Source organism: Sceloporus occidentalis, unplaced genomic scaffold (assembly GCF_023333645.1).
Source record: "Sceloporus occidentalis isolate IW3139 unplaced genomic scaffold, rSceOcc1.0.p SCAF_398, whole genome shotgun sequence".
Lineage (NCBI taxonomy): Eukaryota > Metazoa > Chordata > Lepidosauria > Squamata > Phrynosomatidae > Sceloporus > Sceloporus occidentalis.
The window spans coordinates 162,690-306,868 of NW_028317378.1; the positions used below are offsets into that span (position 1 = coordinate 162,690).

The following is a 144,179-nucleotide window of genomic DNA, read 5'->3' on the forward strand; positions in this document are numbered from 1 at the left end:
CCCAGGTCATTGGCCAGCTGCTGGGGAGGAGGGACGATACCCTCAGCTCCCTCAACTAGGATCTGCCGCTGGGGAGCGAGGACAGGTTCTTACGCTCCCGGATATGTGAGCTGCCGCTTGGGAGATGGGCCAGCTGCACCATCTCCTGGGTACTCACTCATCTGCTGGGGAGTGATGCCGCCTGCATCCCCTCCCTGGTGCTCCTGTTCGCATGCCAGCTCTTCTGGAATAGGCTGTTTTTCAAGCTCAAAAAACAAAATACTGTCTGCGCTTCTCACCCTAATAAAGTTGGCAACAAATATATAAACATAATATAAATGAGAGGTTTTGGTTATATGAATTGGCCAAAGCATAATTAAGCTCACCCGCCACGTCAAGGCACACTCTCAATAGGGTGAGAACCTACTCTCACCTCCTACATAGTGGGCACACAAAGCAGTTTATACTGCTACCAAAACCAGATTAATGTATTGGGGGAGGTGCAATTAAACCTCCTCCCATTTAACCCCTGGACAGCAAGCTGCAACCAGACTGATGAGGAGCCAACAACCTCAAATATGTGCAAACAGGGAAAAGAAAAAATGTCGGTGCGCTAAGCTAGTCTCAGGCTCAAATAATACAAATGTATAATATGAGGCCTACCAAACAGTGTGAGCATGCTGAAAATACAGTGTGTTGGCTGTACAATGTATACAAAAAACAAAATACTGTCTGCGCTTCTCACCCTAATAAAGTTGGCAACAAATATATAAACATAATATAAATGAGAGGTTTTGGTTATATGAATTGGCCAAAGCATAATTAAGCTCACCCGCCACGTCAAGGCACCTCCCCCAATACATTAATCTGGTTTTGGTAGCAGTATAAACTGCTTTGTGTGCCCACTATGTAGGAGGTGAGAGTAGGTTCTCACCCTATTGAGAGTGTGCCTTGACGTGGCGGGTGAGCTTAATTATGCTTTGGCCAATTCATATAACTAAAACCTCTCATTTATATTATGTTTATATATTTGTTGCCAACTTTATTAGGGTGAGAAGCGCAGACAGTATTTTGTTTTTTGTATACATTGTACAGCCAACACACTGTATTTGCAGCATGCTCACACTGTTTGGTAGGCCTCATATTATACATTTGTATTATTTGAGCCTGAGACTAGCTTAGCGCACCGACATTTTTTCTTTTCCCTGTTTTTCAAGCTCAAACAGCCCTTGTCCACACCATTCATATACTTGAATCCAACTCTCTAATCACTTTGAGGATCACCTCCACCTGAGGTTTGGTCCTGTACAGAAACAAACTCCGTTGGGCCTCCCGCTCTGCTCCAGATGGGTCCATCAGCTCTGCATAGCTCACCCCCATTCTATTTCCTGAAGATTGATCCTGCTTTGGAATATCCCTCAGACTAGGAAGCAATCCCAGTGTCAGTCCTGGAGAAGTCAGATTCCGCCGCTGCCAACCAGTTGTGACGGACCGACCAGGGACCTCAGGTTGTCCCTCTCCAAGAGCAACTTTTCCCTTCAGGACAATAATTTCCCGCAATCCGTCGGCAATATCCTCAAGCAAAGTAAAAGGATATTTATATCCAGTACCCAAATAACCAGACAAGACTAGTCTTTAGGTACAACAAGAGGAGAACTGATTTATTTTAGACACAAACGGCTGGATATATCCAGCAAAACACACATTGACATAAAACAAAACACTGAGATACAAACCGCCCCCTTAATCTGCCTCCCAGAGACAACAGGGGCAGTAACAGGATTAACAATACAAAAGAATACAGACGCCACTAAAATAAGGAATACACATTGTCTTGATTAGATTATCTCCCAGACCTTAGTGTGCTGTGTGTAAACAGTTAGGAAATAAGGCAATAATAAAATACATTTTTATTAATAACACACAAAAGGATAACATGGCACTCTTTACCAGGGCCCATAGTCTGTAGTAAGGAGGCTGGCACTCAGTCCCCTCCAGAAGCCCATGGCACGGAGGCTTCCACGACAATATATAATATAAAATAATAAAAAACAAAATAATAAAGATGTAGAGCAAAATGCGTAATCAATACGGCAGTCTGATTAGAAGAAAATCAGCCCTGTGGACAGACCACCAGGGCCTACCTGACCGCACACGGGCGCTAGACCCAGATACTGACTCCTCGCGGGGAGAAACGCCAAAGCAGGACAGGATAGGTAGTATCACAAATGCAGTGCCGGTGTGGAGGATCCATACGGTAGTGAAGCCACGATGTACAGCAATCACCCGACTAGCGAACGCCAAGGAAGGGGGAAACCCCCAACCCCGCTGTCCACCACAAGGAATCGCACCAGGACCATAGCAACACGCACTCAGGTAAGGATGACGTCTCCGAACCGTGGACCGCTCAGGTCGATCCCCGTGTCTCGCACCACGTGGTCTTCCCTTTCCTTTTTTGTCCTTACATGAGCGCCCCCTAAGTGGAAGTGATTTGGTAGTATCCAACATTTGGAGAGTGTTGTTGGGTGGCAGCCTGTGAGACAAGAAAAGCCCACAGCAGTAGTTCTTGCAGCTTACCACTCACTTGCTGCGGGTTATTGAATGGAACATAACGGGCCGACTGTGAAGCCTTGGGTTGGGTTGGAGCTGGGGAGGCTCTAGGGGCAAAGTGTTACACGGCATATGGGGTCCTGGAGCGGGGTTTGGGGTGGAGTCCCATCCCTTCATTTCAGCAACTCTGGCGGTATGGAGGGCCACGAGGAAACTCACCCTGCTGTCCACGTCGTCTTTGTTGCCTCTCTGGAGTAACCCGGACTTCGTTCCAGGCAGAGCCGGCCTTAAGTGTTCTGGCACCCTGTGCGAACTACTCCTCTGGCGCCCCCCCATCCCCCAAAAAAAGAAAGGAAAAAAATCTCCCCCCTTTGCCCCTTCTTCCTACCACCTATGCCCCTTCTCACTGTCTTCCCCCTCTGCCCCTTCTCACTACCTCCCCCCCTCTGCCCCTTCTCACTACCTCCCCCCCTCTGCCCCTTCTCACTATCTACCACCTCTGCCCCTTCTCACTATCTACCACCTCTGCCCCTTCTCACTATCTACCACCTCTGCCCCTTCTCACTACCTTCCCCCCTGCCCCTTCTCACTACCTTCCCCCCTGCCCCTTCTCACTGCATTCCCCCCCTTCCCCTTCTCACTGCCTCCCTCCCCCTGCCCCTTATTACTATCTACCCCCCCTGCCCCTTATCACTATCTACCCCCTATCCTTACTTACCTTGTTGCCGGAGTCCTGCGGTGGGAGCGGGAGGCATCCATCTTCCCACTCTGCCGCGATGCACGCTTCACAGCTGAGCGCCAGAATAAATCCGGCGCTCAGCACGAAACGTCAGCACCGCGCGGCTCCCCTGCCCGGGTTTTTTTTTTGTTTAACTTTATTTAACATCCTCCATGTTAAATAAAGTTAAAAAAACAAGTTACCCATTACATTTCCACCCTCCCGAACCAACACTGTCTACATAGGGACTTAACGGGCTTTGAAAACTGGTGCACTGGAGCGCACCCACCAGAGAGGGCCATCTACTCGCTTTATTCTATGACTTTGTCCACTACATACACTACATGACCTTCTTTCTGCTTGACTTGGGAATCTATTTGTGACACGCGACTTACAGATGAGGACAGGAAGATATACACTTTCACACATAAAAGCTCTAAGACGCAGGAGACGAACTATAAGCTATTGACACATTGGTACCAAACGCCACAGAGGCTACATATTATGTTTCTGAGCACTTCTGATAGATGCTGTTGTTGTGGAGGGGATGTGGGTACCATGTTACATGTATGGTGGGACTGCCCCTTGATAAAGGTGTTCAGGAGGGCGGTTCATCGGGTGATTTCAGAGCTCTCTGATTCTCCTCCACCTTTTCAGGCCTTACCTATGCTACTACATCACACCTCATTCTATCTCACACTAAAAGAAATCTATTGTTAGAGTGACTGGCATACGGCTTGGAAGCCCTCCAAGCAGAGTACACGTCCACTGGCGGGGTGCACGGCAGGAAGCCCACTGGCAGGGCGGACGGCAGGAAGCCAACTGGCGGGGCGCACAGGCCTTTGCACTACAGTGTGAGCAGCCTATTGCTGTGGCACTGTACCTCGTCCTGAATTGTTCCTGGCATCCTGCTTTTGCTGAATTGTTCCTGACCCAGCCAGATATTAACCAGGCTTCCTAGTCGTGTGCCCTGCCAGAAGGGCTTCCTGCCGTCCGCCCTGCCAATGGGCTTCCTGTCATGCCCCCACCAGTGGACTTCGAAGCCATGTGTCCTGTCGGGGGGCTTCCAAGCCATGTACTCTGACAGCTCCCCTGTCCTTGCTACAGTTCCCCTTGTCCTTGCTACAGTTCCCCTGTCCTTGCTACAGTTCCCCTGTCCTTGCTACAGTTCCCCTGTCTCGCTACCATCCACTCCAGCTTTTCGATCTGTTGTGTGCCTGTCTGTACCTACCTTACTACCAAGATGCATCAAGGGGTACAGACAGGCTCCCTAGTATCCCTTGCAACTAGGCTCCTTACCGACCTGGTTACCCGAATCCTGACAGACACTTACTTGGTGCTGCTAAATGCTTTATTCCCCTGTACTGGAAAAATGCATGTCCTCCAACCCTGAGGGATTGGATGCTTTGGGTGGAAGAGATTAGGAGGATTGAGGATATCTCTGCTACCTCTGTACAATTTAGGGCTGCGTATACGGCCACTTGGTTTCATTGGTTGTCCTTTGTGGCTAGAAGCACCCCGTAGGTTGAGCTATTTGCTCTACATTAGATGAGTTCTGTGGTGTGTGATGAAGCTGGTCTGGATGTGTTGGGGGTATCTGCATGTTGACCTCTTCTGTTCTTGGGAATATTGTTACTGCCTCTAATGTAACACAGAATATGTATACCTCATGGATCTTAATGATGGCATGCTTTGTCCTTCACTAATATGTAAAGCCTATGTATTCTATGAACGCGAGTGTCCCTCTCCCTCTCCTTCCCTCCCCTCCCTTTTTTTTCGTACCGTTTCTTCCCTCATACAACAAAAATAGTTGAAAACCACAAAAAAATATTTGATTTGGCCGTTTGTTTAAGCTATTGTATTCCTTTGTGTCACTATACATAAGAACAATGTAGGTTTCCCACAACATCTGGCTTAAACTTGGCTACAAAGAGAGAAAACCTCATCTCTGAGAAGTGCTCTTGGCATTAACCCCTTAAGGACCAGGCTGTTTTTTACACTTTTGCGGTGCTCGTGTTTAGAACACCAGTTATATATTGTTTTTTTCAGGACAAGAAGGGCTTTCTTCAGATACCATTGTTGTGAACATATTATCTAATTTTCCATAAAAAAAGATGACAAATTTAAAAAAAAACAAATTTTTGGACTTTTACCCAAAAAATCTTTTACTTATTTACTCAACAAGCGCAAGTAGCGTTTTGCTCTTTCAAAACCGTTTTTTCCAAATCTGGTAATTCTTACCCCATGTGCTATTTCGGGTATCTTTGAAGCCGGCCAATGCAATTTACACCATCAAACCATATATTTTTGAAAACAAGACACCTCAAGGTATTTCAAATGCTGGTATTTTAACCCTTTCCATGCACTAATTCTACTACTACCCTTTGTCAAACTGTGTGGTAGTAATTTATTTTGTGGTTTTATATCACTAAAATTGCGCTTCAGGTATGGATTTACAGCTCCTGGTATGCATCACTATCAAACAACACAGCAATATGTGTTCAGCAACATCTCCTGAGTACAGTGATAACACCTGTGCATGGGTTTGTCAGGTTGTTTGGGAAGTAAAACGGCACATTTAGGAAGTGCGCATTTTTTTCCTTGGAACTTTTACATCTGGTCCTACTGCCCCCATGTCCTAATAGGGCCATCTTTGAAGCCGGCTAATTCAATTTGCCCCATCAAACCACATATTTTTGAAAACTAGACACCCTAAGGTATTTCAAATGCTAGTATTATAACCCTTTCCATGCATGACATTCTACCACCAACCTTTGCCAAAGTTTGTGGTAGTTTTTTTTTCCCACACAAATTGTACTTCGGGTATAAATTTATAGCTCCAGATATAAATCACTATTAAACACCCCAACATCTCCTGAGTACAGTGATACCACACAAGCATGGGTATGTCTGGTGTTTGGGGGTTAAAAGTAGACTTGTGCATTCGTCTTCGGGCGAACATGAAAATGAACACGAAGAGTGCGTTTTCGTGTTCGTTCCGAAGACATGAAGAAGAGAAGACAGTGCAGGTAAAACGTAGGCGAAGACGAAGACTCACACACGAAGAATCTTCGCCTTCGTCTACTATTCTCCCCGGTCCCTTCCCCATCTAACTTACCTTATCTTCACAGCATCGCGGGAGTTGACTGAAGTGGAAATCCGCAGGTTCGCCGTCAGGGGTTACAGGGCAGTGTGAGTGAGCCTATTGGTCACCTGCAGGGTCTTCCTCTGGCATCAACCAATTTGTTGATGCCAGAGGAAGACCCTGCAGGTGACCAATAGGGCTCACTCGCACGGCCTTTTTAACTCCTGATTTCCGCTCCCGTTAACCCCTGCGATGCTGCGTTGGATAACGGGAGCAGAAATCCGTAGGGTAAAGGGCTGTGCAAGCGACCAATAGGCTCACTCGCACGGCCCTTTACCACTAGTTGCTAGGCAGAAAAAAAAAAATCAACCTGGGACCCTGCTGCAACAGTTAAAAGTCCGTGCCAGCGACCAACAAAGTCGCCGGTACGGACATTTAACTGACACAGCAGGGACACCAGTGGTCTCCCCGCTGTGTCAGTTAAATGTCAGTGCCAGCGACCAACAAAGTCGCCGGTACGGACATTTAACTTAGCATAAATAACTTACTATAACTTCGGACACAATGCTGCCCTCTGTTGGTTTTACATTAAGTAGCATATGCTTGAAATCCAAAGTTATTATGCTACTCAGTGTAAAACCAACAGAGGGCAGCATTCTGTCCGAAGATATATTAGCCATATGTGGCAGTGTGTTCATTTTCATTTATTAATTATTTAAATAAAATATATCCCCATGATCCGCTGGTCTCCCCGCTGCAACAGTTAAATGTCCGCACTCGCGGACATTAATTCTGTCGAACTTGAAAACTCTTTTTCTCTATTTATTTTGGTTTTTTTTTGTATTAAACTGTTAGACGAAAGCATCATGGGAATGTATTTTATTTGAATAAATGCAAATGAGCTCACTGCCACAGATGGCTAATATATGTTCGGACAGAATGCTGCCCTCTGTTGGTTTTACATTAAGTTGCATAATAACTTTGGATTTCTTTCAAGCATATGGAACAATGCTACTTAATGTAAAACCAACAGAGGGCAGCATTCTGTCTGAACATATATTAGCCATATATGTTCGGACAGAATGCTGCCCTCTGTTGGTTTTACATTAAGTAGCATTGTTCCATATGCTTGAAATCCAGTTATTTATTATGCTACTTAATGTAAAACCAACAGAGGGCAGCATTCTGTCCGAAGACATATGGCTAATATATGTTCGGACAGAATGCTGCCCTCTGTTGGTTTTACATTAAGTAGCATTGTTCCATCTGCTTGAAATGCAGTTATTTATTATGCTACTTAATGTAAAACCAACAGAGGGCAGCATTCTGTCCGAAGACATATGGCTAATTTATGTTCGGACAGAATGCTGCCCTCTGTTGGTTTTACATTAAGTAGCATTGTTCCATATGCTTGAAAGAAATCCAGTTATTATGCTACTTAATGTAAAACCAACAGAGGGCAGCATTCTGTCCGAACATATATTAGCCATATGTGGTAGTGTGCTCATTTGCATTTATTCAAATAAAATATATTCCCATGATCCTTTCGTGTAATGGTTTAATACAAAAAAACCCCCAAAATAAATAGAAAAAAAGAGTTTGCAAGTTCGACAGAATTAATGTCTGCGAGTGCGGACATTTAACTGTTGCAGCGGTGAGACCAGCGGATCATGGGGATATATTTTATTTAAATAATTAATAGATGAAAATGAACACACTGCCACATATGGCTAATATATCTTAGGACAGAATGCTGCCCTCTGTTGGTTTTACTCTGAGTAGCATAATATTCTGCCCGAGAATATATTAGCTATATATGGTAGTGAGCTCATTGGTCCCCAGCAGGAGGCCCCCTGCTGGCGACCAATAGAGTTGCAGCAGAGCTGCTGCGGTACGCGTTAACCCCGTATTAACCCCTTAACCGGAAAAAACGAAGAAAAAACGAATATTCGCCCGAAGAGAAGACAGGAACGGGCGAATATTCGCGGAATACGAAGATTTTTTTTTTGACGAAGACGAGCGCGAAGACGAACACGAAGAGCCCCCTGGTGCCCAAGTCTAGTTAAAAGTGAGCAAGGCCACCCCAATTTACCCCATCAAACTATTTTTTTTTTTTTTAAATTAGACACCCCTTGGGTATTTGAAATGCTTTTACTTTAACTCTTTCCATGTCAAGATTTTTGGGAAGATACAGAGCTAATTTTAGCGCTTGCTCATAATAATAAACTTTATTTTTTAATTTTATTTATTTTGTTCTGTTTGGACTTTTTGTTACATTTTGCTGGATGGTTCCTATGATACATAATTATTTTGAAATGTTACCACTTGCAGTACCTGTATTCAACCTGCAAGTGGACCCAGAGTTCTCTAGATAACGTTGTTATTTATTTTACAGAACGCTCAGCCATCTTGCGAGTGGCAAAATCACTCGCAGTGGCGGTTGTGACCGATCTCCGTGGTGAGTGTCCAGTGTCGCTGAATGCTTCGTGCTTAAACCATTTAAGTTTAGGTTTAAAACGGGTGTCTGCCACCATACAGTGTATGCCGGATGTTGACGCCCCGGGGAGGGGCCAGACATGGTCCCTGATGACGATCTTGGTTTTGCATTACAGCAACACCGTTTAAGCTCGTAGATCATTTTCTAAGCTTGTTTTAATGAAATGACGTGTTAATGGACGTTAAGAGGCTAAAGTTTAGGGACAGAAGACAAGCGTGCATGCTGAGCACCACCCACAATGAGGTTTCTGTCTGTGGCAGAGCTGGGGTCACTAGAAAGCCAGTGTGCATCAGGGATAAAACAGGTACCTGGGTAGGGTTGATCTGTCAGATCACCTACTAAAGCCCTCCCTCATTACGAGGAAGACAAAGGCCTGATATAAGAAGGTTGCAATTTATCTGATGCTCAAAAAAGCAAACCCTGAAATGAAACTTTTTTTTGTAGTGATTTTGAGGATCTTGTACCAAGATGTACCTGCTGCCCAGGCGGTGATAGGAGAAAGCAGACCTATTTAAGAAACGGTTCGCGCGAACTGTTCATTTAATTAAAAAAAACCCAGTTCACGCGAACCGGTGCGAACCGGCTGAATCCCACCACTGCTTATATGGAGCTAAATCTTTGCAAGTACATTACTTACCAGGAGCCAAAAGGCCTTCCTAAACACAGACACTCCTGCAATTTATAGGTTTCCAAGGACCCCACCAATGGAGCACCTGTGGTGGGGAGGGGTGCTAAACCAAAAGCCTGGTCAGAGCTTCAAATACAAAGGACTCCAATGTTGGTGGGTCCTAAGTACTTTGGCGTCGTGGTGGGCTTAGCATATTATGGCCATATCTGTCAGAACCCAACCCGCAGCCACTCACTCAAGTACCCGCGGGTTGGTCCCCTGCCGCGTCTGGCCGGCGTGCGCACTAGCTCCGCCCCCTCTTCCTCTGCTTCAGGAATGAGGGGGCCGCGAGCGCGCTCGATGACGTCATCGCCCGGGAACATTTAAAACTCGGTATTGATGTATTTTCGGCTGCTGTTTCGTGAGTTCCTTTATTCTGATTACTATCCTGGCTTGTTTAACGGATTCTGCTACTTCTCTGGAGACCCTGACCACGGCTTGTTAACGGACTTTGCTACTTTTCTGGTGCTCTTGACTTCGGCTTGTTTCCTGACTTTTTGGGACGATTACCTAAACGGTGCTTCCGGATTTTCAGCTGTTATTAACCCCTTCGTGACAAAGGCTGATTTTAATTTTTGGACCCTTTGTGACAATGGCCGTTTTAACATTTCTGCGCTGCTCGTGTTTAGCTGTAATTTTCTTATTTCCCGTTTACTGAACCCACACACATTATATATTCTTTTTTCAGGACAAGAAGGGCTTTCTTTAGATGACATTGTTTTGATTGTATCATATTATTTACTATTAAAAAAAAGTATAAAATATGGTGAAAAATTTTGACAAAAATGACTGTTTCTAACTTTTAGTTGAAAAATCTTTTACTCATCTATAAAAGGTAATGAAAAAACCTGCTAAATAGATTCTACTATTTGTCCTGAGTTTAGAAATACCCAATGTTTTTATCTTTTTTTGCTTTTTTCTACACATTATGGGGCAATAAGTACAGGTGGCGTTTTGCTATTTCAAAGCCGTTTTTTCCAAATCTGGTAATTCTTCCCCCCATGTGCCATTTCGGGTATCTTTGAAGCCGGCCAATGCAATTTACCCCATCAAGTCATATATTTTTAAAAACTAGACAGCCCAGGGTATTTCAAATGCTAGTATTTTAACTCTTTCCATGCACCATATCTACCACCAGTATTTGTCAAACTTTGTGGTAGTCATTTTTTTGCATTTGTTCTGTCACACGCATTTTACTTCAGGTATGAATTAAAAGGTTCTCGTATATGTCACTATCACAAAACACCCCAATATGTGTTCAGCAACATCTCCTGAGTACAGCGATACATTCACATGAATGATTTTGCCTGGCTGTTTGGGGGCAAAAGGGCCACATTTGGGACATGCGCATTTTTCAATGTTGAACTTTGGCATTTGGGGATCCACTGCCCATGCCCTATTTGGTACATCTTTGAGCCGGGCCATTTCAGTGTGCCCAACAAAACCATATATTTTTGAAAACTAGACACACCAGGGTATTTTAAATGCTGGTATTTTAACTCTTTGCATGCACACATTTTACCACCAGAATTTTTTCAAAGTTTGCAGTAGTATTCTTTTGTGTGTATTTTTCCCCCACGACACCCCAATATGTGTTCAGCAACATCTCCTGAGCACAGTGATACCCCACATGCATGGGTTTGTCATTTTTTGGGGGAACTAAAAGGCCACATTTGGTACGTGTGCATTTTTCTAATTGGAAATTAGATGTGTGGCCATCCTTCCCCCCGTGTTAATTGGGACCTTGTTGAACCCGGCCAATTCAATTTACCCCATCAAATCATACATTTTTTTAAAGTAGACACCCCATGGGCATTTAATATGCCAGTATTTTAACTCTTTCCATGCGAGAATTGTTTTAAGCTAATGTGCTAATTTTAGGGCTTGCTCACAAAAATATATTTTTTATATATATATTTTATTTTTTTGCCTTTTTAAAAAAATGTTTTTTCAACTTGAAGGTTCCCCTGGTTCCCACTTGAAGGTGACATCAGTGGGAAATTATTTTTACATTTTACTGGGTTTTTTTACTATTTTTTTCTAATTATTATTAATTTTATTTTTTAATTTATTTTTACTAATCACACTGTGATTAGAAAGCTGGGCTCCATTGACTTGCATGGTTGAATGTAGTACCTGTATTCAACCTGCAAGTGGAGCCAGAGTTCTCTAGAGGGTCTGGAGACCGTCTAGCGAACTTTTTCATCTTTATTATTTTTTTCCCGGGCCGCCGCCATCTTGCTGATGGTGAAGATCACTGGTAGCGGCGGCTGTGACCGCTCTCCAGAGCGGTCACAGTCCATCCAGAGGTGAGTGTTTGGTGTCGCTGGATGCCTCCTGATCGAGGCATTCCAGCGACACCATTTAAGTTTAGGAGGTGATCGTTGATCGCCTCCTAAACGATTTTAAAACGGGCGTCCGCCGCCATACAATGTATGGCGGTTGTTGACGCCCCGAGGAGGGGCCAGACATGGCCCCTGGTGCCGATCGTGGCGTTGCTGAATGCCTCGAGGTCGAGGCATTACAGCAACGCCGTTTGGGTGCAGAAAGCGAACGTAGATCGCTTTCTGCACCCGTTTAAAGACGTGCCGGTCCTGGCACGTCATTTGTCGTAAACAACTTGTTTTTCCGTGCCGTGCCAGAACCGGCAATTGTCATTAAGGGGTTAAACCAAGTCTACTTGTTCCTGCATACCGGACTCCCTTACACTCATCCTCACAATATGATGTGACTAAAACTCCAATTTTGTCATCTTAGAAAGGTGTTTTTAAGTAGCATTAACAAGGACTACAGTTATGAGAGCTTATAACCTATTTGATGTGAGTGAGCTGATTTAGAGATTGTGTATGGCTTTGGTCTTCAGCAGCACCCCCTTATAGTTAATGCTAGTTCAGGTGAGTGCTTCCCTTTTGGATTTGTTTACACATTATATATATATATATATATATATATATATATATATACACACACACACACTTCCTTGAAGAGCTAAAATTAGCTTGGTCCTGCAATAATTTGATGAGTTAATGAATCAGAAGGCAAATTTTCAACTTTGTGTGCCTATGCACTTGACTGACACTCCCCTTGATTAAAGCCACAACCCCAAATTGTCCCTGGATTCCAAACAAGTAATGGTGTCACCCTACCAATTGATTGGTGTCTGTTGATTGGATCATTTGGTTTGTTACTATGATTATAAGACCCTCATTACACAGAAGCCACTGCAGAGTACTGTAACTCTATGTATGATGTTATTGCAAATAATTTTACACCCACTAAATTGGTTACTTTTCTAAACAAAAATGCTTATGTTGCTTGATTAAAGATAAACAGTATTTCACATACACTTCCAGAGCATAGTAATTATTGAAGTTTACATTTTCTAAATAACATACATACCAATAATTTCAGATCTTGGTCAGTAAATCTTTGTTCAACATAGAAAGGCTTGTAACCTAGAATATAACACTAATAAAGCATCAAAAATAATATTCTCTGCTGTCTACAGGTATAACATCCCACACACTCTGGGGGCTTTCCAACACCCACGTAGTAAAATGGATGTATGTACATGTATTCTGAATACATCATTACCCAAACACATTCAGCTGCCAGACAATAAGGTCCTGAAAATACAAATCAGAGACGCCCACTGAAAATTCTCTGGCAGCATTCAGCTGCCTTATGCTGACAGTACGGAAATAAATAATTCACAGTCTAATTACAGGACGCTTCACTGCTTTTCCCCATCATTCAGGATAAAAGAAATAGAAAGTGCATTTCAGATCCAGATACTCTGTTCACAGTCAATTGAACCAGAGATTTTGCAAGCAAAAAATAATAATCTTCATTATTGTGTTAGAAAAAGTAAAAGTGTTGTGCCATATATATATATATATATATATATATATATATATATATATATATATATATATATATATATATATAATTGTAGAGAATCCCATGTCATACTCACCAATACATAGGACCCAGGTGCAGTCTCCAATTATGGCAATAGTGTATATCTAAATAAATGGGAGCACACAGGGAGTTTAAAATGCCAATCCACAAAGGATTTTATTAGCACATACAGAATCTGTGCCTACTGCACTCCCTGTCTTCCCTTAGTTTTTAAAATATTTTTTTTTTTAACAGATTTTGTAATTTCAGGACAGTCGGTCAGTCAATAATGTAGTTATTTAAGCTGAACTGTTTGAATTATTAATTAAAAATATAATTTATAAATTTAATAGTCCCATTACTATAATAATTATAATAATATTGTCATATAGTATACCAGTGTAGACGACTACTAGTGTGTAATATAAAATCATTAAGATTTAATAATAATATTATTATAATTCATTTTAGCTAGCTAAATTAGCCATATTATATTAGTTTATTTTGCTTGAGACATTCTGTCAGGTAGAGTTAATTTATCCCACATAAAGATTAACCAGTCCACTACAACATTTAAGATCAAGCTAGAAGTTGATAATTAATTTTATTATTAATTATATTAATATAAGAAATCCCTAATAATTACTTACTTAATAATTTAGTTAATACATTTTAATTTTAAAGTTAAGATTGTGCTTTGTGTTAGCAAAAGCAAGAGACAAAGTAAATTTTTCTACTTAATATTAATTAATAATTTTATTAATTTTAATTTAATTTCATAAAATACTGCTAGTATTATACTTAAATTTGAGTTAATAACACCATTTAGTGGCTTTAGTTAAACAATTTTTAAATAACTTGAGCACTTTGGCAGACTGCACACAACAGCACAGTGCAGTCGTACATAGTTTTTCAGCGCCCCCTGACGAAGCTCATTGTAGCGAAACGTACGTTGGGGTTGGTACGTTTGGACTTGGCACCATTCATTACCAGACTTTCTGCTGTTTTCAGCCTTTCTTCTAGGTTTGGTTAGTAATGTTTGAGCACCGATGTACCATTGCTGTATGTTATTTCATTTGTTCCTTTTCACTTTATTGCTGTGGTCATCCTTGTGTTTCTTATTTGTGCCTTCATATACATACGTATTTCCATCCTAGTTCCTGTAGTCTTGTGTCTCTGTTCATATGTACCTTCCTATATGTGTCTTGGTGCCGAGATGCTTTTATATTATATATATATTTTTTATATGTATTTAAATCATATTGTTTAATAAAGATTTACTCTGTATATACCTTTTTTCCTTACGTGCTCTCCTTGCAATAGGTTTTGGTGTTCATAGTTTTTCAGCAGTAGCACAAGAGAAACTTCCTCTAATTTTTTTGTGTTTCCATTTTTTTCCTTTTCTTTATAAAGCTATTTTCCATGTCCCCCTAGTTTTAAACACTACACACACAACATAAATATTGAAATGGATCCTCATTTTGTGACGGAGGGACAGGCTCCATCTACCACCACCAGTTCTTCTACGATGCAGCCTTTGCGTCAGTTTCGTCAGACAAGTAAGCCAAGCTCTCGGTTATCATTTGGGGAATCATTGCTTAATGGATCTATGTCATCAAGTAAAGGAAATGCACCAATAGCAGGCAGTAGTAGTGCTACTAGGCCCACCAGTTCTATGTTTTTTTATGGAAAGCCTAAAGCACCAGAAGTAGAGCAAATTTAGCAGCAAGACTGAGTGGTGTTCCCAATCCAAAGCGATCTTGTTGTTTATCACGGAGGCTTATTGTAGAAAATCTACCACCACTAGTGCTGCGCCTGCTGTTCCCACCGGTACCGCCACACCATTTCCTCCTAGCACCACCTCTAGCAAACCACCAAGTCCTTACAATATTTTTGTAAAGACAGTTAGAGAGAGGGCTACACATAGTGGAACTCCATCTAGCAAAGTACCCGAGAAGCATGATACTAAGCGGCCAAGTCTTAGCTCCAGCCAGGCAGCCATACGTAGCAGCCATAGTCAGGAAGCTGAAGGATCTGCTAAAAGTATGCCTTCAAAAACACATGGAAGAAAGTCCCGAAATTATGCTAGCGTGCCTTTGTGATCCAAGGATTAAGGGAAAGCTAGCAATCAAATTCATTGTTCTTATTAGCTACCAGGAGCAATTGATTCAAAAGGTTCGTAACTGGCAGCGTTAAAGGAGAATGCTGTCCAAGGAGGGAGAGGTACAGGAGGAGGAAGAGATGTGGTTGTCTGCTACTCCTAGCAGCACAACACAGCTGAGTGGAGCAGCTGCGTTTTGGGAAGAGGCACTTGGGAGTATAGTTGGACCATCTGACAGAGCTAGCTGCAGAAAGGAGAGTAGTGCTGCCGAAATGGTCAAACTTCCTGCTGCGCCTAATGTTGATCCTCTTAGCTACTGGGATGAAAAGAAGAGTGTGTGGCCTGCACTCTCATCGGTTGCACAGCAGCTACTATCATGTCCGCCAACCACTGTTCAAAGTGAGCTTGTGTTTTCTATGACTGGAAATATACTCACGCATGGCACCCCATCTGATGGAGCAGATTGCCTTTCTTAAATTCAAACTGCCCAAGTTGGGGTACCCAGCTCTTAGCTTGGAAAGTTAATTTTCCCAAATGGCCAAAGTAGTTTCTCCCCCCTGGCTGCAAGTTTACACTAGGGCCAAGTGTCTGAGCTCTGGAAGTCCGCTCCCAAACGTCAAGGACTGACAGTGTTTGGAAGCTTTGCCCTCGATCATCTACTTACTCTTTGCAAATCTTGCTTTTTCCTTCCTTTCATTTCATTTTTTTACCGTCTGATTCACAACCAACCAAACATAACCTACACATATACACAATTCACAAGGATCTTTCCTGTTATTTGCCCTGGCCTTTACTTCTACACTCACTAGCCTACAATTAACACTATAACTTACACTTCACCCTATAACCCTAAGATAATATTTTGAGTTTTTTGGCCCTCTTTCTTCTAACAAATACATTCCAACGGTTCCAAATTTCCGTACAGTCCTGTTGTTTGCATCCTGTCAACTTTGGTAAGTAAGTATGCCCTTGTGGGTAAGTATGCAAATGTAGGTAAAAATAAATAAAACAACTTTTTATAATATAACAAAATTAATATAAGAAATGTACCCCTTATTTTTAACACCCATTAAATTTAAAATTAGATATTATTTATTAATAATAGATCTTTAACCAAACCAGTGCACTTCTACTATTCTTAAACTTAACCGTACATTAACCCTATAAGTCTATGCTATTTTTTAGTTTTTTTTTCACATTCTTCCATCTGCATACCTGCCAAAAGCCCCTACTTTTCTGGGACAGTCCTGTTTTTTTCCTCAAATTCGGGTTGTTGGAAAGTATACCATTGTAAATAAGTTTAATGTAAAAGTGGTCTAAAATCCCCTATTATTCTTTTATTAAACTTCTATGGATGTTATATGCTAAATAAATAAATAATCCCAGTTTCTCCAAGGCCAAGTGGCTCAGGGCATTTGTCTAAGTCTCAGACAGCTGCTCTGAGCACCTCGGATCGTGCCATGATTTAAAGGTCTGTGTGTGCGACTCTATTGGTCGTCGGCAGGGGGCTCACCTGGCATCAACCAATGAAGTGCAGAGGAGAGGGTCTGATGTGCAAAACGAAGGGGGGGGTCTGATGTGCAAAACGAAGGGGGGTCTGATGTGCAAAACGAAGGGGGGTCTGATGTGCAAAACGAAGGGGGGTCTGATGTGCAAAACGAAGGGGGGTCTGATGTGCAAAATGAAGGGGGGGTCTGATGTGCAAAATGAAGGGGGGGTCTGATGTGCAAAACGAAGGGGGGGTCTGATGTGCAAAACGAAGGGGGGGGTCTGATGTGCAAAAGGAAGGGGGGGTCTGATGTGCAAAAGGAAGGGGGGGTCTGATGTGCAAAACGAAGGGGGGGGTCTGATGTGCAAAACGAAGGGAGGTTTCTGATGTGCAAAACGAAGGGGGGGTCTGATGTGCAAAACGAAGGGGGGGTCTGATGTGCAAAACGAAGGGAGAGGGTCTGATGTGCAAAACGAAGGGAGAAGGTCTGATGTGCAAAACGAAGGGGGGGTCTGATGTGGAGAACGAAGGGGGGCCTGATGGTAGATATGTGTGTGCATATACATATGGTGAGGCATGTATATGGGCAATGTTTATGCATGTGTATGGGTACTTGGGCAGGCATATGTGTGTGTATATGTGCGTGTATGGGAACGCGCATATAAGGGCAGTGTACATGTCTGTTTGGGCAGTGTATATGTGTGTATATAAGGAGTGTACTTGTCTTATAGTGTATAGGTCTGTGTAAGTATGTGCAAGGGCAGTGTGTATTTATGGGGAGGCATGTTACATAGTTATATAGCAGGGGCGTCCAACATGCGCGGGCCAAATGCGGCCCGCGAGACCTCGAGGTGCGGCCCGCGTAAGATCGGCAGCCAGGGCAACCGATCTTACACGAGCCGCACCTCAAGCCCTGCTACTTACTTGTGGGAGGGTCTTCTGGACAGCACAGAGGAAGCGGAGTTCACGTGACTTCCTACTTCCTCTGTGCTTTAGCAGAGAAGGCAGAGGGAGGCCGCGCCCCCTGCTGAAATCTGTGAGCGGCATCGAGGGAGCTGCAGTACAGGTAAGGGGGTGGGGAGGGTGTTTGAATGAGTGTGTGTGATTGAGGGAATTAATCTGTGAATTAATGATTATATGAATAAATGTGTGTGTGTGTGTGTTAGCATGGATGTGTAAGTGCTGGAACCTAGGCATGATGGGACTGTGATTGCTGTTAGCAATCACACTCCTATCATGCCAAGTCAGCCAGTACATGCTGAAACCTGGCCAGCTGCCCCCCTTGTGTAGTGATAATGCCAGCAGTATGGGGTCTGCACTTACAGCCACCCTGTACCAGCATGTGCTGGCTGAATTGGCATGATAGGAGTGTGATTGCTAACAGCAATCACAGTCCCATAATGCCTAGGTTCCAGCATTTACTGGATGGATGTGTAAGTGCTGGAACCTAGGCATGATGGGACTGTGATTGCTGTTAGCAATCACACTCCTATCATGCCAAGTCAGCCAGTACATGCTGAAACCTGGCTAGCTGCCCCCCTTGTGTATTGATGCTGCCAGCAGTATGGGGTCTGCACATCACTTACAGCCATCCTGTACCAGCGTGTATTGACTGACTTGGCATGATAGGAGTGTGATTGCTAACAGCAATCAGAGTCCCATCATGCCTAGGTTCCAGCATTTACTGGATGGATGTGTAAGTGCTGGAACCTAGGCATGATGGGACTGTGACTACTGTTAGCAATCACACTCCTATCATGCCAAGTCAGCCAGTACATGCTGAAACCTAGCTAGCTGCCCCCCTTGTGTAGTGATGCTGCCAGCAGTATGGGGTCTGCACATCACTTACAGCCACCCTGTACCAGCATGTACTGGCTGACTTGGCATGATAGGAGTGTGATTGCTAACAGCAATCACAGCGAGCACAGTCCCATCATGCCTAGGTACCAGCATTTACTGGTTGCCTAGGCTAACAGCAATCACACTCCTATCATGCCAAGTCATATTGCTAATTTTGTCCAATTGTGTGTTACCTACTTTTATTAAACATGTGAGTTTTTATTAGTATTTTTAAAGGTGGGGGTCATTTTCGGTTTTGGCTAAGTGAACCCTGAATGTTTTGGTCCAGAATTTTCATTTTAGTTCATCCCTAGAATAAATCTAGGGAATCCTGAATTTGTAGTCGCAAAACTTTCAAGGCCCAGAAATCAGTGAGAGGAAGAGTAAAGGTTTTGTGTAATTTTACTTTATTTTAATCTGCATATTTTATTAAAGGCCATATTTTTTGTCACAGTGAAAAATGAGTGCGGCCCGCGCACGTATACAATTCTGATGAAGTGGCCCACTGCAGAAAAAACTTGGACACCCCTGTTATATAGGCTGAAAAAAGACATGCGTCCATCAAGTTCAGCCTTTCCTATATCTGTTAATTTGTTGCTGTTGATCCAAAAGAAGGCAAAAAACCCCCCGGTTCGCGCTTTCCAATTTTGCACTAACCAGGGAAAAAAATTCCTTCTTGACCCCAAAATGGCAGTCAGATTTCTCCTTGGATCAATAAGCTGTTTCCCCATAATTAAAGATTATATCCCTGAATATTATGTTTTTCCAGGTATCCATCCAGTTGCAGTTTAAACGTCTGTACAGACTCCGATAAAACTACCTCTGCAGGCAGAGAATTCCACATCCTTATTGTCCTTACTGTAAAAAACCCTTTCCTCTGCTTTAGTCTAAATCTCCTTTCTTCCAGTCTGAACGCATGACCACGTGTCCTATGCATAGTCCTGTTTATGAACAGATTTCCACACAATGGTTTCTATTGGCCCCGAATATATTTATATAATGTTATCATATCCCCTCTGAGGCGACATTTTTCTAAACTAAACAGATTTAAATTAGTTAACCTTTCTTCATAACTATAGTGCTCCATTCCTTTTATTAATTTTGTAGCCCGCCTCTGCACCCTTTCTAGTGCTATGATATCGTTCTTTAGAATAGGTGCCCAAAATTGCACAGCATATTCAAGGTGCGGCCTTACCATTGATTTATACAGAGGCAAAATTATATCTTTATCCCACGAATTGATGCCCCTTTTTATACACGACAATACCTTACTGGCCTTAGCAACCGCAGACTGACATTGCACATTGTTGCCTAGTTTGTTGTCTATAACAATTCCCAAATTCCTTCTCATTTGTCGTTACCCCTAATTCACTGCCGTTTAAGGTGTAGGTTGCTTGTGCATTCTGTTAGGGATATTAATGAGACAAAATAGGTAAAACCAATATTTTATCACACACGCAAAATAACGACGCTACCAAAGATTGTAGAACCACATCCACAATGTTAATTTAAGGAGATACCCTATATTTTATCTCCGATCCTAAATCCTTTCAGATCGCCGAAAATTATAATTCAAATCAGATATATATCACAATAATAATCAATCAAAAATATTTATTTATTGTGAATACAATTTATAAAATCTATATATGAGTCAAACAGTGCATAATATAAACACAAAGTTCTTAAAACATGTCAAATTGCAGTATATCCAAATACGGTATATTATCGAAAGTTATCAATATGAATTAGTACTTTATGAGTCTAACACAGCATTAATTTCCATCCCACTCAGCAACCAAAAATGATAATCAGGGCGGTAATAAAAAGATCACTAACTCTATTATATTAGTTTAACTAATATGACAATTTAAAATAATTTAATAATGTCCAAGAGTATTCAGTGACATTCCTAATAGATGCAAATAATGTCAAACTTCATCTACAGGTAAAAATACCTTTTCATTATTGTCATTATCACGGGTTATAAGCTGCAGTCTCACAAGCCGTCATATACAATAATGCAATATAGTACTTCCCAGAAACAGGGAATTCTATACGAAGAAGACAAAATTCACCTCTAGTGAGAATAATAAAACAATTATATTTACCACCACTTGTTGCTGTTGTCCAACTGGTCCTTGTAGAAGTTAATCCAGGTTCAGTGGCAAGAAATTAAGTGGAAAGAAATATAACTTACTAAAAGTTATATAGATTGGAACTCAAAGTAATTCTAAGAGTAAAATTATGGTGCCAGGATCTTAAGATTCCAATTCTCTGGGGTAAATTTAAATGAGTCCGTCAGGGTCTGTCTGTTTCAGGTCCGTTTCTTTTTTTAAGGTCCGACCCTTAATTATTCAAAACATAAGCTTTTAAAGACAGAGCTTATTATCATAGCCTCCACCTCTTGATTGGAATTCTCCAATCATAACGGTGGGTTTTACCCATTATAATTAGGACTTCTACTCATATTTACATCGTTGTAATTTCTTAATTTACCTCCGAGAGACGCTCTGGTCTAAGAAATAACTTAAGACCATTACATATGTGTTAGGAATTTATCCTTGGTCACCTTATCTTTAGATGTTACCTCCTATATAGTAAATCAGGTCTTTGTAGTCACTCATATCTCCAGACGTTGCCTCCTAGGTAGTAAATTAGGTTTTGGTGGTCTTACGACGTATCCCCCATTCCAATTTACATTCCTAAGGATATGCAGTGTCTACTCCTTAACTTTCTCATGGAAGATAACATTAATTGGATCATATATACTGAATACTTCTTTGTTCTCAATTATTGAGGGAACAAAGACACACAGAAATAACCGTTATATGATTAAATAAAATAAAATGGCTCTGACTCCATTTTGTGCTCATGTAAAATACAGAATATATAGAATACATGTTTTCTAGCATAAAATATCTGACAATTCGCTACCCTGAAGTACATAACTTTACATTTATCTACATTGAATTTCATCTGCCATTTGTGTGCCCAGCCCCCCAGTCTATCTAGATCCCTCTGCAGCACAGTAATATCCTGCTCGCCCTGTATAACTTTACCTAGTTTAGTGTAGTGTGCGAGCAGTTTATGTATGTTTGGGCAGGCGTGTATAAGGGTAGTGCATATGTGTCAGTACTGGCAAGTGTGTATGTGCAGGCAATTGCAGCGTATATGTGTGTTTTGAAGGGGCGGTAGTTTGAAGGGGCAGAGGGGGGTGTAGTTTGAAGGGGCAGAGGGGGGGTGTAGTTTGAAGGGACAGAGGGGAGGGGTAGTTTGAGGGGGGGTAGTTTGAAGGGGCAGAGAGGGGGGGTAGTTTGAAGGGGCAGAGAGGGGGGTTAGTGAGGGGGGGTGCCAGAGGAGTAGTCCGCACAGGGCGCCACAACGCCTAAGGCCAGCTCTGGTAAGATTTTTCTGTTTCTGTGGGAATTTTCTCCCATTCATCCAGGAGAACGTTTTATGAGCTGAAGGTGATACAACAAGACATTTTGGACAACACTATGCTTCTAACTTTGTGGGAACAGTTTTGGGGAAGGTCCTTTTCTATTCCATCATGACTGTGCCCCAGTGTACAAAACAAGGTCCATAAAGGCATGGTTGCAAAAATTTGCCACAGAAACTCTCCAAAATCTTGTGGAAATCGTTCCCAGAAGAGCGGAAACCGTTATAGCTGCAAAGGGGGACCAACTACATATTAATGTCTATGTGTTTATAATGCAATGTCATAAAAGTCCCTGTTGGTGAAATGGTCAGGTATACCCTACTAGTAAAAATGCTATCCCCCCAGATTTTTAGGGGTTCCTACGCCCATGAGGGTATACCATAATAAAGTGCAATACCGTGTAGAGCAGTACATTCCATACATTACATGAAGTATGAATTGAAAAGTTGCACAGCGGAGAGAGTCAGTTTCATATGCGATAATAACCAAAACTAAGATAGTAAAACAAAACAAACAAAACAGTGGGAATATGTAGGGAGCATATATACCATACATGAAAAGATGAATACCATGCCGTCGGACATAAGGCTACGTGTGCGTGTGTGTGGAACGTGCAAAAGAATAAGCACAGTCAGCAATAGTCTTATACAACACCAAGGTACAGGGGGGGAACATGCCACCTAAGTAGTTAGCGGACGTGAAAATGTGACAAAAATAGTCCGAAAGTCTGGGGATCAAAATAGAAAAAGGCTCCAGGCATTCAAGGGTTCCACTCAGGCAGGTTTATTGAAGGAGGAGGACAACAACGTTTCGACCTCACAATGAGGTCTTTATTAAGTCGAAAGTCTGGGGATGACACAAAGTCAGGCCACCAAAATTACCTCATATTGTGTTGATGACCTTTGCCCCTGGAGGACCATACCAGTTCCTCCATTTGAGCGACAAACATAAGCCAAGCCTTCAAGAGTGGAGGATTGGGGACCTCCAGAACTGCGGTATAACTGCTTTAGCCGCATTGAGTAAGTGAATTAGTAAAGAGTGTTTGTAGGCGGCATGCGGGAGGGGATTGAGATGTAAAAGCATGGTTTCAGGTGTGTACTGGATGTCAGGAGCACAGACTAACTCAATAACCCTCCAGACTGTACACCAAAAAGATTGGATCGTGGGGCAAGACCACCAGAGGTGGTAAAGGGTTCCCTCACCAACTTCACACCTCCAGCAAGTCTCCGGGATAGAGGTTACAAATCTGTGCAAGTCAGCAGGAACTTTGCACCATCGTGTCAGAAGTTTATAGGAACATTCCTGTAACTTACTCGAGAGAGACCCCTTGTGCACCGCCAGAAATGCATTCTCCCATTCCTGTGAGGAGAGAGAAATATCAAGGTCCCTTTCCCACAAGCTCAGAAAGAAGGGCTTAGTGGCGGAAACGGATTCTAGGAGCAAGGCTCGTTGCAATGCACACATAGGGATTCAAAGATGGAGAGTGGCCTAAACAGAAGGGGATCTTGAGGGATAGAGGAGGCAAAGTGCTTTAATTGATGGTAAAAGAAAAGTTGGGCCTGAGTAAGAGTGGGAGAGGTAATCAAAGCCTCCAGGAATTATGGAATTCCCTGGAAACATATGGAAATAGCGCAGGGGTATCTGTGAAAGAGACCGAAAGGCCAAAGGGCGTAGAGAAAACAAGCCCGGAGGGAACCCCGGGTTAGGTACAAGAGGGTACAAGGGACTAGGCGCCGAGGACAAAATCCCCCCCCACAATGGTCCTAAAAACCCTGTACGTAGGGAATATTGTGGTAAGTTTTCTCAGGCCTAGGCGTGCACCTAAGGTAGGTATCCACGGGAAAATACAGAGCGGTTGTGTAAGGAGGGTTTCCTCAATAGCCAACCACTGTTTTGGGACCCCGATAGACCACTCCACAACCCTCCGCAGGTGGGCAGACCTCCAGTAAAGTTCCAGGTCATGAACCCCCATACCCCCCTTCAACCTAGGGCGAATGAGATGGAGGCGAGATAACCGCGGCGACCTGGCAGACCAAGTGTAGGATGTGAGATCCCGGTGAGATTTTTTTTAAAGAACACCCGGGGAATGAAGATCGGCAGAGACTGAAATAAAGATAAGAACCGCGGGAGGATTTTCATTTTTATCACTGCGATTCTACCGCACCAGGAGATGTGGGTACATGCCCACCCACGAAGGTCTGCAGTAACAGTGGCAAGAAGGGGGTAAAAATGAAGTGAGAGCAGTTGGGAGGGGTCAGCAGAGATTTTGAGGCCCAGAGTTCCGTTCAACAGGGTGACCGGCCCCGAGAGAAGTCCGTTAACCTTAACCTGAGCTTTCGGTTCATGGTACATAGCCTTAAGCCAAGCCAGGAATTGTCGTCCAAGAGCCAGCCGTTCTAATACACGGAATAAATAGGGCCAGGCCACCCTGTCAAACGCTTTCTCGGCGTCTAGAGAAACCAAAGTGACAGGGAGGGAGGTACGGTTGGCAAAGTCCAAGAGGTCAAGGACCCACCCTAATAGTGTTGTCCCTAACCTCTCTGCCCGGGACCAAACCTACTTGGTCTTCATGAATGAGGTGAGGGATCAAAGGAATGAGGTGAGGGATGAGCAGTAGTAGTCTGGGGAGTAAAATGAGCACCAGAAGTCAATGCATTAAAAACGGTGACAAACTGGGGGCCAAGTAAAGTGAGAAATTTCAATAGTAGGCAATCGTGAGACCATCCGGCCCTGAGCATTTGCCCTGTGGTGTTGTCTTAATAGCCTCTACAACTTCCTCCAAAACAATAGGGGAATTTAATGTTTCAATATCAGTAGCCGCTATGGTCTTTGGGAAGAATTTGTCTAGATAAGTATCCAATGTTTGAGTGTAGTTAGGGCACGCATCCCAGACAGAGGGCAGGGCATATAACTTTTGGTAAAAGTTGCAAAAACAATCTGCAATGTTCGGAGTGGAACATTGGGGTTTGCCCCTATCATTAACGATTCGGGGTATAAAATTAGCTGCCTTCTGGGAACTCAGAGCTCTAGCAAGCAGCCTCCCCAGTTTGTCCCCAATCTCAAAAAACCTCTTTTTGGTATGGAGAAATTGGCATTTGATCTGCTTATTCGTCATAGCGGCCAGAGATGATTTGACAACCTCCAGCTGAGCCAGGACCGCAGGGTCCCTAGTAAGCTTATGAGAATGTTCTAAAGTCGCTTTTTTTTTTTTTTATCAGGTCAAGAGGCTTGGCTAGTTCAATTTCTTTAAGTGAAGACCCGATTTGAATAAATTTTTCCCTGATCACCGCCTTATGGGCCTCCCACACTGTTGGAACAGGTATAACTGGCTTAGAATTTTCTCTGAAATAGTTACGTACATGTTCAGCAATATCAGAGGCAAAGGTAGGGTTAGCTAAAATATTTTCATTAAGCCTCCATACCCAGGGTTTGACTGGGAAAGAAGCAAGCTTCAAAGCCATAAATACTGGGGAGTGATCACTAAATGTAGAGGGACCAATTGAGGAGTGGAGTGGAGTGTGGGGAGGTGTTGATGTGAGATAAAAAAAAGGTGTCAGTGCGTGTGTAGCTGTCAGGACTCGGGCGCTCAGGCCGGGTAGGAGCCCATGCGCAGGGGATACTTGGGGTTCAGTATGTAACCCACGGTGCAGCATTATGTATATAACAGGACCAGCAAATAAGGGTAATACAGTCAAAGCAAGAAACCAGACGTATGGCAAAATAAATACCAGTAATAAGTAGACTTGCGCATTCGTCTTCGGGCGAACATGAAAACGAGCACGAAGAGGCCGTTTTTTTGTTCGTTCCGAAGACACGCCGAAGAGAATACAGTGCCGGCAAAACGTAGGTGAAGACGAAGACTCACAACCACGAAGAATTTCAAACAGGAGTGAGCTGATCTCGTCTGTCCAATCAGCTCACTCTTGTGACGTCATGCTAAGGGTCTCGTCCAATGCCTGTGCTGCTGTTTTTTGAATTCTGAAGGCGCCTTTATAAGACCAGAGCTTGCCTGAGAGATCCATTCATTTTTCGCTGTGACTGCTTTGGCAACACTGCTGTGCTGCATCCGAGCGTTACAGAGAGATTGTTCTGTTCTGTGTGAGACTGGTAAGCCTTAGCCTGCCATTTCTTCTTTCTTCATCCTCACTTCAGTGCTACTTAATATAATTAATGATAATAATTTGATTAATTAAATTTTTTTTTTATTTAATTTGTCATCAACTGTAGTGTAAGTGCTGTTGAGTTGACAGTGCACCCAGTGTCTAGTGCCTACTGCCTGTCCTGCTTAAATAAATTAAATAGAATTTATAAATAATAATTTAATAGAATCTATAATTTAATAGTTCATTATAATATTATATATATATATTTGTCAGTCATATATATATATACTATAGTATACTAGTGTAGAGTGTACTGTAGACATTCATCTACTAGTGTCTAATTTAAAATCAGTAATATTAATTAATATAATTAACAATTGAATTCATTATAAAATTATATATATATTTGTCAGTTATAGTTAGTAATAGTATACTAGTGTAGAGTGTACTGTAGACATTCAAGACATCTACTAGTGTCTAATCTAAAATCAGTAATATCAATAATTCTATAATTCTTTCTTATCTTAATAGTTAATTAAATTAGCTATAAATAAAAGTAATATTATTAATTAATTACTACTAGCGTATAGTTCAGCTAATCTTATTAGTACTGGTGCTGCAGCTCTATAGTTTGTGCTTTGTTTTAGCAACAGCAAGAGACCAAGTCAATTTTTCTTAATTAATAATCTTTCATTTTATTTCATTTGTTTTGCTCACCTCAGTCCATCAGTGAAGTGAACTTGTTGGGCTAGTGAGTGCAGCCGCATAAGTGCTGTGTTTTTTTTTGATCAGCAAGCAGTGACGTTAACTGTTTTGCAAAGATTTTCTCAATTATTTTACATTTTATTTCAATTTTATTAAAAGTACCCTTAGTGTTTTGCTCACCTCAGTCCATCAGTGAAGTGAATTTGTTGGGCTAGTGAGTGCAGCCGCATAAGTGCTGTGTGTTTTTGTTCAGCAAGCAGTGAAGCTAACTGTTTTGCTGTGACATTTTATTTTATTTCTAATTCTTTTCAAGAAAAATTGACTGTGACGAGCTGTACTAAGCAAAGCTTCAAGCTACTAGCTGTAGTACTAAAATAATTCTAATCTTCTTTAATCTTAATCTATAATATATTATAAATAATATATAACAATATAAATTCTAGTTCATAATCTATAATATAAGTAATTCTAATTCTAAATTCTAATTCATAATCTATATTCTTCTATCTATAATACATAATATATAAGTAAATTATTTCTAATCTATTAATATTATATAACTTAATATTAATTAATAAATCATATACTGAATCTGATTTAACCTCACTTTAGCTTAGTGGGTTTGAGAGCGTCTGCCTAGAGGTAGACTTATAGTAAGGAAATATAGCTTTAGGCTAGCATAGTAGTAGGCTAAGCTCTTAGGCCCGTGTAAATTCAAATTAAAAATAAAATACCGCTAGTTATTAAATAGTTAATCTTGAGTTAATAATTTAAATAACTTTAGCACTTTGGCAGATTGCACACAACAGCACAGTGCAGTAGTGCATAGTTTTACTTTTTAAGCAGTAGCACTGAAGAGAACTCCCTCTAATTTTTTTGTCTTTAATTCATTTTTCCTTTTTTTTTTTTTTTTTTTAATAGTTTTTTAAACACTACACTACACTACACTACACACACAACACAAAATTTGAAATGGATCCTCCTTTTGGGACTAAGGAGGGACAAACTCCATCTACCACCACCACCAGCACCACCACCAGTTCTAAGATGCAGCCTTTGCGTCAGTCTAGTCGGCCAAGTAGGCCAAGCTCTCGCTTATCATTTGGGGAAGCATTGCTTGAAGGATCATCAAGTAAAGGAAAGGAACCAAAAGCAGGCAGTAGTAGTGCGGCTAGGCCCACAAGCTCTATGGTTTTTTACGGAAAGCCTAAAGCACCAGAAGCACGTTCAAAGGGTAGCACAAGTAGTACCAGCCAAGTGACTAAAAAGAAGTGCCTTTTGCCCCAAGCAGCATCTTCCCCATCCACAAGCAGCATGCAAGGTACCAAGCAGAGCCAAATTAGCAGCAAGACAGAGTGGTCCCAAACCAAAGCGATCTCATTCCTTTGTAGGGAAAACCACCACCACCACCACCACCACCACCACCACCCCCACCGCCTCTACCACCACTAGTGCTGCGCCTACTGTTCCCACTGGTACCGCCACGCCATGTCCTCCTAGTACCTCTAGCAAGCCACCAAGTCCTTACAAAATTTTTGTAAAGACAGTTAGAGAGAGGGCTACACATAGTGGAACTCCACCTAGTGAGGTAGCAGAGGAGCCTGAGACTGAGAGGCCAAGTGCAGAGTCTATTCTTCCTGCTCGCACTACTACTAGTCACGAGTCTCACGACGATATCAGTCTTAGCTCCAGCCTAGCAGGAATTCCATTCGATCTGGCTAATGAAGAGCTAGACTATGAGCCAGAGGAAGTAGAGGAGATGAGTGGTCAGGAATCAGATTCCTCAGGGAGCAGTGTCCAAATGACTAGTGCAAAATTTTCCCCTGAGCCTCCACCTTCTCCGCTACGATCATCACCATCACCACCACCACCAGCAACAGCAGCAAAACCTAGCAAATCTAAAGCAATTAGCAGTCCCACTATGGCCAGTACTGTTACCACCAGTCCCACCACCACTAGTTCTGCCTCTGTTCATCCACCCCGAGCAGTAGGAGCAGCACCCAAGGCACACTCCAAGGCTATGCGCGCCCCAATTTGGGAGCACTTTGAAAATGTTGAAGAAGGGCGCTATGGAAAGTGCAAACATTGTGGGAAGCTAATAAGCAGAGGGAAAGTGTCTGGCCATTTTACCAGTGCTAGCATGAAGCATCACCTCAGCACTCAACACAACGCTGTGCTATTGGGGAAAGATGCAGAAGTAAAACTTAGTGCAGGCAGCATAGCTGGTGGCCGTGGAAAAACCCCAACAGCTTCTTCTTCTGAGCCAATAGCAGCAGCAGCTGCAGCAGCAGCAGCTAGTGCTGGCAGCCAGAGACCAAGGCAGGTTGGAGAATTGCATGTCCAGCCCACCCTGGAACAATTTGTGGCATTCCAATCCAAAAGGTCAATGCCCAAACAGCAGGCCAATAAAGTAACGCGACTGATTGGTTAGTTCATTGCTGTTGGAGGGGCATCCTTCTCTATGATCGAAGGGGAGCCTTTCAAACAATTGATGGCTGCTGTGGCTCCACAATATACAGTTCCGTCACGTTCCACTTTCAGCAGGAACATTGTCCCCTCATTGTATCGGTCCTGTGTTGCAGCAGTGAAAGAGGAGCTTTCCAAGGCTGCTGGTCAGTCTGTTCATTTCACTACAGATTTGTGGAGTGCACCTAGCGGCCAGCATGCCTTTCTTTCTTTGACAGCACACTGGTGGCAGCCCGGTGTGTCTAAGGAAGCTGCTGCAGCAGGCTACCGATCTTTCCTTCTCCATGCAGAAGTGATGGATGAAAAGCACACTTCCCAAAATATTCTGCATGCAATGAGGAAAATGTTTAGCCTTTGGGTGGGAGCAGAGGTGGGCACCAATGTTGAAGTTGGTTTTTTTGGTAACTGACGGAGGTGCCAATATGGTGAAAGCGCTGCGAGATGGTCATATTGTTGGTGTGCGCTGTGCAGCCCACATCATCCATCTTGTAGTGAAGGCAGCAATGTCAGAAGGAACTAATGTGGCAGCAGTAGTTCTGTCCCGCTGCAGAAAGATCGCTGGGCACTTTCACCATAGTGTTAAGGCTAGCCAACTTTTGAGGGAAGAGCAAGAGAGGTCAAGTCTTCCCGTACACTGCCTACGTCAGGATGTCAGTACACGGTGGAACTCCACGTTAGACATGCTGGAGATGATTTTGGAGCAGCAGAGGGCAATCCATAATCTTGCCTCAGAGCACAATATTGGGATTACCTCTCCATTGAATAGGGAGGATTGGACAGTGATCGCCCAGCTAGTGGCAGTCCTTAAACCATTCAGGGATGCCACAGAAAATTTAAGATCAAACACTGCCAGTCTGGCCCAGGTAATCCCAGTGTTCTCCCATCTAGGCAGCAAGATGGATGTGTTCCTTGGAAACCGTGAGGCTGTTCAAGGTGGCACTCTACATCCTGACGTAGCAGCCATAGTCAGGAAGCTGAAGGATCTGCTAAAAGTACACCTTCGCAAACGAATGGAAGAGAGTCCCGAAATGATGCTAGTGTGCCTTTGCGATCCAAGAATTAAGGGAAAGCTAGCTTTGAAATGTAATGTTCTCAGTAGCTACCGGGAGCAATTGGTCAACAAGGTGCGTGACTGGCAGCGTAAAATGGGAATGCTGTCCGAGGAGGGAGAGGTGCAGGAGGAGGAAGAGATGATGTGGTCTGCTACTCCTAGCAGCAGCATCAGCAGCAGTGCCACAAGCAGCACAACACAGCTGAGTGGAGCAGCTGCGTTTTGGGAAGAGGCACTTGGGAGTATAGTTGGACCATCTGACAGAGCTAGCAGCAGAAAGGAGAGTAGTGCTGCTGAAATGGTCAAACTTTACCTCTGTGAAGTTCCTTCTGCCCCTAATGTTGATCCTCTTAGCTACTGGGATGAAAAGAAGAGTGTGTGTGGCCTGCACTCTCATGGGTTGCGCAGCAGCTACTATCATGTCCGCCAACCACTGTTCAAAGTGAGCGCGTGTTTTCTATGACTGGAAACATACTGAGTCCACAGCGCTCACGCATGGCACCTTATCTGATGGAGCAGATTGCCTTTCTTAAATTCAATCTGCCCAAGTTGGGTTACCCAGCTGTTAGCTTGGAAAGTTAATTTTTTTTCTCTGTAATGTTTAAGGTAGTTTCTCCCCCTGGTTGCACGTGTTTGTGGTGTGGCAACGTCTGCTACCTCCGCCGGTGTAGCCAATTTACGCTAGGGCCTAGTGTCTGAGTTCTGGAAGTCCGCTCCCAAACGCCATGGACTGACAGACTTTCATGCTTTGCCCTGGGGTGAAACAGGTGAGCGGGTCGTCAATTGCCCACTCATTCACCTTTTTCCTTTTCCAACGCTGCTGCTGGTGGTGGTGCCAGCATCTTTTGCCAGTTCGCTTCCTGGCTGAAATCATGCCTCAAATGTCCCTAATGGAGAGGGTAGTTTCTCCCCCTGGTTGCACTTGCTGCGGGTGTGGCAATGCCTGCTACCTCCGCCGGTGTAGCCAATTTACGCTAGGGCCTAGTGTCTGAGTTCTGGAAGTCTGCTCCCAAACGCCAAGGACTGACAGTCTTTGGATGCTTTGCCCTGGGGTGAAACAAGTGAGCGGGTCGTCAATTGCCCACTCATTCGCCTTTTCCAATGCTGCTGCTGCTGGTGGTGGTGCCAGCGTCTCTTCTCTGCCAGTTTGCTTCCTGGCTAGTGTCATGCCTTAAATGTCCCTAATGGAGAGGGTAGTTTCTCCCCCCTGGCTGCGTCTGTTTGCGGTGTGGCAACGCCTGCTACCTCCGCCGGTGTAGCCAGCTTACGCTAGGGCCTAGTGTCTGAGTTCTGGAAGTCTGCTCCCAAAGGCCAAGGACTGACAGTGTTTGGATGCTTTGCCCTGGGGTGAAACAGGTGAGCGGGTCGTCAATTGCCCACTCATTCGCCTTTTCCAATGCTGCTGCTGCTGGTGGTGGTGGTGCCAGCGTCTCTTCTCTGCCAGTTCGCTTCCTGGCTAGTGTCATGCCTTAAATGTCCCTAATGGAGAGGGTAGTTTCTCCCCGATGGCTGTGTCTGTTTGCGGTGTGGCAATGCCTGCTACCTCCGCCGGTGTAGCCAGCTTACGCTAGGGCCTTGTGTCTGAGTTCTGGAAGTCCGCTCCCAAACGCCAAGGACTGACAGTGTTTGGATGCTTTGCCCTGGGGTGAAACAGGTGAGCGGGTCGTCAATTGCCCACTCATTCACCTTTTCCAATGCTGCTGCTGCTGCTGCTGCTGCTGGTGGTGCCAGCGTCTCTTCTCTGCCAGTTCGCTTCCTGCCTCAAATGTCCCTAATGGTAAGGGCAGTTTCTCCCCCCTGGTTGCACTTGCTGCGGTGTGGCAATGCCTGCTACCTCCGCCAATGTAGCCAGCTTACGCTAGGGCCTTGTGTCTGAGCTCTGGAAGTCTGCTGCCAAACGTCTAAGACTGACAGTGTTTGGGTGCTTTGCCCTGGGGTGAAACAGGTGAGTGGGTCGCCAATTGCCCACTCATTCGCCTTTCCCAATTCTGCTGCTGCTGCTGCTGGTGGTGCCAGCGTCTCTTCAATGCCAGTTCGCTTCCTGGCTAGTGTCATGCCTCAAATGTCCCTAATGGTAAGGGCAGTTTCTCCCCCCTGGTTGCACGTGCTGCGGTGTGGCAACGCCTGCTACCTCCGCCAATGTAGCCAGCTTACGCTAGGGCCTTGTGTCTGAGCTCTGGAAGTCTGCTGCCAAACGTCTAAGACTGACAGTGTTTGGGTGCTTTGCCCTGGGGTGAAACAGGTGAGTGGGTCGCCAATTGCCCACTCATTCGCCTTTCCCATTTTTCAATGCCACTGCTGCTGGTGGTGGTGGTGGTTGTGGTGGTGGTGCCAGCATCTATTCTGTGCCAGTTCGCTTCTTGGCTAGAGTCATGCCCAAAATGTCCCTAATGGTAAGGGCAGTTTCTCCCCCCTGGCTGCGTCTGTTTGCGGTGTGGCAACGCCTGCTACCTCCGCCGGAGTGGCCAGCTTACGCTAGGGCCTTGTGTCTGAGCTCTGGAAGTCCGCTGCCAAACGTCTAGGACTGACAGTGTTTGGGTGCTTTGCTCTGGGGTGAAACAGGTGAGTGGGTCGCCAATTGCCCACTCATTCGCCTTTTCCATTTCCATTTCCATTTCATTATTTTCCTTCTGATACACAACCAACCAACCAAACATAACACACACAATAACACAAATAACACAGTGACATAACACATAACACACAACACATATAACACACAGTGACAACACACATAACACACATAACACATACACGTACAATGCACAAATCACAAGGACCTTTCCTCTCGTTATTTGTCCTGGCCTTCACTTCTACACTCACTAGCATTAACGCTATAACTCACACTTCATACTATAACATTTTTCCATCCACATACCTGCCAACAGACAGTCCTGCTTTTTTCCAGTCCTGTCCCATCTAATTTAGCTATCTAGGTATGCAAATACACGTTGGTAGTTATAGCTCGGTAGGTAGCACTAGTATAACCATTAAATAAATATAATAAAGTACTAAATAATAAATCTAACTTTAAAATACATTTAAATAAACCCCTAAGTTCTTGTCCAACATTTTTCCATCCGCATACCTGCCAACACACCCAAGATTTTGGTGGACAGTCCTGCTTTTTTCCAGTCCTGTCCAGTAAAAGTTGGGTTGTTGCAAAGTATGCCATTGTGAATAGGTAGCAAATGTTAGGCATGTATTAGAAGTGGTCCAAAATCAATTTAAAAATGTAAAATAATCCCTATTCTTTTATTAAACATCTATGGATGTGTGATTGTGTATGATAAACGGAGGCCAAGTTCCTTGGAGCATTTGTCTCTAGGTCATTTTGTGTACAGTACACCTCAGTACGTGTGTGCAACTCTATTGGTCGTTTCGGCAGGGGGCTGGCCTGCCATCAACGAATGAAGTGCGTTCTGCAATTCACTCGTTGATGCCAGACCAGCCCCCTGCCGAAACGACCAATAGAGTTGCACACACGTTCCTTCACGGCAGCTGCTGCTGCTCCGATGTGTTGTTAACCCCGTATTAACCCCTGCTAGGCAACCGGGAAGGAAACGAAGATTAAACGAGCACGAAGAATGTCGGCGAATATTCGCCCGAAGAGAAGACAGGAACGGGCGAATATTCGCGGAATACCAAGATTTTTTTTCCCCGAAGACGAGCACGAAGACGAACACGAAGAGCCCCCTGGTGCCCAAGTCTAGTAATAAGTCTTTTGGCAGGGAGCCCGCTCAGAAGGGCACGAAAGGCACACAGGCCGCTTGGAAGGACATAAAGCAGGGAGGCCACAAAGCAGGGAGTCCACTTGGAAGGAAACAAAGCAGGGAGTCCACTTGGAAGGACACAAAGCAGGGAACCAGGAACAGTACAGGTGCAGAGCCACAGCAGGAAGGTCCATAGACTTCAATACAGAGGCCCTGACTGAAGGGCAGGGCAGGTTCATAAAGGCAGGGTAATCCAGATAACAAGGCCCAGCTGGATGTATGGACTAGGGCTCAACCCAGGTAACAAGGCACACCTGATCCCAGTAATTGAGTTCTGAGTGCTCCAGAGGGCGGAGGGTGGCCACTAGTGGTAGCAGAGTTCTATACAACAGGTATCAAAAAGCGATGGTTCAGGCAGTGAAAAAGTGGTTCCTGACAGTAGCTATTGTGTAAAGAGGAGTGGTAGGTGTAGTCCCTTTCCGTGGGATTAAGCGTACTCCACACATCCACAAGTTGCGCCAAATGTAAGAGGCGTTTAACACGGTGAATTTTACCGTACGCGATATGAGATCTGCTGGTAGAGCTATCTAAAAGAGGGTTTAAGATCATATTGAAATCACCTCCTAATATCGTAAGACCCTCTTGGAACTCCATAAGCTTTTTGATAGTGGACACCAAGAATTGGGGTTGTCGGCGATTGGGGGCATAGACATTTGCCAAAGTAATTTTGTGCGTTCCTAAAAACCCTTTTATAAAAATGCATCTTCCCTCCAGGTCTCTCCAGCTATCCGACAAGCGGAAAGGTAGAAGCTTATGCAAGAGGATTGCCACTCCCTTCGATTTAGAGTGTGGGTTATTGGACGTAAATATAGAAGTATACCTATGGTTCGTCAATTTAGGTTCCTTTGAGTCTCGAAAGTGAGTCTCCTGAAGGAAAGAAATACGCACTTTATGGAGTTGAAGCTCCATCAGTAGTTTGGACCGCTTTTCAGGCTTGTTTAACCCCCTGGAGACCATTTTAATGGGGTCAAGGGTCATAGTCTGAGCAGCTGGAGAGACCTGCAGTGAAAGATGACATGGCAGATAAATACACACATTCCCATTTCATAAAAACCATAGCAAAAACAAAACCATAAACAGAAAACCAAGGAGAACTGAAACAAACTCTCAAAAGACTGTTGAGAGAGAGATGCCATACTATTGACAGAAGAGCATGTTGACCAGAAAACTGGACAAATACCAAATTATAGAGGCCAATAGGACTCTTACTGGTAGCAGCATGAGAGTGTGTATGTAGCGCAATTGGAATACGATTCCATGTAACGGAACAGAAAGGTCAAACGAGGAATGACTGTAGCATGGGTGTGAGTGATTGGAAAACATGTAAAGGGCATGTTTAGTGTCTCATGTGGAGCAGTCAGTGCAAAAAATACCCCCCCCCAACGGCAAACGAAAAGAACAACAGCACCCGCATGGGACCAAGTGACTAGAAATAAAAAAAGGGTTACCCCCCAGTAGGCCATAGGGAAGTTGTCACATGTGAGAACTCCATAACCCCAAATAAGCTCAAAATAATTTTTTACTTGTAACAACACCGGGAGACCCCACGTAAAGGATATAGAGAGGACATAGATAAAGGATATAGAGCGGAGTCCTCCTCGGGAAGGAGCTTCTTCAGAGTAGTGTTGCAGAGTGTCCGTCATACGAAACAACCACATCCTAGGAATGTAGTGTACAGGTTATGCCAGCTGACTGGAGAGTGAGTGTGGGGATCAGTGTGGTGGGACATAGATAACGGTATTCCTCCACAAAATTGGTAGGGAAAGTGCTGCTGCCATTTTCCTACCATCAACAGAGATGAAGGTCTGCCAAGCCTTCATCCTGAATACAATAGTCTATCCGTCTCACTGAGGGATGACAAACCAATGCAGGTATACCTGCTGAAGATGAAATTGGTCAGGTAGATTAGAAGGACGTCAAGGGTTACCTCGTGGCGACAGGATCCTGTTCGCGCACTTGGAGCGTAGTTTCCGTTGCGGTAGTTGGAACCAAAATCTGGTAGATCAGACGGTTGACGCAGCACAACAGGTTGGGTAATCCTCTGGGCAATCAAGGAAAAAGGGAACCCCCATTGATATGGGATCCCTGCCTCCCGAAGGGCCACAGTGAGGGGGCTTAAGAGCCTCCTGCTCTGCAGATTAATGGGTGACAAGTCTTGGAAAACTCTAATCTTTTCTCCGTTAAAGACAATGTCGTGCTTAGTGCGACATGTCTGCATGATTTGTTCCTTCACCCAGTATTTGTGGCGACAACAAATAACATCACATGGCAGCATGACTTCCGGGCCACGCGGACGCAGTGCCCTGTGCGCTCTGTCAAATATGATAGGGGTATCCTCAGGCTTATCCAGGATGGTATTAAACAAGGCCTGGAGAGTGGTGTATAGATCAGCATTAAGAACTGATTCTGGGAGGCCTCTGACCCTGAGGTTGGACCTGCGGCCCCTATTATGTAGGTCCTCCACTTGCCGCACGAGGCAGGAGATCATATCTTGTTGCACCGCGTACTGCTCCGCCATACTGTCAACTGTGGAAGATATCTTGGTTTGATCTTCTTCAAGGGAGGCCACGCGGTCACCGAGGTGAGTAATGTTGCGTTCAATGTCTTTCAGATCTTCTCAGAGCCCAGACAGGGCAGAGTGGATAAGCCTGGCCATCTCCTTTTTAGTAGGTAAGTCTTTAATAGCGTCCTGCCAAATGTGATATTGGTGGGACAGCAAAGGAACAATCGAACCTGCGACCGAAGGCGAGTCTGAGCGGACCCTGCATGGGCTCGGAGGGGGCGACGCCATTTTAGCATGCGGCGTCTCTGGCTCGCGATCCGCGAAATTATGAAAGAATATCTTCCCCGAAGTAGGAGGCTGTTTCTCACACTGCCCGGAGAGCTTAGGAGTCAAGGACGGCTTGTTGGTCTTGCCCATTTTCGCTTTTAGGCACCCAAAAGGAGGTTAGAAGGGGAAAATTCCTCGGAGCAGTCAGCTCAAGCGACCATGCTCTTCAAGCGCTAGCCACGACCCCTGTCCAGAGGTATTGTTGGTCTTTCTTGGTCAATACCATCAGCAGTCAGACAGCATTGGAGTAAAATTTGGCGAAACCCAAGAAACCTCCTTTTTGGTTTTTGGAACAAGGCCATTGGCGGATGGCAGTGGTTTTCTTGTCATTCATTATTTGTAATAAAACCAGGGTCCCCAAATGAGCTCCCTCTCTGTAACCACCACTAAGTGCTACCCACCACAAGCTTAATGTAACATCAAAAAAGCAACGTGGTGGGGCAAAGGGCATCTGTAGCAATGCTGTTATTGACGGCATTGCCACGGTTCCTAGCCGCTGTACACTTCCATGAATTAGCAGCTAGGTCCTAGTCAGACGTATCGAGTGTTTTCTGGCTTGTAGAGCCCCCATAGCCAAATAGTTCAAGGGAGTCTGGTTCCGGCAGACCAGACAGGGTTTCCCGATCACCCTGTGCTCCCCAATGAGCACAGGGTTACAAAAACTCAAATATACCCCCATGTGTCCTCAGCCTTAGAGCGTTACTGTGACAGCAATGGTTGAGGCAGAATGTTGTAGTTAATGGTGTATATTCAGAGGAAGATCTTGTTACAAGTGGGGTACCTCAGGGATTAGCATTAGGACCCGCACATTTAAATTTTTTTATTAGTAATATTAGACATTGTCTGAATGGTATGTTTTGGGAGATAATACAAAAGGTCTGAAACAGAGTAGATATTCTGGGTGGAACAACTCAAATGGCAAAGGAGTAAATATGATGAATAATCAAGAGTATAGCAGCTGCAGTTTATTGTTAATAAATGTAGAATAATGTACTTGGGACATAAAAATTCCAAGGCAGAATATAGCATTGGGGACACTGTTCTGTCAGTGACAATGGAAGAGAGGGATTTGGGATAAATTATTTTTGATGACAAACTTAAGCAGTCAATGCAATAAAGCATCTGAAAAAGCAAGCAGGATGCTGGTTGCACAGGAACAGACATTAGTAGCAGGAAGAGAGAAGTGATTATGCAACTTTACAGATCTCTGGTCAGGTTTCAAGTAGAGTATTGTGAACAGTTCTGAAGACCCCATCACTAGAAGCATATTGACACATTGGAGAGAGTTCAAATTATGAAGAAAGATTAAAGAATGTTAATATGTATAGCTTGGAGGAAAGTAGAGAGAAGGGGGATGCAATAGAAACATTTAAATTCTTACAGATTTAACAAAGTACAGGAGGCAAGCTTATTTGAAAGGAGTTGGTCTAAAACTAGAGGGTTAGAAGCTAGATGCAATGTAACAAAGTTCTACTTTAGTGAGAGGGTGGTGGATAAATGGAACAGTTTCTCAGCAGAAGTTGTGGAGGCTAATAAAGTGAGGTGTCAGGGTACCACTGAATAAGGACGGAGGCAAAAGGGTACTGGTCAGAATATTTATTGAAAAAAATAAATAACAAGAAGCCAAAGCTTAAGACAAGTGGGTGGTTGTGGATCAAGCCAAGGTCGGGAGCTGGAAGGGGTAGTCAAACAAGCCAAGGTCAGATGTTCAGAATTCTGCGTGGTCCAAAATCAGGCAGGAGTTTAGAACCAGAATGGGAGTCAAGCAGACAGGCTCATACACAGAGGAGGAATGCACAGGTCTGGAACCACGAGAGTTAGCTTGGATTCAGAAGTTATAAGAGGACATGGGTGTGGCCTAACAAACAAAAAGCCATGAGGAGGAAGAAAAACCAGGTAGGCCAAAACCCTGATATAAGGGAACCTAAGTAGGTATGGGATACACATAAAGCTATCCTCACTATAATACCTGACCAAAAACTTACATCAGGAATAATGGGCAGACTAGATTGGCTGAATGATTCTTATCTACTGTCAAATTCTATGTTTCTATTTATTACAGACAGTGCCAATGATCAGATTTCTATAGTTTGGGTGGGGCAATTTCTTGTAATGATCACCCACTCTAAAGAAGCTGGTCATTAACAAGGTTAAAATCTGAGATGATCATAATAGTGCCTACTAGGCTTGTGCATTCGGATTTGTACAAATTGCAAACTCACCAAACTCATATTAAGCCACAAAAATGAGGCCAGTGAGAGTACTATCTTCGTCCACATCTCGGCGGACATAACCTGGAGGGAACTTCAGCCAAAATGGTAATGCGATCTGCAAAGAGGATGTCACCAAAAGGGCTGTCATTTTGCCCTCACTTGAACTTGGTGGACTATAGTGGCAATTCCGGTGACGACCTCTCCCCGATGCTCCACTTTGGCGGAAGTTCCTGCCGTGTTATGTCTGTGGAAATGCAGAGGAAGATAGTAGATTTAAGATAGAAGAGAGGATACAAGATTGAAGATGAAGAAGATACAGAAGCAGAAGTGGTCGGCAGAGAAGATAGGGAAACATTTAGAAAGCGTGAGAGAGTGAAGGAGAGTGCAGGGAGGGAGGGAGGGAGAGAGAGAGAGAGAGAGAGTGAATGTGGGCAACCAATTTCGTTCACAAATTAAAAATGCCCCCTGGAATTTTGGACAAACCGAATGGCCAGGGAATGGAATGCGTTGGATGAAAACAAATGAGCTAAAAACCAAAAATTTGTCCAAATTATTTTAGGCGCATTTGGTGTATTTAAGGCACAGTTGTTCCCCAAGTGGTAGACTTTTATTTTTTTCTAACCTTTTCTAACAAACAGGGAGAGAAAATATCTTGACAGCTGCATAGCAGCCCTCTATGTTTGGTGGTCCAGGTCAAAACCCCACTGTCCTTGAATGTAGGGCTGTGAATACTTTGGTCTTGGTTAGGACCAGCTCTGATGCAGCCTGTTATTTTATTTTACAATAGACTGCTCAGTTTACTCTCAGATATCCTGTATTTTTATGTGTGTTTATGGGCAGGTGTGTGTAAAGGCAGTGTGTAAGGGCATTGTATGCGTATATGTGTTTTTATGGGCAGTGGTGTATATTGGCAGTGTATGCGTATATGCGTGTTAATGTACAGGTGTGTGTAAAGACAGTTTGGAAGGACAGCGTAAATAAAATAACCTCTGTAAAAATAATAGCTTGGGGTCCCAATTTTCCATTCTTGCCTCAGGCACAAAAGGAGCTAGCTACGGCTCTGGGTGGATGAGGTGGTAAAATAAGCAGTTCGCAGAGTATTCCTCTGAGAAATCATATGTAATGACACTGATGCAAAATCTACTTCCTGGCATATTTTCTTCTAAAAGCATAAAAACCCACGGGGCAGATTCATAAAAGAACTTTAGGATGGCTAGAATATATACTATTGATAACCAAGCAGATTTTAACAATTATGTTACTGCTGAGTGACTGAAGAGGATTTTATTAAATGCTGAGCGGGCAGGTTTGGTGCGGGTGAGCCACCTTCTAGTTGTTCTAGTCCCATGCGGAATTACAGTTCAGTAATAGGAAAGCTTTCAATATAACTCTCATTTAACATCATCTGCTGTTAAGATAACACTGACTAGAAATAAGGCATAATTACAATGTTTCAGCAACTACGGTAATAAGAAGAGGCTTGTTTCTATAAACAGAATGTCTATTGAAGTGTTGTGGTTGTATAAGTGATCTGGTACAAATGGAAGCCATATGGAATATGTATTTATTAAACATGCATCTCATATTTTATAGTTTATATATCAACATTAAAATGTATTCTAAACAATAAATAATTACAGGGAAAAATTTTTTTTTCAGTTGTATCCCTTAAACATTGCAATATGAGAGGGAGGAGTGTCAGGAGTTTTGCTGCTCTTTAGTATTATTTAGCATTCTAAGAGCTTACCTAGAACTCAGAACATTTTTTATTTTGAAACTATTGCTTTTTGTCACAGAAAAGTATAACCATACTGCCAAGGTGCTGCAAGTAGAACCACTTTATCTTGTTCTGAAGACCTGTGTTGTAGCAGGAAAGAGCTAAGAGATCTGAAAGTGCCGCCAGAAAATGTATATGGATCTAGGGTCCTGGCAGGAGCTCCAACCTTTACACTAGTTACACTAGTACCCTATACTACAAATACATATAGAGTAAATAATGTAAAGTCTGATATATATATATACACACACACACACATACAGTACACTTACTAGCCACTTTATTAGGTACACCTATTCAATTGCTTGTTAAACACAAATAGCTAATCAGCCAATCACATGGCAGCAACTCAATGCATTTAGGCATGCAGACATAGTCAAGACAACTTGCTGAAGTTCAGACTGAGTATTTCTGCTGACCTACTGGGATTTTCATGCACAACCATCTCTAAGGTTTACAGCGAATAGTCCAAAAAGAGAAAATATCCAGTGAAAGGCAGAAGTGTGGACGAAAATGCCTTGTTGATGTCAGAGGACAACGAGGAGACTTGTTTGAGATGACAGAAAGGCAACAGTAACTCAAATAACCTTGTTAAAACCAAGGTATGCATAATACCATCTCTGAAAGCAAAACACGCCGAACCATGAAGCAGATGGGCTACAGCCGCAGAAGACCACACCTGGTGCCACTCCTTACAGCTACGAACAGAAAACTGAGGCTACAATTCACACAAGCTCACCAAAAATGGACACTGGAAGAATGTTGCCTAGTCTGAGGAGTCTCGATTCCAGCTGCTACGGGGTCAGACTTTGGCATAAACAACATGAAAGCACGGATTCCTCCTGCCTTGTATCAACAGTTCAGGCTGGTGGTGTAATGGTGTGGGGGACATTTTCTTGGCACACTTTGGGCCCCTTAGTACCAATTAAGCATTGTTTAAATGTGACAGGCCACCTGAGTATTGTTGCTGACCATGTTCATCCCTTTATCACCACAGTGTACCCATCTTCTGATGGCTACTTGCAGCAGGATAATACACCATGTCACAAAGCTTACATCATTTCCAATTGGTTTCTTGAACATGACAGTGAGTTCACTGAACTCCAATGGCCTCCACAGTCACCAGATCTCAATCCAATAGAGCACCCTTGGGATGTGGTGGAATTGGAGATTTGCAGCTGACAAATCCGCAGCAACTGTGTGATGCCATCATGTCCATTTGGACCAAAATCTCTGAGGAATGTCAGCACAAAGTATGCCCACAAAGAATTAAGGCAGTTCTGAAAGCAAAATGGGGTCCAACTTGGTACTGGCAAGGTTTACTTACTAAAGTGGCCAGTGAGTGTATATGGGTCTGGCCAATGGCAAGTAAAATATATATATGTATGGCAGTGGAAATTTATTTGGGTGCAAAGTAGGTGCAATGACAAGTCATTTTTTTTCAATATGGTTGTAGTGGAAATGTATGTGGGTGCGAAAATTTCCATTGCACCCATATTGAGAAACATTATTGGCTATTGCACCCAATCTGCACCCACATAAATTCACACTGCAGCCATAATGAAAATAAAAAGGATTTGCCATTGCACCCATATGAATTTCCACTGCACTCATAATGAAAAAAAGATGATTTGTCATTGCATCCAAATACATTTCCACTGCAACGATCATGGAAACAATGACTTCCCATTGCACCCATAATGAAAAAAAATGACTTGCCATTGCACCCACTTTCCACACATATAAATAAAAAAATGACAGCGTGGGAATTCCCAGCAAGGGAGATTGTTAAAGCACATCGAGCAGACGTGCCGGCAGCGGAGGTTGTTTACGTGCATCGCCGCAGCCGGTGAACGCCTGCGCGATGCGCTTAGGCAACCGCCCGTGCCGGCACTCCCCCCGTGGATTGTGCTGGCAGGGGAGGCTGTCTCAGCGTATCGGAGAGTAGGATGCAGGTCCCCTGCAGTAGTGCGGGGGATCTGTATCCTAACCCTGCTGCCTGCCCGGCCCTGCATGTCCCGGGCGTCGGGCGATACGAATTGCGCATTCCTGTGGCCTATATTCGGACAAATATGGTATAAAGTTTTTTAGGTGAAACAGAAAATATTTCATTTTCCCCTAACTTCAACCATATTTTTAGATATTTTTCACACTTAATGATGGTTTATATATACATAAGTATTATTTCAAAAGAAAGCCTTACTTGTGCTGAAAAAAACAATATATGATTTGTGTGGGTGCACTTGGGGTAGTAGAAGTATCATTAAACACTCATCTACAGATACCAGACAAGCCAGAAGGCTTGTTTTTCCCTCAGAAATCTCATGGTGCTTTCACAACCACAAGGGATTCTGGGTAGGCACATGCAAATAAGGTTAACAATTATCATCTTTGCCTCTATATCCACTTTATACATGGATCCCTTTTAAGTAATTGCCTGCTGTACAAGACAGCCTTTAGACAAAACTCGGGAAGAAGTACAATAGCCAGATCACCACTCATGGACAGATGTTTTGTCCTTCATGGGACTCGTCAGCATGAGGTTGTGTGTGGGTGCACTTGAGAGAATTTACAGTTGAAGAAAAGCATAGCAAAAAACACAAACAGCTCTGGTCTTTTAGCGGAAACATGGTAAAAAAAACACAAAAACCTTAAGGGGTTAAATAGACTTCCTTTATCATGAAAGTTTTCAGCAAGCACTCAGCGTCCTTCTGTTTCCTCCGCTCCCTGCTGCGACCCCACCTTGGTGCTGCCCTGACTGCAGCATTAGGAGTGTGGTGATCTTGTTTGCAATGACAGCATTTCATGCTGTTAAGCAACAAGCACCGCTGGGAGACAGAGGCCTTGTACTCTCACCGCAGGACTTCAAGCAGGGTAAGTGAACTTCAAGGGGGGGGGGGGGATTATCTAGAAAAAATATTGAAATAGTCCAATTTTGTAATTTCTCACTCCATAAAAACTCTGTTCTGCTACCACCTTCTATACTGTTAGTGCCCTGCATTTATGGCATTAAGCCCTATTTGTAACAGCTATAAGTGATTGATGGAAGCTGCTTAGAGAGTATAATTTAAAGAATTATAATTCAAGTCATTCAAATAATTCAATCATTCAAGTCAAAGATGTCAAGTCAGTGTTTTTTTGTAATTCGTCAATCAGTAAAAAATATTGAAATGGAGAATGAGTGAGAATGAATAAATGAATGTGTGGATGAATTGTGAGAATTAGTGTGAATGATTTTTGAAAATGCATTAATGAATGTGTAAACTTATTTTTGTATACACTGTGCAAATGCCCATGTTTAATAAAATTCTTGTCACAAATAGACCCTCTTTTCTTGTGTTTTTCTGCTTGGGCAGATAGATGGGCCAAATAGTTATCTGCTGACACATTCTCTGCAACTTGGTTTCATGCAAAAAAAAAAATAATAATAATTGGGCACTCGGGCCCAAAAACGTTCGCCATCACTGGTCTAGGCAGTATTTGTGTGCTCAAGTACAGTATAGCCATTGCTTGTTAAATGGTGTACATTTTAAAGATGTGTATTTCATACATTCTTCAATGCATAGGGACTTCAAAACAACACGTATAGATGCATTTTTAATGTTGGGGTTTTGATACATCAGATACTTACCAGTTGTCAGTGTCCCTTATTTCACACAGAACAGTTTACTTATTATCCATGCTGACAGAAAAAAAAAGGTAAATGGGAACATTCTGGCTTTGCATAAAGAATAGAGGTCACAGTCCAAGCACACAAGATGGCAATATTGATGTAAAATAAGCTTTAAAATGGTGCTACATTAACATCAGACATTCAAAACAATACACTACATACATATAGAACAGAAGCTTTTTGTGAAACAGTCCAAAATACCATGAACACTTTCGTAAAGATTTCTACCAACCACTTATACACAAACAAATGAAGTTGCAATATTTTTCAGCCCATTTTAATAGGGGGGGAAATGCAGCACAAATGTTTCTTTTGTATACATAAAGTTGTTACTGTTGCTCAAATGATTATTATTATTTGTTTAAAAAAAAGATTTTACCCGAAACCATTTATTGCTTTTTCATACCAGCAAATATGCCCAAAAATAATCGTGCTTTGAACAGCCATGTTTCTTTTTAAGCAAACCACAGGACAGTAGGATTTCAAATATAATATTATATTATATATACTGATTTTTGTATTCTTGAAATGGCGATTTAAGAGATCACTGCATTACATCTTGGTATTAGAGTTTAGCAAGGTAAAAAAAATCAAAACAGAGAAAAAAAAAATAAGAATAAAGTGGAAACAAAGCACTTATAAATGAGCACTATGAGAGACTTTTTATAATGTTCCTTGACAGCAGATCTTCCACCTAGAATATGTTAATCAATAGCACATTAAAGTCATGTTTTTTGCTGTCTGAATTCGTTGAGCAGCTTAAGCAATAACTTAACATTCCTTGCAGTTTGGTGCAAATTATCATCACTGGATTTATATACGTGTTAGACCCAACAAAACAAAATAGAGTACTATATACAGATAATGGAATTGCTTCAAAGACCCATTTTCTTACAAACCAAAGACCAGGTGTAGTCATGTGGCACATTCCCAAATACATAGTTGTACAGTCTTCCAGATGTAGGCACTATACTGCACATGCAATATTTTTCTGTAATGAACTTTTTTCTTGCAACAACTGTAAAGCACTGTGCAAAGGACATATCCAGCTTTACAGAAGGTCCATAACTCTGTTAAACAGAGGGAGGTCCTGCTGCAGCATGCTCTCTTTGTATCTGGGCCCAGCGCCAAACCCTTAAATCTGCTCCAGCTACCCTCTGTGATTCTGTGCGAAGCCTAGACTCGTTGTCTTCTACAAACTGCACAGCATGTTCCCAGACTTTTCTCATCCGCTTTCTGTAAATAAACAAACATAGCTATGGATCTGGGTTGCATGTACTTGCATGAAACAATACATATGAAAATATCAACATAAAATCAAAATGTAGAATCAGGGATATTTTGCAGAGTTCAGAGGAGGGCTCTTAATAGGTATTGCTTGGATGAGCAAGAAGAGAAAGGAGACTAAATACATGAAGGGATTTAACAAAGTAGAGAAGAAAAGCTTCATAGAAATGAGGAGAAAATATTAGAAAAATAGGACAATCTAAAACTAGGGGATCAGAGGCTAAGATGTAGTATACAGATGTTTTTCTTTAACGAGATGGTTGTAGAGGAGTGAAACAGTCTCTCAACATGTTAACCTGCCTCCAAAACAAACAGTAAAATTTGTACAATTTAATATCTTATCTATTCAAAAACTAAGCTGGTGGGCTTCTGCTACACAATGGGCATTGCATAATGCATAGTCAAATGTGAGACATTAATTCATATACTGCCAGCTTCTTATACCCGCTTCAGCAACATCTTGTGGGCTTATGTTTGCCTTACATCTACATGCTTGCCACTACCCCCCCACCCAGCTATAAAACCCACCCTGCCCCTTAAAAAACAAAACACATAAGCACACAGAGAATCAAATTTATGGTTTTTTTATTATTATTTTTTTTTTAATAACAGTTGCATTATGTTGTTTGGACTACAATTGTCAATAATCCCTGCCAGGATGATTAACATGTTTGTAGTTGTACCTATGGTATACATGCTTTTGATGGCAACAAAATAAAGGCGTCATACTTGTGGACACGTTTATTTCCTACACGTTTGTCATTTTTAGTATAATTAAGACATTTGATCCATTATGGGACCCTACCATGGGTAGTCTGAGCTTCGCTTGTCACCATTGGTTTATGTTTTGTTATGAGATGCACCAAGTCACTTTTAACCCCTTAACGACAAAGCCTGTTGTGGTGCAATGCAACAAAGACAAACCTGACCGTGGGCCGTGGCGGAAAGAAATAATAATGGCCAGCTAAAACAGCTTAGGAAGCGATCGGCAATCGCTTCATAAGCATAATCGGTGTTGCTGACATGTTTATTTAAAATAATTTAATGAACAAACTGGGTGTTAAAGACAAACAGCAGAACATGCCAATACATCTGCTGCATGCAGCTGGCCGTGGCGGTCCACTTTGTCATGTAGCTATGATGTACGAAGCTGGGACTAAGGGTTACAGTAGGCAACTATGAATAGCTTCACCTGCCACAAAATATAGGTTTCCCTAGTGGGTAGCCTGTGACTATTAATGTCACATGAAGAAAAAGACAACACAAAGTGCAGGATATAGTTTGGGGAACCAATCAGCCCAATGACATGTCTGACACAAAGCAGGCAGGGTGCAGCATATGTGATAACAAAAACACACACTCACCTGTCCTGAGGTGGTATCAAAGTGTCCCTAACATGAACAATTCCAATATATGGATTCAGTTCATTTCCCAGGCTCCACTCTTTATAGTGAGATTTTACAGCATCTAAGACAAAAAGAATAAAAAAAAACATCTCAACTTCAGCACCCATCATATAAGTAACTCTGTTCTAGATAGCTTTACCTACCAATGATTTTCTCCACCATCTCAAACATTATCTTCTCTTCTTCTTCCAGCTTCCGCCAATGGTATCTCACGATTACCAGAATAAGCCACAGAACAAGGACTCCTGTGCATATAGTGCATTTAAAGACAATAAATAAGTCCCCAGTCAACCATAATTCATGGTCGGATGAAGAGACAACATGCACAAAGTAAATTTAGTAATGAAATTGCAATTTCTCACCAAGAAGAGCAAGGAAGAGGGTGGAAATGGCTGTGCGTAGCGCATTCTTTAATCGGCAAAACACTCCAAGACGGGGCCTTGATGACTCAACACAAGAAGCATAATCTCTGCTAGTAACAATCTCAGTAGCATCCTCACCTTTCACCCTTTTCAAGAAAAAGCCAATTAAAAGTTGCATCCAGACTGTGCCCCAGTGCAATTTCTTCAAACTAGATGCAGAGATGAGTGGGGTCACAGGCCAAGGGGGCCATTTGGCTTAACTGGGGCCCATGGGCTGAAAAGGTGCACTGGTTGATAAAAGTTGGAGGATACAGACTGATACCCCATTTCACTCACCATATACCAAGATGCCTCTCATTGTTTATCATCCATTCAAGTGCAGCATCAAATTTCTCAGATGAGTGACCACTGACATTCTACAAAGAGATAAGATGTGACAAAGATCATTAATAAATAAAAAAAGTTGTGTCTGCACAAATGCCAGGTCTGATACTCACTGTTATACGTGCTCTTGCTGTGCTGATAGGGACACACTTACTGGTGAGTCCACCAGGGTTACCGCATTCAAATCTGCCTAACACAATAGGAAAGGCAGTAATGAGCTTACAAGTACGAACATTAACCCCTTGGCTGCTAAGCCATTTCCCAACCTGGTGCTAAGCTGGTTTTCGGCATTTTGGTGCATCTCACGTTTAAACGCGTTTATAAGTAAATTTCTTGGGAATAAACTATACAAACCATATATTGTTTTTTTCAGCACACCCAGAAGATTCCAAATATACAATTTTTATATGTGTATGTCTCATCAGGTTTGCAAAATATAGCCAAAAATGGGAAAAAAGTGTAATTTTTCACTTCCGACTCAATAAAAACTAGTTTGTAATTTTATTTTTCTAAACTCTAATATCAAAAGCTGTGCTGCTAAATATTTATAGTAGGTAACCGGTCTAAAATAAACAGAAATTGAGAACAGTAGAATGTGTTTTTCTAATATTTTATTGCTAAAAGTTTAATTTATTAGACTATCACAAAAGACATCTTTACATTTAATGCATGGCTGGCGTCAATTAAACAGCTCTAGCTGCCTGGGATGTTAAAATATGCCAACAAAACTATATATTTTTAGAAACTACACCCCCAGCCGCAGCAAATGAGGTCTTATTTGTATTTGTATCACAAATCTGACGTGCACAACAAATAAATGAATATCACACTTATAAAAATAAAAAAAAAATTAAGTTAAAAGCGCCAAGTTCATTTATGTCTTGCGCACTACAGTCTTGTGTTACGAATACATGCAGCCCCTCATTTGAGCGCCAAGGGGTGTAGTTTCTGAAAATGTATACTTTATGTACCATAATTTAACTTTCCAGCTGTCTAATTGCAGGCATCACCCCTAAATGTTTTAAGACAATTTTTGACAAGATTCTCCAATCTGCCATATCTGAAACTAAAGTGGTCTAGACATTTGGGAAGTTAAATTAGGGTACATAAAGCATACATTTCAAGATACTACACCCCTTGGCGCTTCAAATGAGGGGCTACATGTATTTCTAGGACAAAAGTTGAGTGCACAAATAATGATGGAATGCATCGCTTTGGCTAGAAAATATGTTTTTTCTAACCATAGCGACATGTGCATTTGTGTCTTGCACACTCCAGGTTTGTACTAGAAACACATGCAGCCCCTCATTTGATGTGCCAAGGGGTGTAGTTTTTGCAAATATGTACTTTTTGTGCCATAATTTAACTTCTTACGTTAGCAGTAATGCCACGTCAAGGCTTCAACCCTAATTACTGACCATTCACACGCCTTTCATATCTCCATTCACTCGCAGAAGCACACACCATACTTTCCATACATTCACTCACAGACGCACACACACCATTCTTTCCCCTTACAATCCCAAAGAAATTATGGTAAAGGAGAAAAAAAAATCACTTACAGCAAAAAAAAGTTTTACAGTAAAAACGCAAGGAACTCCAGGGATGAGATGGTTACTCACGTACCGCACAGGCTGATTCTAATAATATTTGCAGTTCATCAGGATTTCAAAAATTGTCTCCCTCTACCATTGGCTAAATTTAACCCCATGATCAAAGGGATTTTTGATCAAAGGGAAATTTAGTATCGGCCATTTTTAAAAAGGGAATGTGACTTTTCATAGCTATATGATCACTGTGGTAACATTGGCTACCACAGTGATCATTTAGCTAGAATACTTACTTATTTTTTTTTTTTTTTTTTAAAGTTAAACTAGTTTATGTTTAGATAATTTAATTTGGGGGTCTCTAGGCAATTTTGATCTTTATTTATCTGCCTTTAGAGACCGCCAAATCATTTTTTTTTACATTTTTATTTTTTTTTACTTAATATTTTTTATTCTTTTTTCACTATACCATTGGAAGGGTGAGGCGATTACCTTTCCAATGGTATATGTTGGGGGTCTGTAGCTGCTTAGATGCCTGAGATACAGGCATCTAAGCAGCATGCCCCCATACCGCTTTAACTGACAATTGTCAGTTATTAATAAAGTTGCGCAGTGACGTCATCGCGTCATTGCGCGTGCCGTAATCGGCCGGATCGGGTGGCCCCGGTGATGCCCTTCAGTGTGAGGGGCAGATCGCCGGGGTAGGTGGTGATGGGGGTCCACAGACCTCCATAAAGGTAGGAGAGTGCTAGCGACGGCATGGTGCCATCGTTAGCACCTGACTGGGACTGCTAGCGACGGCATGGTGCCATCGTTAGCAGTCAAGGGGTTAAGGTACCAAATATACTATATACCGTATTTGCTCGACCCCCCAAAATCTGATTAATCTAGGCGGAAAAAAAGAAAAAGCCTGAATATAAGACGACCCTATAGGAAAAGAGTTTTACTAGTAAATGTTAATTCATGTAAACTTTTTTTTTTTTTTTTTTAATTAAAGCTATGATTGAGAAAAATATATTTTTTGTTTTTATTTCCTTTTATTTTCCAACCTGCACCCCAGTTATGCACATCTGCCCCAGAAATGCCTTATACCCCCTATATGCCACTGTGCCCCATAATATGCCTTTTAACCCTCTATATGCCACTGTGCCCCATGATATGCCTTATACTCCTATATGCCACTCTGGTATTTAGGGGGTTAAAAGGCATATCATGGGGCAGAGTGGCATGTAAGGGGGTATAAGGCATTTCAGGAGGCAGAGTGGCGTATAGAGGGTTAAAATGCATTTCTGGAGGCAGAGGGGCATGAAGGCGGTTAAAAGGCATATCATAGCACACTGCCTACAGAAACACCTTATGCCCCCCATTTAACACCTCCCACCCCCCTCATCTCATAGTCAGACCTATTTGAGGTCTGATTATAAGACGACCCCGATTATAAAATGAGAGATTTGCTCTGATAAAAATCTTATAATCGAGCAAATACGGTAGTGCCTGACATTAAAGAAAACTATTTACTAAAAGAAATGCGATTTCAGTTGTATTTTACTTGAGCTGCCAATTGTTCACAGACTAATAAGCAACTCTCTCTGCTCTCCAGAGGAAGCCATTCTGAGTTGTACACAGGTGGCACTCTTTGGGTTCAATAAGATATATTTGAACAGATTAACTTGTCCTGAAAATGCAAAAACTTTTTATTATTATAATTTATATAAATAAAATGTTTTTCTGTTCAATATGACTGCTTCAAAATAAGCAGATACCTTTTTGTGGTCACACACAAAAATTATTGCAATATAAAATACCTTTTTATTGGACTAGCATTCTATTTTAAGGATGAGCTTTCGAGTATAAACCTCCATTTGTCAAGTCAAAAGCACATACATATGGGACAAGGGCAGTAGTATAGGATTTAAGATAGAGACTGAGGTACAGGTCACAGAAGTGTAAGGTGGTTGTAAATTTATTTAGCCAGTGTGAGAAGTATTTGAGGAGGGAGGTAACAGTTCATAAGGTTGAAAAAAGACCAAAGTCCATCAAGTTCAACCTATATACATATTGTGTCCCTACTGTGTTGATCCAGAGGAAGGCAAAAAACCCTTATGAAGCAGATGCCAATTGCCCCATACCAGGGGGAAAATTCCTTCCCGACTCCAAATATGAATAAATCCCTGGATCAACGTTCTGTCCCTATTAATCTAATATTCATAACTTGTAATATTATTGCTTTCAAGAAACAGGTCCAGGCTCCTTTTGAACTCTTTTATTGAGTTTACCATTACCACTTCCTCTGGCAGAGAGTTCCATAATATCACCGCTCTTACTGTAAAGAACCCCCGTCTGTGCTGGGGTAGAAGGATTGAGGGCAATAATGGCATTGTTAAAAAAATAAAAATACAACACACAAATCTCTGGATAAACAAAGTTGTTATATGAAGAGAAGGCATAAATTACAAAATGTCATATGAAGTTCTGCCAATGTGACAGGAATCCTATAGTCATGTTTAATCAGGTTTGCTTAGTGCTGAAATGGTTAAACTTATTATTGTGGTTTTGCATGTGGTGTCTAAGTAGGTTCATCCTTGGGTTTGGTTTCTGACAGATTTCTTCAATGTACTATCCTGCATCACATTTGTTGCACTGGATGATAGACAGCATTAGCAGATGTACATGCGTATGATCACTTGATGTTGTGATGGGCAGTGTTGTCATTACACGTGTCTTTTCATAGTTTACAACAAGATATATAGCATGGTTTGGTACGCGTCTCAAAGTTTTGTTCTCTTGCCATACGCATACATTTACACCAGTTACAACAGTAACACCATACAGCGGCAGGCACGTGCTAACATCTTATGCTCACAAACACTACATTTACACACACATACTAACACCATACACTAAACACTATATGCTGACACATGCTAATGCCCATACTGTAAACACAAGTACCATACATGCTAGCACAACTCTTACACACACACACTGAACAGCAGTACTAACCACAGACATCTAAGAGAGACATAAGCACCAATACATGTTTTAGCACTCAGTGATAAACAATATCTAGACAGCAAATAGGAAAAAAAATTTTTTTGATTACAAGCTGTTTGCTTCTGAGATAGAGCCTTCATATTAGTTTTGTTTTATGCCACGACAGCATTGTTTTCATTAAAATACATTGAAAACTCTTGACCTTGAATTTCACCCAGTTGCAGCCTTAGTGAGAACAACTGTCTTGGAGTAATGTGATCAGTATAGATGAATTGCAAACTTGCCGTAGATCCTAGCCCCTTCAGGGTTTCACCAAGACCATCACATGAGATTTTGCCATAAAATGCAAATTTTAAGATTACAGAATTAACTTTGTTATACTAATTTTGAAATGTTTTTTTTCTGTTTTTATATTGGTCTGCACACCCACCTGAGAAATAAAATCTGATACATTTTGCATGCCTTGTTTTAGAAAGCAAATTAATTTTTTCTCAATTAAATTTCTCTTGAAACGTACATACAGTGCCTTGTAAAATTATTTGCTCCCTTGGCATTTTTACTATTTTGTTGCATTACAACCTAGAAATAAAAAAATTTTCATTTGTATTTCATGTAATGGACATAAACAAAATAGTCTACCTTTGTTTAACCCCTTCGAGACAAAGGCTGATTTTACTTTTTGTACCCTTTTTAACATTTCTGCGCTGCTTGTGTTTAGCTGTAATTTTCTTCTTTCCCGTTTACTGAACCCACACACATTAGATATTGTTTTTTTCAGGACAAGAAGGGCTTTCTTTAGATGACATTGTTTTGATTGTATCATATTATTTACTATTAAAAAAAGTATAAAATATGGTGAAAAATTTAGAAAAAAATGACTGTTTCTAACTTTTAGTTGAAAAATCTTTTACTCATCTATAAAAGGTAATGAAAAAACCTGCTAAATAGATTCTACTATTTGTCCTGAGTTTAGAAATACCCAATGTTTTTATGTTTTTTTGCTTTTTTCTACCCATTATGGGGCAATAAGTACAGGTAGCGTTTTGCTATTTCAAAGCCATTTTTTCCAAATCTGGTAATTCTTCCCCCCACGTGCCATTTCGGGTATCTTTGAACCCGGCCAATGCAATTTACCCCATCAAGTCATATATTTTTGAAAACTAGACAGCCCAGGGTATTCCAAATGCTAGTATTTTAACTCTTTCCATGCACCATATCTACCACCAGTCTTTGTCAAACTTTATGGTAGTCATTTTTTTGCATTTGTTTTGTCATACACATTTTACTTCAGGTATGAATTAAAATGTTCTAGTTTATGTCACTATCACAAAACACCCCAATATGTGTTCAGCAACATCTCCTGAGCGCAGCGATACCCCACATGAATGATTTTGCCTGGCTGTTTGGGGGCAAAAGGGCCACATTTGGGGCATGCGCATTTTTCAATGTTGAACTTTGGCATTTGGGGATCCACTGCCCATGCCCTATTTGGTACATCTTTGAGCCGGGCCATTTCAGTGTGCCCAATAAACCCATATATTTTTGAAAACTAGACACCCCAGGGTATTTCAAATGCTAGTATTTTAACTCTTTCCATGCACCATATCTACCACCAGTCTTTGTCAAACTTTGTGGTAGTCATTTTTTTGCATTTGGTTTTCCACACACATTTTAATTCAGGTATGAATTAAAATGTTCTCGTATATGTCACTATCACAAAACACCCCAATATGTGTTCAGCAACATCTCCTGAGTACAGCGATACCTCACATGAATGATTTTGCCTGGCTGTTTTGGGGCAAAAGGGCCACATTTGGGGCATGCGCTTTTTTCAATGTTGAACTTTGGCATTTGGGATCCACTGCCCATGCCCTATTTGGTACATCTTTGAGCCAGGCCATTTCAGTGTGCCCAACAAAACCATATATTTTTCAAAACTAGACACCACAGGGTATTTTAAATGCTGGTATTTTAACTCTTTGCATGCACATATTTTACCACCAGCATTTTTTCAAAGTTTGCAGTAATATTTTTGTGTGTGTATTTTTCCCACACACACCTACTTTATGTATGAATTTACAGCTCCTGGTATATGCCGCTGTCACACGACACCCCATAATGTGTTCAGCAACATCTCCTGAGTGCAGTGATACCCCACATGCATGGGTGTGTCATTTTTTGGGGGAACTAAAAGGCCGCATTTGGTACGTGTGCATTTTTCTAATTGGAAATTAGATGTGTGGCCATCCTTCCCCCCCGTGTTAATTGGGACGTTGTTGAACCTGGCCCATTCAATTTACCCCATCAAATCATACATTTTTTTAAAAGTAGACACCCCACGGGCATTTAATATGCCAGTATTTTAACTCTTTCCATGCGAGAATTGTTTTAAGCTAATATGCTAATTTTAGGACTTGCTCACAAAAATATATTTTTTATATATATATATATTTTTTTTTTATTATTTTTTTTTAAAAAAAAATTTAACATTTTTTTTCAACTTGGAGGTTCCCCTTATAGTGGGAAATGATTTTTACATTTTACTGTTTTTTTACTATTTTTTTCTAATTATTATTAATTTTATTTTTTAATTTATTTTTACTAATCACACTGTGATTAGAAAGCTGGGCTCCATTGACTTGCATGGTGAATGCAGTACCTGTATTCAACCTGCAAGTGGAGCCAAAGTTCTCTAGATGGTCTGGACCATCTAGCGAACTTTTAAAATTTGTGGTTCCTGTTACAGGACGGCGGCCATCTTCCTTGATGGCGAAGATTGCCGGCAGCTGTGACCGCTCTCCGGAGCGGTCACAGCCCATCAAAAGGTTAGTGTTTGGTGTCGCTGGATGCCTCCTGATCGAGGCATTCCAGCGACACCATTTAAGTTTAGGAGGCGATCGTCGATCGCCTCCTAAACGCTTTTAAAACGGGCGTCCGCCGCCATACAAAGTATGGCGGATGTTGACGCCCCGTGGAGGGGCCAGAGATGGCCCCTTCGTGCCGATCGCGGCGTTGCTGAATGCCTCGAGGTCGAGGCATTCAGCAACGCTTTTTGGGTGCAGAAAGCGATAGTAGATCGCTTTCTGCACCCGTTTAAAGACGTGCCGGTCCTGGCACGTCAATTGTCGTAAAGCACATGCTTTTCCGTGCCGTGCCAGGACCGGCAATTGTCATTAAGGGGTTAACTTAACCAATCTAACTAAAACCCCCCAATTAAGAAAACAAAAAAATGAAACCCCTAAATAAGATCTGGTGCAACCAATTACCTTTAGAAGTCACATAATTAGTTAAATAAAATCCACCTGTGTGTAATCTGTCAAATGATCTCATCATGCATCACCGAGGGCTAAAGTTTTTTGCATGTACATTACTTTATGTACACTTATATCCTACTAAATTTCATGCAAATCTGAGATAGTGGGGTTGGATGCTGTGCTGATTTGGCATGGAATGGCCCCATGGAAAAGGCTGGACATACCAGCGTTTTCGGCTTTCTTTTGGATCAACAGCAAGGTTGAACTTGATTAAAATTTATTGGAGCGTGTCTTGTGACGTTAGTGTGTAGTCCAGGCCGCATCTCTGGGTAGCCAGAACTTAAAATGTTCCCAGGTATGCAAATACAGAGGTAAGAATAAGAGACCTAAATTAACCTGCACACACTCACCAGCCTCCACAGAAAGGAAATCATACAATTCAGAGAGGATTTCAAAGGTGATTTTCTTTTGCTTGGCCTTGCAAAACTAAGGCAGAAATAAAAAGGAACATACACAGCAAGTTAAAACGATGTGAAACTAACTACAAAAGTTGAATATCGCATTGGAGAATTCATAAAGGCTTATGCCATGATTTTGCATATTGTGTAACGACGGGTATTATCTTAAATATGGCTGTTTTCATGCCATACAGAATTGTAAAAACTTAAAGCAACACATTTAACTTTACAACTTTCTCCCAACAAACATTTCTCACCGGGTCCTCGCAGCCTTCATTGTAAGATGGAAGAAGTTTAACTGGGGAAAGAAAGAAAAAAGTAAAAAAAAATTAAACGGTTAACACCCCCCCCCCCAAATAAACATTATAAAATTAATCAGCATAATGCTTATGACAGATTCATTTTATCCAGTAAACAGATAAATCTCTTCATATTTCCCTTCATTAGCAACAACAATTAAACATTGCCAAAAAATACACAAATTATAACAGGAATATTCCAGCCTTTGGAGTAAAATGCACTCAGGAATCCATTTAGCAAATCTGCGCATAGATTCTCCTTTTACACGAGTTACAAAGCGACAACAAACCAGACGAAGGTTCAACACTTCAAATTGTGAGGTATTAATGTCCACACACAAGCAATGGCAACGTTTCGACCCCTAGAAATCTTTATCATAGCCATTAGATGTGCTGGCTGGGGGTCGTAGGCGTGGTGTGTGATTGGAAAGAGGCATGATTAGAGTGAGGTGCGACAGGAGTAATAAGAGTGATTTTTTTCCCGATTAATCAGATAAACAAAATGATTTTTTTTTTGTTTATTTAAAATTATTTAATGAATAAATTGAATTTAAAACAAAGAGCAGAATAAAAAAAACTGAGAAAAAATAATTTGTTTTTATGCACATCTGAGCCCAAGTTTGCCACACTGCCTCCCATACAGGCCCGGACTGGCCATCGGGCACACCGGGCGTTTGCCCGGTGGGCCGGGCCACGGCAGGGCCGCATTGATTTAGGGGCTGATGGAGCTGCAGCTCCAGGCCCCTATCCTACCTACGGCCGCATTAACGCAGGGCATAAGGGGCACCTGCCCCTTAAGCCCGCCGCAACTGCGACCGGGTCCGCCACTCTAAGGGGCCGGGAAGTCCCCACCAAGGCCGGCCTTACGGGTCTGCGGCCGCACAGGGTTTAAATTAAAACATCGGGGGGTTTTTTAACTTTATTTAACATCCTCCATGTTAAATAAAGTTTTTTTTTAACTTTATTTAACATGGAGGATGTTAAATAAAGTTGAGAAAAAAACCCGATGTTTTAATTTAAACCCTGTGCGGCCGCAAACCCCTAAGGCCGGCCCTGGTGGGGGCTTCCCGGCCCCTTAGAGCAGGACCGGCCTTTGGGGTGTGCGACCGCACAGGGCGTCACACTCTAGGGGGCGGTCCGCACCGGGTGCCGCTCATCAGCGGGTGCCAACTTGCGGCACCCGGCACCCCTCCAGAGACGGACAGTAATGTCCGCCGCTGGAGGAGCAGGCTCGCAAGGGAGCGGTATCGGAGGTCTTTAACAGACCTCCGGTTCCCTTGAGTGATTTTAAAGCGGGTTCAACCCGGCTTAAAATCACTCAAGGGAGCCGGAGGTCTGCTAAAGACCTCCGATACCGCTCCCTTGTGATCCGCGCGGCAACAGCTGCTGTGCGCCGGGGTTTGTTGTTAGATCCCGGCGCACAACACTGAAGCCGCGCCCACCGCTGTCCGTGCCCTCTGAACCGGGAGAAGACAGAAGAACTGAAGAAGAGGAGCGAAGAGGAGGAAAAGGAGCTGTAAGGAGAAAAGAGTAAAGGTAGGAAAATATTCAGTGAGAGTGGATTAGTATATATGTGTGGATTGGTATATATGTGTGTGGATTGGTATGTGTGTGGATTAGTATATATGTGTGGATTGGTGTATGTGTGGATTGGTATATATGTGTGGATTAGTGTATATGTGTGGATTGGTGTATATGTGTGGATTGGTGTATATGTGTGGATTGGTATATATGTGTGGATTGGTATATATGTGTGGATTGGTGTATATGTGTGGATTGGTGTATATGTGTGGATTGGTATATATGTGTGGATTGGTATATATGTGTGGATTGGTATATATGTGTGGATTGGTATATATGTGTGGATTGGTGTATATGTGTGGATTGGTATATATGTGTGGATTGGTATATATGTGTGTGGATTGGTATATATGTGTGTGGATTGGTATATATGTGTGGATTGGTATATACGTGTGGATTGGTATATACGTGTGGATTGGTATATACGTGTGGATTGGTATATACGTGTGGATTGGTATATATGTGTGGATTGGTAAGTGTGTGAGAGTGATGGGTGTTATGCTGTACCATTTCCAATGTCTTTTTCATGATCTAATTATGCTCTAAAAGTACATCATAACTCCCATCACTCTATACTGTTCCATACAGTGGCAGAGCTGGGAGGCAGAGGCCTTGCACCCTCACCGCAGGACTCCTGAAAGGTAAGTGAACTTCAAAGAGGGAGAGGGTAGATAGTTAGGAGGGGGTAGATAGGGAGAAGGGCGTGAGACGGGGAAAGGGGGTAGATAGGGGGAAAGGGGGTAGATAGGGGAGAAGGGAGTGAGAAGGGGTAGATGGGGCAGAAGGGAGTTAGAAGGGGTAGATAGGGCAATCATACTCCTATCATGCCAAGTCTGCGAGTACATCCTGGAATCTGGGTATGCCTGGGCATGATAGGAATGTGATTGCTGTTAACAATCATATATATATACATATAATATTGTTTTTTAATTGTTTTGTCCTATTTTGGTGTGTTACTTACTTTAAATAAAAGGGTTTTTTTATGGTGTGGGGAGGTCATATTCGGTTTCGGACAGGTAAATGCTGCATTTTCGGTTTCAGTCCAGAATTCGTTTCGGTGCATCCCTACTACTAAGCCAGACAATGAAGTGGTAGGCCTACACCACAACAATGTTTGGCGTAGTATATAGTGATTGGGGTTATGCTGCACTATTGTCAATGTCTGGCTCAATGTATAGTGATAGGGATTACGCTGTACCACTGTCAATGTGTGCCTCAGTATATAGTGATAGGTGTTATGCTGTACCACCGTCATTGTCTGCCTCAGTATATAGTGGTAGGTGTTATGCTGTACCACCGTCATTGTCTGCCTCAGTATATAGTGGTAGGTGTTATGCTGTACCACTGTCAATTTCTGCCTCAGTATATAGTGATAAGTATTATGCTGTACCACTGTCAATGTGTGCCTCAGTATATAGTGATAGGTGTTATGCTGTACCACCGTCATTGTCTGCCTCAGTATATAGTGGTAGGTGTTATGCTGTACCACCGTCAATTTCTGCCTCAGTATATAGTGATAAGTATTATGCTGTACCACCGTCAATGTCTGCCTCAGTATATAATAACAGTGAGAAGAGGCAGAGGTGGTAGATAGTGATACAGGGGGATAGATAGTGAGAAAGGGGAGTTTTGTTACAAGTTTTTATTCCTTTCTTTTTTTGGGATGGGGGGGGCACCAGAGGAGTAGTCCGCACAGGGCGCCAGAACACCTAAGGCCGGCTCTGCCTTAGAGTGGCGGACCCGGTTGCAGTTGCGGCGGGCTTAAGGGGCTCTGCCTTAATGCGGCCATATAGGCCCAGTCAGTCCGGTCCTGACTGGGCCTATTTTAAGGTAGGAGCCTGGAGCTGCAGCTCCATCAGCCCCTAAGTCAATCCTGCCCTGCCACAGGCGCGGTCGCAGTTGCTGCTTGCTCTGGCAACAAGGTAAATAGGGTGAGGGAAGGGGCTGCAGTGAGAAGGGGCAGAGGGGGGTTAGGTAGTGAGAAAGGGGGAGAGGGGATAGATAGAGGGGGTACATATTGAGAAGTGGGGAAGGGGGTTACATAGTGAAAAGGGGGAACATAGTGAGAAGGGGCAGATAAGATGATGAGAGGGGGTAGTGTGAATGCGTATGAGAATGAATGAATAAATGTGTGGATGAATTGTGTGAATGCGTATGACAATTAATGAATTCATGTGTGGATGAATTGCTTGAATGATTTGTGAGACTGCATTAATGAATGTGTTAATGATTTGTGTGAATGATTAAATGCAAAGATGGTACATGAAGGGTGGGCTTTAACAATAAATAAATAAATATGGGCTGCTCAGGCTTAAATGCCCGGGCCTATTTTTTGTCCCAGTCCGGGCCTGCTCCCATATATGCCTTAAACCAGGGCTCAACAAATCCCAGGTCGCCCTAGGTCAGGGGTGTCCAACGTGCAGCCCGCTGGACATCAATGTGCGGCCCGCGTGAGCAAGGTCGGACTGGCCCTGCACACAGTGCAGCACGGTGTGTGCAATCCGGCCGCCTAATAGAATTAAAGCGGCCAGCGTGCACACACGGCGGTCTTACCACCTCACCATGTGAAGGTTGGTCTGCAGGCCCGTAATGCTGAGCGGCAGTGCCTTAGTGTAGCTCTTCGTCCCACCCCTTTCGAGACATGATGCACAAGGGGGCGGGGAGAGGATCGTCACGTCGGAGGAGAGCGGGGGGGGGGGGGAGAAGAAAATGTAAGTATTAAAAAAAAAAAATGGACCTATATTTAAGGGGGAGGGGATTCCCTAGGGACATCATAAATTTTTGTCTTTGAAAATAAAACTTTGTTAGTTTAAAGTTTAAAAAATAAATTCCTGGTGCCTAACTTTAGCTGGCTCCTAGATTCAAAACAAATTTGTCAAGCCCTGCTTAAGAGTACAATGTAAATCTCAAGCTGCTCACAGTATGCTTGTGCGTGCAACATATGTACCTTAATTGTTACCCGAGACTTATTTTATTTTGCTCACACCAAGGAGACAGACTCCACCACCTGCAGCTTGGAAATGATAACCCAGGCAGCTACAAAATCCCTCTACAATATCCAAAAGACATTGCTATTATAGAGAGAAAAAAAAAGGGAGTGAAAGGAGTCAAGAGCTGCCATTGGAATAAAAGGAAATATTCTCTGGTAAGAATTATGTCCTAGCCATTGCTGGCACCACACAGAAAAACCATGACTAACCATCAAACCTAGGGAGGAAACAGCACTTCACTTAAAACCTTCCTTTAAAAGGATACATTACATAAGCCAAGAGACCAATAAAATAACATTTACAGAAATGTATGCAAACTAGAGTTTTTCCATATCTGCTCCAGAGATAAAGATTATATTTAGGGCTGAAGCTAACGATTATTTTCATAATCGCTTAGTTGGCCAATTAATCGGATAAAAATAAATATGTAGATTGTTTGGTTTTTAGCACTGAGTTTGTTAAATAAAACAGAATAAAAGAGTTTGATTAAGAAAAGTGCATGTCTTGTTTATATTACCTGCCCCCCAGTTATGCACATCTGAGCCCAGGCTTGCTACTCTGCCCTCCCAGATATGCCTTATCCCCCAGATATGCCACTTTGCCCCCCAAGACTTGCCTCCCGTGTTTCAGACTCCCTGATGTCTAGTGGGGGCAGCCGGTGAATGTTGTGTGATGCACGTAGACAAACCTCTGCAGCACCCGGGCACTATCGCTGGAGCTTCTACGACTGAGCACCAGAAGGTCATGTTACACCGGTGCGCCATCATAGAAGCCCCAGCAGAAGTGGAGCGCAGTAGCGGAGGGTGTCTGCCCGCATCATGCAGATGTCCACCTGCTGTCAGAGAGGAGGATCCAGGTCCCCTGCAGTACTGCGGGAGATCTGAATCTTAGTGTTTTAGTCCGACCTCTAATTGATAGAATGAATAATCAATGAAAATCGTTGCCAACGAGTTTCATTATCGATTAGTTGAATCGATTTTAATCGAATATAAAATGAGGGTATTTTCAGAGCAAATGCTCTGAAAAATACCCTTCATTTTATAATCTGACCTCAAACAGAGGTCAGATAACACTAAGATCCAGATCCCCCGCAGAGGACCCGAATCCTCCTCTCTGACAGCCGGCTGGCGCGCAGACATCCTCCGCTACTTGTCCTGCACTATGATGGAGCACCAGCGTTGCATGACCTTCTGGTGCTCAGTCATAGAAGCTCCAGCGAAAGTGCCGGCCAGCAGCAGAGATTTATCTACGCGCATCGTGCAAACACCCACCAGCTGCCCCTTCTAGACACCAAGGACTCTGGAGCATTAATGGAAAAAATTAAAATCGGCCAACTAACGCTCTCCCCTGTAACTGGCCATTGAGCAGCAAGATACTGGGTACATGATCGCCCAAGATGGTGATCTGCCTCCTGGTTTGGAAGCAGGATGACTGCCGCTCTCTGGATCTTCCTGCCCAGACCAGAACATTGGTTGCAATAGTACACACGCATTATTATATTATAATATATATATATATATATATATATATATATATATATATATCATGCTTAGCAGAGCTGCTTCTGAGGAGCTCAAAACACTGTCAGATTTACTGCTTGTTCACACTTTTTTTTTAGTGGGGGGGGTTCATGTGGATTTCCAGCCCTGCTCTTAAGTATCTTTAGAAGTTGCAGGGCAATGCCCCCCTCTGCTCCTATATCCCCTCTGTCATGAACGCACTCTACTCCAAGCGTGCGCGTGACTTGGTTCTGGTGGTAAAAGGGTTCAAATTCACTATCTGTCTGCACTAGACTGAAAATAGTAATAAAAATATAAATATCCACCCTAATATCAAAATAACACATTTTAGAAATGGGGTGCCTTGGTACCCCAAACGAATCAGACTAAAAACCCACAGAATATTTAACACAATAATTACGTGATTTAAAATTACTAATAAAATGGTCTAATCAGGTAACGTGAGTCTTTACCAGACAAAGGCAGAACTTAATAAAGGAATATTTATTATGAACAAAAAAAATCACAGTGCATACAAAAAAGATGATAAACAGATTTACACCAAACAGATAAAATAAAAAGGAGAAAATTACAGAAAACCTAACTACTCACTGAATGGTCAAGTAACAGTTTTTCTGTCCGTAGGGCTCCAGCAAGGAAAGATGGCGACTTACTCAAAATTCGATCTTGGCCCCTAGTAAGCACACTGATCAATCTTCTCATTCATTTTATACTCTTTCCCAGTTCATCTCGAGTTTCCAAGCCGGCCCAGAGGTGGTATAAGCGGAGGGAAGGTGTATCATAAGTGACCTCCCCCTTGTGTGGTGGAAACATATCAGTCCAAATAACTTATTTTCATTTTATCGTCCCTCCTGTGCTCGCCACAGCCATAATTCATGCACTTATGAATTTCCTGTAAATTGTGAAGTCCATAGATATGTCACACTTGCGACTTATGACTAAACATCATAGACTTCACAATTCCTTCCAAACTGGTTAAGTGGCGCCGCCATGTTTGTACTCTTTTTGTAGGGTGCACTTTCCCCGTGTTAGGTATGCACACAAGGAGGTATGATAATGAATATATGAGTTATTATTGATATGTGTTGGATATGGCCTGGATATGAAATGGTTTTCCTGACTGCTAGTGGTCACTTAGCATATCAAAGAATCCATTATATATGAGGGGATACAGGCATATGGTGAATGACTCGGCTAGCAGACTTAAAGGCACCGCCTCCCCGTGAAATTTCACACATTGCAGAGGGCCTTGGTTGGAGTCCCAGCTTCAAAAGACCAATTTATCTAAAAAGACCTTTTGGTGCAACATGCCTATACAATCGAATTAACCCCTAACATACTGAAATTGGCTGTGCCATCTCTACCGGGTAGCCAGTCCATGTACGTACTACACCGGTTGGTGTGACACCCTCTATGACCCAGCTGGAGGTGCCTGGCAGTGAGTATACAATGCGTGCAGGCAGTGGGAGTTTTAATTCATGCCAGGCAGTAGGGACAGAAAGATTAAGGCAGAATCCTGACACGTGACAAAGTAAATGGACCACTCAGCTACTGTACACATTGAAGAGCATATGATAGCTGTAGCTTTAACAAAACACTGTAGGGCAATAGGGTGTTAAACTACCAGTGGTCTGTCCATTACTTTCCAAGGATAGCAATGTGGAGGAATCATCTGCAAACTGGGTGGATAGACATCCAAATAAGCACCATGGAGATCTAGAGATGCTAGAATGTTACTTGACAAAGTAAATAAAGAGTAAAGCTTCCAGATGATCAGAAAGTGAAGAAAGATTATTAAACTAAAGCCTCTGGTTCTTTTGGAACTTACAGAATAGATCAGCTGGGCCTTTAAATTGAAATGGTACTGGTTCTAAAAAAACAAAATGTCTTATGGTGTAGCACAGGATAGACACCATCGAGTTTGAATGAAGGTGTGGAAATGTAGAAATCACAGGGGGGCGGGGGTTAATGTTGAACTGAACCTTTGGTGAGACAAGGACCATTTCTTTATCATGCAGTTAGAGCCATGAAAAATCCTACTGAATCTAGGAGATTCTTTTCTAAAGCAGATAATTCCTTTTGTGAGAAATATGTTCACGTAAGGTCTTTAACTCAGATCCAGCTAGTTTTTGGAAGCTGTACCTGCCTTCCAGCATTATCACCAAAGAGCTCTTTAGGTAGCTACAGATAACACTGATGTTTTATAAGACATATGAACAGCCTAGAGCAGGGCTCGACAAATCCCTGGCGCCAGGTCGCCATGGCGACTCAGAATTTTATCCTGGCTCCTAGGTGTTTGTCCGCCTGTGATCGCGGGGGCGCTGCTGCCTGCCCAGGAGTCTGGGCAGACAGCCCAGCCACTCAGAGCCCGCCCCCGAGCCTGAGATCACTCCCACGGAATGATTCTGTAGGCTGAAACCTCAGGCAGCTTCAGGAAAGGGGTTTGAGTGTTGATTGGGTCCCCACACAAGTGTGGGGAACTGACAACACCCCCCTGCTACCTGATCGCTCCTTGAGAGCGAAAGTGCAGCGTTAACCCCTTCAATGCCGCGATCGCAGCATTTTAGGGGTTAATTCCCATTTTGTAAGGGGCTCTGCTGCTGGTGGTCTGCCTGGAAGCCCAGGCAGACCAGCAACAGCAAAAACGAGACTCCACAAGCCCATTGATGATTCCTGTAGGCATGGAAGCCTACAGCAGTCAGAGACTAACCCCTGGTCTATAGACCAGCAATTGCGTCCCAGCTGCCAGAGGCAGCTTCAGGGACGGGGGGAGAGGGTTCTTTGGGCTGGTCTCCACACTCATGTGGAGACCAAACACCCCCCTGCTGCCTGATCGCTCCATGAGAGCGACAGTGCAGCGTTAACCCCTTCAATTCCACAATTCTGTATGACACATTCGTGGCATTGCAGGGGTTAACATTTGTCACCACAAGCTTGTGGGGACTAAATATCAGTCAATGCTGTGCTCCAATGGAACATCAGCATTGAAAGCGTAAAACAACAAAAAAAACCCCCACAAAAACCAGCACTGACCTGAAGGTCCAGGGGGCTTTCAGGTCAAATGCTGTGAGTTTAGTAATCCTGGCTCCTAACTTTTTAGCTGGCGCCTAGATTCACAACAAATTTGTCAAGCCCTGGCCTAGAGAAGACTCACACAAATAACTAACCATCAGGTTATTGGCAACCTTCTATGTGAAGAAAGATCAATTCAAAAAGCTTTTACAGGGGATACCCAGATAAAAGCACATCCGAAGCATCAGCTATTCCTGTATAGAAATAACTGCAGCTCCAGAAGACCGACTCACAGTCTTATCCTGTGTTATTATCCATAAGACAAGAATGTGTAAAGTGAATATGGTTCACTTCATAAACATCAGCCATAGAAGGTTAAAAAAAAAATGTGTTATAAAAGATAGTGTACACACCTTCCTGCTTCCATTCATCAAAATTATATTTTTCACTGGTCTGTGAAAAGAGTAAGGAATAATGTTTTTTTTTTTCATAAAGCTCGGATTAGCATAGTCTATATCAGTATTTTTTTCTTCCACTGAAAGCAAACTTCTTGAATGCCTCCCTACATATCTGCTTCAGTGGACACGAGGGGGGGGGGGAGCCAAAATAACCCACATTCTACAATAAGACCCGCAAGAGGAGTAGACACCAAAGGAAGCATCACACATCATGGAAGGCAAAGATGAAAATAGTTTGTCAGACTGCAAGCATTGTTCCTCAAGACAAAGCAGGTTAAAACAGACCAGTAGAGAAGAGCATGTGAGAGCTCTTGACTTTGTGTGTGCATAATCTAGAGAGACTAGACTATTCACAAGGCCTGGATGGCTCTTTGAAACAGTCCTCGCATGCACCATATTTGGTGTACCTGAAGTGGTAGTGGAAAAGGCTGCTCAGGTCACAGCTTAACCAAGGGGAAAGCCCCTGTGATGTATAAACACAAGAGAAGATATGTTTTACGTGACGGCATCCCCCCCCATGCATAAGTTTCAATTAAGATACAGACAGATCAAAAAGATTAACCTCTTCAGCCATTGGTTGGCATTTGCAGACAGAGGAGAATCCAGGCTCACTTTTAAAGAAGTACTGGGACATCCTAAGGGCTGCGAACAGGTTAAATATGGAATTTAATGTATGACACAATATGTTCTAGGAGACTAGGAGAAAATCTTGAGGGGCGTGACTTGTCTATACTAGCATGTTTCATCCTTATCTTATGCCTTCTTTATTATGGTATTAACTCCATAATAAAACCATAAAAAGATTAATAGAGGTTACTGCAAAGCCTAAGTGGGGAATAGTCCTTAGATGGCTTCAAGTTGTCATCCAAGCCATACAGCTAGTATTTTTATAGGTGAATTTATCTGAAAAACTGCTCCAGCTCTGGATATTTTGAAACAAAACTATAGATCTTAAAATATGTCTAAATAAATATGGGTCACGCAGTGGTCAGACAAAGTGAACAAAAAAATTAAAATAGAAAAAAAAAAGTCTTCTGACCTGTTTAATGCCCTAACCTCCTGTGCAGACTATAGCGTTGAACATTTACAGATTCTTATTTTGGATCCTCGGTATATCAAAATATGTGGATCTGGCATAAAATGTGATGCTAAAAGTGCCAGATTACAGTTTCTACTAGGTACTTTACTCTGCTAAAATACACATGGCTCTCCTGTAGGGGTATTTATAAATGTGGTGGTGGTAAGTGTTGCAAATTTGCCTTACAATCCAATTGCTTGAAATCATAAGTAACGAAAATAAAAAAGTGACAAATTACAATAATTTAACATATATAATACAGTAAGTGTAACACACAATACATAGGCAAAAAAAACCCCCAAAAACTCAAAACTTGTATTAAGAACATAGAGGTAATTGCATATACCGTATTGGCTCGATTATAGGCGGCACCCTAAAAGTTAGGTGCTTTTTTAAAGAAATTAATTATTTAATAAAGACTTAAAGTGGGGGGGGGGGGAAAGTACAGCCTATATTCGGGCAAATACGGTATATCAGTCAACATTTTCATATTCCATGTGATGGAGAAATGTGTTGGGATGAAATGACCATAAGAGCGTAAAACCTTTAGGTCAATGGTTCCTCAGGGCATTAACTCTGATTGGGACATGAACTTGCTTATGTATCGCTAAAATATCTTACTATGGATCTTATTTTCATTTTTCTATATTAATGTATATGGAGAGAGAGAGAGTTCTGTTCCTAATGATAGTAATTACACATAGTATAAATGTTAGACACGCTATGTCTCTGTTATGTCCTGATGAAAGTCTGAAAATAAAAGACTGAAACGTTGACTTGCAACACAGAGCTTTGAGAGATTTATTGAAACCAAGTCCCAGGAGTGCCGGTAACTATTTTTGGAATCTATATGCATTACTGCTTCAGTTACCAGGCAGAGTAATTAAGGTTGCTGTGCAATTGTGCACTTTGTGTATATGTGTATATATATATATATATATATATATACACACATATACATATATATGTATATGTGTATATATATATATATATATATATATATATATATATATATTGAACGTGTGTCATTTAGGGCTGCAACAACTAATTGATAAAATCGATAATGAAAATCGTTGCCAACGATTAGTTGAATTGATTTTTATAGATTATAAAATTAGGGTTTTTTCAGAGCATTTGCTCTGAAAAAACCCTCATTTTATAATCTATAAAAATACCCCCTCGTTTTATTATCTGTTTAAGTGTGACCCACAGCAGTTCCTACTTACCAGTCCCTCCCTGCAGTCACTGCCGATTGGCCCGCCCACTTCCTTCTTCCAGTCCCTCCCTGCAGTCACTGCCGATTGGCTGCAAGGAGGGACAGGGAGAAAGAAAGGGGCGAGCCAAAGTGCCGCTTAGCCCCACCTATTTGCTATAGCATCCACATGGCTCAAGAACTCATCCGAGTATAAAATATTTGGGCTGCTTAAAGTTAGGGGCAGTTATCGTTAATGGGGTGTTTACGGTTAATTTAGGGGCAGTCGTGGTTGATGGGGTCTTCAGGGTTAATTTAATGCTGAGGACTGAGGGTTAATTTAATTAATTTAATAAGGTTAACTTAAGGTGCAGTTAGAGGTAGAGGGGGGGGCAAACTGAGGGGAATCTAACTCCTGGGGGCAGTAAATATTAACCCTGTATTTATTTATAAAAGTATTATGTCTGAACGAGTCTGCAAATCTATGAGGGCACTATGGCATATCAGGGGGGGTATAAGGCATACCTTGGGAGGACAGTGACATATCTGGGGGTATAAGGCATATAGGATATATAAGGCATATGTGGGGAGGGCACTGTGGCATGTCTGGGGAGGACGGAGTGGTGTATCAGGCATTTGTGGGGGTAGAGTGGAGTGGCATGTCTGGGAGATAGCGTGGCAAGCTCAAATGTGCATAAATTGGGGGGGGTGGGCTGGTTGGGAAATAAAGACAAGAAATGCATTTTATCAAAGTTTTTTTTATTTTGCGGTTTGTATTTAACAGCATTTGTTTATTAAATTATTTTAAATAAATGAAAAAATAGTAATTTTACTTACCGTAAATTCTTTTTTCCTTAGTGTAGTGTCAGTACCACGTGTCAGTACCACGGGGTGTCGCTCTTCCTGGGACAAGGACCTAGAACCGAAGAGGTTAAGATACCTCCTAACCCCTCCTACTCCTCCCTATAAGAGCCCCGGCAACCCTCATACCTTCAGAAAGTACCAAGAAACACAAGATAGCTTGCAAAAAATAATTTTAATACAAAAATGCACAGGGAGGGATATATGTACTGACACTACACTAAGGAAAAAAGAATTTACGGTAAGTAAAATTACTATTTTTCCCGTCGTGTAGTGTCAGTACCACGGGGATATAGCAAGATGACCCCTCCTGGGTGGGGAAAAAAACGGTCACGAGGTAACTGCCTGAAGCACCTTACGCCCGAAGTCAGCATCAGAGGAGGAGAAGATGTCTAGCCGGTAATGCTTGATAAACGTGTGAAAGGAAGACCAAGTAGCTGCTTTGCATATTTCTTCTGGAGATGCCGAAGACCTTTCAGCCCAGGATGTAGCCATAGCTCTGGTGGAGGGAGCAGTAATGCGGGATGAAAGAACCTGACCACTGAGAGAGTAGGCTAAGCGAATAGTATCGGAAAGCCATCGAGATATCGTGTGCTTGGAGGCCGCATTGCCTGTGGATCTACCAAAATAATTAACAAACAATTGATCCATGGAGCGGAAAAAAGCAGTGCGGTCTATATAAATTCGTAGAGCTCTGTGGACGTCTAAAGTGTGCCAGAGTGATTCTTCCGGAGTTGAAAGAGGGCAAAATTAATGGCTGATTGACATTAGCTTCAGAGATAACCTTGGGCAAAAAAGAAGGTTTAACATACAGGACGACTTTATCTTGGTGGAAAATAGTAAATTCTGGAGCCGCGGAAAGAGCTTGAAGTTCACCGACCCTCCTCGCTGAGGTAATGGCCACCAAAAAAGCCGTCTTGAGGGATAAAAATTTTAGAGATACCTCTTCCAAAGGTTCGAATGGTTCAGAGCAGAGTGCTTGGAGGACCAATGACAAATCCCAGGAGGGAAAATGCGAACGTCTGGGAGGCCGTTGAATGATGGCAGCCTTAAAAAAACGTCTGACGAGAACTTGGGACGCCAACTCCGACAGGAGAAAATGACTCAGGGCTGAAACCTGTCCCTTAAGCGTCGAGACTGTGAGACCCGCTGAAAAACCTTCCTGCAAAAAATCCAGAACAGAACTTGTGGGGGGAGAAGAGAAATCCAAACCTTTGGAGACACACCAGTGGAGAAATTTATTCCAGACTCGAAGATAAATAGTGGACGTAGATCTTCGTACTGAACCCAAGAGGATTTCTGACATAGAATTGGAAACGCCTCTGCTCTGGAGGATCATCCTTGCAGCAGCCAGGCCGTCAATCTGAACTGCAGAAGAACATCCTTGGACAGGTTCTTGTTTTCCAGAAGATGGGAGGAAACTGGCAGCTCCCATACTGAAATCGCCATACTGAGCAGCTCCGAAAACCAACTTCGATTCGGCCAATAAGGGAGAATAGCTAAAACCCTGGCTCTGTCTACCCGAATCTTTAGGAGGATCCGAGGAATCATGGCTACTGGAGGAAACACATAAGCCATCTTGAAAGACCAAACCACTGACATTCCGTCTAGCAGGGGGGGATTGTCCTGCCTGTAAAGGGAGGCGAAAACTGGCAATTTCCTGTTTTGTCTGGTCGCCATAAGGTCTATATCTGGTAGGCCGAATCTTTGAACTAGGAGAGAAAAAATGCTCTTGTCCAGGGACCAGTTTGCTTGGGAGCAACGAGATCTGCTGAGATTGTCTGCCAGACAGTTGTCTACTCCTTTGATATGTGTCGCTGCTAAATCCTCCAGGTTTCTTTGGGCCCAGCGCATGAGATGGTCTGAAAGGTCCTGTAGCCTTGGAATCCGAGTGCCACCCTGTCTGTTTATATATGAGACTGTGGTGGCATTGTCGGACTGGATTCTCACAGCTTTCCCCCGTAATCTTGGACCGAAGGTCTTGAGTGCCAGGAACACAGCTTTCAGTTCCCGAAAGTTTGATGATTGGGCTTGATCGATTAAGGACCAACTGCCCTGACTGCAGAGGTCGAGTAGATGAGCTCCCCAGCCTACCTTGGAGGCATCCGTGGTGAGGGTGATCCAATGACGTGGTAGAAAAGATCGCCCTTGGGTGAGGCGCTCCTTTGCTTTCCACCAATTCAGCCGGAGTAAAACCTCCCTGGATACCGTGAAGGTAACATCTAGATCCTCCGGTCTCCTGGACCACTGTTGTAGGATGTCCCATTGCAGGGGTCTCAACTGCGCTTTGGACCAGCTTACTGCCGGAATACACGCTGTAAGACTGCCCAGGATACTCATAGCCAACCTGAAGGAAAGGGTTGGATTTTGTTGCAGAAAGGAAACCTGATTCTTTATCTTCTTGATCTTGGAGCGTGGGAGATAAAGTCTCGAAGAGACGGAATCCACTATGAGCCCCAGAAACTGGATCTTCGTAGTTGGAATCAGGTTGGACTTTTTGTAATTTATGATCCAGCCGTGTTCCCCCAAGCATCGGGTCGTAAAGCTGAGATGTGCCCGGAGCTCCTGAGAAGAACTTGCTTTTAGCAGCCAATCGTCTAGATAAGGGACGACTGTGATCCCCTCTTTCCGTAAAGCCGCTGCAATAGGAGCTAAAAGCTTTGTGAAGATCCGAGGAGCTGACGACAGGCCAAAAGGGAGAGCAGTAAACTGGAAATGACGAACTCTTGTCCCGACTCTTATGGCAAACCTGAGATATTTCCTGGAGGCTATGGCGATAGGCACATGGAGATAGGCATCTTTTAGGTCTAACGTAACCATAAGGTCCCCTTGTCTCAACAGGCGGGTAACCGTGAGAATGGATTCCATTCTGAAGTGACGGTAAGGAATATATGCATTGACTTTCTTTAAATCCAGAATTGGACGGAAGGACCCATCCGGCTTTGAGACCAGGAAGAGACGGGAATAAACTCCCTGAAACTCCTGATACTTTGGAACAGGCTCTATGACACCTTTTTTTAGAAGGGTAAGGCTTTCGGCCAACAGTGCTGAGTTCTTCACCTGAGAGGGGTAACACGAAATCAGGAACAGAGGACGAGGAAAACTGGAAAACTTTATCCTGTACCCGTCCGCAATGATCCTGAGGACCCAGGAATTGTTTGTGGTTTGCCTCCATTTTGGTAGGAACCATTGCAGACGACCTCCAACACCGTCAGAACTTCCTACCCTCTGGTTTCTTAGGGTGTTCCTGAAACTTTCTCTCGTGTTGTTTACGAAAGGCTTGAGTCTTGAAAACTGGTTGAAAAGGCCTGGAAGGTCTATACTGGTATCGCTTGTTCCATCTGCTTTTCCTATCCTGAGGAAGTGCCTTTTTAGTATCAGACATGTGTCTGATCAGTTCCTCCAAGGAAGAACCAAATAGCCTGGTTCTTTCAAAGGGCAGATCGCATAGAGTAGATTTGGAGGCAGTATCTGCTGCCCAGGAACGTAGCCATAATGCCCTTCTGGCAACGGAAGACAAACCCATGTTACGGGCTGAAAGCTTAAGGCCCTCTTCTGCAGCTTCCAGCAGGAAGCTATTAGCCAGTGTCAGGTTTTTAAATAGTTTAGATAAACCTTCATCCATAGATTCTGAAAGACTGCCCTCTAAGGACTGCAACCAGACACCCTGCGCTTTAGCCACAGATGCGCTAGACAACGCCACTTTACACTGGAATCCAGATGATTGGTAAATACGTCTGCAAGACGTTTCTGCCCTCTTATCCATAGGATCCTTAAGACCAGCCACTTCACTAATGGGAATGGTCGTACGTTTGGAAAGCTGGGCTATCTGGACGTCTACTTTAGGGATATCTTCCCATTTTTCATCGCCCTGAAGGTAAAAAAGCTGCTTAGAGTGCTTTGATATAAAGGCTCTTTTGCCTGGATTATTCCACTCTCTATACATGAGATTCTGCATGTGAGATAACATGGGCAACCCTTTGGGGTGCGCTGACAGGTCTGAATCCTGAAAAAGCCGTGAGACTTCCTTAACAAATTTACGCAGCTCCTGTGGAGGAAAATTGGTCTCATCCTCTGACTCCCCACTAGATGAAGCTGAATAGGATGAACTAGAAACCTCCCCAGAGGATAAATCAGAATGAGGGGATAATACCCTCTTACGTTTGTGGGATTTAAGTTTAACGAGTTCCACAGGTGTAGCTGCTGCTGCTTTAAACGTTTCAAACGTTTGCGCCAGGTTGTCCTGGAACCAACCTAAAAAAGACTGCATGTCTTTTTGTTTTTCTTTTGCCAAACTCTCAGCAGAGCAGGCATTGCAAAATTTCTTCTTACAACCATCCGGCAACGGAGTGGCACATTCAGTGCACGATAAATGTTTGGTTTTAACCACAGCCTTTTTTGGAGCAGGTGTAAAAGATTTCTATTTTAGTAGAAAATATACAGGGCAGAGGATTTGACAGGGTAAGATTAACCAAATCCTACCTTACAACTCCTCAATCCGTGTGGGGGGGCTGGTGACACGGAAATCCCAGTGTTGACAAGCTCCTCTGCTGTCAGACTGGGCAGCACAGCTATATATATGCGAAAACCAGTTAGTTTTCGCGCCCTGAACAAGAGAAACTGAATCACGCATGCTCAATAGCGTGTCAGTACTCTTGGTGGAACGCAGCGCCCTCTGGCGTGCGTTCCACCGCTGTGCGCATGCTCCAACCTGCCGGCATAAGAGCGCGGCGTCTAAACGGCTCCGTAACGTCCGCCGATGCGGACGTTACTCCTCGCTCTGCTCACCACCCGGGGAGCAATCGGAGGGAACCCCCGGACACAACCCGTGTGCCCCACCAATGAAAAAAACAAAAAAACAAGGTCCGTCCCTGACAAGGGACAAGGAAAGAACTGAAGGTATGAGGGTTGCCGGGGCTCTTATAGGGAGGAGTAGGAGGGGTTAGGAGGTATCTTAAACCTCTTCGGTTCTAGGTCCTTGTCCCAGGAAGAGCGACACCCCGTGGTACTGACACGTGGTACTGACACTACACGACGGGAAAATGTACATTTTTTTTTTAATCTGATTAATCGAAAAAATAATCGGCCAACTAATCGATTATGAAAATAATAGTTGTAGCCCTAAAGAAAACTGCCTCAACATACATTCTTATATATGTCCTGAGATTGGAAATACCCCACATGCCTAGGATTTTCATGTATTTGTTACTTATGGGTCATATATTAAAAGGAACAGATTTTTACAATTTTATGTGATCGGCACATGCCTGTTTTTTGACCCCTGGCAGTCCCCAAGTTCAATTTACCCCATCTTGGTAGTTTGTTTACAATAGCAGACCCCCAAGGCTATGCGGCAAGTGTCATTTTGTGCTAGTTTGTAACCATTTTCTGCCAAAGTTTTGGGGGGCATTTTTCTGTATTTTTCTTACACAGTGCACTTTATATGAAAAACACAGAAAAATTATGTGTAGGTGACAGGGGGCAGCAGATGGAAGTTAGGGATCAGCAGCTGCTGGGGGTGAATGGGAGCTGCATTATATATATATATATATATACAAACATATATATACATATATATACACACAAATTATTTTAATTTTTTTTAAAAGGCACTTGGCACAAGTTCAAATTTTCCCCCCAGTTTGTTTTACTGGGCTCATGTCACATTTGGAAAGGTTTAGGAGACCACCAGTTCTAAATAACACAAATGTAATATTTTTTGAAAGCAGACAACCCATCATGAGCATTTGGACACTTTGTCCAACATTTTCCATATTAGTTACCTTTTTTCCGTTTTGCTTTCAATTTCTCCAGATTAATATTTATGGTTTAATAAAAAACACTTTGAAACGGTATTGTGTGAGCGTATTACTTGTCATTGGAAGCCAATCGCTCTAATGCACGGACTTTACGGTTTTTGTCAGTGTAAGCGAAAATGCATCAATTATCTGTAACATGCAAGGTGTCTTTTCTTCCCACACACAAAAAGTTACTAAGGCAACTTTAAGGCTTTAGATTTTAGGATACCAAGTATCTATTATGCCTATCTATACCCAACATAAGGATTATTTCTCTTACTATAATGCACTCTCTATTGTAGATTGTTGCACTTACTTCCATTTTCCTGCTGTGAAGTCAGTACACCACTCTTTGCTACGAGGATCCCGATGAAGATTATTCCCAGAAGCACGGACAAACCCCACAACACCCGCGATAGATAGTACTCAAGAGTCCGAGCCCAACTTTGTTTACAATGATCCCAGGAGTCACTGCTTCCACATCTGTGTCCTAACCCACTCTCAGCCGGAAGCCAAATCTTTGGAGTGTCATCATCGTCATACTGGTAGTGGCTTGTCAACTCATCCCTAGCGAAGGGAAACCTTGTGTTTTGTGTGTATTCATCCGGAAAACTTGACCTGCTTTTCTCTTCTAGAGTCCTCTTGGCATAGCGAGAAGCCAACCCCCCCAGACTGTTTCTTGCATATGACGATGATGGCAGCAGGGCACTCTCATCCCTGTTAGCACCCAAACTTCTCCTGTGAGATACCTGCGTCCCCGTGCTGACTCCTAGCGCTTCCCTCCTATCCACTCCATGCTCCTCTCTTAAGGAACTCGGCACACCCCAAGAATCGCCGTCTACAGACCTCCCACTTAAGCCATGACTTCTAGAAAGAAAGCCAATCCGATTTGAACTCCAGTGCTTCCCCTCACTCTGTATGTCTTCTTCATCCTCTTCACAATCTTCTTCATCGCAATCCCCGGAACGCGTGGCCCAACTTCTTCTAGAGTATTGGCCGTTTGTTTCTTTCAAGCTCCCTGAGTGATTCCCGTTATTTGCCCGTTTTTTTGTAGACTCTATACGTAGCTTTTGTAATTTCTTTTTAAGGACTTCTCGAGTACTATCGGTAATCGGTCCAGGAGTGAATCCGAGAGCCGTTAACTCCCATCTTAACCTTTCGTCCGACATGTTTTGCGATGACATTACGTAATTTCCGCGTACTTTGGGCGGCGCCATGTTTGTTGAGGAGGAAGTGTGCACTAAAACGTACACGAGGTGCAGCCTTATTTGTAGGATGTGGGAGGAAAAGGAGAGTTGTAGTGCGGTGATGGTTCCGAAATTTTTTTCTTAGCTTTTGTGGAATAGTTTATTCCTCTTATGTATACTACTGGGTGGCTATTTATTGGTTGAAATGTTTGAGTTTTGTCCCATTAATTGGGAATTTAAAGGCTCATCTTTTAGGTAGTCGAAGTAGTAGTTTAACTGTGCCAAATGGGGTTATTGGTGCGTTAAAATGCCCTCCCCACTTTCAATGGTGATAAATGTATTTATTGAGAATTTTTAACCAGAGAATCATTTTAAACAATTTTGCAAGCACAATTGTGAGTATTACGGTATAACAGGTATTAAGTGACATTACTGCTGAACTGACCATATGTTGCATATCAATCAATTGGTTTCTTATGAATACAATTTTATCTTTGTATAATTACCCAACTTCAAAATTTTACAACACATAATTTGGGCACCTGCTGCTAAACCCCCAGACCATGCACACAGGTTGCTGACTTCATTTGGGGCCCCCAGACAATGCCCTTACAGCTCGTACTTTATGCCTTCAATCTTTGCAGACGATACTAAGCTCTGTAACGTGGTTAACACAATAGAGGACAGTGCACGATTACAAATGGATCTGCATAGGTTGGAGGCTTGGGCTGGGATGTGGCAGATGAGGTTCCACACAGATAAATGTAAGGTTATGCACATGGGGAAGAAAAATCCAGGCTGGGAATCGGGCGTAACTAGACGCCTCAGGGCCCGGGTGCGAGAATCTTTTAAGGCCCCCCCCCTTACCCCCCCTCACCCCCCCCCAAAACATGATTTTTACCCAACAATTTTTTTTTCAACAAATTACATATCGAATAATATCTGTAAATTTTTTCAACTTACTTTATCTTCAACAATGCAGCATTCAGGACAGGTAAAAGGTGACACGTAACAGCCATTGATGGTGTGGTTCTGCAAATATAAAGGACAACCATTAATCAACCTGTTTTATACATTTAGTGAAGTTATTGTCAATGATGTATATTTCTATAAGAAAACCAAGAGAAATTCATGGCAATTATGGCAATGTTAGACAGTAGAGTGACTTCCTTTTAGATTTCAACTTATTTAACCCTCTTCACTTCCAAATGACTAATTTAACTATGAAAGTATGCTATTTATTTTGATCCCATAAACTCTTTTTATGCTCTTAGTTATATTATACTAAAATTCCTCTAAATAGCTGTGTGAAAAGGATATTGAAGGCAGATACTCACTTCCTCTGCATAAAGGCATTTGAAATTAGATTAAATCAATTTAGAAAATATAAATACTGTACATATATATATATATATATATACACACACACAAATACTCAAATTTTCAAATTTCCTCAAATACGGCAAAGAAACTTAAAAAAAGGGTTCACAACAGGGTCAACAACGGTAACTTCAACTTAACTACTTAAACATTTAACTTTCTTTGATGGAAAACCTGTAAAAACACAAAATGTTGACATACTTTAATAAAACAACTACTGAATAAAAAGAACCATGCATTCAACTCAACTGGTTAGTTCAACTTGGAACCAAGCATGCAAGGTTCAACCAAAAAACCTGTTAGTAGAACTTGTAACTCAAACCGTAACTTGTAACGAAAGCGATTTAACTTCACACTTACTACTCTCTCATCAAAATTTACGACGCCTTGCTTTCGCGTCTGCAAAGTCGTCAACAATGCTGTCAATGTTCAGTCTTCTAGCTCTCTCATTTTCAATGCTTAACGTTGCAAGTGCTGAAAGTCTTTGCTGAGACATTGGGCTTCTCAAATAACTTTTAATTAGTTTTAGCTTTGAAAATGACCTTTCAGCAGATGCCACTGTTACTGGGAGGGTGAGGAACAGCAGCAAAGCTATGCAAACATCAGGGAGAGTAGAAGATAATGCACTGTTTTCAACAAGCAAGAGGTGAGCAAGGCCCTTCACAGTAGAACAACTGCGAATCTCTTCCTGAAGTGCCGAACGGAAGGAGAGGAGTTGCCCAGGAAAATCTGGTGAAATATCCTCACTGTAGAACTCATGCAGTTTTGTTGCTGCTATTATCAAATTGTCATCAGATTCAGAAGCAAGAATGATGGGCTGAACTATCTGAAATCTGTTAAGGACTGCATTCATGCCAGTAAATCTGTTTGAGAGCTGGTTTAAGATTGTGTCCAAACACCTATAAAAAACAGTTGTTTTAAAGTGTTCTTCTGGGTCAGTTAGTCTTTCATCCATGCAAAGCTCATCGAAGTGGCGCTTTACTTTTTTAATTCTCTTATTTTTAAACTTCTTTTCAATTCCCCACTTTTCTGCAAGTGTTATTGCAGCTGCTTTTGCGTCTTCAAAATTATTCCTATAGTTGGAAAGGGCTGTAACAGCATTCTGAATGAGCTGCACTGCACCAGACAATTCCATGTCTGTCGATTGCAAGACTTTTGAAATACTGTTAACATGGTTCAAGATTTTTGTTTGCAGGACAATCAGAAAGACAAACTGGAAAGATTCAATTTTTTTCTTTATACTTGCAGCATAATCTCTCTCTTTTGGTTTTGAAGAGAGAAGGATAATTTTTGATAATGCCTGCATGATATCTACAAAACGGAAACGCAACGCAAGCAGGGAATCATGTCGCGAAGACCAGCGTGTAGGACAAAGACTTTTTAGTGTGACGGAGGACTCAGCAGTGAATGATGACAGAACGTTCCATCTTCGTATACTTTCCCCAAAGAAGATATATACGCTCTGCACGATGTCAAAGAATGAGGAAACTTCCTCTATGTCAGCAACAGCATCCTGAATAACTAGATTCAGGTTGTGTGCTGCACAGTGAACATACAGGGCATTTTTTTCTTTCTGAGCAATACGAGCCTGAACCCCAGAATATACACCACTCATTGTTGCAGCACCGTCATATCCCTGACCACGACACTTTGATATGTCAAGACCCTTCTTTTCTATGCAGGCAACAATATCACTTTCTATGCCTGCTGCCGTCTGATCTCCAATGGCATGAAACCCTAAGAAAGCCTCCTTTACTGTAATGCTAGAAGCTCTCAAATTCCTATCCCTTTCCACAGAAACATAACGAAATATCTGACTCATTTGATCAGTTTTAGATATATCCTGTGTTGTATCCATTATTATGGAAAAAAATTGTGCTTGTTTGATTTCAGTAACAATTTCTTGATGCACTTTGCTTGACAGAATTTCTATGACTTCATTTTGAATTGTAGGACTTAAGTATTTTACAGTACCTTGAGACTGGGGTAACTGGAGAAGTTCCTTTAAAACTGGGTCATACTCTGCAAGCAGTTCTATAATGGTCAGAAAGTTGCCATTGTTCACCTCCCCCAAACGCTCTCTGTGACCACGGAAGGCCAGATTAGCCATTGCCATTGTTAAAGTCACATTGACAATTCTACTTAAAACTTGCCTCCAAAAGTTTTTTTCCCGTCTTATTTGGTTTTCATTTTCCTCATCTACAGTTTTATGCCGCCTCCACTGGTCATATACTAGACAAGCTTCAATATGAGTTTGTGAATACTCATAGTAACATAGTAACATAGTTCATAAGGTTGAAAAAAGACCAAAGTCCATCAAGTTCAACCTATATACATATTGTGTCCCTACTGTGTTGATCCAGAGGAAGGCAAAAAAACCCTTATGAAGCAGATGCCAATTGCCCCATACCAGGTATATGCCGTTGTCACACGACAACCCAATATGTGTTCAGCAACATCTCCTGAGTACAGTGATACCCCACATGCATGGGTTTGTCATTTTTGGGGGGAACTAAAAGGCCACATTTGGTACGTGTGCATTTTTCTAATTGGAAATTAGATGTGTGGCCATCCTTCCCCCCGTGTTAATTGGGACCTTGTTGAACCCGGCCAATTCAATTTACCCCATCAAATCATACATTTTTTAAAAGTAGACACCCCATGGGCATTTAATATGCCAGTATTTTAACTCTTTCCATGCGAGAATTGTTTTAAGCTAATATGCTAATTTTAGGACTTGCTCACAAAAATATATTTTTTATATTTTTATTTTTTTTTGCCTTTTTTTTTTATTTTTTTAACATTTTTTTTCAACTTGAAGGTTCCCCTGATAGTGACATCAGTGGGAAATTATTTTTACATTTTACTGGTTTTTTACTATTTTTTTTCTAATTATTAATTTTATTTTATTTTTAATTTATTTTTTCTAATCACACTGTGATTAGAAAGCTGAGCTCCATTGACTTGCATGGTTGAATGCAGTACCTATATTCAACCTGCAAGTGGAGCCAGAGTTCTCTAGAGGGTCAGGAGACCGTCTAGCGAACCTTTTCATCTTTATTATTTTTTTTCCCGGGCCGCCGCCATCTTGCTGATGGCGAAGATCACCGGCAGCTGCGGCTGTGACCGCTCTCCGGAGCGGTCACAGTCCATCCCCAGGTAAGTGTTTGGTGTCGCTGGATGTCTCCTGATCGAGGCATTCCAGCGACACCATTTAAGTTTAGGAGGTGATCGTTGATCGCCTCCTAAACGCTTTTAAAAACGGGCGTCCGCCGCCATACAAAGTATGGCGGATGTTGACGCCCCCGGGGAGGGGCCAGAGATGGCCCCCTTTGTGCCGATAATGGCGTTGCTGAATGCCTTGAGGTCGAGGCATTACAGCAACGCCGTTTCGGTGCAGAAAGCGAAAATAGATCGCTTTCTGCACCCGTTTAATGACGTGCCGGTCCTGGCACGTCATTTGTCGTTATCGACTTGAATTTCCGTGACGTGCCCGGACCGGCAATTGTCATCAAGGGGTTAAGCAGCACACAGTGTGTCTGAAAAAGCAGTGCAGAGCTTTTATACAGCATGACTTTGTGCGAGTGCAAGGAGCAGGGGTATGCTCTTTGTGGGACAGAGAACCAGAAATCATGACCTGTAACCTGCTCACAGATAAAGAACAGGTCTATAGCAAGCGATTATTTATTTCCCTGCAATTTCATTTAGAGTTAATGGGAAAGGTCTGGAGAGGGGGAATTGTTTTGGTGACAAAGGCCACAGATTTACAACCCCCCCCCCCCCCCCCGCATGCATTTAATTTGAAGCAGGGCTTGACAAATTTGTTTTGAATCTAGGAGCTAGCTAAAAAAGTTAGGAGCCAGGATTGTTTTAAACAAAGTTTTATTTTCAATGACAAAAATAACAGATCTTAAATTTACACATAAAAAAGACTAGAACCAAACATCATGGGCATTTAAGTATAACTGCCCATGATTTAGTATATTCTTACGTGACACACCAAATTTTCTGTATATTAGTGTTTTTCACTTGGCTTTTTGTGGCCATAAACATGCCTTGTATTTGTCACTGCTTTGTCATTAACCCCCTTTTATATTTTTGTCCCTTGTGTATTAATGCCCCGGCCAGGCCCCCTTTAGTATTGATTAATGTGTTCCGCCCCACAACCTTGTGTATTGCCCCCTTTGTGCATTTATGCCACCACACCCATGTGCATTGATTTATGTTGCCCCAGCCAACCCTCGTCCCTTGTGTATTGATGTCCCCACCCCTTTTATAGTGGTTAATGTTATGCCCTCCCTTTATTATTAATTTATGTGATGCCCAACCACCCTTTTGTCTATTGATGCCCCCACTGCAATGTGTATTAGCCCCAGCCACACACATCCCTGTTTATATTGATTTTGTAATTTCAAAACCCAGCCATCCCCATTTTGTATTACCGTATTTATCGGCGTATAACACACACTGGTATATAACACGCACCCTCATTTTAACAAGGAAATTGAGTAAAAAAAAATTAAAATAAAATAAATGACTTGGAAGCTCTGAACTTAATGTTGGAATAATATTTATTACATTATAACATTTATTATAACATTTATACCACTTATAAGGCAAATATGAAAGAAAAAACACCTCTTTGAACAAAAAAAACTTAATCAGAATCACTGCTATCTGGGAAACCACACACACACATTCATTTTATATATTACTCCCTACCTTTTGGGAGATCTGGTATGGGTCCTCTTTATCTTCCAGCATTTTACTTTTTGTGCTGATGCCGGGGCCGGAGTGACATCATCACCCGGCTCCCGGTATCAGAGAGGGGGCACAAGACAGCTGTGCAGGGAAGATTGTGCAGCTCTAGGATTTATCGGCGTATAACACGCAGGTAGGGTTTCAGCTTAATATTTTAGTTAAAAAAAAGTGGGTGTTATACGCCGATAAATACAGTATTTAAGTTTTAATGGTGTCCCAAGGGAATTCCCCCCCCCTCTCCCTTACATATAGGTCAACTTTCCTCGGACCCCTAAAAATTTCTTGAAAATACATTTTTGCTTTTCTTTTTTCCCCCCGCTCTCCTCCGATGTGACGATCCTCTTCCCGTAACGAGGAACTCTTCTGTGAGCCCGCCCCTTTGAACATCACGTCTTGAAAGGGGCGGGACGAAGAGCCTCACCGAGGAACTGCTACTCAGCAGCACGATGTGTGCAAGTCGGCCGGCTAAAAAATTAAAGCAGCCAGTATGCACATGGTGGCCGCGAGGTGGCCGCGAGGTGAGGTGCTAAGATTGCCGTGTGTGCACGCGGGCCGCTTTAATTTTATTAGGCGGCCGACTTGCGCACACCCTGCTGCACAGTGAGCAGGGCCATTTGGAAGTCAAATTCTTGATCATATCTTGATTAAACAGAGATTGAAATCTAGATATTACCACTGCTTTATGAAGAGAAAACAAGTCTTGACATATAATACCGTATTTCAGGGGTGTCCAAGTTTTTTCTGCAGTGGGCCACTTCATCAGAATTGTATACGTGCGCAGGCCGAACTCATTTTTCACTGTGTGAAAATATGGCCTTTAATAAGATATGCAGCTTAAAATAAAGTAAATGACACAAAACCTTTACTTTTCCTCTCACTGATTTCTGGGCCTAGAAAGTTTTGTGACTACAAATTCAGGATTCTGGATAAGTTAAAATGAAATAGTTCTATTCATCCTAGGGATGCACCTAAATGAAAATTCTGGACCAAAACCGAAAATTCAGGGTTCACCCCCCAACATACTTTTAATAAAAGTAAGTTGCACACCAAAATTGTACAAAAAAAACTATATATTATGATTGTTAACAGCAATCTCAGACATACCCAGATTCCAGTATGTACTGGTTGGCTGGGCATTGTAACAGCAAACAGACTCTTTTCATACCCAGGCAACCAGTAAATGCTGGAACCTAGGCATAATGGGACTGTGATTGCTGTTAGCAGATTGCTGTTAGAAATCACACTCCTATCATGCCAAGTAAGCCAGTACATGCTGGTACAGGGTGGCTGTAAGTGCAGACCCCATACTGCTGGCAGCATCAATACACAAGGGGGGCAGCTAGCCAGGTTTCAGCATGTACTGGCTGACTTGGCATCATAGGAGTGTGATTGCTAACAGCAAACACACTCTTTTTATACCCAGGCAACCAGTAAATGCTGGAACCTGATGGGACTGTGATTGATGTTAGCAGATTGCTGTTAGCAATCACACTCCTATCATGCCAAGTCAGCCAATATGTGCTGGTACAGGGTGGCTGTAAGTGCAGACCCCATACTGCTGGCAGCATCAATACACAAGGGGGGCAGCTAGCCAGGTTTCAGCATGTACTGGCTGACTTAGCATGATAGGAGTGTGATTGCTATATGCAATCACAGTCCCATCATGCCTAGGTTCCAGCACTTACACATCCATGCTATCACACACACACTCATTCATTCATATACTGATTCATTCCCTCACAGGCATACTCATTCAAACAACCTCCCCCACCCCCTTACCTACTACAGCTCTCGATGCCGCTCACAGACTTCAGCAGGGGGCGCGGCCTCCCTTGTTCTCCCCACAGAGGAGGCAGGACTGGAGCAGAGAATAGACCCTCCCACAAGTAAGCGGCAGGGCTTGTGATGATGTGATCCTGGCTGCTGATCTCACGCGGGCCGCACCTCGAGGCCGCATGTTGGACGCCCCTGCCGTATTGGCTCGAATATAGGCCGCACCCTTAAAGTTTGGTGCTATTTTAAAGAAAATTTTTTTTTAAAGAAAAATACACATTAGTGGAATGGTAAAACAGTATTTTATCTAATACACAGGCATACATGTATTTTAACATTTTTGGTCTTTATTATACAGTTTGTCAGCATATGATATAGTTATATACAGACAGAAAGCCAATAGCCATTTTAAGGTTCCCCCCTTAGTTCATAATGCACCCCCCCTATGGTGGAGCACCAGCATGACATAAGCTTCCAGTGGTCCACCTTGAGGCCCACCTTGAGGCCCAGTAAGCAGGCAGACTGTGGTGATAGGAAGGAGCGGAATAGTGTTATATATGGGGCTATGGAGGGGAAATGCTGTGTAAAGACACATGGGGAGAAGGAGCAACACCTCTTTGCTTCAGTACTATTTTACGCACCATTGCCACATTTGGTACTAATGTAGATTTGGTACAGTTTTGACTACCAGAAATAATCAAAGTACCGTATTTGCTCGATTATAAGATGACCCTGATTATAAGACGACCCCCCAAAATCTAAATATTAATTTAGGAAAAAAACAAAAAGCCTGAATATAAGACTACCCTATAGGAAAAAAAGTTTTACTAGTAAATATGAATTCATGTAAACAATATTTTCATATTTAATAAAAGCTATGATTGAGAAAAATATATATATTTTTTTATTTCCTTTTATTTGCCAACCTGCCCCCCCAGTTATGCACATCTGCAGGGTTGCAACTCTGCCCCCAGAAATGCCTTATACCCCCTATTTGCCACTCTGCCCCATGATGTGCCTTTTAACCCTCTATATGCCACTCTGCCTCCAGAAATGTCTTATACCCTCCTATATGCCACTCTGCCCCATGATATGCCTTTTAATCCCCTATATGCCAGAGTGGCATATAGGGGTTAAAAGGCATATCATGTGGCAGAGTGGCATATAGGGGGTTAAAAGGCATTTCTGGAGGTATATATATAACTGCTAACAGCAATCACACTCCTATCAAGCCAAGGCAGCCAGTACATGCTGGAACCTGGGGATGATAGGAGTCTGAGTACAGCCTCCCTATGCCATGCTACCACCACCACCCCCCTTATTATTTATTATTATTATTATCCTTTATTTATATAGCGCCAACAGTTTACGCAGCGCTTAATACAATACATAAATTCAAGGGATATGACAAGACAAGAATTGACAGACTAAGACAAACCGATACATTTGGTGGAGAGAGCCCTGCTCGCAAGCTTACAATCTTACACATCCATACTAACACACACTCATTCACAAACATTTAAATACTCATTCATTCCATTAATCACACATACTTCACACATTAATCACAAAAGCCCTCCCCCACCCACTTACCTGAACTGCAGATCTCTCACTTGAAGACTTCTGCAGGGGCCCGGCTGTGCGAGCAACTTATCTGGCCCCGCCCCCAGAGGAAGGAGGGGGGAGGCAGAGTTATGTGACACTCTTCTAGCTTCCAGTTCTCTTGCTGCTCGCGACCAAAGCCCGGTAAGCAGCATGGCCCCAGCGGACATTTTGAGGTCTGATTAGAAGACGACCTCGATTATAAGACGAGGGGTATTTTTCAGAGCATTTGCTCTGAAAAAAACCTCGTCTTATAATCGAGCAAATACGGTATTTGTTTAGTTTCAGTTTTTTGTCCATACTTCTATGTGCATATCTAGCATATAAAGATCTACCAGCTTACTTAGAATATTTTTTATTGTACTTTTTTGGTACTTTTTAGTTAAGTCTGGTACATTTAAAAATCAAACATACCTTGTTATCTTTGACCTTCCTTATTTTTTTATATTTTTTGTGGGATGAGTTTAAGCATATAAGGCCTTTAATACAGAAAATTAACAGAGCACTCAACTCCACCCCTGTCTTGTTGATGCCATTGCTACATCATACAAATACATTTTAGACAATTGTATGATATTAAAAAAACTGCCCAAGACCATTATTCCTCCTACACTTTTTACAGTAGATCCTATGCATTCAGGAAGGTAGTGTTTTCCTGACATCTGCCAAACCCAGACTTCTTTATCAGACTTCTAGATATTGAAGCATGTAGGGCTGCAACAACTAATCGATAAAATCGATAATAATCGATAATGAAAATCGTTGCCAACGAATTTCATTATCGATTAGTTGAATCGATTTTTATCGATTATTAAATGAGGGTTTTTTCAGAGCAAACGCTCTGAAAAATACCCTTCATTATATAATCCGTTTAGTCTGACTCACAGCAGCAGCTCCTACTTACCAGTCCCTCCCTGTAATCACTGTGACAACTGGCCCCGCCCCCTTCCTTCTCCCAGAAGGCCAGAACCACATGGCTGTGACACTCATCTAACTGTAAGTATAACATTAATATTTGGGCTACTGAAAGTTAGGGGAGGTGGGAGTTAATTTAGGGGCTGTTATGGTTAATGGGGTGTTTAGGGTTCATTTAGGGGCAGTTATGGTTAATGGGGTGTTTAGGGTTCATTTAGGGACAGTTATGGTTAATAGGGTGTTTAGGGTTAATTTAGGGGCAGCTATGGTTAATAGGGTGTTTAGGGTTAATTTAGGGGCAGCTATGGTTAATGGTGTGTTTAGGGTTAATTTAGGAGCAGCTGTGGTTAATGGGGTGTTTGGGGTTAATTTGAGGCAGTTTTGGTTAATGGTATGTTTAGGGTTAATTTAGGGGCTGTTGTGGTTCATGGGGTCTTTAGGGTTAATTTAGGGGATGCTGTGGTTGATGAGGTCTTTAGGGTTAATTTAGGGGCAGTTATGGTTAATGGGGTGTTTAGGGTTAATTTAATGATGAGGACTGAGGGTTAATTTTATTAATTTATTAAAGTTAACTTAAGGTGCAGTTAGAGATAAAGGGGGGCAAACTAAGGGGAATCTAAATCCTGGGGGCAGTGAAGATTAACCCAGTACTTATTTATAAAAGTATGGTCTGTGACTCCATGAGTGGACTATGAGATATCTGGGGGGTATAAGGCATATCTGGGGAGGACGGAGTGACATATCTGGGGGTATAAGGCATATAGGGTATATAAGGCATATGTGGGGAGGGCAGTGTGGCATGTCTGGGGAGGACAGAGTGGTGTATCAAGGTGTATAAGGCAGATCTGGGGCCACAGTGGCTTATCTGGGGGTAGAGTGGAGTGGCTTATCTGGGGGTAGAGTGGAGTGGCATATGTGGGGAGGGCAGTGTGGCATGTCTGGGGAGGATGGAGTGGTGTATCGGGGTATAAGGTGTATCAGGCACAGTGGCATATGTGGGGGCAGCGTGGAGTGGCGTATGTGGGAGGCAGCGTGGAGTGGCATATGTGGGAGGCGGAGTGGCATATGTGGGAGGCAGCGTGGAGTGGCATATGTGGGAGGCAGCGTGGAGTGGCATATGTGGGAGGCAGCGTGGAGTGGCATATTTGGGAGGCAGAGTGGAGTGGTATATGTGGGAGGCAGCGTGGCGTGGCATATGTGGGAGGCAGCGTGGAGTGGCATATGTGGGAGGCAGCGTGGAGTGGCATATGTGGGAGGCAGCGTGGAGTGGCATATGTGGGAGGCAGCGTGGAGTGGCATATGTGGGAGGCAGAGTGGAGTGGCATATGTGGGAGGCAGCGTGGAGTGGCGTATGTGGGAGTCAGCGTGGAGTGGCATATGTGGGAGGCAGCGTGGCATGTCTGGGAGGCAGCGTGGCAAGCCTGGGCTCAAACGTGCATAAATTGGGGGGGGCTGGTTGCGAAATAAAGGCAAGAAATGCATTTTATCAAAGTTTTTTTATCATGCTGTTTGTATTTAATATAATTTGTTTATTACATTATTTTAAATAAATGAAAAATTTACATTCATTTTTTTTATCCGATTAATCGATTAATCGAAAAAATAATCGGCCTATTGATTATGAAAATAATCGTTAGTTGCAGCCCTAGAAGCATGATTCATCACTCCAGAGAACATAATCATCTGGATGGAAAGCTGACAAGAACCTTGAACCCAATATTTTTTTTCCGCTGGGATGCCATGAAAATTTCAACAATTTCTGCATCCTTTAGTTTAACAGCAAATCTCAGGAAAAGCGTTACATACATATACATACATACCATATTTGCTTGATTATAAGAAGAGTTTTTTTCAGAGCAAATGCTCTGAAAAATACCCCTCGACTTATAATCGAGGTCGTCTTCTAATCAGACCTATGAGACTAAGATCCAGATCCCCCTCAGCACTGCAGGGGACCTGGATCCTCCTGTCTGGTAACCTCAGCTGCTGCCGGCACTTACACCAGGCGTCTATCACTGAGAGCCGGCGAAAGCGCCGGCAGCAGCGGAGGTTGTCTACACGCATCCACATACCTTCTCCGACTGCCATAGAGGAGAATTCCCCGCAGCGCTCGACACAGACAACCCCCCGCTACTGCTTGTACTTCCCCGTAGCTTCTATGACGCAGCACTGGCGTCACATGACCTTCCGGTGCTCATAGAAATTCTGGCGGAACAAACCCCAGCCCGCTGCCCCCACCAGACACCAGAGAGTCAGAAGCACTGGTAAGTCGGGGGGGGGGGGGTTGTATGGATGGCATAAGACCTGCCCCCAGGCTTGCCACTCTAACTCCAGAAATGCCTTATACCCTCCTATATGCTACGCTGCCTCCCTGGTATGCCTTTTAACCCCCTATGTGCCACTCTGCTTCATGATATGCCTTTTAACCCCCTGTATGCCTCTCTGCTTCCAGAAATGCCTTTTAACCCCCTATATGCCACTCTGCATATAGGGGGTTAAAAGGCATTTCTGGAGGCAGAGTGGCATAAAGGGGGTATAAGGTATTTCTGGAGGCAGAGTGGCACATAGGGGGTTAAAAGGCATACCAGGGAGGCAGCGTAGCATATAGGAGGGTATAAGGCATTTCTGGAGTTAGAGTGGCAAGCCTGGGGGCAGGTGTGAATAACTAGGGGGGCAGGTTGGCAAATAAAAGGAAATAAAAATAAAAAAATATTTTTCTCAATCATAGCTTTTATTAAATATGATAAAATAGTTTACATGAATTCATATTTACCAGTAAAACATTTTCCTATAGGGTCGTCTTATATTCAGGCTTTTTCCTTTTTTTCCTAAATTAGTATTCAGATTTTGGGGGGTCGTCTTATAATCAAGCAAATACGGTATATAGTGTTTTTTTAGGCAGAAGTTCAACTTTTTATTGGTATGAGGCAAATTGTGTGGTTCCTTCAAATACTGTATTTGCTCAATTATAAGATGACCTCCCCAAATTTGAATATTAATTTAGAAAAAAAAGACTGAATATAAGACTACCCTATAAGAAAAGTTTTATTAGTAAATATTCACATGTAAGCTATTTTTTCATATTTAACAAAAAGAAAAAAATCACATCTGCCCTACGGCTTGCCACTCTGCCCCCCCAGATATGCCTTATACCCCTCTATTTGCCACTCTGCCTCCCAGATATGCCTTATAACCCCTATTTACCACTCTCCCCCCGATATGCCTTATTCCCTCCTATTTGCCATTCACCCCCCCGATATGCCTTATGCCCCCCTCCCCACCTTACCGATGCATCCCTAGGCTTGTCCCCCGTTCTCCAGACTCGCTGGTGTCAAGTGGGGGCAGCAGGTAGACGTCTGCCCGATGCGCGCAGACAACCTCCGCTGCTACCCCGGGACTTCTATGACTGAGCACTGGAAGGTCACACCAGTGCTCCGTCATAAAAGCCCCGGCAGAAGTGCCGGCAGCAGCGGAGGTCGCCTACACGCATCCTGCAGACATCCACTGGCTGCCAGTGAGGAGGATCCAGGTCCCCGGCAGCTCTGCGGGGATCTAGATCTTAGTCTTGTAGTCAGACCTCTTTTTGAGGTCTGATTATAAGACAACCTCGAATATAAGACGAGGGTATTTTTCAGAGCATTTGCTCCAAAAAAAACCCTTGTGTTATAATTGAGCAAATACGGTAAATATGTTTGGTTTTTTTTACAACAACATCCCCTGTGCAAATAATGAATCTGAGTAGATCTAAGTGTTATTTTTTGTAAACAAAACTGTAATTAATGGATTTTTTTAAACAAAAAAGTACTGATGAATTCCATAGTAAAACTGGTATAAACTATGAAATACAATATACAATACAAAAGTATATATATTTACTGAAAGCTCACATCTAGGGATTGTTAACATCTTGTTTTATTTTTTCTTACTAAACAAACACAGCATCAGGATATATGATAAGTAGATAACTTGAGTCAGATCACTCTGGCAAAGCCACATGGACAATGTCTGACATGTCAGATGATGATGACCAGGATCCACCTGCCAAAATGAAATGCGGAGAACCTGTGCCTGACGAATGTTGGGTCCCCCCAAATATGGCAGTAATCTCCTCCAATAATTTTTTTAGATTTGTTTTTTCCCCAATTCTTTTTTAAGCTCTTGGCAGCTCAAACAAACCTATATCCCATGCAGCTGACCAAGGGAGCAGAAACCAAGCCTGGCACCCCACTGACCCCCATGAGATACAAACATTTTGGCAATGACTATTAGTAAAAAAGCCCACCATAGGCTCAGACCCTATTTTTCCAAATAATGTCCCTGACCAGATATTTTGAACTCCTCAACTTGCTGTAAATGCATCTGGGTGCCTGTCTGAATCCCCCTTAATTAGGCGACCAATAAGCTTGCTGTAAAAGCAGATGGGTGCAAATCGGTGCCCCTATGAATCCCTTTAACTTGGTAACCGATCAGCTTGCCATGGAAGCAGCAAGGGGTGCCAGGTGACTCTCCTTTGAATCCCAATAACTTGGGGACCAATCAGCTTGCCATGGAAGCAATAACTGGTGCCAGGCGATACCCTTCTGAATCCCTTTAACTTGGTGACAGATCAGACAAGAAGCTGCCCAACCCTCCATATATGGGAAAAGGGACTACTTCACTGCCTATTTTAACTAGAGCATCCAGTGGCTGGGCTTAATCTTATTTACATCAGCTGATTAGGAAGCATTCTCGGGGACAAACAGTTAACACCAACAGACTTTAGCATGGAGGCATGTGCAACATGACTTCCACCTTCCAGAAACAGCCAGGGGTTGTACTCACACCGGCAAGTCCAAGGATGGCTGGAAGTAGTGGTACATGTCCCAACATTAGATGTCTTCTTGCTGGGATAGGCCGTCAGCATTGTGGTTGTCTTTTTCCTGGTCTGTACTGGACCAGACTCCACCTCAATAACCATCCATTGTCCCCAGACACTTGATTTAGCCTATTTTATTTAGTCTTAAGTATGGCCCGGTTTAGGATGACTTTTATTTTGACTGGTTCAGGACGTTTCCCGCTACCAACTTGGTGACCCAGGTATTGCACCTCAGCCATCCCTATCTTGCCCCGGCTCAAGTCAAGAGTGGAAACACAGGCAGCACCAGCTAAGCGGTCTGGGAACTTGTCTACTCAGGGCATGGGATAAGGGTCGGTGGTGTTTTTTCATTTAAGCATCTGTAGAGGACACAGAACGGGGTGTTCCCATCCTTTTTGGGCACTAAGATATCTGGGGAAGCCCAGGGGCTGCGGGAGGGTTTGATAACCCCTAGAGCCTGCATCTCTACTAGTTCTTTGCGGATATGGCTCTAAACTGCCTCCAGAACTTGAGTGGTTTGATGGAAAGGGGCTTGCCCAGGGGTCTCTACCTTGTGGTGGGTCAAGGTGGTAGTACCTGGTAGGGTGGAAAAGAGTTGGGGTTGTCCCTGCATGACTAGCTGTATTTGGGCTTGTTCCTCAGTGGTTAGCTGGGGGCCTGTCTTAACCTGGCAGTTATTACTGTCTGCCTGGGTCACGGCCCAGAGATCCTGTATGACTCAGTTTCCCACCTCGGTATGGGAAGGGGTGCATATTGTGGCTAACTCGGCCCCACCCTCACGGTATGCCTGGAGTGTGTTAATGTGGCGGATGCTCCCCCTTGGCAATGACATATGTGGTTTCCTCTGCTCTACTACTTCATAGGGTCCCTCCCAGGCTGTCTGCAGTTTGTTCTGTTTCATGGGCTGTAACATGAGGACCTATTGTTCCACCATAAACTCTCTGGGTTATGTGTGCCTATCATAGCGGGCTTTCTGGTGAGCTTGCGCTTGTCCTGGGCTAGTCCCATTAAATGCTCCAATTTTTCCCGGGGGGGGTATATTTCCTTTCCCAATATTCCCGCAGTATGTCTAGGAGCCCATGGACCTTATGTCCATATAACAGCTTAAATAGCGAGAATCCAGTGGACCCTTTGTGGTATGTAAAGAGGAGGTGGGGAAGAGACTGTTCCCAGTCCGCATGTTTGGCTGCAAATGTTTGGAACATTCGCTTGAGGGTTCTGTTGATCTGCAGGTGGTAAAGGGTGGTGTATAGGGGTTTTGCCCCGCAGAGAGCCCAGATCTAGGTAAACATACTGGAGGTAAATTGGGTGCCCTAATCCTACAGGATTTCTTGGCGGCAGCCTACTTGGGAAAATATTTTGAGTATGGCATCTGCTATGGTTTTAGCAGTAATATTGGACACGGCTACCTCTTCAGGGTAGCGGGTCACAAAGTCTACGACTTGTCAAGACCCTGAAACTGAGCTGCAGCACGGTGGGCAAGACCATACAGCGGTTTCACAGGACAGGTTCCACTTAGAACAGGCCTCGCCATGGTCGAGCAAAGAAGTTGAGTGCAAATGCTCAGCGTCATGTCCAGAGGTTGTCTTTGGTAAATATACGTATGAGTGCTGCCAGCATTGCTGCAGAGGTTGAAGGGGTGGGGAGTCAGCCTGTCGGTGCTCAGACCATTCGCCGCACAGTGCATCAAATTGGTCTGCATGGCTGTCGTCCCAGAAGGAAGCCTCTTCTAAAGATGATGCACAAGAAGGTTGCACACATAGAACTTGCCCCAGATATCATCCACAGGACTTGTTCAGCACTCAAGTTGCATCCACAGGACTTGCCCAGCACCCAGATTGCATTCATAGGACTTGCCTAGCACCCAGACTGTACTCATAGGATTTCCCCAGCACCAAGATTGCACTTAGAGGAATTGCCCCAGCACCCAGCTTGCACACACAGGACTTGCCCCAGCACCCAGGTTACATCCAGAGGACTTGCCCCAGCACCCAGATTACACTGAGAAGACTTGCCTCAGCACCCAGGTTACATTCAAAGGACTTGCCCCAGCAATCAGGTTACATTCAGAGGACTTGCCCCAGCACCCAGGTTACATTCAGAGGACTTCCCCCTGCACCCAGGTTACATTCAGAGGACTTGCCCCAGCACCAAGGTTACATTCAGAGGACTCGCCCTAGCACCCAGGCTACATTCAGAGGACTTACCCCAGCACCCAGGTTACATTCAGAGGACTTGCCCCAGCACCCAGGTTTCATCCACAGGACTTGCTCAGCACCTAGATTGGACACATGGGAACCACCACCTTTCTTTCTCCCCTTTACATTTCTCTTTATTTAATTTCAATATTCTTCTCACTACCTCTCCCCTTTCTCACTATCTACCCCCCTGTTCTTATTCACTTACCTTGCTAAGTCCTGGGGTGGGAGAGCAGCTTCACTGCTGAGGGCCTGGGATATGACATATTCCATCATATGCCTGGGATAGGCATAATGCTAACATTAATAAAAGATAAGGCCAGGTACTAAGTATTTAGAAATTGGGCAGACTAGATGGGGGCGAATGGTTTTTCTCTGCTGACACATTCTATGTTTCTATGTCTAGCCGATCTGATTCTGATAACTCTTAACAGCCTCAACCATCCAACTCTAAACCTAATAGGCAGTATAGGAACGAGAAAAACAATTTGCGTCATCGGGTCAATCAAGTGAGTGCAAATTTTAACAGAGCAAATGACTAAGGTGAGTCAAACTCTTGTTACATCCACCACAATCCTTTGTTATTGGTAGGTCCTGCTGCAGTACTGGCTCTACCGCAGTAAATGCGGTAAAAGCTTCTGTGACTGTACAGGGACAGTTATCAAATAATGGAATACCTAACCTTGTTTTTTTCCCCCCATATCCTCACCATCTAACTGGTGATTGTGTTAATAATGGTAAAACCTATGTGGTTTCTCCACTCCCAAAATATGGGGGATGTGTTCTTCTTGCAGCCAGGCCAAACCAGGTACGCAAGCTAACATATCTTTAAAAGCACCTAGTTCCCTAGATCCGACGCTGAAGGAATTAACCAAAGAGATACCAACCACTAATAGCAAATTGAGAAGGAACTAGTGGGTAAGAATGCATAGATCAATACAGGTTGGAACTACATGGAAGACAAGTAATATGTTGAACTAAAAGAACATGAAGGAAGATATTATACTTGTGTAGATCTAAAGATTCACACCACATCCTTTTATTGGGTTTCTAAATATCAAGTCAAAGACAACTTTACTGTCAAATGTGTACTTTCAATAGGTAATGGACTCGGGGTAACGTGAAGTAACTTCTGAAAGCTTAAATCCACAGAAGAAGAAAGTTGAAGCTGTCATGAACGCCAAAAATGTCAATTGAGGAATTACCTAAATTTTTGATAACTATGCAGCTGCTTAAGAAAGAAGGAACGTGGGAAAGGCCATTACCAAGCCTTAGATAAGCACTAGGCCAGGCACTCTGCTTAGCATATCCAGTGTGAAGTAAGCCGTTGTATCTGGAAACAGGGTTTATTAGCTTAAGCGTAAGTGCAGTTTTATATCAGAAACAGGATAATACGAGCAAAGTTATTGCATATGCTAGCAAAACCTTGTCTCCTGTTGAAGTTACAGTCCAAGAACTACTTAAGCAATTAACCCTTTGTGTTCACCCAAGCACTAGCCGAGACTTAGTGTAGGGCGCAAATAGAACTATTTTTATTGGGAACAGCACCGATGTTTATACACAACATCATTGGATCCGGAGCATAATCTTATCAGCTATCAGACAGCCCGGCACCTGCATACAAGTCTTTGGCTAGCAATGCCCACCCGACAAAGTGTCACTTCAGTGATCCTGAAGTTGCAGTGTCAATCCCGGGGTACAGATGGATAGCTTCAGGAGTTATTGTGCAGTAGTGGAGTCGTACAGAGCCTGGTGTAGGGTGACTGCACTCTCCCAAGTGGGCATCTAGGGTTGTGTGGCCACATACCAGGCCCTTGACATAGCAGCTGATGTTGTCCTGAACAAGGAAAAGAAAAAATGTCGGTGCGCTAAGCTGGTCTCAGGCTCAAATAATACAAATGTATAATATAAGGCCTACCAAACAGTGTGAGCATGCTGCAAATACAGTGTGTTGGCTGTACAATGTATACAAAAAACAAAATACTGTCTGCGCTTCTCACCCTAATAAAGTTGGCAACAAATATATAAACATAATATAAATGTCCTGAACAAAGCAGAACTTGGTGATATCCTGCAAGCACCCTGGAGCAGACAAGAGACATAGCTCTACATGTGAATGTGCAGGATGCTGCAGGCTGGGAGTATGGAAGCTAAGCAGATTAACAGCAGAAACATAGCGAGCAAGGGACAGGGAGACCGAGCAAGAAACATAGCCAGACAAGACATACATGATACAGGACACAACAAAGGACAGGGAACAAGGAACACAAAGGACACAGGGATGGAGTGAGGGGCCGGAATCCTCAGACGCTTGTCCTTTAAGCAAGGATAGGACATCTTAACTGGGAGAGGAGAGAGGAACCGAAATCCTCAGATTTTCAGGGAAAGAGGGCAAACGCACATAAGAAACAGACAAACATGAATACAGGATCTAGCCCAGGACTATGTGATAACAATTGGAGATTCAGTCACATCATATGGCCATAGTATGCTTAGCCCACCACTATGCCACAGTACTCCAACCTAAACACAGAACTAAGAAGGACATACCTTTAGACTGCAGACTCAGACAAACATAACAAACGGAGTCAAGGAATCAGAAGCACAGAACAGAGCATATGGAAATCCAGGAATGGATTACAGCAAAACATGGGAACTAAGGCAAGGAAACTGAAGCAAGGCAAGGGAACCAGAGATGAGCAGCTCTGCAGCCTGATTGGGGCCTGACTTAGAGCAGCCCTTACAGATGTGTATATATATATATATATTTATTTATTTTTTAAATGTATTTTTTTTTTTAAAAGAGTACGTGGTTTTATTAATACAGCTCCCTAACCTCAAGGCCTGGTACAAGATGCATCTTAAAAGAGCACAAACCAGGAAGCCGTTTGCTTCTTGCCTCCGTAGGTACAGCCATAGGTGCAGTTGTTGTAACTGGTAATTCAGCCACAAACTCTGTTTCTGTTCAAACTAAGAAGAATAAAATTGATAAACTAAAGATGGAAATAAGTACTATTTATCAGGAAATGGAAAGACAAAGAATAAATTTAATGGTTATGGAGAATGATATCATATGGTGACCATGAATATGCATCCTAAATGAATCTCTAATGCTTTAAATCTGCACCAAATTTGCAAACAAATCTAACATGAACTATTGTTTATGCATGAACTAATATTTTTTACACACTTTCATTTTTGGATGAAGTGCAATCTGGAATGACTGATTTGACCAGAATACATACACCTATATATTTTGTGTCAGATGACATTTTTCATGTAGTGATTACAAAAGTGGATAGAGACAAAGTACAGCCCATGCATAACGCATGGATATATGTACTTATATCAATTCCCTGTTACACTACAGAATATTTTTTAGTTGAAGACTATACATAATGTTGGAACATGGAAGCGTGGTATGTACCGTGGGTATCATGTTTTAACAGAATGTTAATGAAGTTTAAAGACAAAAACTTTTTGTGTGAAGGGAATCCTTTCATATATGACTTATCAACATTTGCAGATGTTAGGGACCAGGAACCAGACCAACACAAAATGTAAAGTGCAAAACACCTTAATTGTAATAACCAAGCAAACAAAGCCAAATCATGATCCAGGAGTGTATACCAAAAGACACCTTGTGTCCTGCGAGTACTGATGTTTGGGAGGGGGCGTTTAAGTAGTTAATGTGTTCCAAATTCTCAACAAGCCCAACCACACCATATAGATGTCTATTAGAAAGAATAATATTTCTGTCGACACTTTTAAGTACATGGACCAAGATATCAGCATCATCAGCCATGTTGATTGTTTTTTATATAGTGGAATAGCAATTGATTCACTGATTGTAGTCATTAATCATTATTAGTGCAAAGTTTTCATTACTGACTTTACATACAGGAACAATAATGTTTCTGTCTGCCTGTTCCTGTTTCAGACATGGTGATTTGATGTTATCAATATGCCATCTGACACTTTTTTAGATTACTCAAATGAAAACTGGTTTTGCTTTGTCATAATCTAAAGGGGGTTATGTCAGATACTTTGGTCTTGAAGACATAAATATTATACTCACACAAGCACAAAATGGAGTTAGAGCCATCTTGTTTTTTTTAATCATATAAAGTTTTTATATTGAAAATAAAGGAGCTTTGATAAAAATCGCTGCTTCAGCAAGTATTTGGCTAGTTAAAATATTTTAATAAGGATTAAGTATTTATGGCTAATTTCAATAGTATGAGAAATTTTAACGAATAGAAACAATTTTTCTCAATGAATGTGAATTGTATGGGCTTCTACATTGCTAGACCAGTAAAACTGATTAATAAGAGAATAAGGAAAAAGGATAAATGTCGCTTTAAGACGCGGCATGAATATTTATGAGATAGCCGTTCGCGCGCCTGCTGCTGCTATAAACTAGCAGCGCTCGCATCCAGCAGGGGGAGCGCTCTGACCAGGTTAGCATGTCTTGACCCGAGGCTGAGCTCCCCCCTAAGGCCAGAACTCTCTCAACACCCAAACCTATTGAAGATACAGGAACACTATCACCTATCTTTATTATATCCCTCCTGCTTTTTGTGTCTGATGGCCACTCCTCTGCTACTATCTAAAGACCTCCATAAAGACCACATAACACTTGGCCAAATGCCCACCCAAATGCACTAAAAATGAGCCTACAATGTTGGGGTTGGCCCTCATAAATGCAGACACCTGATGTACAGGACACCGCTTGCCCTCAACTTTCTTAATCAACCCTCTTGAGCCCTGGCCTAAATGAAGGGATAATTAGACATCAGACATTTCAAGCACATCAGACTCAATCCTGGCTGGCTAGCATTAGGAGAAACCAATTCTACCCTAAGTTCCCCAAAGAAGGCTAATCAAAATGACACCCTAAAGAGCAAGATCCCAACACACCTGCTTTACCTGTTCTGGTACATATGAAATCACTGCAAACTGCCTATCCTCATATTTCTGAAACTCAGCCTCCCTCTCAGCCAGCTGTAACCAGTACCTCCATATCAGAGCATACAACCATACCGATTGATCGGTGCAAAAACCACACAATGGTTAGCCGACTCAGACCTCCACAACTCTACTGCCACCATTTTAGGGGAAAACTAAATCCCAACTACTCCTACGGCCACTTCAGAGAGCACCACTGACACTTTTTTCACTGTTTCCTTGTCCGGCGGTACCAATATATACATAAACCCCCTCCAAATATTATCATGCGTCTCAGATGGAAGTTCCTAATTAGAAAATGCATTTAAAGGTGACAACTAAAACTGAGAAGGAAATTCAAGGTTGAAAGGGAAAGATTGACATTGATGCAGCCACAGGGGTTCAACCATGGGGCATGAAGGTTTGTCCACCACAGCCCTATGTACCTCAATTATGTCACCTCTAACTTCCTGTTCTTCTATTAAGCCTCCATCCCTGCCCACTTACCCCAGGGCCTACAACAAAACAACTCACCTGGTGAAATGCAAGACAGAGGCCTAGTCCCACTGGACGCCCTAGTCTCGGCTGAAGGCTCATCTTCCTCACAGGACTGGTGGTCAGGTGAAGAATCCTCCTGCTTTAGATGGAAATCAGCTGCCATGGTTGATTCTACCCTCCCCAGGAGATCCATCAGGGAAGCACATTAATTCATTGCAATGTAATCCTTCTAAAGAAGCCAGATGGGAAAGAGGAAAATCCCTCCCCTCACCCACTTGTTGGACTTGCAAAATTGCACAGAAAAGCAGAACGTTTGACCTCCCCCTAGCTCCAGCCTAGGCCAGGAGTCATATCCCCCCCCTTCCAGGCAATCCCTTTACTAATGATCATAAAGGTACGGTGGGCCTTCCTACATACCTCCCAGTTGTCCCCTCAGGGGGGACTATTCCTCTTTGAGACCTGTATCCTTTTGGCCCTGGTTTTCCTTTTTTGTAGAAACTCAGAAGGTTTGGTGGGTGTGAGTGTTTCTCAGTGTTCTTAAAGCATAAAATCACCAAAATGTGCTTGGAAGTAACATTGTGATGGGACGTACCCTGGGCTGCAAAAACATTGATCCAGGTTTAGGGTTGGGATGTGTGTGTGTGTCACAGTAATGAGGACATATGATGGTAAATTGTGTTTGGGAGGGGGCCATGGCTGATTCATGGGGGAGCTTCTTTCTCAGCTTTTCAATCCCCTCTTATGTCTAAGTCACCCTCTGTGTATTGGGGCCCAGAGTGTCCAGGAAACCCAGTCTGGCCTGCCCAATCCAGACTTCTACAGCCCATTTGGGAACCTTGGTTTTCTTCCTGTCATGTGGAGATACCCGGTCACTGTTGCTCGGATTCATGCCCCCAAATCAGGGCGCTTTTTGCACTGAGACATCTTGAGACCCGAGCTATCCATTGGTGCCCTGGATCGCCACTGCTTCATCGGATCACCCCAAAATGAATGACTTTGTACTGCGCAGTTATCGCTGGCTAAGGTGACCGGTCTGTGGCACAAGGCTGTCTGGGCAGGTTATTGTCTTATGATCGGTGTGTGTATGTAAGTCGGTATGCTACTAATGAACTTAATTCCTGTTTTACCTCAGCATTGGTTCTGTCTGATGTGTGGAGTTATATACTATAATCTCTACTTTTCCATTAGGGCTGTATTTCAACTCTGTGTATCCGGAGTCCCTGGTTCCTGTCCTGGGCTCAGGGAGCTGCTTCTGATGGTGTATGCGTCACAGTGTTTAGAAACCATATTGGACAAATAAAATGCAGTATTCTTTTTCTATTACATAAATAGATAAATAGCTATCAATAGATTCCAAGGTTACATAGTCTTAGCGAAGGTCACCCTCTAGCCATAACAAACCCACATTCCTAAACAAATGTGTCCCTCTTTGGCCATTTGGAGTGTTGGGAGATGTGTGCCTATACATGATTGTACATCTGACAACTTGCTCTAAGAACCCTCAGTGATATAGTAAAAAGATTAAAAGGTGATTGTGATGGAACCCTCCATCACTGGGACCACTGGAGAGGCCTGACTGCCAGCCTCCTCCCTATTGACTATGGGCCCTGGGTTTGTAAAGACTTCTGTGGCTACCCTCAGCAGTATATCATGTCATCACTGGCTGAGGATATTATCTCTGTCAGACAGCCAGAATCTGCAACCAGGGAGTGACCACCATTGTTTTAATTTAATATCATGGTGCATTATTATGTTGTTCCCTTCCCCCCAGTGCCACTACTACAGACATTTACCCCGGCCATCCCTGGAACTGGTTTTGGCCAGTAATAGATAGTGGAGGTCGGGACCCTATTGTATTGTTAATCCCGTTACTGCCCCTGTTGTTCCTGGGAGGCAGATTAAGGGGCGGTTTGTATCCCAATATCTTGTTTTATGATAATGTGTGTTTTGCTGGATATATCCAGCCCTGTGTGTCTAAAATAAACCAGGTAAAGTGTGTGGTGTCCCATGCTAAGCGAGCACAAGTCAGCGGAGGTAGTCGGTCGGACTAGCCAGATCCGTGACAGTGATTTCACACTCCATAGCAAATTATCACATAAATCATCAACATAGCAATGCATGTAATGTATTATTTTTTAATTAATTAAACTTACAAGATATTTTGTTATTTGGAGGGTGACTGGTCTGTCATTTTACCTTTTCATTTAAAAATATTTGGGTCCACAGGACCTAAACTTTTGCACAGATATCTTCTTACTTAACATGCTTTGGATAGAAATTAAGTGATTTAATAACATGACATATTTATTAGTTCACTGTGTTGGATTTTAGAGCTTTTTTACGTCTTCGTTGATAATGTCCTCTAGAATATCCTGATAATTCTCCATCTGCTGTGAGTCAATTTTCAACTCTATTTCCAATGGAGCACTCATCTAGAAAGAGATTACATTAATTTCATTTTTGCCAACAGCATTAAAGCATTGAATAATTTCCATTTTCATTAAGAAAACAAAGGTGATAAAGGAGAAAAAATAAAATGTAAGTATGATATTTAAGCTATTGGAGCAATGTTAAAGAAAATGAAGAAAATTGTTTTTTGTGCCACTAACTTTCTCAGTTGCTGTCTGAAAGTATAATTGTAGATTTCATAGCAGACAGGAGGATGATATTATGTATAAGTCTCTCATTACTACTCCACTGCAGCAAAAAAGTTAATGATCAAGTTAAGGAGAAAAACCACAGTACAACCAAACATGAATAGAACACAGATAAACCAATCAGAAAAGTCCATAAAACAAGAGCTGGTGATTCCTCTTTCTTTGCTGCTCCTCAGAGAGATAAGAGTATATCCTTGGTCATTTACATATTAATATTAATATCCTAGGTGGTGGTTCGTTTTGTGAGATTATTATTACTTGGTTGCTGTAATTATTTAATTAATTTATTTACTTTCTTTAAACGCGTCATTTCTATTTATATAGCTCCTTTTTTTTTTACCCCTTGCCGTTATATACTGCTCTCCTTTACCCTCTTAAACTAATCTTACCTTTGTCCATGGAGCAGGAAAGTATTTTCTTCGGTTAAGGAATTTTTTCGCTGAACCCCCAACACGAACGCTTGCAACCGCAACAATTTTTTTTTGACTCTTTACTCCATTCGCGTGTATATTGCGCATTAACGTTTTTTTATCCGGAGTCTTGTGAGACTTTAAATTTTTCCTCACTACTGAACAGCCTGTCAGAGCGATTCTGACAGACTGTTCAGCTGCAATTTTTGTTGGTCAGGACCACGGGCAGTGCTTTTTCCTTCATTTTACTAGTCAGTTATTCACAATTATAATATTAAATCTCACATCAAATTATAAAAAAAAATATTAATTAATATGAATTATATACCTGATAAATATATTAAAAATATTTTTTGTCAACGTACTGTGAGAATATTTCTGATGATCATTTTCAATTGATGCTAGATGAATCTGTCAATAAGACAGAAAAGCCATTATAACTGCAATGTCCTCAATGCAGGATTTATTTGCCAAATTATAGCAATGTCTTGCAATAACCCTAACCCCTCTACTCCTTCTGATCTTTTTTGGTCAGCAGAGGCATCGGGTAGTAATATGGCAAAACGGTTATAAAAATCTGGCAAAACAACCCAGAAACGAAAACATATTTTTGACAGCCCTGAATCGATTTCTAAGAGATCCAAAAAGCACTCTTTAAATAAGGACAAAGTCAATATGAATAAATCGCGTTCACCACACAGTACTCACAAAAACGCAGATATACCACTGCAGAAAAAAAAACTTTACCTGTAAGGATGTTAAACTGCTAAAAAGGAGCAAACCTGACTCCTATTGCTCGTCCTTAAGCGAGACAGACACTTCAGAGGATTCTTGCTCTGTTTCACCCTCTGATACTGAGGAGGAAATTCCTGACTCAGACACGTCAGATATGATTGAAGAAGTGAATAACACTGATTCAGCCATTCTGGACGTTAAGGGCCATATTTTAATCCAGACCAGGTTAAACATCCTTGGTCTACTCAGTGGTGCCCTATTTCAAATATCTAGAGCACTGGGTTCACAGACACCTGGATAAAGCTGCCAGAAATAAACTTTGGGCCGAATGCCTCGGACCAAATGTTGCTCACAATGATGCCGAGACCCCTGATTTAGATCTTGCAAATAGTGCAATTCCGAGGGAAGAATTCTAGGAAGGTAATCAACAGATCACTCAAATCATGCCAAGATAAATTACTATATATATTGGGCCCTTTGATAAAAATGTTTGATCTCGCTTAACAGACACTTAAAAATGAGAACCCTGTAGATACAGAGGTGCTTAGAGGCTGGGTCCAAAGAGCAATTTGTTTTTTAGTGAATGATAATTTGACAATTTCTAGTGACTGTTGTAGAGCAATTCTGTTAAAAATTGACCAGTAGCTGGCACAAATATAGCCCACTCTGAACCAGGCCAAGCTGCAGAAGGTACACTTTTCAGAGATTCCTTTGTGAAGGAGGTTAAGAATTATGTTAATCTATTTTCCTATTTAGGAAAAGCTTAAGCTTCTTTAAACAAAGATTTTAGCTCAAAGATTTTTGGAACGGCTTGAAGAGGAAAGGGCCGCTTTCCCAGCCGGTTTTCACAAAACAGACAAGTTTTCAAAGGCCCATCATTCTCTCAGAATCATACAGACAACCATCTCCCTTCTTCCCCAATCATGGGAGACCTAGAGGTCAACGAAGATCCTATCAACTGAAATCAGCAGGTAAATTATTTTTCCCAAATCTTTTCTCCTGTCTTTAATAAAATCATAACTTTTAAACACTATGTTAAAAAGATTTGTTCAAAATTGTTGTGTTGTAATACTGTAATGTTAACCTAGAGATGGAATATTTTGGCACTACGTAAATTGATAAATAATAATACAATCATAAACATCACCCAGATTCCACTGGGATTATTACATAAACCAATGACAGTATTCACACTGTAGTCTCCTATTAAAGTTATGGGCCAAATAGAGATATTGTATCTGTCGTGTGTTTGTTAAGGGCTCCCTAAACTAATATCCATTACTCAGTGGAGTGAGCAAAAACTATTCTAGTTTTAGGGCCTTCCCCTGATAATCTACCAAAATAGAGATTAAGAGATAGAGGTTTTTGTGTGAATATTTACATTGCTTTACATATGTGCATAAGGTTAATTAAGCAGTAGTTGGCACACAAAATGGTTGTGCAGATTTATATTTTGGCTCACTTACATGTAATCTGACAGATTGTATAACACTGAATCTGATCTTTTACAGCCTGCTGTATGTTTTCTACATATGGTAGATGTCACAGACTACACCTTTTTAATAGGTGATGGTCCTTTTTTATTTGAGTGATTAAATCCATGGACTGGACACAAGCAGACGTGACTGGTCACTGCAACAGAGGTCTTCACCTGCAGCTATGGCTGCCATCGGGAATATTTGGGCCCAGTACTGTCAGGATTCGGCCCCAGCTCTGCAAACTGCCAGGCATGGCTGCCCCATTAAGAGGGCTGCCCGGAGTTGAACTCCTCTCCACAGCTCGCTGTTTTGTTTAATTGTGTGTCTGTATTTTATGTACCTTTGCCCTCTTTCCCTTTTACATCTGAGGATCTTGGTTCCTCTCTTCATGTCCCGGTTGAGATATCCTATCCTTGCATACAGGAGAAGCGTCTGGGGATCTCGGCTCCTCACTCCATCCCCTGTGTTCGTTGCCTTGTTCCCTGTCCTTTGTGGTGTCCTGTACCATGTATGTCTTGTCTGGTTATGTTTAGAATCAGTTTTCTGTGTATTTATGTTCAGCTGTGTTGGTTATGCTATATCCATGCCTTCCTTTACCTGAAGTCTATATCATTACCACACCTGACCTAACCAACAGGCTTTATATCCCTGCCTCTCAGTAACAGAGGTGTGAGTTAATTAAGTTACTTTGGAGTCATAGTTTGTGCCTGGCTCTGGATCTGTCTCTTGGATTTACAATTTTGCCTGCCTGTCTGCCTGTTACCTTTGTAACCCGGAATGCCTGTTGGATTTACCCTTTTGACAGCCTATTACCTTTTTACCGGGACTGCCTATTGGATTTAACCCTTTTGTTTGCTACCCATCCCAAACCCTTTTGAATTCTTACCTGGACTATTCTAACTTCATACTCCCCAGCAGTCTATATACTTGATATGAATCCTACTCTGCTACTTATGGTGAGATGTATCTGCTTTGTTTAATATAACTATAACTAATATAACCCCCTAAATATCGCAACATTTGCCCATGTTTTCTGAGAACATTTTACAATACCTTATTTTCATTTTTCTGTCCCCCAACTTTCCCTGCATCTCTTCTTCAGTGTCTTTTATCTTTCTACCAGTGTCTCCCCTAGCATCCTTGCTAATGTCACACAACCACACCAGGCAATTGACAGGACATAACGGTACCACCACGGATGTATAGTTGCCAACATTTGAAAACACTTTCCTGGGACACTTTGCAGAACTGCTCCCGCCTTCATCCCTAAGCTCCTCCCAACATTGTAAAAACTTAGCAACAGCTTTTCAAGCTTGAACATTAGCAATCAGCTACTGACTAGGAATGCAATACATCTTCTGTTGACAAAATGATTGTTAAAATAAAAAACAAAACAGTTTGGAATCTGACAACTGCACTTTCCGCATGCAAGGACTCGGCACCCCTGCCAAAGAATAAAAGAATATTGCAGAAAGCAAGGACTAAGGACTTTGCAACAACATGCGGTAACCTACCTGGTCCTTTGTCTTTTCAATATTGATTTGAACAGCTGAGATTTTGTTTTGGACTTTATTACATTTTATTTATTACATTCTAGGAAGATACCTGCTCTTTTTTTGTTTGTATACCATTACTTTCTAGGAATAGTGAAACTATTGCGCATTACTAAAGGAAACCTTTTTATTATTTCATTATATTTTCATACTAAAAGTCTGTTTCGAACATCTAAGTTTAGCTGTGAACTAGGTTGCAGGCTGCTGATCGTTCTAAAAGAGTTTCTGCATTACCTGACTTTCTCCATTATTCTGTCCTCTCAGAGTACCTCCGCTAAATGGTGAAGGCACTGGGACAGCCTCTCTCCTGTTTCTATGATCAGGAAAGAGGTGAATCTGAAAGCTCCGCCCTTTTGCAGAATTTCCCCTGGAGGCCTGGTTTGCAGAGAAGCCGATGAAGAAGACACAGGGAGTCTCGGCTAGGGGAACCGGGGAAAGTGTGTTGTCCCAGGCTAAGGGAGCACAAGTCAGCGGAGGTAGTCGGTCGGACTAGCCAGCTCCTTGACACATATATACTCCCTACCTTACCCTCTCAATCCTTCTCTCACTCACCCCCTTACTTCAACTGAAGCTTTCCTATAGGCTGTGAGCAGCCTTGCATTTAACTTTCAGTCTGGTGACCTTGCTAGGTTCCTACCTTCTTGGTCCAGTCCAAAATTGTTGACAAAGGACTGGTCCAGGTCAAACTGTTTTGGACTGGCCTGGGGCAGCCCGACCATGTGTCCAAGCGTGGTATCCTCCTGATGAGTGGCACCCAGGGCACATCACCCCCTTTCCCTGCTAAGTACACCACTGGTATCCAAAAAAAAATAAAATTATGTGCGGATTAAATAAAAGCTTTTTTAATTACCACAGTGATCACATCAGTAGTATTTATACTACTGATTTTTTTTTTGGATTTTTTTTTAACCCTGGAAGCCTTTTTTCCTCAATGGTTAATTTAAAATAGTTTTTTTTTTTTAATCTGTTTTATTTATTGAGCTTAGGGTTATTTAGTGATTTTTTTTGCTAGCATTCTTGAATAGGGAATATAAATTAAGGGTTAGGGGTTACTGAGTGGGAAGTTTTAACATTAATGTACAGTGAAGGAAAAAAATATTTCATCCCCTGCCCACTGACAAAGACATGATCAGTCTATAATTTTAATGGTAGGTTTATTTCAACAGTGAGAGCCAGAATAACAAAAAATCCAGAACAACGCATTTGAAATAAGTTATAAATTGATTTGCATTTTACTCAGTGAAATAAGTTTTTGATCCCTTATCAATCAGCAAGATGTCTGGCTCACAGGTGTCTTTTATACAGGTAACGAACTGAGATTGAAACACAAAATAAATGTCAATCTCCCTCGGTCTGGGGCTCCATCCAAGATCTCACATCATGGAGTTTCAATGATCATGAGAACGGTGATGTTAGGGACCAGGAACCAGACGGACACAAAACGTAAAATGCAATCACCTTTATTGTAATGACAATAGTGAACAAAGCCTTCAATGATTTAAAAGCTTTGATGGCCCCTGGGGACCAAAGAGAGCCATTGCCGTCTTTTTTGGTGATGTCCGTAAGAGGCTTAACAATAGAGGAAAAATTCCGAATAAATTTCCTGTAATAGTTAGCAAAGCCGAGGAACCGTCAAAGGGAGCGGAGACCTACAGGTCGTGGCCACTCGAGAACAGACGAGAGTTTTTCAGGATCCATAGCGAAACTGACCTCTGAAATTACGTACCCCAGAAAGGTGACCAGCTTGTGGTGGACCTTGCACTTCTCCAATTTGCAAAAGAGATTGTTCTCTCGTAACCTCTGTAGGACTCGGGCTACATCAGCGTAGTGGCTTTCTATGGAGGTGGAATGGATCAAAATATCATCTAGGTATACCACCACACATTGTTGGAGCATGTCCCTTAGGACATCATTTATGAATTCCTGGAAAACCGCGGGGGCATTGCAGAGACCGAAGGGCATAACTAGGTATTCATAATGCCCGCTCCTGGTGCTAAACGCGGTTTTCCATTCGTGACCTCCCTTTAGCCTTACTAAATGATATGCCCCTCGCAGGTCGAGCTTTGTAAATACCTTGGACCCTTTTAAGCGATCGAATAACTTGGTAATGAGTGGAATCGGGTAGGTATTTTTAACCGTGATACGGTTGAGCCCCCTGTAATCTATACAGGGTCTCAGTTCGTCGCTCTTTTTCACAAAAAAGAATCCGGCCCCAGCAGAGGAAGAGGATTTACGGATGAACCCCCGGGACAGCACATCCGAAACATACTCCTCCATGGCCTTATTCTCTGCGACAGATAATGGGTAGACTCGACCTCGAGGGGGTATGGCACCAGGTTGCAGCTCAATGGCGCAATCGTACGGGCGGTGAGGTGGGAGCTCACCAGCCCGGCCCTTATCGAATATATAATGAAACTCTTGATACTCCTCAGGCAACAAAGAGACCGGAGAAGTGGTTAGCACCTTCACCACTCTCCCTAGACATGTTTTGGAACAATTAGGCGACCATGCCAAGACTTCGGCCCTTACCCAATCAAACATGGGATTATGGGTGCGCAACCATGGATATCCTAAAACCACAGGATAATGAGGAGAGTGTATCACCTGGAGTTGTATAATTTCATGATGGAGAGCCCCAACAGCCATAGACAAAGGAGCGGTTTTATGGGTGATCTGCGGGGGCTGTAATGGTCTGCCATCGATCGCCTCAATGGCAAGTGGAGCAGTCCGAAGCGGCAACAGAATAGAGTGCTTCTGAGCAAAGGTGCTGTCAATAAAAAGGCCCGCTGCCCCCAAGTCAATGAGTGCCTCTGAAATGACAGAAATCTTGTCCCAAGTGAGACCCACCGAGACTAGAGGTTTATCCTTCTGGATATCTGGGGACGCCGAGATGCCACCTAAGGACTGTCCCCTCTGGAGCCTTAGGTGCAGGCGTTTCCCGGATGTGTAGGGCAAGTTTGCAGCATGTGCCCTGCTTTACCACAGTAAAGACAAAGACCCTCCCTCCTCCTAAAGGCCCTCTCCTCAATGAAAGACGGGTAAATCCAAGCTGCATGGGTTCCACAATGCCCGAAGTGTCGAGACCAGGAGGCATGGGAGGAGAGGGAGGCACGGGTGGGGATGAAAAGCTCGGGGCTAAACGTATAGGAGGCCTCCGAAGGCGCTCCCGGAAGGATGGTCTCTCACGGATTCGTGAGTCAATAAGGATGCAAAAAGAAACCAATTCCTCCAAATCACTGGGAAGGTCCCGGGCCGCAATCTCATCCTTAACTATATCCGAGAGCCCATTAGAAAAAGCAGCCACGAGAGCTTATTCCAACCAACCTCAGCAGCCAGGGTACGAAACTCAATAGCATGGTCCGAAACCGTCCTTGTACCCTGCCGAATGGACATTTGTCGTTTGGCAACCGAAGCAGAGCGAGCCGGTACATCAAATATCCTTTTTAGAGATGCAACAAACTCAGGATAATTGTGTACTAAAGGTTTCTGTTTCTCCCAAAGGGGATTCGCCCATGCCAAGGCCATGTCTGAGAGTAAAGATATCACGAAGCCCACCTTACTCCTGTCAGACGGAAAGGCCTGAGGTACCATCTCCAGATAGATACTGATCTGGTTCAGGAAACCTCTGCACAAATTAGGGTTGCCCCCATAACGCTCGGGAAGCGGGGCGGACCCTGTCAAGCCTCTGGCAGTATTAAAAACACCAGTGGCAGACAGAGCGGAAGCAGCAGCAGGTATAGAGGCAACCTGTGCCGTGGGGACCTGAGATGGCAGAACCAGATGCGCAGTACGGAGCAACAAGGTCTGGAGAGCTAACGCAAATTGGTCCATGCGCTGGTCTACCTGGTCCTGCCTGGTAAAAACATTTGGTGGATTGCCTGCCCCTTCTGGGTTCATGGCCCTTGTGTAATGTTAGGGACCAGGAACCAGACGGACACAAAACGTAAAATGCAATCACCTTTATTGTAATGACAATAGTGAACAAAGCCAAATCGTGATTCAAAAGCATATACCAAAAGACAAGCCGGGGTCAGGAACCAAGACGGTTACTCAGACAAGCCGGGGTCAGGAATACAGAGATCAGCGAAGTCAGGAACAAGCCAGGAATCAGGAGCCGGGAGGGACGTCAGAGAAAGCCAGGTCATACACAGGAATTCAGGAACACAGAGATAGCACTTGCAGCTGGAAACAACACAAGGGCAAGGAGGAAGTGAAGTTTAGCTGCTTAAATAGCCAAAAGGGGCAGCTGGGACCATAGTCATCAAGAAAACAATTGATAACACACTACTCCCAGAAGTGCCCGCAAGGCCCCCCTGCTCAAGAAAGCACACGTACAGGCCCGTGTTAAGTTTCGAATGAACATCTGAATGATTCAGAGGAGAACTGGGTGAAAGTGTTGTGGTCAGATGAGACCAAAATCCTGTCCGGTGTTTGGAGGAGGAGGAGTAATACTGCCTATGACCCCAAGAACACAATCCCCATCATCAAACATGTAGGTGGAAACATTATGCTTTGGGGGGGTTCTGCTAAGGGGACAGGACAACTTCACCGGATCAAAGGGACGATGGATGGAGCCATGTACTGTCAAATCTTGAGTGAAAACCTCCTTCACTCAGCCAGGGCATTGAAAGTGGGTCGTGGGTGGGTATACCAGCATGACAATGACCAAACACACACAACCAAGGCAACAAAGGAGTGGTTCAAGAAGAAGCACATTAAGCTCCTGGAGTGGCCTAGCCAGTTTCCAGACTTTAATCCCATAACAAATCTGAGGAGGGAGCTGAAGGTTCGAGTTGCCAAACGTCAGCATTGAAACCTTAATGACTTGGAGAGAATCTGCAAAGAGGAGTGGGACAAAATCCCTCCTGAGATGTGTGCAAACCTGGTGGCCAACTACAAGAAACGTCTGACCTCTGTGATTGCCAACAAGGGTTTTGCCATCAAGTACTAAGTCATGTTTTGCAAAGGGGTCAAATACTTATTTCACAGAGTAAAATGCAAATCAATTTATAACTTATTTGAATGCGTTATTCTGGAATTTTTTGTTATTCTGTCTCTCGCTGTTCAAATAATGGGGAATTTTAATGTTAATTTTGTTTAAACTTGTTAATAGGATTGTTTGGTGGGCATTAAGTTAAGTACATTTCGTTTACCTCCTCATAGTACGTCAAACTTTATGAAACTAATTTACATTTTTATTATGACTATTTAGTAAAAGACGTAGCATGGATGGCACCAGAGCAGGTCTAATTGTTTGTGTGCTCCACTGAGTATCAGCCATTCTGCATTAATTAAATAGAGATCCAGTGTCAGGCCAGATAAAATGAGCATGGAAGGGAGCCTGACAGATGTCCACACACTGATGAAGCAAAGATGCCTTGAAAGCCTCCCAGTGCAGGAAGTAGACAAAGACTTGGTAGGCCACTCTTCCACACCGTCTCCTTCACAAGAGTATCCCGAAAACACACACCTTGTGTACACACCTTGCAATCAATTAAATTGTTTATTGGGGAGATGAGTGAACTTCAAGCAGGATCTCCAGGATCTTGTGCCAGTGCTCAGAAAAGGTATTCAAGATATAGGTGAGAGAACAGATTACTTAGAAATTACTAAGAACGATGGAGAAGTTTGTGGCAGCCCACAACACTGTGGTGGATAGTCAGTAGGTATGTTAATGCACCTTGAGAAACGTTCAGGATGGAATGCTATTCAGATCAGGTGGAGGAGATTGCTAAAGCCCAGTATGTGCAATTCCTTTTTACAGTCCTTGTGAAAGATGTATTACATACAATAATAAGGTTGGATAGGGTGCAAGCCAAAGTGCATTTAATCTAATTTTAATCAGCTGACCCAACATTATATGAATGCCTACCTGGAATCGGTTGGCCTTCTGCTCTCACCGATGAGATGTGGTCTTTAGTAGAGTTCCTCATTAAAACTTAAAGTGTGCCCCCTTTAAAAATATAGGGCCCTTCAAATCTTTGCTGAATAGCACTACATGTCAGCAGTGGTCACCGAAGACCACCACAAGAGGAGAGTAAACAACTCTGCTTTGCAAATACACCATCTATCGCAATCCTCCTCGGAGGTAAATCTGTCTTCCATTGTTGTAATAGTATTATAGACCATCTTATCATATCAAGGCATTGGAAGGGTATCTGTGGCAGGCATTATCTACTGAATCCAGAGGAAGCTATGAGAGGGGTGTCCCATTTCATTATGCATGTGGAGCTACAAAACAAAATAGTTTGTAGATGGCATAGTCAGGATGGTGTGGTCAAAAGGGTTCCATGTTTCATATATGGTTGAGATGCCTGAGAAGTCAACGGCTATTTAAAACTTAGTAATGATGATTTCATTGCTATGCTCACTGGAGATAACCTTACTGCATGTTTCCCCTTGCATGTTATTCACTTTCTGTTGGTGGTAAAGTTAACCATTATGCACAAATGAAAATCTGCGGTACCACCCACATATTCTGATGCAATTTTGATCCTAGAGAACCATAGAGTTATGGAAAATATGTCTCATTCTGTAGCACATACAATAGACCAATAACAAAGTGTGGTCCATGTGGCTGGCAAGCAGGGAGTAGCCTTCTTTATAAAGTTAGAGAATGGAGGGGATATTATTGTTCTTTTCAGGATGTGCTTGGTTCCTACTAATCGATAACAATGATAACTGCACTATGGTTGTCCTTAAATGTGGTACACTTTATGCTGCACACAGATTCTTTTTTTGTTAGTTGGTTATTGCAGTAAATATTTTTCATTCGTGTTTCACCTTCACTGATACATTTGGATATGTACTTGAATATGTAATGATGTATTGCTAAAAATTCAATAAACTTCAATAAAAAAAATTACAAATATTTGATGGATGGATGGTTAGTTAGGGTAAGTCCTGGTTTATATTATTTTCAAATCAAATTTTAAACTCGTTTTGTTTAAAAAATGCTTTAAATCTTAAATATGCATGTTTAAATTGACCTAGTAATGTCATATAAGCCTCTTAAACCCTGCCAGGGTTTTTATATAGAGTAATGTTTACTTTAGGTAGCAATACTTTTATGTTATTTCATTGATATTTAAGGGAATGCTTGCAAGTTTCAAGTCCTTGATTAACACATTTACTGAAAGGTAATGTGTGTAAAGCTCATAAAGGAAGTACAAAAGCATTTATTTGTCATATAAATTATCTAAAAAAGAGAAAAAAGGCAGTTTAACCAAATATTTTTTGGTTATTTTCAAATTAGTGAAAGTGTCCAGCTAAGTGATGTTTTACTATATTGTTTATCACAAGGCAGTATGGTAAGGAGTCATGGTGTTTGACTACCAGCTGCTGCTAATACACACCTACAAAAAACTAGAACTGTTCTAAAAAATAACAGTATGATATTTTTGACACTAGTAACAACAAAAAAATTCGGTCTCAAGCATGTTCTTTGGTGAATTGTGTCATTGTAAACAATAATAAACAACTTTAAAATAAATTGTGATAGTATAGTGTACCTAAATGCCTTTCTCCAATACATATATATATATATATATATATATATATATATATATATATATATATACACACACATACACACACACACACACCTGACCATTAAGAGGGCCTTTGAAGTCATATTGATTAACATGAAGTCCTCTTCTGGGAGGACTTTCCACAAGATTTTGGAGTGTTCCTGTGGTAATTTCTGCACATTCATTCAGTAGAGCATTTGTGAGACCAGGCATTGATGAGAAGGCCTGACTCATAATCTCTGTTCCAGTTTATCCCAAAGGTGTTAGATGAGGTTGAGTTCTGTGCGGGCCAGTCAAGTTCTTCCACACCAAACTCATCCAATCATTTCTTCATCGACCTTGCTTTGTGCACAGGTGTATGCTGGAATAGAAAATGGTCTTCCCCAAACTGTTCCCACAAAGTTAGATGCATAGCATTGTCCTAAATGTCTTGATATGCTGAAGCATTAAGATTTTCCTTCACTGGAAGTAAGGGGCCTAGTACACACTATGGTTTTAATAATTAAGAGGTGTGTCCCAATACTTTTGTCCATATAGTGGTGCAAAAAGCAAGGTCCATAAAGACATGGTTGGATGAGTTTGGTGTGGAAGAACTTGACTGTCCAGCACAGAGCCCTGACCTTAACCCCAACGACCACCTTTTTGATGAACTGGAACAGAAATTGCAGCCAGGCCTTCTTGTCCAACATAAGTTCCTGACCTCACAAATGCCGTACTTGATGAACAGGGAACAATTCCCACAGAAACACTCAGAAACCTTCTTCAGGATGGATATGCAGCTTCTGGTGATTATTATATTTTACATAAGTGCAAATCTCTGCACCTAAATGTCAAATATTCACAATGGAATATTAATCTCCTATTTATCATATTAAAACTGAAACATGCTTCTATGGCCAAAACTGAAAATATAAAACCTGTGTATGTGTCATTTATAATTATACATTTTGCCTTAAATCTTTGTTACTCCAGACATCCTGGTGACTATATGTAGTATTACATGTAAAACACACAGAAAAAAAAAAAAAAATTACTTCCCTGTGTACTCTTGGGTGCTTTTATAAGAAAATGAATGTAAAAAACTGAAACCAACTAATATTTCCAGGATTGCCTTTCCTTCACTTCACATGTCATATGATTATATCCAGTGGTGGGATTCAGCCGGTTCTTGCCGGTTTGCGCGAACCGTTTCTTAATTACCCTATTATAGGCCGCACTTTTTCCCCCACTTAAAGAGGGGGTGCAGCTTTTAATCAGGGTTTAGCGTAATTCGTATCACCAGACGCCCGGGACATGGAGTTCCGGGCGCTGGGCAAGTGTTTTTTTGTTTTCTTTTTAATTTAGCCCTGCTGCGGGCAAACAGCCCTGTATCCTCCTCTCTGGCAGCCGGGGAACATCTATGCCAGACCTGGGCAAAGCACGGCCCGCGGGCCACATCCGGCCCGCTGAATAGCTCGGACCGGCCCGCAAAGAGTGTCCTGGTGACTCACCAATGAGTCCGGTGTCAGCAACGGGAAGCAGCGAAACTATGCACTCCGAAGCCATGTTCATTTTGTTCACTTCTGTGCTGTGCTAATAGTTATTCAGGCCTTACTTATTCAAGCACCTCTACCAATGACGTAGGCTTGAATAACTTTATTAAACAGCACATAAGTTAACAAAATGGACAAGGCTTCGGAGTTTGTAGTTTCACTGCTTCCCGATGCTGAGTAAGTGATGCCACTGTAACTTCTGAGTGCCAGGATGCTCGTTGCGGACCTTGGGGAGTGCCAGGACAATCGTTCCACGCTCGTCATTGGTAAGTGTCAGGACTTTTCCCTTTGCATTGTAATTACAATAATAATAATGCTAATAATATTCACTTTTTAAGCTCTCTTCTTGGGGCAGCTCTCTGTGCCCTCTCCTAGGAGCATACTACTGTGTATTAAAAAAATCTATTTTCCGAGGTTAGCTGTTAACCCTTAAATATGGCGGCTAACATTAAAAAAAGAAAAATTGATGCAGAATGCCGAGTTTTTAACAAAGAATGGACTTCTAAATATCTATTTACTGAAACCAAAGGTAAAGCTGTGTGTTTAGTTTGTGGAGAGCAGATAGCTGTATTTAAAGATTACAATTTGCACCGCCATTATGAGACTAAACACGGAGAGAAATACAAGAACTTGACGGAGGCAGAGCGGGCACGGGTATCTGAAGATTTGCTAGCAAACCTGCAAAGTCAGCAAGGATTTTTTAAAAAGCTTCACTCATCCAGGGATGCAGCCGTAAGGACCTGCTTTGTAGGATCCTACAAAATTGCAAGAAACAGTAAGCCATTCTCTGATGGGGAGTTTGTCAAAGAATGTTTGGTGGACTCTGCAGCGCTAATTTGTCCTGAGAAAAAAGAAGCATTCGCAAATGTGCCCCTCTCCAGGCGAACTATAACGAGACGGGTCGAAGACATAGCGGGGAATTTGGAGCTTCAGCTGCAAAAGAAAGCGGATGATTTTACCTTTTTTTCCTTGGCTCTGGACGAGAGCTGTGATATCCGAGATACAGCCCAGTTACTTATTTTTTTACGTGGGATAACAAAAAACTTTGAGATGATGGAAGAGCTGGCAGCTATGCGATCAATGAAAGATACTACAACGGGGAGTGATTTGTTTACAGAGGTAAATGCATCCATGGACAAGCTAGGACTAAAATGGAACAAATTGGTAGGTGTTACAACCGATGGCTGTCCAAATCTGACAGGGAAAAATGTCGGACTTTTGAAGCGGATGCAAGAAAAAGTGACTGAAATGAATCCAGAACAGAAATGTATATTTCTGCATTGCATTATTCATCAGGAGGTGCTGTGCAAGTCGGTGCTAAAAATCAGCCATGTTGTTGATATTGTAACTAAGATAGTTAATTTCATCAGGGCAAGAGCACTAAATCACAGACAATTTGTTGCACTGTTGGAGGAGCATGACAGTGAACATAGTGACATAGGCTACCAGACGGCTGTGAGATGGCTCAGTGTTGGCAAGGTGCTTAAAAGAGTATGGGACCTGAGAGCCCAGATTCAGGAGTTTTGTGAGCAGAAAGGCAAAGACATCCCAGAGTTCTCAGATACACGCTGGATGGCAGATCTGGCCTTTGCTGTTGATGTGACTGCACTCATGAATGAACTAAATGTCAAGCTGCAAGGCAAAGGCCTCTTTGTACATGAAATGTTCAACTTTGTGACAGCTTTCATGAGAAAGTTGACGTTTCTTTCAAGTCAACTGAAGGACAAAATTCTCACTCACATGCCAACACTGAAAGAAGTCACACCATCAGCTGATCACCTCCAAAGGTATTCATCCATGTTAGGGGCACTACATGATGAGTTTTCCAGAAGATTTCAAGACTTCAAAGCAATTGAGAGTGAAATGCACATGATTTCTTCTCCCTTTACATGCAGTGTGGATAATGCACCCAGTGATGCCCAGCTTGAACTCATTGATCTGCAGTCTGACAATCTACTGGCAGAGCATTTTAAGTCAGTATCACTGCTGGAGTTTTATTCTTCTCTCAAGGTGGAAAACTTTCCACACATAAGGACGCATGCTCAGAGGATGTTAGTTCTCTTTGGATCTACCTACGTATGTGAAAAAACATTCTCAATGATGCAGTTCAACAAATCCAGATACAGATCCTCTCTCAGTGATGATCACCTGTGTGCTGTCCTTCGCATAGCCACCTCGGATATTCAACCTGATTTTAATGCACTTGTTCAAGCCCAAAACAGGCTAGATTTCTCTCATTGAACGTTTTTGTATACATTAAAAATGGTAATGTTACGGTGTTTGTCACTGTTGTGATTTTTTTCTCTGTTTTTGTATGTTGAAAAATGTATTAAAGAAATATCTGATTTAAAAAAATGGTAAGGATGCATATACTGTAATGCAGGTTCATTAAAGTTTATTATCTTTTCACTGACTCATTGTAAAGTTTCATTTACCATTTTTTTAAGAAGGGATAGTATATGTATGCAGTATACAGGTATTGGTAGAATGAAGTTAAGGGCTCATGCACACTGCTGTAGTTTCGCCCGGGCCGTAACCCAGGCGAAACTACGGCGTGCTGCTGCGGAGAGGAGATGGGAGTGCTCCTTACCGCTCCCCTCTCCATTGGCAGACACGGGGGCCGCGCCGTAAAACGGGGTGAAACACCGGTTGCTCACCGCGCCGTATTACAGCGCCATTCATTTTCAATGGCGGCCGTATTCTGGCCGCAAATCGGGCGGCTGGAATACGGCCCCATTACGGCAATGTGCATGGAGCCTTCGTATGTTGGTCTGGCCCTCTAAAACCATTCCAATTTCTCATGTGGCCCCATGGGAAAATTAATTGCCCACCCCTGATCTATGCGATGCGAACAGACAACTTCCGCTGCTGCTGTAGGCACTTCCGCCGGGGCTTCTATGACGTGTCGAGGATGTGACGAGTAGCAGCACAGGTTGTCTACGTGCACCGTGCAGACGTACACCGGCTGCCCCCACTAGACACCAGAGTCCGGGGATGCATTGGTAAGTCGGGGGGGGGCAGAGTGGCATATCTGGGGGGCGTAGAGCATATCAGGAGGCAGAGTGTCATATCAGAGGAACAGAGTGGCATAGGCGGGCAGAGTGTCATATCAGGGGCCGTATATATTTTTTTTCTTTATTATTAATAAAATAAACATTTATTATTAATGTTAAATGTATAAATTGTATATATTATAAGAAATATAATATTTGTTATTAATATAATGGTAATTAGCATTATGGTAATTAAAAGTATGCACTGGTGCTTTTAAGATTATTGATTGAGATTTTTTTATGTGACAAATGCAATTGATAAAACATCAAAAGAGGCATCATAGATTTGTAAAAGAAAATGTACTTTTTGAAAAAAAGGTCAAAACGGCATATACAAATTTCCGTCAAACTGTTTCTTGATGTACACGCAGTTTTCACTTTGTTTCCAATAAGTAGATTTAAAAAAAAAACTGGTGCATACCAGTGAATACTTTTTCCAGACTTATATTGAACACTTTCATTAAGTGCTTTCATATATATATTTTGGGACAGTCTGTGTGTGTGTGACTGCCTGTGGACCTCCATCACCACCTACCCCGGCGATCTGCCCCTCAAACTGAAGGGCATCACCGGGGCCACCCGATCCGCCCGGTGCCGTCTCGCGCAATGACGCGATGACGTCACCGCGCAACTTTATTTAACTGACAATTGTCAGTTAAAGAGGTATGGGGGCATGCTGCTTAGAATAACAAATATTACGTTAAAAAAATAAAAATGTAAAAAAAATGGATTTGGGGGTCTCTAAAGGCAGATAAAAAAAGATCAAAATTGCCTAGAGACCCCCAAATTTAATTATTTAAACATAAAGTAGTTTAACTTTAAAAAAAAAAAAGTTTAAGTATTCTAGCTAAATGATCACTGTGGTAGCCAATGTTACCACAGTGATCATATAGCTATAAAAAGTTACATTCCCTTTTTAAAAATGGCCGATACTAATGTTAAATCCTATTATGCCTTTGATCATGGGGTTAAATTTAGCCAACGGTAGAGGGAGGCAATTTTTGAAATCCTGATGAACTGCAAATATTATTAAAGTCAGCCATTTAGCCCGTGCGGAACGTGAGTAACCATCTCATCCCTGGAGCGCCTTGCATTTTTACTGCAAAACTTATTTTTGCTGTAAAAGTGATTTTTTTTTCTCCCTTTACCATCATTTCTTTGGGATTGTAACGGGAAAGAATATGAAAGGCGTGTGAATGGTCAGTAATTAGGGTTAAAGCCTTGACGTGGCATTACTGCTCACGGAGGAAGTTAAATTATGGCACAAAAAGTACACATTTGCAAAAACGACATCCCTTGGCGCATCAAATGAGGGGCTGCATGTGTTTCTAGTACAAACCTGGAGTGCGCAAGACAAAAATGAACATGTCGCTATGGTTAGAAAAAACATATTTTCTAGCCAAAGCGACATATTCCATCATTATTTGTGCACTCAACTTTTGTCCTAGAAATACATGTAGCCCCTCATTTGAAGCTCCAAGGGGTGTAGTTTCTTAAAATGGATGAATTGCCTGAATGAGGGAGAGCATGAGTTAATATGTGGATGAGTTGTCTGAATGAGGGAGAGCATGAGTTAATGTGTTTGTGTGTATCATAGATGTATAATTGTGTAAGGGCAAAGATGGCACTAGCAGGATGTTTGAGCCTTGGGGACCAAGATAGCACAGGCAGGGTGTATATGGGACAAAGATGGCAAATCTTATGTGTGTTATCTGGGTGCTGACCAGGTTCTATGTGGGCAGCGTGGTTGGGGTGTGCAGCCTGTGATCTATCCCTGTAATTTAGGGGTTTTAAATATACCTTTAATGCCGTGTTTTTATGTGAATTCCAATTGATCTGCACCTGCAAAGCTGGGTTTTCTGTAGATCCATATCTGCTATGCTATGTTTCCATATATTATTTATGTATACCTGCAAATACAGGGTTTGTATGTCTTGTTCAGTTGATTAATACCTGCAATGCTGTTTCCATGTATTTATTTGATCTATACCTGCAATGCTACATTTCATATATTATTATTGTATACCTGCAAATACAGGATTTGTATGTCTGATTCAGTTTATTTGATATATACCTTCAGTGCTGACATCACAAGTGAATTTCAATTGATCTATACATGCAAAGCTGGGTTTGTGTGTTAATGTGTTGATCTATACCTGCTATCGGCAGCAGGGTCTAATATTTATATATATATATATTTATATATATATATTGGCAGCAGGGACTAATATTAATATATATATTGGCAACTGGGGCTAATATTAATATATATGGGCAGCAGGGGCTAATATATATATATATCAGCAGCAGGATCTAATATTTATATATATCAGCAGCAGGATCTTATATTAGGCTCTGAAATCATTTAGTGCAAAAGTTAAGGTATTGTGTTGTTTAAAGGATTTCAAGGATTAGTCTTACTAAATTGTGGCTTCAGGCTTCCCATGTTGAATGTACAAGTATTGTATTGGCCAATAACAAAAGTATCATTCCATAGCACATTACTTTTGGCAATATATATATATATATATATATATATATATATATATATATATATATATATATATTATATATTATATATATATATATATATATATGTGTTTTTTCAGTGGTATGATTTAATGGTGGAAATTATTAATGCCCCCCCAGTTTGACTGTGGTATCTTGTGTGCCCCCCCTACATATTGTTTCTAGAGTCGCCACTGATCCTGTGGGTGCTATTTTAAGAGGTACTTGTAATGTGAAGGCAAAATGACTCCCATGATAAAGCTAGAAATGACAATGGGTCACAAAAAAAGAAGTAAAAGTAGAACATTACTTTATCATATGGTGGTCTTTTATGTAGTAAGAAACAGGGAAATAAATAGGAAGAAAAAAAAATATAGGGTATACAATTTACCAGAAGTACTGACCTTTAGAACATCTTTCTCTTGTAGACCACCTTCTTCTCTAAGATCACCTCTCTCTGATCTCTGCATAAACTTCTTACATGCTCTGCTCTTCTCACGTTGCTTTCATAGAATAAACAAAAAGCTCACTTTAATGTTTTAAGAAAACAATAATATATTAAAGCTTCTTGTAGTGTAATGAACTCTATAATCACGCAAATTGCACCATATTGATTTTGAAAAATCACCAGTGTAGCTTTATAGAAGAGTGAATATAACATTAAACATTTTTTCTCCATAAACTGCACAATGTTTTTGACATTGATTTAAAAAAAAAAGCTTTTTTAGTACAGCAGTTTTATATAATTTAACAGATTTCACCTGCTGGAAATATTTATTGATATATATTTGTTTTAGCTTATTCTATTGATCACTTATCATTCCAATGTGATTATCTTTTTCTTTAGAATAACTACATTAAATAAGCTTGATTGCCCAGTATAATTCCTCACAATAAAAACTATAATTGGATAAGGCTAAAGACTAAGATATCAGCATTCTAGTCACACCATCTTATAATAATGAACGTATTGTTCAGCAATACCTTTCTTTAAATTGGTAGTTCAACGATAGATACATGTAAGAACTTTGGCAGGCTTTTAAGATGTTGGACAGCCCCGTACTACAGCAAATTAATAAAATATAAAACATACACAAAACGTGGCTAATTGCATATTTGCTATCTATACAGTTTTTTTTGCTGTTTAACTGATGTGAAACTATAGGGACATGACATATATTTTAATAACAGATCTGTTTTTATTTAGACTGGACCCTGGCTCTAGCTGCTCTGCTGAGAAGAACCAGGATATGATCTTATATAACAGCGATGTGCCTTAGGGTATGTACTATATAGGTACAGGTAAAAGGTAGTATGAATGCTGTGACACCTAGAAACAGTCCTTATATAACCAAATTTCAGTTGGGGGGCAACCCATATGTATTCCCATCCCTCGCACACTAAATAGGATTGTGAATACCGCCTCTTGTATGATAGATCTAACGAAAAAAAATACTGTTGATCTAACCAGATTCCACAAAGTGCATCAATCTTAAAAAGCAGGAACTACACCTTATGTTACAAAACATGTTCACAAGGGCAGTACTTTTTTAGAGTTGCAATACTAAGATTATTTTGGATTGGTTGAATTACCATAGCAAACCCCCAACATTTAATGTTCACATATTTGAAATGGTGTGATGTCACACAACGCTCATATTTTACCGAAAATGTTCATACATTTTCCCAGAACCCCACTTAAGCTGTAACAAGGACAATAGTGACATAATAAAGCACCTGATATGGTATATATAAAGTATTTCAGCAATGGTATATTTGAATGATAATTATAATCACCTGCATGTTGCAAGCATCACTGTGTGAGTAAAAATGTGCAAAACTTCCTTGTGTCTTCTCTGCCAGCATGCAGAGGCCATATATAATCAGCAAGGTGGAGATGGCAGTGCGGGAATCCATATTGTTAATTAAATAATTAACTCAATAGTGTTAGTAGACCTAGAAAGTGAGAATGAGAGCTGTATATATTTATAAAAAAAACAGTGGAATCGAACAATTTGCTTGTCAAACATATATGACATTTAAAAAATAATTATACAGAGTTATTTAATTAGAAATTAATAAGGATATAATGACATATGCGGTAACAAATTGTAGTTTAGTGCTGACATTGCTTCTGGATGACTATTTTTTTTTTTTTTACAAGAAAATACTTTAGTTGGTGGTAAAGGATAAGCATGCAATTATTCTATACAAGCCTAATTGCTATTGTGATCAGTGATTTTTTTTTTTATAAATAATCTACTAGTTTGGAATTGTGTGAAACTTTTATAAGGCAGCTGCTGAGTCAGTAAAAATAATTATTAATAATGGTAGCATGTACCAATTCATGCTTTGCCATAGTAGGTAATCACTTCAGCCTAATTTATATTGTAAAATGGTATAAAGACTCATCGTCATATTTTCAAGAACTTAGAGCCTACAGCACCCAAGTTCCATCATCCTGTTATCCTCTGTCATTGATTGGTACTGTATGTATAGATGCTGTGCATCTAGGAAATCTATCTAAAAAGATATAGAATCTGTGATTTGGTTACTGAGACAATGATATTTAGTCAAAACAAATATCTAACATTGCATTACTAGTAATATGACTATTGGAGGCACTGGTAGTAGGATTTATGTAGTGAAAAGTATAACTAAAAATACGTATGTACACCAATTAACTCCTTCACGACAATAGATTGGCACGGCATGACTTTGAACAGGTGTAAAAAGCGATCTATGATCGCAAGATGGCGACATACTTTAAAAAAATAAACAAGTTTCCAAGAGGGTCTCTCCGGACCCTCCTGAGAACTCTGCAGACTGAAAACAGGTACTGCATTTAACCATGCACGTCAACGGAGCCCAGTTTTATAAATCACAATAGGATTAGTAAAATAAATAAAATACATTTAAAAAAATAATAATTGGTAACATGTAAAAATAATCCCCCAATGATTTTACCATCAGGAAAACCTTCCATTTCCAACAAAATGTTAAAAAAAAAAAAAAATTATATATTTTTCTGAGCAGGTCTTAAAAAAAAATTGCATTATACCTTCACAAAAATTCTTGCATGAAAAGAGTTAAAATACTGACATGTTAAATGCCCATATGGTGTCGTTTTTTTTTTTTTTAAATGTATGATTTCATGGGATAAATCAAAATGGCCTGGTTCAAACATGTCCCAAAAATAGGACATGAACACAGACTGCGAGGAGTGTTTTTTTTATTTTGGGATCTGGTCAAAGGTGGCCATTTACCTCCTAAATAACCTGAGAAACCTATGCATGGGGATCACTGTACTCGGGAGATGTTGCTGAACACATATCGGGGTGTTGCTTGACAGTGACCTATACCTGGAGCGGAAAATTCATATCTGGAGTACAATGTATGTGGGGAAAAAAAACATGCAAAAATACCACCACAAAGGCTGGTAGTAAAATGAGTGCATGGAAAGGGTAAAAATACCACCATTTGAAATACCCTGGGGTGTCTAGTTTTCAAACATATATGGTTAGATGGGGTAAATTGAACTGATCTGCTTCAAATATGTCCCAAACACATAGGGACTTCACAAAATGTGCACTTCACAAATGTGGCCATTTTAGGCCCCAAACAACCCAACAAACCCATGCATGGGTATATCACTGTACTCAGGATATGTTGTTGAACACATATTGGGGTGTTATTTAACAGTGACATATACCAGCAGCAGTAAATTCATACCAAAAGTACAATGTGTGTGTGTGTGAAAACACAAAAAATTACTACCACAAACTGACTATGGCTGGTAGTGGAATTAGTGCATAGAAAGAGTTAAAATACTAGCATTTGAAATACCTTGGGGTATCTAGTTTTCAAAAATATATGGTTTGATGGGAAAAACTGGCCAGCTTCAAAGATGTTCCAAATAGCACATGGGATTAAAAAAATTGGGAAAAAATGGTTTAGAAATAGCAAAACACTATTAGTACTTATTGCCCTGTAACTTGCAAAAAACATAGAAACGTTGGGTATTTCTAAACCCAGGACAAATAGTAGAATCTATTTAGCAGGTTTCTCCATTGGCTCTTATAGATGAGTAAAAGGCTTTTCAATTATACATTTTTTATATCAAATTATTTGATACAATCAAGATAATGGCATCTAAAGAAAGCCCGTCTTGTCCTGACCCCCCCCCCCAATATATAACTTGTGTGGGTACAGTAAATGGGAAAGAAGAAAATTACAGCTGAACACGAGCATCGCAGAAATGTGAAAACAGCCATTATCACCAAGGGGTTAAAGTTCTGCTTTGCTATTACATGAAAGTGTTGCATAAATAAGCAAAACATTCAAGTTATTTTGATCATATAATCTTACAATTTATAGATGTTTAGATGTTTGGTAGGAATAAAGTATGCAGAATATGGAGATTGAGTGGAAAAAGTGGAAAATTGTAAATGGAGAAGGCAAACTCTATAGTTAGTGAATTCTTACCTTTCTGTCAGTGGAGTTCAAGATGGGTCTCCTGAATGTGTATGTTTAGTGCCCTTTCTGCCTTTTATATACCACTGGTGCAATGGAAATTACATCATCAGAGCCAGATTTCTTACAACCTTAGTAACCATGACTTTTATGGCTTTTAAAACAGAATGGAAAATAGAGATTTCTGGCTGCCTTGATACTATCTTTATAAAGAGAACTTCCCATGCCTTAATGTACTATTTTATAATATTCTAATTAATCATGCATTTCAGAACATCGTTTTGGTACCACAGCTTTAACCATTTTAGTGCCAGAAGTCTAGGCAATTTATTCCCACCAGGGAGGTCAAGTCATTTTCAACTATTTCCACATCTTTTCATTTAGCCACAAATCCAGGCAAATGTTTTAGCTATAAACTATATATTGTTTTTCAGCAGATGTTCAGCCTTTCATTGGAAGCTGATGTAAGATGAATTTTGCATCATGGCACAATAGACGAAGTCTTAAATATATATATATTTTTTTTATCAATTTAGGCGCCAAAAGCTCCCACTTCCAATTTCTTTGTTAAATTCTGTTTATATTTAATATGTTGTAATATAATAACATCATCCATTACCATAACTAAAAACATATCCATTGCTGCTAATTTCTGTAACTAAGGAAAAAATTTGATTTCTCCTTTAGACCCGCATGAATTATAACTCTTGAACCATCGAGTGTTTTTTTAAACATAACATATTTACGTATGAATATATATAAATATCTTTAATTTTAAAGATTACTTGTTTTTACCTACCCTTCCTCTCTGCCTACCCTCATTTACAGAAGTTCCTGTGTAAGAAATTATGACCCTCTTACAGGGTTATTCTCTTAGGGCATGTGTGATGAATAAAGCACAAATACAAGCGTACAGAAAAATCATAATACAAAACAGTATAACATTAATCAAGTATAAAAAACAGAAAATGAACATAACAAAACAGCTTGCCTGTGGCATCTTTACCCCCCAAACAGCCTGTGCCATGCCCCCCCACTTAAACATCCATGCCATCACACACATTCATTCACTCACCACAGATACTCATTCATTCACTCCTTCACAGATACTCATTCATTGCCTCATTTAGATACTCATTAATTCACTCATTCATTAATTTCCTCAATCTCACATACTCATTCATACAGCCTCCCCCGCTCCCTTGTCTGAACTGCTGATGTCTCAGTGCCGCTTGCAGAATTCCTCAGGGGCCTGCTGCTTCAGTGTTGCTCGCGCTGTCCAATCAGGGGAGAAGATGTCACCAAAAGCTCAGCCGTTTTGACAAAAGTTCACATGAGATTATCCTAGAGCAAACCGGTGAAGCTTCTGGTGATGTCCTCTCCCCATATCCTTTAGATATAAGGTCTTTGAACGTCATCATGTAGAATTACACAAGATTAATGTTCAGCAATAAGCTTTTGGTAGATGACAGGATCATCTTATGTCAGCTAAATATCTTTCTTTGTTTATTAGTCTTCAACATAAACTTTCACTTCTAAATAGTTACAATAATTATTATAGACTTACATATCCCTTATACCCTCGAGCCGTTTTCATCTGATTTGATTTCTTGTTTTGGGGAGGCAAGAACATTGAGACCTCTGATAGTATGCATTCAGGAGAGACATTTTATGAAAACAAAGGCTACTGTTCCAAAATCAAAAGGTCATCTCTTAGTTTATCATTCCATGGTGAAATCTAAAAAGGCTGAGGTTTAAATTTTAATATCAAAACACTGCTTTTACTCTGGTGCAGTTTAGGTGTTACGTTTTGATATGTATTATCAATGTTCTTTCTTTATATTTTGATGGATTTGCATGTCTCACTAAACTGTTTGCTAATGTGGATAAATGCAGACAAGAAAGAGTCATAATATATGAACTTAGACCATCTTGTTGACAATTCACTTACTCTCTCAGGTGGTTATCAGAAGTAATTAAAACAGTCAGGACACACAATTCATTGTCACATACCACACAAAATCCTAAACAATATATAAAGGCATCAGAGGAGGTATGTTACATCTGGAGAAGATCCCTTTAATTGATTTGTTGCTATGGTGTCTCCATATCAATGCTAATACCCTGTATGGAGGTGCGAGAAAGGCTACTCCCCTCTACAGCAGCCTGAGTGGCAGCATAGGGAATGCTGTCCTGCATGCTGTGGGTGTATCTCCAAAGCAAGGATGTTCCTGCCATCTTGAATGATGATTAAAGCACCTTTTTCAGGCTTAGGAGCCCTTCGAGACTCGCGTCTCCCAGCTGTTGACCGAGGAAAGACAGCTGGGGACATGACACATACATGCATACATAATTTCTCTCACATCCTCTTACCTTACCTGCAGTTTTCTCTGTATCTGCATGTCCTGTACCAGCAAAATTCGGGGCGCATGTGTACATAGAAAAAAGAAATAATCTTATAGTGTAATATTGTCAAGAACAATAAGCTATGTGAAAGGTGTGAAATGCACTCACAAACAGTGCCAGCACAACAGGCTCGTCTGAGGTATGAAGACTGTTCTTTATTCTTTAAAATCTCTAAGAGCATAAAATAAAAAAAACAACCATATGGTGCAGTATCTTCCTTAATAGTATATGTGCGAATTAAAAAAAGCACTTACAGGATGGTTGAATTCAAGTCGCTATTCAAACTAAATGTCCATTGAAGTGGATCAGGAACATGCAGATTAAAAAACTTCTCAACGCGTTTCGCCGCTCACTGGGCTTCCTCAGGAGAAATAAATATCAATTGATGTCATCCGCTATGATAATCCGCAATCGTGGTGAGTAAAAATAGATTCTCAGACATAGATTCTCAGACATTTAGTTTGAATAGCGACTTAAATTTTTTTAATTTGCGCATATACTATTAAGGAAGATACTGCACCATATGGTTGTTTTCTTTATTTTATGCTCTTAGAGATTTTAAAGAATAAAGAACAGTCTTCATACCTCAGACGAGCCTGTTGTGCTGGCACTGTTTGTGAGTGCATTTCACACCTTTCACATAGCTTATTGTTCTTGACAATATTACACTATAAGATTATTTCTTTTTTCTATGTACACATGCGCCCCGAATTTTGCTGGTTACGTGTTTGAACGCCGAGAGGAGCGTTTTGGTTGGGCTGCGGCAGTGATACATTAGAGAAGTAATTTTTGGTTCCTATTCTTTTACCATCACCTTACACGTGTTTTTTGGGTGTTTTTCGTTTTTCGTTTTTCAGTTTATATTTGTCCTGTACCAGCTTACATTTCTGGCACTCGCACACTGTGTGAGCAGCCTTGCTTTTATGGCACACACACAGCAACAAATATGGCTGCAGATAAACGTACACAAAGATGAATACGCACAACACGAAGAATCTTTCTTTGTGTTTGTGTTCATAAATATACTAGGCTAGCCTGTTGGTTAAGACAAAATCCCTAAATATCTCCTAGCTAATGTCCCTGGTCCCTTCCCCCCATACAAGTCACTGCCTCTAGCCTATCTTAAGTCTTCTGTAGTATAGCAGGGGTTAAAACAGGGGGGGGACTAACAGTATGAGAAAAGTAGATCCCTAACGAAAAAAAACTAATAGCGTGAGAAGAACAAATCACTAACACACTAACCCGACACTTGTTTCTCGATCACTAAGTGGAAAACCGGGCTTTGGAGCCAGGATTTAAAGGTCTGTAAGAATGACTCTATTGGTCGCCCACAGGGGGCTCGTCTGGCATCAACCAATGAAGAGTATGTGCAGCTGCCCTTTCCCATTAATTCTTTAGTGTGAATGGGAAAGGGCAGCTTCTCTTCATTGGTTGATACCAGGCGAGCCCCCCTGCTGGCGACCAATAGAGTCATTCTTACGGACATTTAAATCCTGGGGCCAAAGCCTGGCTGGGGCACTGGGGGTTCTCCTCTGTCAACCCATCATTGCAGGGGGTTTGGATCAATGTGGATTGAGGGGTACAATGGGGAGAGCTCTAGATTCAAGTAGCCATCTTCCAGCATGGAAAGCACGCCCCCTGGTACATTTCATCAATTGATCACATTGACTAATTTTTTGACCACTTGCACAGTCATTCTCAACTATTTTCTTTATTGTGTCAGGACTTCTTTGCCTAAGTCGCCTGTGCCAAGTGTGGATGCTTGCTTTGATCAAGTTGAGTATACAAATTTCTGTCTTTGGCCTGTGACTGTCAGGGCTAGGCAGGGCCGGACTGGGAATGAAAAGCAGCCCTGGAAACATATGGAGACTAGCCCCATATATTGTATCTCGCGGTCGAGCTCTCATACCCACACGCACCCCTTATACATACCCGAGTCACACTATTTGCCATTCAAATAGCTATAACTCATTCTTTTATATCGCGTTATTATTAAAATCCCAGAAACCAAATGTTAAAAGGCCCAAATAAGTACCTGGGGAACAGACAGAATCTTAACGTCTCAGGGTCCATGTGTAAGGGATATAGATGACATCAGTGCTATGCAGATTGTAAAGCAATATAACCTTATGTAAAGGGATTAGGAGGACATCAGTACTCTAAAAACGATAAATCATTCAACATGGGAAGCCTGAAGACACATTATAGTGTGGAACCTTTTTCAAAGTTTTATTAATTTACATAATTTACTAAAAATAATGTGCCTTAAAACTGTAATAAGGTGGAAACTCTTACAGGTAATGAAAAATATTTATAATAATTATAAATAAATACAAAATGTAAACTGTTTAGCTACACAGTAGCTTATATTAAGCAATACTTATAAACTTTGGTAAAAAGTGCAAAATGTTTTTATCTTATTGTGCAAAAAGCCCTTACAGGGAAAAACAAAGAAAACCACTAAATGTGGCAAAGAATTAAAGTGCTATGCAAACAAACTAAGAAACAGTGAAAACATTAAGAATATTGAGATACAAAAAACATTTTAAATAACCAATAATCCTTGTAGCAAGCTACTATTGGAAGCTAGAACATCAATGATGGTATCATTGTTCAGGCCCATCGATATGTCTTTTTCTATTGACATCAGCATAAAGGCCTCCAAATGCTGTTGGGATAGGGAGTTGCGGAGTCTGTTCAGGATGTATTTAAGTTTTGAGAAAGACCTCTCACATGCCACCTGAGAAGAGGATAGTGTCAAAATTAACTTGTAGGCATTAAAAAGGGAACTGTATGCAAGGCTGTATAAGTTGAAACGTAGAAGTACATTATAGCAGCATGTGATGCAGTTCTTGCAAGTCTTGCACTTCCCAGTGTTACGCTGAACACCTGAATGTCCTTCCCCAGAGATCAGATGGATGGCTTCTTCATCTTCTTCATAGGTCACACTATACTCTTCATCAAGAGACATGTTTAGCCTATTCCACTTTGATGCAAAGTCAAGCAGTTCAGTTTGCAGTTTTTCTTTAGATGCTGCACAATCAAATCGTGAGAGTAGTTTACTCAGTCGTTCTAAAGCATTGTGGGGAATGTGCTTTAAAATGTCCTCAAAATGTTTAGGGTCCAAACATGACAAATCTGCAAACAGATGGCCATGGGTAGTAAACCGGCTCTGCAGACTGTTGATAATCTTGTCCAGTGTTATATTATACACGTCCACCCTAAATTTGTCACACTCTGATATGATTGGCTCATCATCTGCACATTCACCTGCCATCTTCTTCTTTCGGCGTACCCTTCCAGGTATAGGAAAATCTTCCTCAATCACAAACTCACAGCCTGGTTTGTCTAACTTCTCATTTCCCCACAAAATGAAATTCTTTGTTGCACTCATAATGCTTTGAAAGTCCCGTTCATGGTCTCTTAAGGTGTCTATTGTCTCCATTCGATATGCCTGAAGAACATCCAGGGAGAGGTATGTTTGAAAATAAATAGGTACATTTGGGCTGTGATTAAAGTTTGAAACTTTCTCAGTGACTCTAGGAATGTCCAAGCCTTGTACCTTGTTTCTGCATTAAAAACATGAGATGTTGAGATTTCAGCCATGGCCTGAATGAGTTCCACATACATTGCTTGGCTTTGGTCATTAAATGAACCAAACACTTTGGTCAGTGCTGCATCCTTGGCCCACCACCTTGTTTCTCCAATAACAGACAGAGATCTAAATCGCTCTTCATGAGACTGCTCTCTCCAAACAGTCATGCGGAGGTAGGATTCACAAATAAACACAGCACAATAATTTAGCAGTCCAAATAACGATACTGCCTGTGACGGAAGCCTCCATCACTGGGGCCACTGGAGAAGCCTGACTGCCAGCCTCCTCCCTATTGACTATGGGCCCTGGGTTTGTAGAGACTTCTGTGGCTACCCCCAGCAGTATCATCTCATCACTGGCTGAGGGGATTATCTCCAGCAGACAGCCAGGATCTGCCACCAGGGAGTGACCACCATTCTTTGATGTTTAATGTTGTATAAATCAGTCTCCCCCCCCCACACACCTATTGTATTGTTAATCCCGTTACTGCCCCTGTTGTCTCTGGGAGGCAGATTAAGGGGGCGGTTTGTGTCTCAATATCTTGTTTTATGTTAATGTGTGTTTTGCTGGATATATCCAGTCCTGTGTGTCCAAAATAAATCAGTCTTCGTTTGGTTTTACCCTACACTGAGTCTCGGCTAGTGACTGGGGAACCGGGGAAAGTGTGTTGTCCCAGGCTAAGGGAGCACAAGACAGCGGAGGTAGTCGGTCGGACTAGCCAGCTCCGTGACACTGCCTGTATAGAGATCTTGGTGACATCCATTATGACTAAATTAAGTACATGTGCATAGCACCATACATGAATTTGGCCAGGTGCTTTGCTGGTTAACCATGTAGTAAACCCATTGTACTGCCCTTGCATATTTGAAGCTCCGTCTGTTGCATTGCCAACACAATTGATAATATCAATATCCATGGACTCTAGAACTTCACAAACTAGGTCACAAAGAGCCTTTCCTCTGGTAGATGTACAATTTATTACCTCTACAAGTCGTTCATGCACCACATCTGTGACATATGGAATAATAATGGCACATTGATCAGAGACATTTATGTCTTGTGTTGTGTCCAGCTGTACAGAAAACATACCAGCTTCTTTGATTTCTTTAGCTATACTTTCCTTTATGAGTGCTGAAATTATCGAGATAATACTATCAACTGTAGTTTCTGAAATCATTGTTACAAGGCTGCCACATCCTCTACTGCCCTCTGCACCCTCAGCAGTAGAAGAATTTCAAAAAAATTGCCATGGTCAACTTTTTCATCCAGTAAAGTATAAGCAGCTTCAGTAGATGCTCTATAACTCAGTCCTCTTTTGCCTATAAATTTAACAGTTTCAATTACTCTCTCAAGAATTGCACGCTTTCTCTTCACTTCTTGTTTTCTGGCAGACATTTGTTTCTCATGAAACCTACTACGCAAGTCCATGCCCTTACACTTCATGAGGAAGGCTTCTGAAGTTGTATTATGAAGATTGCTTCCTTCATGTTCTTCAATTCTTTGGTACATATGTTTGTCATCAAAGCACCCATCAATAAAAGCACTGTTGTCTGTTTCTCTACTGAAAGCAAGACAGACCATGCAATAAAAAGCTCCATGACTGCGTGAATATGTTAACCAGTGACGTGGTCTCTTCTTTGGTACAACTTTTTGGAATTCAAGTTGAGGACATCTGGTTGGGAAGGATGGAACTTTAAAAAGGCACTAAGACTTTCTGATGATGGCCTAAAGAACCAGTTTTTATCTTCAATTATGTCATGCACACCTTCACGAATGGATGTTGTTGGTTTTTCAATCACTTGTTGGGACTCTTCAATATACTCAATTGAAATTTCTTCATCACCTTGTAGATCAATACACGCTTCTACAATGTACTTAGTGGCCTCACTAGCACTAAAATCAGTTATCGCTGTGCTTTGTACAGCAGTGCTACAGCTGGCACTGGTGCCTTCATGTAAATCTTCATCATCTTCACAATCCAATACTTGTTTGCTTTCAATGGTCTTAAACATAGAACTGACTTTTTGGCACTGGCTTGCATCCTTTTCTAATAATTTTTTTTTCTTATCACGTTCTTTTTCTGCCCCTCCTTTCTGATGTTTTCTTTTTCCTTCTCCCTTTTTATCCATCAACTCTAAAAAAAGAGACATTTCCAGGTTAAGTGTCCCTATCCCAAATAGTAAGGACATATGTAGCGGAAAAATGCCCTGAAAACCAACAACTCAAAACAATGGCTTGCACAAGGTTCAAAACCTGTGATCACAGCCTTGTACAATTCTACATTGTACCTCCACATAAGAGAGATGTCTGTAAAACAAGAGATGCACAAATGCAGTATAAAGTGTATATCATGGGTATACAGGCTGCATACCATTTAAGAAATACATGGAACAGCTATAAACAAGCTGAACGACAACTGCATGCAAAACCTGTAAACACAGGTCTAAACCAACTGAACGACAACCACATGCAAAACCTGTAAACACAGGTCTAAACCAACTGAACGACAACCACATGCAAAACCTGTAAACACAGGTCTAAACCAACTGAACGACAACCACATGCAAAACCTGTAAACACAGGTCTAAACCAACTGAAGAACAACCACATGCAAAACCTGTAAACACAGGTATAAACCAACTGAACGACAACCGCATGCAAAACCTGTAAACACAGGTATAAACCAACTGAATAACACATGACAAAGTAAACTCAACCAAATACAACGTGATTTTATATGGAGTAGCTCAATAACATGACATCATGTAGAACACAGTTGATTTTTAGCTGTCATGAACAATTTAGACTGCGCATCATGCATCACGTGTATTATATTGACCAAAATATGGCTTGATCGAACAAGATGTCAGAAGATTTTATTGCTGAGGTTTTCTTAACATTTTATCCCTGCTATTTCCAATCTTACAAACATTAAAGGTGCCCATACAATTAGTGATGTATCATGTAAAAGAAAAATAAACAGATCTCTAATTTTATTTTACATCTCACTGCTCCAAGTCACCTAAAACTGCATTAACTAATACTAAGCTGCTGGTGCTACCTAGCAACAGACCTTAGAACATTAAAACAGTGGGTTAGAAATGGTTAGTTAGAGTACAGATGATACTGATTGCAAATAATTTTTATATGATGTTTACACTAACCTATCTATGTGGATTTGCATTGTGATTGCTCTTGTCCTTGGGTTCTTAATCTGTGGGGTATAGCCTCACATATAATAACTATAAATTGTTTTATGCAAATTCATGCTGCCTTAGCCTAAATTTTGGACCATTAAAACACAGGAGACCAGGGTCATAAGATTTTTCACAAGGGAAGTGTGTCACCAAAAAGGTTGAGAACCTCTGCTCTAGTCTATTCTAGGGAATGCTAGATTATTGTTTATCAGATAACACAATAAAACTTGAAATGGGTTCGATTTATGAACTGGGCTGTGACGGCCCCGGGTTAATCGGTACCGTCTGTAATAGTTATTGTTTGTGATACCTGCATTTCCCAGTATATGCTGTAATTATGGTGTGTGCTTTTGTTCCCCTTGTTTGCTACCCTGTCCAGGTGCCACATGTCCTGCCCCCTCCCCCCTCACACAGACTACAGTAGAGACCCCCTACTGGGCTGAGTGCTAATACTCAGTCATATGCAAAGGAGGGCAGGATGTAATTCCCTTGTGTCTATTGGACGCAATTCCCTTGTGTCTATTGGACGCAATTCCCTTGTGTGTCTATTGGACGTAACTCAATCCCTTGTACTGTTTAAATACCCCTGTGTTCCCAAATAAAGAGAGTCCTGTGTTCACCTCAACATGAGTGTTGCCTGATGCTTGGGGTGGGCTGCTATGATCCTGTATTGTCCTTTTCAGGACAATAACCACGCTGTGTAGCTAAGCTTCGACTAGCCACAGTGCCAAGGTAGCTCCGGTGCAGCGACGCCCCCCTTCTATCTACAACGCTGGTTCTGCCTGGCGCTGAAGGGGTTAATTGTTGGTGTCCCGGCAGGAGGAAGCAACGTTTGGCGGGAGTACCCAGTCGGGGTACAGGTCGGTCCCGTCACATGGGCTATTCAAGCCACACTGGTAAAACATACACATGAATCACATTAGTCAGAAAATCATGGAAAAAAAAAACAAGCAAGGGAAAGAGCACCTTTAACTAACTCAAAAACAGTAACATCGTTCACTCACTTTTTTGTTAGTCTGTGAATACATATGCTACTACTACTGATTTTTACTCATTAGCATTATTAGACATACTGGAATCAAAGCATTTGATACTGCAAACATGTTTAGATAAAAAAGTTCAATTTTATTTAGTGGAACGAAACAGTGAAACATTATTCTTCACGATATTCTTGTAAGAAACTTTTGGCTTTTAATACCACAACTGTTCTAGCATATACATTATTATTATTATTATTTTTTTTTTAAATGCACACAGTTCATGGTGCAAAGTGGTCTGCCAGTATGTTTAAGTAAAAGGTCCTCTGCAAGCAAAATTCAAAGTGACCACTTCACGGCCGTCATGCAATGCGCCGCCCAATGACCTTCGTCCCACGTATTGAACGTGTTGTGGGGTGGGACGAAGAGCTGTGGCACCGTCAGCCCTCCTCCACTGGCCACTGATGAAATTAAAGCGGTTGGTGTGCACACAACGCGCCGCCCAATGGCCTTCGTCCCACCCCACAAAAGGGGTGGGACGAAGGCCATTGGGCGGCGCGTTGTGTGCACACCAACCGCTTTAATTTCATCAGTGGCCGGTGGAGGCGGACTGGCGCCCGCGCAATGGCCGCTTTGAAGCTTGCTTGCAGCCGCTCAGCGGCTGTCTTACGTTACAGCCGTACGTGTTGTGAATTTACAACACTTACGGCCGCCCACTGGGAAATTTCCCGGTATCTCGGTGGGCCAGTCCGGCCCTGGGGCTAGGGTACGCAGGTCAGGTAGGAGCCCAGTTGCAGGGGATTCCAGAGGCTCAGTTTGTACCCCACAATGCATCATTACCAGAAAGAAGGGGCAGACAGGCAAAATGAAACACAAAGCAGGCTGAATCTTAATATGAGATGGTCTGTATTGAGAAGTTGGCGAGAGAGGCAAGTACAGGCTATAGACATGACCAAATAGGGAACAGGCACAAAGGCAGATGTACAGCACGATAGACCCTAGTTGGGCACAAGATAGTACGCTGTAGCTGGACTGGCGGGGCCCGTTCTCTGGAACACGGGTGGAAGCCCTCAGACAGGGCACACGGCTGGAAGCCCTCAGACAGGGCAGACATAGTCTGGCAAGCCAGGGCAGAACCAGAAGGACAATATCAATGCCGAATCAGAATTCAAGAGGATAATCAGAACAAGCAGGGTCAACACGGGCAGTGGAAGAGGGAAATCAGGAACCAAGGAACGAAGTGAGAAGCAAGCCAGGTCACAACAGGCTAATCCAAATCAAAATGCTGCTAGCCGAAGAACAAGGCCAGGCAGAAGGCAGATACACCACAATGCAAAGGCCCTGAATGGTGGAGTAAGCAGGTATATAAGGTGAAGAGGGCTGCACCTAGATAAGCATATGCAGATGGTCAGGTCGTTAGTCTACATAGTGCTGTGATCTCACAGGTGACCTCTGGAGGCTGCAACGGACAGGACACCTATGAAAGAAATACAGAATCTGGGCTGACAGGGTGGAACCCTGACAGTGACTTGTAGCTCCTGAATCAATACACCATGCATTCAAAGATGAGTGGCCACTAGGGCTGCAACTAACGATTATTTTCATAATCGATTAGTTGGCCGATTATTTTTTAGATTGATCGGATAAAAAAAATTTTCATTTTTCATTTATTTAAAATAATTTTATAAACAGGTTGTTAAAAACAAACGGCAGAATAAAAAAAACTTTGATAAAATGCATTTCTTGTTTTTATTTCCCAACCTGCCCCCCCCCCAGTTATGCACATTTGAGCCTAGGCTTGCCACACTGCCTCCCAGATATGACACATATCCCCAGATATGCCACTCCGTCCTCACCTGATATGCCACTGTGCCCCCTAATTTGCCACGCTGCCTCCCAGACATGCCACACTGCCCTCCCCACATATGCCTTATATACCCTATATGCCTTATATCCCCCGATATGCCACTGTGCTACCTGATATGCCTTTGACCCCCAGATATGTCACTCGGTCCTCCCCAGACATGCCTTATACCCCCCAGATATCCCATAGTGACCTCATAGATTCACAGACTCGGTCACAGCACACTGGCAATAACTTTATAAATACAGGATTAATCATCACGGCCCCCAGGATTTAGATTCCCCTTAGTTTGCCCCCCTTTACCTCTAACTGCACCTTAAGTTAACTTTATTAAATTAATTAAATGAACCCTCAGTCCTCAGCAATAAATTAACCCTAAATACCCCATCAACCACAACTGCTCCTAAATTAACCCTAAAGACCCCATCAACCATAACTGCCCCTAAATTAATCCTAAACACCCCTTTAACCATAACTGCCTCTAAATTAACCCTAAACACCCCATTAACCATAACTGCCTCTAAATTAACCCTAAACACCCCATTAACCATAACTGCCCCTAAATTAACCCCCACCTGCACTAACTTTTAGCAGCCCAAATATTAATTTTATACTCACAGTTGGATGAATTGCTAAGCATGCAGATGCTATAAGCAAATGGGTGGGGCCAATCATCAGTTTGACTGCAGGGAGGGACTGGGAAAAAGAAAGGGGCAGGGCCAATCGTCAGAGTGACTGCAGGGAGGGACTGTAAGTAGTAACTGCTGTGAGTCACACTGAATGAAACGGATTATAAAACGAGGGGTATTTTTCAGAGCATTTGGTTTTAAAAAACCCTCATCTTATAATCAATAAAAATCGATTCAACTAATCGATAATTTAAATCATTGGCAAAGATTTTCATTATCGATTTTATTGATTAGTTGTTGCAGCCCCAGTGGCCACGTTTGGATTGAAAAACACATTCAGTTTCATCTGTTTTTTCCTTCATAGTTTTGACCACCTGCAATTTACCTTGTTTTTGCATTCTAGCTTTCCAAATCCTGCAATCTGCCTTTAAGTGACTTGATTTAGTCTACACAAAGCAGTTATGCATTTCCAGCCTCATATTGCTGTTTTTGTTCCTGTTTTTCGTCTTTAATGGAGATTCCGCACTAGAAGCACTTTCACATTTAATGCTTTTTATTTTGCGCTTGCATTCACCCACAAGCTTGCCTTTAACATATTCCAATGTCCGTTCATCATCTAGATGTGCATCAAGTGCTGTAACTAGTGTTTCATAACTTTTAGGTAAACTAACTTGCCAATGCTGCAACATAAAAATAATTTTATTTCTTCTCCTATACCTCTGTCATTCAACCATTTCCAATGTATGCCTCATAGAATCTTGCATATCCTGGTTTTACGCCAGCTTGGTCTGGTAGAATTTTCTAATTAAATACAGTTCATTTCTGAGATTAGCTCTTTTATGTACCTTTGCAGTTCTCCCCACATTTCCTTAGCAGTTTCACAATTGCATATACTGTATGTATCATTTGATCATCATCTATGCAAAGGGAGATAGTGCTCTGAGCTTTCAGATCCTTGTCTATGCACTTATCTGTGGGTTCTGCAGGTCTGGCTTCATTTATACATTTACAGATGTGAAGCATCTTTATCTTGAATTTCCAGGACTGATAGTGGGACACGAATGACAAAATGGAATGACAAAATGGAATGCCCATAGACTTTAATGGGGAGGAATGCCCATAGACTATAATGGGGAGGAATGCCCATAGACTATAATGGAAGGGAAAAGAATAATTGATTTTGAAATAAAAGTTTAAGACATATCATTTAGATCTTTGGCACACATACTCCCCGAGCACAGACACAGGATCTAAAACTCATACTATGTGGGATTATAGCTGTTTTCTATGGAATGACAGGTGAATGACAGTTTTGTGGGAATGCCCATAGGATATAATGGGAGGAAAATCAAACTTGTTTTTCAGAGAAATCCATCTGACATATATAGATTTTTGAACACTGGTGACACTTGTAATATGTTGGTCACCAGAATGAGGAATCTGCACACACACCAAAGGAACTCTGGTGCTTAACTGTGCCAGGAAGGGCCAGCTCCCCAGTAGATCAAAATAAATAAAGGCTCCAGGCACTCAAGGGTTCCAGCTCAGGCAGATTTATTAAAGGAAGACAGCAACAACGTTTTGACCTCACAATGAGGTCTTTATCAAGTTGATAAAACTGTTATTTTGTTTTATTGAGTCCTCACACAAGTATGCCATCCACTCTTCTCTGATAAAACATAAGTTTGCCAGTTGATAACAAGCAGCTGCAATAGACAATAATATGTCATAATTTTCTTTTGCTCTTTCTTTTTCCTTCATGGAATCTATGACTATCATCTTCCTGGTATTAAAAAGGACTACACCAAGGCACCAGTGCTGTCCGGAGCCCCAGGAATCCGTGTTAAAAGGAACCAACAAAATGTCTTTGTTTAAGGCGACATTTTCCCCCAAGAAGCTGTAGAAAATGTCTGCTCTTCCTCGCACCAAACTTTGGTAAATGTAGGTGGGGCACATCAAAATCTTTTCTGTAAGATTTCTCTGGCAGATGAAGTTGCTTATGGCTTCTTCAATAGCTTCATCGCAAAGCCATTGTCCAGGATCCAGTGTTTTCAAAATCTGTTCTTTTACTGTTTCTAGAAATATGAAACCTTTAACACCCTGTCACGTGTCAAAAATAAAAGTGATAATGAAAAACCAAAATGAAATAAGAAGCAAAGTACTTCCCTATTTTTACACTGCCGCGGCCCAATAAAACACTCCTCTCAGTGTTTCAGAAACGTACAAAAACAGCAATCGGGGCGCATGTGTATATAGGAAAAAAGAGATATATATATGATAGTGTGATACCGTCTGTAAAAAACAATATGTGTAAATGTGTATATGCACTCACAAGCAGTGCTACTGTTTCTAGCAATTTGTTATCTGAATCTGTTGGTGGCAGGTTCCAGGGGGTTAAGTCATCCCATGCAACAAGTTCATTCATTTCATGCCCATCCTTCTTTGGCGTTGAGTGTTTAGGCAGTTGGCCCAAGGATTTTTTTGACTAAATAGGTTGTATTTCCGTTGGTATTCAATGAGCTGAGATTAATTGAAGCCTCTGAATAGAGCTGGATATTTCAATATTCTGATTTAGACATGTGTTAAGATGGACCAACCTAGGCTTATTAGGCTGTTAAAACATTCACAAATTAGCCCTGAATAATACATAATTAAATTGGTAAGATTTCTTTAAACCATGTGATTAGCCCCAGCGTTTATTTTACAATGCTTTCCAAAAAACTACCAGATAAATTTCCATCTTTATTCATCTATAATTTCCTACCAACTCATTCAGTGCATCCCCACAAATTATATATTGAGTTTTTAGAGGACAAGTAGGATCTTATATACACAAACCATTTAATATTGAAAACAAATTCTTCTCACAGTTGCTTCTATTAAAAAATATACATAGCCAGTGTAAAGTAAGTAGAATAAAAAATCTAACTTTATTTAGGTATTTACCTTGATTTTGGAAACACCTCCTATGCCTGGTATTTATATTTATTTTGGTAGTTACTGGGCAAAATATGAAAGATGTGCATCACTGTTTTCAAACATATATATATATATAGTTGGGCCACAAAAGTATAGAAAAAGCTATACTGCTGTATAAAGGTATACAGTGCCCTTCACTAATATTGACACCCTTTGTAATTATGAGCAAAAAATGCTGTGAAAATTTGTGTTGACGTATGTTTCCATTGATAGTTTACATTTTTTAGTACATCTGGGTGACTTGGAATAGGAAGTTGTACAACCATGACTTCCTGTTTCACAGGGATATAAATATTAGGTAACACATAGGCCAAATTCCCTTAGTCATTGATCATAATGGGTAAAACCAAAAAATATGGCTGTGATGTGGGGCAAAAGATTGTTGAGCTTCACAAAATGGGAAATATTTTTTATTAGTGATATTGTTGATGGAAAGGTATGTCTTTTTGCAGATGACACAAAAGTTTGCAACAGGGTTGATGTTCCTGGAGGGATAAGCCAAATGGCAAATGATTTAGATAAACTGGAAAAATGGTCAGAGCTGTGGCATTGATAAATGCAAAGTAATGCACCCGTGCATAACAACCCAAGGGCAGAGTATAGAAGGAGTTCCAGTCAACTGGAAATGTTATGAATTAACCTGGAAGGAAAAGTATGTGTGTCTATATTCAGTGGCGTCTCCAGCTTTCATATTTAGGGGGGGCACATGGGGGGCCAGGGACCAAAGTAGGGGGGCCAATTATAAAACGGTACATACACTATATATATATATATATATATATGTTGTATATACTTCTCCTCTCGCAAACCAATACCACCAATTGATATGCGTGGAGAATAATCCGCTCTGCGTTGTGTATTAATGATAGATGTAATACCCTTGTTACCTCCTCCAAGAACTAACATATAACCGTATCCCCTTTTCCAGATAATATATATGTCTAGTTCTACTAAGGTTTTCTACCTGATATTACAATAAAACAGCCAACCCAAGATTCTTACCAGAGAGAGTGCTTTAATTAGAATCTACCCAGATTAATGTTACAGCAAAGACAAAACCAGAGTTACAGTGATATACAGATGACAATCATTCATACCACTCACAAACATCCCATCTATCTAATATCTGCTGCTAAGTGTGTATGCTGTGTGGGTGATGTGCCAAGGGTGAGACTCACCAATCCAGTCTTTTCTATGTGTTTCTACAATGTCTTTTTAAGGGATTTCTCTATTGATGTGTAAATGAGATCCCTGTCCTGTGTTCCCAAGACCCCACCGTGTGATGTTATTGACTTGCTATGTTTCCCATGCCTATCTCCAGGTGATGCATTTCCTTCCTTCTCTACATAGTGTATAGGTGTGATATCTTCTTACAGCTGTCTTTCCTGTTACTTCCCCCCTAAGTGGCTTGCAGCTATCATACATACATATATACACACATAAACTTAATCACACATATTAATTACAAATATACATACTTTGTATTTACCCCAACAATATATATAGTGTATGTACCGTTTTATAATTGGTATACACACATATACACACACACGTTAGGCAGTTATTTCTCATTCTTTAATATTAGCCCCTGCTGATGACAATATATAGAAATATTACACCCTGCTTCTGATATATATTAATATTAGCCCCTGCTGCGGATATATACTTATATTATACCCTGCTGCCGATATATATTAATATTTGACCCTGCTACCAGTATATATTAATATAAGCCCCTACTGCCAATATATATTATTAGTCCCTGCAGCCAATATATATATAATTAGCCCCTGCTGCCGATATATATATAAATACTAGACCCTGCTGCCAATAAATATTAATATTAGCCCCTGCTGCCAATATATGTTAATATCTCCCTCCCAATCTATCCTATCTACCCCCTCTCCCTCCCAATCTATCCCCTCTCCCTCCCAATCTATCCTAACTATCCCCTCTCCCTCCCAATCTATCCAAACTACCCCCTCTCCCTCCCAATCTATCCAAACTACCCCCTCTCCCTCCCAATCTATCCAAACTACCCCCTCTCCCTCCCAATCTATCCTATCTACCCCCTCCCAATCTATCCTATCTACCCCCTCTCTCCCTCCCAATCTATCCTATCTACCCCCTCTCTCCCTCCCAATCTATCCTATCTACCCCCTCTCTCCCTCCCAATCTATCCTATCTACCCCCTCTCTCCCTCCCAATCTATCCTATCTACCCCCTCTCTCCCTCCCAATCTATCCTATCTACCCCCTCTCTCCCTCCCAATCTATCCTATCTACCCCCTCTCTCCCTCCCAATCTATCCCTATCTACCTCTTCTCACTTCCTATCTACCTCTTTTCACTCCCCCCCCTCCTTTGAAGTTCACTTACCTTGGGCTTATAGAAGTCCAGCGGCGGGATCGCGAGGTCTCTGTCTTCCTGGTTCTGCCGCAGTGTGCACGGCTTCATTGCTGAGCGCCGGATATGACATCATATACCGGCGCTCGGCTTGAAATGCCGGCACTGCGACCAAGGCAGAGGCCTCGCGGTCGCGGAGAAGAGTGAGAGGCGCCGAACGGTCGCTGAGAACTTATTCCTCAGCGACTGCTCGGCGCCTCTCTCTCTCTCCTCCGGATCTATTAAAAAAAAAAAAAAAAGATGCCGTTTCAATTGGGGGGGCACACCGGGGGGCACAGCATGATTTAGGGGGGGCCATGGCCCCCTCTGGCCCCCCCCTGCCGACGCCACTGTCTATATTGTCTCAAAGGACTGTGAAGAGGATGGTTCTAGTCGCAAAAAAAAATCTCCAAGGATCACAGCTGATGAATTGCAGAAATAAGTTGCGTCTTGGGGTCAGAAAATCTTCAAAAACTACAATCCAACGTCACCTACATCACCACAAGTTGTTTGGAAGGTTTGAAGAAAAAAGTTTCTACTCTCATCCAAAAACAAACTCAACTGGCTTCAGTTCGCCGGACACTACTGCAACTTCAGATAGGATCGGGTTCTATGGTCGTGTGAAACCAAAGAAGAGTTTTCTTGCCGATAAACACCAGTAGTGGGTTTGGCGCACACAGAGAGGTAGCCATATGGAAAAGGACCACATGCCCATGGTTAAATATGGTGGTAACTTTTTTAATGTTTTGGGGCTGATAAAATCCAG

At 41.9% G+C, this 144,179-nt stretch overlaps 1 protein-coding gene across 1 annotated transcript; it reads right to left on the reverse strand.

The window, feature by feature from the left end:
• Positions 1-45,931: 45,931 nt before the first annotated feature.
• On the reverse strand, positions 45,932-107,007 carry LOC149273192 (LEM domain-containing protein 2-like). Its single transcript, XM_089506606.1, has 9 exons — positions 106,926-107,007; positions 56,808-56,848; positions 56,503-56,578; positions 48,411-48,487; positions 48,250-48,329; positions 47,914-48,059; positions 47,695-47,796; positions 47,510-47,612; positions 45,932-46,094 (listed from the first exon to the last, which is right to left on the reverse strand). The coding sequence occupies exons 1-9, from the start codon at positions 107,005-107,007 to the stop codon at positions 45,932-45,934; spliced, it is 870 nt and encodes a 289-aa protein (XP_089362732.1).
• Between the last annotated feature and the right edge of the window lie 37,172 nt (positions 107,008-144,179).

Coding starts and splice junctions, on each gene's coding strand:
- LOC149273192 (XM_089506606.1), bottom strand. CDS start 107,007: ATGGTCGGGCTGCCCCAGGCCAGTCCAAAACAGTTTGACCTGGACCAG. Junction 56,849..106,925: donor TTTTGGACTGGACCAAGAAG/GTAGGAACCTAG, acceptor TTCTTTCCCCAG/TTAAACTTCTTCCATCTTAC. Junction 47,613..47,694: donor GATGGTGGAGAAAATCATTG/GTAGGTAAAGCT, acceptor TTTTTGTCTTAG/ATGCTGTAAAATCTCACTAT.